Source organism: Camellia sinensis, chromosome 13 (assembly GCF_055761805.1).
Source record: "Camellia sinensis isolate YWXY chromosome 13, ASM5576180v1, whole genome shotgun sequence".
In the NCBI taxonomy this organism is placed as follows: Eukaryota; Viridiplantae; Streptophyta; class Magnoliopsida; order Ericales; family Theaceae; genus Camellia; species Camellia sinensis.
This window is the reverse complement of record NC_138973.1, coordinates 13470010-13614188: the sequence shown is the minus strand read 5'-3', so window position 1 is coordinate 13614188 and position 144179 is coordinate 13470010. Positions and strand designations below refer to the sequence as shown.

At 37.5% G+C, this 144179-nt stretch overlaps 1 protein-coding gene and 3 long non-coding RNA genes across 4 annotated transcripts; 1 reads left to right on the top strand and 3 right to left on the bottom strand.

Annotated features, from left to right (window-relative positions):
* Nucleotides 1-95717: 95717 nt before the first annotated feature.
* LOC114267388 (putative L-type lectin-domain containing receptor kinase S.5) lies at nt 95718-139408 on the bottom strand. Its single transcript, XM_028208424.2, has 4 exons — nt 138988-139408; nt 110632-110940; nt 97385-97780; nt 95718-96745 (listed from the first exon to the last, which is right to left on the bottom strand). The coding sequence occupies exons 1-4, from the start codon at nt 139397-139399 to the stop codon at nt 95808-95810; spliced, it is 2055 nt and encodes a 684-aa protein (XP_028064225.2). The 5' UTR covers nt 139400-139408; the 3' UTR covers nt 95718-95807.
* LOC114267390 (uncharacterized) lies at nt 100358-102485 on the bottom strand. Its single transcript, XR_014348344.1, has 3 exons — nt 102187-102485; nt 101482-101558; nt 100358-100650 (listed from the first exon to the last, which is right to left on the bottom strand). It is a non-coding gene; the product is annotated as an uncharacterized LOC114267390 (long non-coding RNA).
* On the top strand, nt 131705-132622 carry LOC145805972 (uncharacterized). The gene is made up of 2 exons (XR_014348347.1): nt 131705-132291; nt 132416-132622. It is a non-coding gene; the product is annotated as an uncharacterized LOC145805972 (long non-coding RNA).
* Nucleotides 135526-138959, bottom strand: LOC145805971 (uncharacterized). Its single transcript, XR_014348346.1, has 2 exons — nt 137124-138959; nt 135526-136580 (listed from the first exon to the last, which is right to left on the bottom strand). It is a non-coding gene; the product is annotated as an uncharacterized LOC145805971 (long non-coding RNA).
* Nucleotides 139409-144179: the final 4771 nt, after the last annotated feature.

Sequence of the window (144179 nt, the reverse complement as noted above, 5' to 3'; positions counted from 1 at the left end):
GTGCTCCTCCTCAGAAGGCGAATAGATAAGAATGTCGTCCACGAAGACGACCACAAATCGGTCTAAGAACTCCCGGAAAACCCGGTTCATCAAGTCCATAAAGACTGCCGGTGCATTGGTAAGCCCAAATGGCATCACCAGAAACTCATAATGGCCATACCGCGTACGGAATGCCGTTTTCGGAATATCCTCATCCCTGACCCTCAACTGGTGGTAACCCGATCTCAAATCTATCTTAGAGAAACAACGGGAACCCTTCAATTGGTCAAACAAATCATCTATACGGGGCATAGGATACTTATTCTTAACCGTAGCCCGATTCAACTTCCGATAGTCAATACACAATCTCAAGGCACCATCTTTCTTTTTAACAAAGAGTGCCGGTGCTCCCCACGGTGAAACACTAGGGCGAACAAAACCCTTATCTAGCAATTCCTGGAGTTGAACTTTCAACTCAACCAACTCTGCTGGAGCAAAACGGTAGGGTGCCATAGAAATCGGCGCCGTACCAGGCACTAAATCAATAGAGAACTCTATCTCTCGGTGAGGTGGCAAACTAACAAGATCTTCGGGAAAAACATCCGAATACTCACAAACCACCCTCGGCAATACATGCTGGGTCTCACCACTCTCACCACTCCCAAAGCTAGCAAGTAGACTACCAAGCTCACTTCGCCCTCGCGAATCATACCCCGGTGGCAAAACACTACCAACCCGGTCTCCCAAGAAATGAAACCACTCCCCGCTCAAGGTACATAACGTGACCCTCTGGCGGTAGCAATCAATAACAGCCCGGTATGATGATAACCAGTCCATACCCAAAATAACATCAAAACCCTTCATGGGCATGACAACAAACGGAAAAGGAAGCCTATAATCGGCGACCTCTATATCACATCCTCTAACACCCTGTTTCAGGATCAACTCACCACCCAAAGGCGATACCACACAAATAGGAGATGCTAACTGTGCTAACTCCAATTCCAAAACCGATGCAAATGCAGCAGATACAAAAGAATGAGATGCACCCGTGTCTATCAACACACTAGCAACTGAGTTGCAAAACAGAAAAGTACCTCTCACTACTGATGGAGCCGGTACTAAATCCTGCGCGGTAACAGCATACACGCGCCCCGTAGGCCCCTGGTCTACCTGCTCACCTCTCGGAGCAAAAGACTGCTGCACAGACTGGGATGACGAAACTCCCGGATTGGCCCTCGAGGCCTGCACAGACTGAGCTGGCTGAAAACCTTGCGTCTGCCTAGAACTAGACGCTCCCGAAGTGGCACTCAACTGTGGGCAAAACCTCTTCATGTGCCCAGGCTGTCCACACTGATAACAAGTCAAGAGCTGCCCCCTGCCCAAACTCTGACTCTGCGGTCTAGCTGAAGAAGAAGCAGCTTTCTGACCCCCACCCTTCTGCGGGCAAACTGAAACCTTGTGACCCAGCTGGCCACACTTGTAACAAGTGAATTCCCCCTGACTGCCTCTCCCCGAGCCTACACTCGGCACTGGAAAGGTCGATCTAGAGACTGCACCCTGAGACTGCTGAGGGTTATAACCCTTCTGTCTCCTGCCATCACTCTGACTATCCTGGCTCCTCTTGGAGCCCCTCTGTTCTTCCTCCTCCTCCTGCATCATAATCTCCATATGAGCAGCAGCATCAACCAGGTGTCTATACTCTCGAATGTAAGACCCACCAACTCTCAACTTGAGGCCCCGCCTCAACTTCCGCTCAAACTCATAGCAACGGTGTTCCTCAGACGCCACCAGTTCCGGTGCAAACCTGGACAGACTGGTAAAAGTAGCCTCAAACTCGGCCACTGACAAGCCCTGCTGTTTAAGCTGGCTAAACTGATCCCTCAGCTTCTCCCTAGCTGCTGCAGACAAAAACCTCTCCTGAAAAGCATTTATAAACGCCTTCCAAGTACTGCCCACACGAGCCTTCTCATACTTCCACCATTGACCCGCATCTCCCTTCAGCTGGAAGGATGCCAAGGTCACTTTCAGTGCTCCGTCCTCAATGCCAAGCATCTCGAACGTCTTACTCATCTGTTCTAACCACTCATCAGCCTTCAGTGGCTCCTTCGGATCCCCGATAAACTCATCCGGATTAGACCGGAAGAACTCCCTCTTCAAGAAAGAAGGCCCTGTCTCAGCTGCTTGATTCCCAGCTCTAAGAATACCCAAAGCTCCTGCTATCTCCCTGGCCAAGGCACCCATAGCCTGCTGACCTACTGGCTCGGCCACAGTGGCCTGCCCAACCCCCTCCTGTACTGCCGGAATCTCACCAGGTAACGGTACTTCCTGCCTCGTAGGTCTACCACGCCTAGCACCTCTTCCTCGTCCTGACATCCTAATAAAGGCAACACAGAACATTAGCACATTCATAAATGTGCCGAAACTAAACACTCACGTCCTAATACCTGGACAACTGTAATTCACTCCACATAAGCACATAAACACATAAGCACTTACGAATTTCATTTCTGGATAATGATAGTCCCGAGACGTTACTAGAGTTCCGGTTAGAAACAGCATTGATCAAGTGCTTTTCCAACAAGACTCCCAGAAACTCAAGGATCCAATCAATATCCCAGAAATTAAATCCCATACCCAAATAGTCACATAAGCATGTTATCACTTAAGCCCATAGCATATGATACTACATCTAAGTCTCTATCAAGCGAGACAAACCCATTGTGATACTAATCACTTCCCACGTACCCAAAGTATTCGAACCCGGTACGCTCTGATACCAAGTTGTAACGCCCTCAAAATAATAACATTAATCCCATCAAATAAGGCATGCATTTGCATATAAACTAATCACATTCCTTTATTCCTTAGAGTTTCATTACATAAGTATTACATGTTAACATCATAACAAAATGCCCTACAGGCTTACAGCTTTCCAAGTTAACACTTGGTTACAACAAAAGAGTACTAACTCGTTTACACATAAAGCCCTTGGCTTGAAGTTACATGTAATACATCAAAAGTTAACCGACAAAAGTATGTCCGCCACTAGCCTCCCAGCTATGTCCTTGGAGGTGGCATGCTTCCTGCACCTGAAAATGATATTCCCATATAGGGTGAGCCACAGCCCAGTAGAAATACACTAAACCAACCATGGACAATGACTAAAATATTAGCAATTGATAGATGGTCAACACTGATACATGCACATAAATTACACATTTATGTCATACAACTTATGAGTCTAAGTTACCTTTCATTTTTCCTTTTTCAACAGATAAGCATGCTAGCTCTATCATCATTTCCACAGATATGTATGAAAACTATATCTCACATTCAGATAAGCATAAAAGCTATATCCACATTCTCAACAGATATGTATAACAACAATATCCCACATTCACAGATAAGCATATAAGCTGTATCCACACTTCACAAAGATAAGCATATGAGCTCTATCTTCACTTCTCTAGACAAGCATATGAGCTGTGTCTACGGAGTTCATCCCCTATCTCCTCCCAATTCCTATCCGGTTTAGAGGTACATCCCCTATCTTCCCCTAAACCGCGGAGTACATCCCCTATCTCCTCCTCTACACATAACGTATATAAACACATTGGTTCTATATACAATCACACAATACATACAATTAATGTATTCTATCAACCGTCAAGTTCCATGACACATTCCATTGATTAGTTTCCGTTTACCTAATCATCATGCATTGTCTACAACAATCACGACTATCCTCCACCGATAGCCCAAAGCAGTTATTTCTAAACAGAAAATAAATGCACAATGGATATTCAATCAACATTACATTTCCTCATTCTTCTCAATTAATTGTCCCAATTAATTAAACAATGTAATTAGGTCAATTCCCATAATTAACATTTCAACGCTTAGGTCCCATTTTCATCAATGATTCAACAATCATTCCATTTTTCTATGCCAAACATGCATCTAGGTTTATTATGAATAAAACCCCAACTTTTGTAAAATTACACAAAAGCCCCAAACTTTCACAAAATTACCAAACCAAGCCCAACATCTCAAAATACCAAAATTTAAAGACAAAATCCATAGAGAGGAGTAGGATATCCCTACCTCAAATTCGGAGTCCCCAAAGGAGAAGACGACAAAACCCAACGTGCTCCAAAACCCGAGATTTTCAGATTAAAATGAAGCCCTCGACGATCAACAACTTTTTTGTAAAGGCCAAAGGTGAGTAAATTACTCCTACTAGATCAAAACCTAGAGAGAAGGTAGAGTCTAGAGTGAGAGGCTCAACAATGGTGATTTTGGAAAAGTAAGAGAGAGAAGAGAAAGTGAAAAAGTGATTTGAAAAGTCACAATTTCGGGACTTAAACCCAGTCGTCCGCTCGAGCGTAAAACACCCCGCTCGAGCGGCCACTCACAGACTTCCGCTCGAGCGACCAATCGCCCGCTTGAGCGCAGAATGCACTCGCCCAGCACTTTTGCAGAACCAGGCCTCTGCTCGAGCTCCCAACCCTACGCTCGAGCGTACAACACTGCACAACAAAATACTGGATGGGTGTATTACCCGCTCGAGCGCCAACACCTCCGCTCGAGCGCACAGGCCAAAAATCTGGGCAACTAGTTTTGGTTTCTAAACACAACCAACCTAAAACAAATCCGCCCAACACATCCTATAACTCAAATACGAAGTAAAAGGATGTAAACAAAATAATAAACAACTACCAACATCCACGGACACATGTCCGGATCACGGTATAACAAGGGTAAACCCGGGATCGCTATAACCTCCCCCCCTTAAAGAATTTCGCCCCCGAAATTAAGCACAAGTTTTCAAAACAAGTTTTCCTTTATTTTAGACAATGTTACAATTTACCTTTATTTTAGACAATGTTACAATTTAACATTCAACAATTCGACCAATTACCGGTCATCCCATCCCTTTAACAAGAGACATATCACAATATGTAAACAACATATGTATTTTCAACATGCATCAACATTATGCACTATCTTTCCAATTTCAACAATATATTCAACACATATAGTGTCACATTCAACTTCCATATGAGGCAAGTTCCAAACATACTTCCAATAATCAAAACATTTTCAATGTTTCACAACTTAAGACATATATAAAAGCTCTTAAGTTCAACAAAATGTAAAATTTAAATACAAGATTACATATCAACAAACAAGTCCGGATATTTCTCTCGAACTTCCAACTCACGTTCCCAAGTGGCTTCCTCCACTCCGTGATGTTTCCACAAGACTTTCACCAAAGGAATGGTCTTGCCACGCAGGACCTGGTCCCGCCTATCCAAGACCCGTACCGGTCTCTCCTCATACGAGGCATCCTCATCTACCTCTAAATCAGTCCAATCCAACACATGTGATGGATCTGGCTCATACTTCCGAAGCATACTCACATGAAACACGTCATGCACTCCGGACAACTGCGGCGGTAAGGCTAACCGATAAGCAACCTCACCAATCCTCTCAAGGATCTCAAAAGGACCAATAAACCGAGGGGATAACTTCCCACTCTTCCCAAACCTCATCAGGCCTCGTCTAGGTGATATCTTCAGAAAGACATGATCACCTACCTCAAACGCCAAAGGCCTCCTCCTACGGTCGGCATAACTCTTTTGTCGACTCTGGGCTGTAACAAGCCTCCTACGGATAAGCTCAACTTTCTCCGTCGTCTCCCTAACTAACTCTGGACCCAACAAAGGTGCATCACCCACCTCGGCCCAACACACTGGAGACCTATACGGTCGGCCATACAAGGCCTCAAACGGTGCCATACCGATGCTAGACTGAAAACTGTTGTTGTAGGCAAACTCTACCAATGGCAAGTGCCTCTCCCACGTCCCACTGAAGTCCAGGACACAACCCCGAAGCATATCCTCGAGGATCTGAATAGTACGCTCGGACTGCCCGTCAGTCTGAGGATGATAAGCCGTACTAAAGGTCAACTTAGTGCCCAGGGCACTCTGCAAACTCTGCCACAACCTAGCAGTAAAACGAGGATCTCTATCTGAGACGATCGTCACTGGGACCCCGTGCAATCTCACTACGTCCCGAATATACAGGTCGGCAAGATGATCTACCGAATCTCTCACGCGCATAGGAATAAAGTGCGCCGACTTAGTCAACCGGTCTACAACCACCCAAATAGCATCACTACCCCGCTGAGTCCTCGGAAGACCTACAACGAAGTCCATAGTGACATGCTCCCACTTCCACTCGGCAATAGGCAAGGGTTGCAACAAACCCGCTGGCCTCTGATGCTCGGCCTTCACTTGCTGGCAAGTAAGGCACTTCGATACGAAAACAGCCACATCTCTCTTCATACCCCGCCACCAAAACTGGCGACCCAAATCCTGATACATCTTAGTACCTCCCGGATGCACCGCAAGGCGCGAATGATGAAACTCTCGGAGTACTTCCTCACGGCAAGACTCCGGTACAAACAAACGGTCTCGGTATCTCACACTCAGGTCGGGATACACCGTCAAACCCTTCTCAACTTTCCCACTGGAGATCTTCTCTCGGAGGGATTCTACCTCAAGGTCACCTCTCTGTGCCTCTAACACTCTAATCACAAGTGTAGGCTGTGCAACAACAGAAAACAAGGCCGCAGCCTCAACAGATTCGCCCAGTAGCAAATCAAACTCGCCAAGTGCTCCCAACATCTCCCATTCCCGGATGGCTATACTAGCAACATCACTAATGGTCTTCCTACTAAGGGCATCGGCCACAACATTGGCTTTTCCCGGATGATAATGCAACTCAAAATCATAATCCTCGATAAACTCCATCCACCTCCTCTGCCTCAAATTCAAGTCTCTCTGTGTAAACAGGTACTTCAAACTCTTATGATCCGAGAATACCTCGAACCTTTCACCATAAAGGTAGTGCCTCCAGATTTTCAAGGCAAAGATCACTGCTGCTAACTCTAGGTCGTGTGTGGGGTAATTCTTCTCGTGTATTTTCAACTGACGTGAGCCATAAGCTACCACTTTCCCCTCTTGCATCAACACACAACCCAAACCCTCTCGTGAGGCATCACAATAAACAGCATAACCCAACCCTCTCTCCGGAATAATCAACACCGGAGCGGTGGTCAATCTAACTTTCAGTTCTTGGAACGACTTTTCACAAGTCTCACTCCACACAAACTTGACTCCCTTCCGAGTCAGTCTAGTCAACGGTGACGCTAACCTGGAGAAGTCTTTCACAAACCGACGGTAATACCCAGCTAATCCCAGAAAACTGCGGATCTCAAACACACTCTTAGGCTGTGCCCAATCCTGCACTGCCTCAACCTTGGATGTATCAACAGACACTCCTTCCCCAGATACCACGTGGCCTAAGAATTTGACTTCCCTCAGCCAAAACTCACACTTCCCAAACTTGGCATACAGCCTATGGACTCTAAGTAACTCAAGCACCACTCTCAAGTGTGCCTCGTGCTCCTCCTCAGAAGGCGAATAGATAAGAATGTCGTCCACGAAGACGACCACAAATCGGTCTAAGAACTCCCGGAAAACCCGGTTCATCAAGTCCATAAAGACTGCCGGTGCATTGGTAAGCCCAAATGGCATCACCAGAAACTCATAATGGCCATACCGCGTACGGAATGCCGTTTTCGGAATATCCTCATCCCTGACCCTCAACTGGTGGTAACCCGATCTCAAATCTATCTTAGAGAAACAACGGGAACCCTTCAATTGGTCAAACAAATCATCTATACGGGGCATAGGATACTTATTCTTAACCGTAGCCCGATTCAACTTCCGATAGTCAATACACAATCTCAAGGCACCATCTTTCTTTTTAACAAAGAGTGCCGGTGCTCCCCACGGTGAAACACTAGGGCGAACAAAACCCTTATCTAGCAATTCCTGGAGTTGAACTTTCAACTCAACCAACTCTGCTGGAGCAAAACGGTAGGGTGCCATAGAAATCGGCGCCGTACCAGGCACTAAATCAATAGAGAACTCTATCTCTCGGTGAGGTGGCAAACTAACAAGATCTTCGGGAAAAACATCCGAATACTCACAAACCACCCTCGGCAATACATGCTGGGTCTCACCACTCTCACCACTCCCAAAGCTAGCAAGTAGACTACCAAGCTCACTTCGCCCTCGCGAATCATACCCCGGTGGCAAAACACTACCAACCCGGTCTCCCAAGAAATGAAACCACTCCCCGCTCAAGGTACATAACGTGACCCTCTGGCGGTAGCAATCAATAACAGCCCGGTATGATGATAACCAGTCCATACCCAAAATAACATCAAAACCCTTCATGGGCATGACAACAAACGGAAAAGGAAGCCTATAATCGGCGACCTCTATATCACATCCTCTAACACCCTGTTTCAGGATCAACTCACCACCCAAAGGCGATACCACACAAATAGGAGATGCTAACTGTGCTAACTCCAATTCCAAAACCGATGCAAATGCAGCAGATACAAAAGAATGAGATGCACCCGTGTCTATCAACACACTAGCAACTGAGTTGCAAAACAGAAAAGTACCTCTCACTACTGATGGAGCCGGTACTAAATCCTGCGCGGTAACAGCATACACGCGCCCCGTAGGCCCCTGGTCTACCTGCTCACCTCTCGGAGCAAAAGACTGCTGCACAGACTGGGATGACGAAACTCCCGGATTGGCCCTCGAGGCCTGCACAGACTGAGCTGGCTGAAAACCTTGCGTCTGCCTAGAACTAGACGCTCCCGAAGTGGCACTCAACTGTGGGCAAAACCTCTTCATGTGCCCAGGCTGTCCACACTGATAACAAGTCAAGAGCTGCCCCCTGCCCAAACTCTGACTCTGCGGTCTAGCTGAAGAAGAAGCAGCTTTCTGACCCCCACCCTTCTGCGGGCAAACTGAAACCTTGTGACCCAGCTGGCCACACTTGTAACAAGTGAATTCCCCCTGACTGCCTCTCCCCGAGCCTACACTCGGCACTGGAAAGGTCGATCTAGAGACTGCACCCTGAGACTGCTGAGGGTTATAACCCTTCTGTCTCCTGCCATCACTCTGACTATCCTGGCTCCTCTTGGAGCCCCTCTGTTCTTCCTCCTCCTCCTGCATCATAATCTCCATATGAGCAGCAGCATCAACCAGGTGTCTATACTCTCGAATGTAAGACCCACCAACTCTCAACTTGAGGCCCCGCCTCAACTTCCGCTCAAACTCATAGCAACGGTGTTCCTCAGACGCCACCAGTTCCGGTGCAAACCTGGACAGACTGGTAAAAGTAGCCTCAAACTCGGCCACTGACAAGCCCTGCTGTTTAAGCTGGCTAAACTGATCCCTCAGCTTCTCCCTAGCTGCTGCAGACAAAAACCTCTCCTGAAAAGCATTTATAAACGCCTTCCAAGTACTGCCCACACGAGCCTTCTCATACTTCCACCATTGACCCGCATCTCCCTTCAGCTGGAAGGATGCCAAGGTCACTTTCAGTGCTCCGTCCTCAATGCCAAGCATCTCGAACGTCTTACTCATCTGTTCTAACCACTCATCAGCCTTCAGTGGCTCCTTCGGATCCCCGATAAACTCATCCGGATTAGACCGGAAGAACTCCCTCTTCAAGAAAGAAGGCCCTGTCTCAGCTGCTTGATTCCCAGCTCTAAGAATACCCAAAGCTCCTGCTATCTCCCTGGCCAAGGCACCCATAGCCTGCTGACCTACTGGCTCGGCCACAGTGGCCTGCCCAACCCCCTCCTGTACTGCCGGAATCTCACCAGGTAACGGTACTTCCTGCCTCGTAGGTCTACCACGCCTAGCACCTCTTCCTCGTCCTGACATCCTAATAAAGGCAACACAGAACATTAGCACATTCATAAATGTGCCGAAACTAAACACTCACGTCCTAATACCTGGACAACTGTAATTCACTCCACATAAGCACATAAACACATAAGCACTTACGAATTTCATTTCTGGATAATGATAGTCCCGAGACGTTACTAGAGTTCCGGTTAGAAACAGCATTGATCAAGTGCTTTTCCAACAAGACTCCCAGAAACTCAAGGATCCAATCAATATCCCAGAAATTAAATCCCATACCCAAATAGTCACATAAGCATGTTATCACTTAAGCCCATAGCATATGATACTACATCTAAGTCTCTATCAAGCGAGACAAACCCATTGTGATACTAATCACTTCCCACGTACCCAAAGTATTCGAACCCGGTACGCTCTGATACCAAGTTGTAACGCCCTCAAAATAATAACATTAATCCCATCAAATAAGGCATGCATTTGCATATAAACTAATCACATTCCTTTATTCCTTAGAGTTTCATTACATAAGTATTACATGTTAACATCATAACAAAATGCCCTACAGGCTTACAGCTTTCCAAGTTAACACTTGGTTACAACAAAAGAGTACTAACTCGTTTACACATAAAGCCCTTGGCTTGAAGTTACATGTAATACATCAAAAGTTAACCGACAAAAGTATGTCCGCCACTAGCCTCCCAGCTATGTCCTTGGAGGTGGCATGCTTCCTGCACCTGAAAATGATATTCCCATATAGGGTGAGCCACAGCCCAGTAGAAATACACTAAACCAACCATGGACAATGACTAAAATATTAGCAATTGATAGATGGTCAACACTGATACATGCACATAAATTACACATTTATGTCATACAACTTATGAGTCTAAGTTACCTTTCATTTTTCCTTTTTCAACAGATAAGCATGCTAGCTCTATCATCATTTCCACAGATATGTATGAAAACTATATCTCACATTCAGATAAGCATAAAAGCTATATCCACATTCTCAACAGATATGTATAACAACAATATCCCACATTCACAGATAAGCATATAAGCTGTATCCACACTTCACAAAGATAAGCATATGAGCTCTATCTTCACTTCTCTAGACAAGCATATGAGCTGTGTCTACGGAGTTCATCCCCTATCTCCTCCCAATTCCTATCCGGTTTAGAGGTACATCCCCTATCTTCCCCTAAACCGCGGAGTACATCCCCTATCTCCTCCTCTACACATAACGTATATAAACACATTGGTTCTATATACAATCACACAATACATACAATTAATGTATTCTATCAACCGTCAAGTTCCATGACACATTCCATTGATTAGTTTCCGTTTACCTAATCATCATGCATTGTCTACAACAATCACGACTATCCTCCACCGATAGCCCAAAGCAGTTATTTCTAAACAGAAAATAAATGCACAATGGATATTCAATCAACATTACATTTCCTCATTCTTCTCAATTAATTGTCCCAATTAATTAAACAATGTAATTAGGTCAATTCCCATAATTAACATTTCAACGCTTAGGTCCCATTTTCATCAATGATTCAACAATCATTCCATTTTTCTATGCCAAACATGCATCTAGGTTTATTATGAATAAAACCCCAACTTTTGTAAAATTACACAAAAGCCCCAAACTTTCACAAAATTACCAAACCAAGCCCAACATCTCAAAATACCAAAATTTAAAGACAAAATCCATAGAGAGGAGTAGGATATCCCTACCTCAAATTCGGAGTCCCCAAAGGAGAAGACGACAAAACCCAACGTGCTCCAAAACCCGAGATTTTCAGATTAAAATGAAGCCCTCGACGATCAACAACTTTTTTGTAAAGGCCAAAGGTGAGTAAATTACTCCTACTAGATCAAAACCTAGAGAGAAGGTAGAGTCTAGAGTGAGAGGCTCAACAATGGTGATTTTGGAAAAGTAAGAGAGAGAAGAGAAAGTGAAAAAGTGATTTGAAAAGTCACAATTTCAGGACTTAAACCCAGTCGTCCGCTCGAGCGTAAAACACCCCGCTCGAGCGGCCACTCACAGACTTCCGCTCGAGCGACCAATCGCCCGCTTGAGCGCAGAATGCACTCGCCCAGCACTTTTGCAGAACCAGGCCTCTGCTCGAGCTCCCAACCCTACGCTCGAGCGTACAACACTGCACAACAAAATACTGGATGGGTGTATTACCCGCTCGAGCGCCAACACCTCCGCTCGAGCGCACAGGCCAAAAATCTGGGCAACTAGTTTTGGTTTCTAAACACAACCAACCTAAAACAAATCCGCCCAACACATCCTATAACTCAAATACGAAGTAAAAGGATGTAAACAAAATAATAAACAACTACCAACATCCACGGACACATGTCCGGATCACGGTATAACAAGGGTAAACCCGGGATCGCTATAACCTCCCCCCCTTAAAGAATTTCGCCCCCGAAATTAAGCACAAGTTTTCAAAACAAGTTTTCCTTTATTTTAGACAATGTTACAATTTACCTTTATTTTAGACAATGTTACAATTTAACATTCAACAATTCGACCAATTACCGGTCATCCCATCCCTTTAACAAGAGACATATCACAATATGTAAACAACATATGTATTTTCAACATGCATCAACATTATGCACTATCTTTCCAATTTCAACAATATATTCAACACATATAGTGTCACATTCAACTTCCATATGAGGCAAGTTCCAAACATACTTCCAATAATCAAAACATTTTCAATGTTTCACAACTTAAGACATATATAAAAGCTCTTAAGTTCAACAAAATGTAAAATTTAAATACAAGATTACATATCAACAAACAAGTCCGGATATTTCTCTCGAACTTCCAACTCACGTTCCCAAGTGGCTTCCTCCACTCCGTGATGTTTCCACAAGACTTTCACCAAAGGAATGGTCTTGCCACGCAGGACCTGGTCCCGCCTATCCAAGACCCGTACCGGTCTCTCCTCATACGAGGCATCCTCATCTACCTCTAAATCAGTCCAATCCAACACATGTGATGGATCTGGCTCATACTTCCGAAGCATACTCACATGAAACACGTCATGCACTCCGGACAACTGCGGCGGTAAGGCTAACCGATAAGCAACCTCACCAATCCTCTCAAGGATCTCAAAAGGACCAATAAACCGAGGGGATAACTTCCCACTCTTCCCAAACCTCATCAGGCCTCGTCTAGGTGATATCTTCAGAAAGACATGATCACCTACCTCAAACGCCAAAGGCCTCCTCCTACGGTCGGCATAACTCTTTTGTCGACTCTGGGCTGTAACAAGCCTCCTACGGATAAGCTCAACTTTCTCCGTCGTCTCCCTAACTAACTCTGGACCCAACAAAGGTACATCACCCACCTCGGCCCAACACACTGGAGACCTATACGGTCGGCCATACAAGGCCTCAAACGGTGCCATACCGATGCTAGACTGAAAACTGTTGTTGTAGGCAAACTCTACCAATGGCAAGTGCCTCTCCCACGTCCCACTGAAGTCCAGGACACAACCCCGAAGCATATCCTCGAGGATCTGAATAGTACGCTCGGACTGCCCGTCAGTCTGAGGATGATAAGCCGTACTAAAGGTCAACTTAGTGCCCAGGGCACTCTGCAAACTCTGCCACAACCTAGCAGTAAAACGAGGATCTCTATCTGAGACGATCGTCACTGGGACCCCGTGCAATCTCACTACGTCCCGAATATACAGGTCGGCAAGATGATCTACCGAATCTCTCACGCGCATAGGAATAAAGTGCGCCGACTTAGTCAACCGGTCTACAACCACCCAAATAGCATCACTACCCCGCTGAGTCCTCGGAAGACCTACAACGAAGTCCATAGTGACATGCTCCCACTTCCACTCGGCAATAGGCAAGGGTTGCAACAAACCCGCTGGCCTCTGATGCTCGGCCTTCACTTGCTGGCAAGTAAGGCACTTCGATACGAAAACAGCCACATCTCTCTTCATACCCCGCCACCAAAACTGGCGACCCAAATCCTGATACATCTTAGTACCTCCCGGATGCACCGCAAGGCGCGAATGATGAAACTCTCGGAGTACTTCCTCACGGCAAGACTCCGGTACAAACAAACGGTCTCGGTATCTCACACTCAGGTCGGGATACACCGTCAAACCCTTCTCAACTTTCCCACTGGAGATCTTCTCTCGGAGGGATTCTACCTCAAGGTCACCTCTCTGTGCCTCTAACACTCTAATCACAAGTGTAGGCTGTGCAACAACAGAAAACAAGGCCGCAGCCTCAACAGATTCGCCCAGTAGCAAATCAAACTCGCCAAGTGCTCCCAACATCTCCCATTCCCGGATGGCTATACTAGCAACATCACTAATGGTCTTCCTACTAAGGGCATCGGCCACAACATTGGCTTTTCCCGAATGATAATGCAACTCAAAATCATAATCCTCGATAAACTCCATCCACCTCCTCTGCCTCAAATTCAAGTCTCTCTGTGTAAACAGGTACTTCAAACTCTTATGATCCGAGAATACCTCGAACCTTTCACCATAAAGGTAGTGCCTCCAGATTTTCAAGGCAAAGATCACTGCTGCTAACTCTAGGTCGTGTGTGGGGTAATTCTTCTCGTGTATTTTCAACTGACGTGAGCCATAAGCTACCACTTTCCCCTCTTGCATCAACACACAACCCAAACCCTCTCGTGAGGCATCACAATAAACAGCATAACCCAACCCTCTCTCCGGAATAATCAACACCGGAGCGGTGGTCAATCTAACTTTCAGTTCTTGGAACGACTTTTCACAAGTCTCACTCCAAACAAACTTGACTCCCTTCCGAGTCAGTCTAGTCAACGGTGACGCTAACCTGGAGAAATCTTTCACAAACCGACGGTAATACCCAGCTAATCCCAGAAAACTGCGGATCTCAAACACACTCTTAGGCTGTGCCCAATCCTGCACTGCCTCAACCTTGGATGTATCAACAGACACTCCTTCCCCAGATACCACGTGGCCTAAGAATTTGACTTCCCTCAGCCAAAACTCACACTTCCCAAACTTGGCATACAGCCTATGGACTCTAAGTAACTCAAGCACCACTCTCAAGTGTGCCTCGTGCTCCTCCTCAGAAGGCGAATAGATAAGAATGTCGTCCACGAAGACGACCACAAATCGGTCTAAGAACTCCCGGAAAACCCAGTTCATCAAGTCCATAAAGACTGCCGGTGCATTGGTAAGCCCAAATGGCATCACCAGAAACTCATAATGGCCATACCGCGTACGGAATGCCGTTTTCGGAATATCCTCATCCCTGACCCTCAACTGGTGGTAACCCGATCTCAAGTCTATCTTAGAGAAACAACGGGAACCCTTCAATTGGTCAAACAAATCATCTATACGGGGCATAGGATACTTATTCTTAACCGTAGCCCGATTCAACTTCCGATAGTCAATACACAATCTCAAGGCACCATCTTTCTTTTTAACAAAGAGTGCCGGTGCTCCCCACGGTGAAACACTAGGGCGAACAAAACCCTTATCTAGCAATTCCTGGAGTTGAACTTTCAACTCAACCAACTCTGCTGGAGCAAAACGGTAAGGTGCCATAGAAATCGGCGCCGTACCAGGCACTAAATCAATAGAGAACTCTATCTCTCGGTGAGGTGGCAAACTAACAAGATCTTCGGAAAAAACATCCGAATACTCACAAACCACCCTCGGCAATACATGCTGGGTCTCACCACTCTCACCACTCCCAAAGCTAGCAAGTAGACTACCAAGCTCACTTCGCCCTCGCGAATCATACCCCGGTGGCAAAACACTACCAACCCGGTCTCCCAAGAAATGAAACCACTCCCCGCTCAAGGTACATAACGTGACCCTCTGGCGGTAGCAATCAATAACAGCCCGGTATGACGATAACCAGTCCATACCCAAAATAACATCAAAACCCTTCATGGGCATGACAACAAACGGAAAAGGAAGCCTATAATCGGCGACCTCTATATCACATCCTCTAACACCCTGTTTCAGGATCAACTCACCACCCAAAGGCGATACCACACAAATAGGAGATGCTAACTGTGCTAACTCCAATTCCAAAACCGATGCAAATGCAGCAGATACAAAAGAATGAGATGCACCCGTGTCTATCAACACACTAGCAACTGAGTTGCAAAACAGAAAAGTACCTCTCACTACTGATAGAGCCGGTACTAAATCCTGCGCGGTAACAGCATACACGCGCCCCGTAGGCCCCTAGTCTACCTGCTCACCTCTCGGAGCAAAAGACTGCTGCACAGACTGGGATGACGAAACTCCCGGATTGGCCCTCGAGGCCTGCACAGACTGAGCTGGCTGAAAACCTTGCGTCTGCCTAGAACTAGACGCTCCCGAAGTGGCACTCAACTGTGGGCAAAACCTCTTCATGTGCCCAGGCTGTCCACACTGATAACAAGTCAAGAGCTGCCCCCTGCCCAAACTCTGACTCTGCGGTCTAGCTGAAGAAGAAGCAGCTTTCTGACCCCCACCCTTCTGCGGGCAAACTGAAACCTTGTGACCCAGCTGGCCACACTTGTAACAAGTGAATTCCCCCTGACTGCCTCTCCCCGAGCCTACACTCGGCACTGGAAAGGTCGATCTAGAGACTGCACCCTGAGACTGCTGAGGGTTATAACCCTTCTGTCTCCTGCCATCACTCTGACTATCCTGGCTCCTCTTGGAGCCCCTCTGTTCTTCCTCCTCCTCCTGCATCATAATCTCCATATGAGCAGCAGCATCAACCAGGTGTCTATACTCTCGAATGTAAGACCCACCAACTCTCAACTTGAGGCCCCGCCTCAACTTCCGCTCAAACTCATAGCAACGGCGTTCCTCAGACGCCACCAGTTCCGGTGCAAACCTGGACAGACTGGTAAAAGTAGCCTCAAACTCGGCCACTGACAAGCCCTGCTGTTTAAGCTGGCTAAACTGATCCCTCAGCTTCTCCCTAGCTGCTGCAGACAAAAACCTCTCCTGAAAAGCATTTATAAACGCCTCCCAAGTACTGCCCACACGAGCCTTCTCATACTTCCACCATTGACCCGCATCTCCCTTCAGCTGGAAGGATGCCAAGGTCACTTTCAGTGCTCCGTCCTCAATGCCAAGCATCTCGAACGTCTTACTCATCTGTTCTAACCACTCATCAGCCTTCAGTGGCTCCTTCGGATCCCCGATAAACTCATCCGGATTAGACCGGAAGAACTCCCTCTTCAAGAAAGAAGGCCCTGTCTCAGCTGCCTGATTCCCAGCTCTAAGAATACCCAAAGCTCCTGCTATCTCCCTGGCCAAGGCACCCATAGCCTGCTGACCTACTGGCTCGGCCACAGTGGCCTGCCCAACCCCCTCCTGTACTGCCGGAATCTCACCAGGTAACGGTACTTCCTGCCTCGCAGGTCTACCACGCCTAGCACCTCTTCCTCGTCCTGACATCCTAATAAAGGCAACACAGAACATTAGCACATTCATAAATGTGCCAAAACTAAACACTCACGTCCTAATACATGGACAACTGTAATTCACTCCACATAAGCACATAAACACATAAGCACTTACGAATTTCATTTCTGGATAATGATAGTCCCGAGACGTTACTAGAGTTCCGGTTAGAAACAGCATTGATCAAGTGCTTTTCCAACAAGACTCCCAGAAACTCAAGGATCCAATCAATATCCCAGAAATTAAATCCCATACCCACATAGTCACATAAGCATGTTATCACTTAAGCCCATAGCATATGATACTACATCTAAGTCTCTATCAAGCGAGACAAACCCATTGTGATACTAATCACTTCCCACGTACCCAAAGTATTCGAACCCGGTACGCTCTGATACCAAGTTGTAACGCCCTCAAAATAATAACATTAATCCCATCAAATAAGGCATGCATTTGCATATAAACTAATCACATTCCTTTATTCCTTAGAGTTTCATTACATAAGTATTACATGTTAACATCATAACAAAATGCCCTACAGGCTTACAGCTTTCCAAGTTAACACTTGGTTACAACAAAAGAGTACTAACTCGTTTACACATAAAGCCCTTGGCTTGAAGTTACATGTAATACATCAAAAGTTAACCGACAAAAGTATGTCCGCCACTAGCCTCCCAGCTATGTCCTTGGAGGTGGCATGCTTCCTGCACCTGAAAATGATATTCCCATATAGGGTGAGCCACAGCCCAGTAGAAATACACTAAACCAACCATGGACAATGACTAAAATATTAGCAATTGATAGATGGTCAACACTGATACATGCACATAAATTACACATTTATGTCATACAACTTATGAGTCTAAGTTACCTTTCATTTTTCCTTTTTCAACAGATAAGCATGCTAGCTCTATCATCATTTCCACAGATATGTATGAAAACTATATCTCACATTCAGATAAGCATAAAAGCTATATCCACATTCTCAACAGATATGTATAACAACAATATCCCACATTCACAGATAAGCATATAAGCTGTATCCACACTTCACAAAGATAAGCATATGAGCTCTATCTTCACTTCTCTAGACAAGCATATGAGCTGTGTCTACGGAGTTCATCCCCTATCTCCTCCCAATTCCTATCCGGTTTAGAGGTACATCCCCTATCTTCCCCTAAACCGCGGAGTACATCCCCTATCTCCTCCTCTACACATAACGTATATAAACACATTGGTTCTATATACAATCACACAATACATACAATTAATGTATTCTATCAACCGTCAAGTTCCATGACACATTCCATTGATTAGTTTCCGTTTACCTAATCATCATGCATTGTTTACAACAATCACGACTATCCTCCACCGATAGCCCAAAGCAGTTATTTCTAAACAGAAAATAAATGCACAATGGATATTCAATCAACATTACATTTCCTCATTCTTCTCAATTAATTGTCCCAATTAATTAAACAATGTAATTAGGTCAATTCCCATAATTAACATTTCAACGCTTAGGTCCCATTTTCATCAATGATTCAACAATCATTCCATTTTTCTATGCCAAACATGCATCTAGGTTTATTATGAATAAAACCCCAACTTTTGTAAAATTACACAAAAGCCCCAAACTTTCACAAAATTACCAAACCAAGCCCAACATCTCAAAATACCAAAATTTAAAGACAAAATCCATAGAGAGGAGTAGGATATCCCTACCTCAAATTCGGAGTCCCCAAAGGAGAAGACGACAAAACCCAACGTGCTCCAAAACCCGAGATTTTCAGATTAAAATGAAGCCCTCGACGATCAACAACTTTTTTGTAAAGGCCAAAGGTGAGTAAATTACTCTTACTAGATCAAAACCTAGAGAGAAGGTAGAGTCTAGAGTGAGAGGCTCAACAATGGTGATTTTGGAAAAGTAAGAGAGAGAAGAGAAAGTGAAAAAGTGATTTGAAAAGTCACAATTTCGGGACTTAAACCCAGTCGTCCGCTCGAGCGTAAAACACCCCGCTCGAGCGGCCACTCACAGACTTCCGCTCGAGCGACCAATCGCCCGCTTGAGCGCAGAATGCACTCGCCCAGCACTTTTGCAGAACCAGGCCTCTGCTCGAGCTCCCAACCCTACGCTCGAGCGTACAACACTGCACAACAAAATACTGGATGGGTGTATTACCCGCTCGAGCGCCAACACCTCCGCTCGAGCGCACAGGCCAAAAATCTGGGCAACTAGTTTTGGTTTCTAAACACAACCAACCTAAAACAAATCCGCCCAACACATCCTATAACTCAAATACGAAGTAAAAGGATGTAAACAAAATAATAAACAACTACCAACATCCACGGACACATGTTCGGATCACGGTATAACAAGGGTAAACCCGGGATCGCTATATGCCGAGAGCAGGAGCATATCCAAGTCTCATATTCAGTTGAATCAGATCTAGCAGCACTCACTACTGAGACGAAAGAAAGGAGCAAGATACGGCCATATAATAATTTTTTATTTTATTTTAACATATATAAAGTCGTCACGTGACATGAGGAGAAGAAAATTTCACTAAATCAATTTAGGCCTTCACTTAATAATAGTATAGGTAGATAGATATTATAGATTGTTTTTTATTTGATCTTTAGTAAAATTCTATTTTAATATTTTCTTAACCTAAGAAAGAAGAAAATAAAACAAAACAAAAGCACACTTTAATTTTTTGCTAGCATATGAACTCGTGCGATACACGGATTAAATAAATAATTAAAAATAATTTTAAAATTAAATAATAATATAAAATTTGTTTAAAATGTATAGAAAAATAATTTAGAATGAATTAAATTTTAACCATTTTATTAGAATATATATATATATATATATATATATTGCAATTATTATGTCATTAATTGTATATTTTAAGTTCAAAATAAGAAATAGATGTCATAAAATAAAAATAATTGGTAAAGATGAAAAAAATAGAATAAATTACGAAAAAATTATATTAATGATAAAATAAAAATAAATTTCATTTTATTACTTTTTTATATTTTAGTTTATTCTATATTAAAGTTTATCATAAAACTTATACATATCTTTTAGAAATAAAACAATATATATACATATATATATTGATAAAATTATTAAAATCAGTCAAAAGTCTAGTCAATTTATACAAAAATTAATTAATTAAGACTTTTAAAATTTAAATTATTTTTAATTGAAACATGCATAACACAACAATATTAAATGGGAGCATATGTTTACTTTATGTAACTGATGGAACAACTCACTTTTTTCTTTTTTTCTCCAATGTGGGATTGTGTAAAATAAAATTTAACAATTGTTTGGGTAGAAAGTTTATTTCGAATCAAACAATATCAGTTATTTAATCTTTAATTAGATCAATCTTTAGTTTATTTCGAATCAAATAAATCTAATCAATATATTTTAATAAAACTGTTAAAATCGCGGTTAAACCAATGAATCAGTCAAATCAAAATCGCGGTTAAACCAATGAATCAGTCAAATCAAAAATGATTTAACCTAATCGGTTAAGTCAAAAGACTAACCAACTTACATAAAAATTAATTAATTAAAACTTTTAAATTTTATTTTAAAATTTAAACTGTCTTAAATTAAAATATGCACAACACTATAATGTTAAATATGAGTATAAGATTTACTTTATATAAGTAAAACAACTCACTTTTTCTTTTGTTTCCCGATGTGAGATTATAAAATAAATCATATCATAGACTAATTAGAGATTTTATTTTAAAATTTAAACTGTCTTGAACTGAATTATGCATAACACTACAATAGTAAATGAGAGTATAAGATTTACTTTATACAAGTGAAGCAACTCATTTTTTTCTTCTTCTTCTCCCGATGTGGGATTATAAAATCAATTATAAACTAATTAGAATTTTATTTTTATATGGTTAAATGAAAGCTAACTAATGGAAAATTTTTTAATTGTTTAAAATTAAGAAAATCAGTATGAGAAATCGCGGTTAAACCGGCTAATCAGTCAAACTAAAAACAGTTCAGCCTAATCGATTAGATAAAATGACCAACCAACTTATACAAAATTAATTAATTAAAACTTTTAAATGATATTTTAATTTTAAAATTTAAACAGGCTTGAATTGTAGCATACACAACACTACAATATTAAGGTTCACTTTATATAAGTAAAACAATCCACTTTTTCCTTCTTTTTCCGATGTTGGATTATAAAATTAAAGTTTACAATTATTTGGATAGGAAATTTATTTATAATCAAGCAATCGCAGTTGTTCAATCTTTAATCAGATCATTCTTTAGTTTATTTCAAATCAAACAAATCTAATCAATATATTGTAATAAAACTGCTAAAATCATGGTTAAACTAATGAATCTGTCAAATCAAAAATGATTTAGCCTAATCGGTTAGGTCAAAAGATCAATCAACTTACACAAAAATTAATTAATTAAAACTTTTAAATTTTATATTAAAATTTAAATTATATTAAATTGAAACATGCACAACACTACGATATTAAACGAGAGTATAAGATTCACTTTATAAGAGTAAAACAATTCACTTTTCCATTCTCTCCCGATGTGAGATTATCAAATAAATCACAGACTAATGAGCAAGCTTAATGGAAATTTTCTTAATTGTTTAAAATTAAGAAAATTAAGAAAATTAGTATGAGATATTAAAATTCTCACAATGATCCTCACTTAAAACGGTTCAGCCTAATCGGTTAGATCAAATAACCAACCAACTTATACAAAAATTAATTAATTAAAAATTTTAAATGATATTTAAACTTTAAAATTTAAACTGGTTTGAATTGAAGCATACATACCACTACAAGACCTCGTTTGGGAACATATTATTTTAGTAATTTTTTTTTTTTTGCTAACATATGAGGTGAAAAAAAAATAGTATGTTTGGGTTGCCTTTTTATTTTTTTACGAAAAGATGTGTAAAAAATAAAGAGAAAATATATGTAACGCCTCGAAATAATTCACATAAACTAACCACATCAACTCACATGCACTAAAACAATGACAATAATCCTTCCATCTTTACATAGTTAATGATAGAGTTTATACAGAAGTTTCACATGCAGATTATACATTCATTGGTAAGAAAACACATGAATCTATAGCATGTGAAGCATATAATTCTCAAAACAAATAAATGCCCTCACTACAAGAAATTGCACTTTTGGCGACTACTTTTGACGACAACGTCAATTTTTCGTAGTGAAAAGTATATTTTTAGTGACATAGTGATCAATTTCGTTGGGAAAAGTAGACCTTTACCAACGCAATTTACTATCGTCGCTAAAAAAGTATAACATTGACTAGGCGCCAAAAATATTGGTTGGCGCCAAAATTTCATAAATTTTAGCTACGAGACTTATTTTTTAGCAACGCAATAAGCGTCGCTATTAATGTGCTTACTTTTGGCGACGACAAGTTGGCATGGGTAAAGAGTTAAACATTTAGCGACGATAATACTATTCGTTGGTAAAAGTTTTGGTAGTGAAATGAGGTGATTTAGTTATTTGTATTTTTATTATAATTTTTCAAAATTTTTTAAATATTCTAATTATTGAATTGTAAAATTAAAGTGATCATCGAATTAGGTCACAAAATGAATCCATCAAACCCAAAAACACTCATAAGTTTGGATGACTAATTTGAGATAATCTAAACTTTTTCAAAGAATCTGGTTAAATTATCAATTTCAATATGTTTGGTTTTATTTTTAGAAACTTATTTTAGAATTTTTTTTCCCTAAAAAACTAAAAAAAAAAAATTGGTGAAAAAATAAAAAAATACTTATTATTTTTGTATAATTTTATTTTTTAGGAGGTCATAAATAATTTTTTAAATTTTGAAAATATAATTTTGATTTTTAGTGTTTAAATTAGTTTAATTTTTTTTTTATTTATTTATAGCATTCATTCCAATTTTAATAATCTTTTAAAAGATCAATTTAGTTTTCAAATGGCATTTTATTATTGTTATAATTGAAAAGATAAACCTATCGAAAACATTAAAACCAAAATCCCTAAAATTTTGGCGCGAACATTCCCCGGTTTGGGTTCCTTATTCTCCTTTGATCATGGACGGGTTCCTTATTCTCCGCTGGTTTGGGTTCCCTTATTCTCTCAGTTCTTAGGGTTTTTGAAGCAAATCAATTTAAAAAAAAACTGAAGGTAGTACTCTCTCTCTCTTTCTCTCTCTCTCTCTCTCTCTCTCTCTCTCTCGATTTATTATATAAATATATATTGATTATAGTTGCTGTTTATTTTGATATGAAGGATCAAAGACTATTTATTGATCTCAAGTCCCATAGAGAGAAGAAAGAGATTCCAGGTCCCATAGAATTTTGAAGGATTTGTTGGTGCCATTTGCTACTGCCGTGTGAGACCATCAGTGCTTCAGTCTACCCCTACAGGTTTATTCCCTTTTTGCTTTGTATCTCACTTCCCCTGCTTCTCTCTCTCAATTTCTTAACTGAAGCTATGTATGTCTATTTTCACTTTGTCTAATAGCACTCCTCAAATTAATTTGATTGTCCTGTGAAAAAGTTATTACTAGTAGTTGAACTCCTCCATGACCCTGTTTCCCTAATACATAATCCTAATATGTAGTAAATGAAGATATTCGTTTTATTGTTGAATCAGTGGCCCTGAAGATTTAAGTAGCTGAATACTAATGTTGAAAATTTAATGATGAGTTTGTCCATAGAGATTAAAATATAAACTGCTACTTAGTAACCATGTTTAGCATTCAATGATAAGTCAAGCATCTTTGACGGTGAATTTCAAATTCAAGTGCGTTATTAAAACACACATAATAAAACATTCATTTGAAAAACTGCTAACCCGAGCACTTAATTTAGTTGTCAAACATTTTCTTAGTGCCATACAATAGCTCTATGAGACTTACAACAATATCACCCATAAATAGGTGTAGGAACCCACATTTTATGTTCTTATCATGTTCATGAGCATCTGTATGATTATGACTTGTTAAGCTTGCATGTGTATGTGGTGATTTGTTTCGCTTGAGCTAATGCGATCCATGCCTTGTTTTGAAGCCTTGTGATTTGTCTAAGTGTAGTATTCTTGTCTTGTTCCTTCCTTGATGTGAAACTTAGGTCACGCCTTGCCTGAGTTATGCTAGCCGATGTTATTCCAAGCCGAGGTCATCCTTAGTCTAGTAGTATCTTGGAACCCCTTGTTGACCTCCGTCCTTGCCTTGACACATTAGCCGAGATGTTACCTTGCACCCAAGCGATCTCGTCCTGGAGTGGTGCGACCTAGACCGAGGTGTGGCGCATCTAGGCCAAGGTGTGGCACAGCTTAGTCAAGTGTTGTCCTTCCTAGCCGAGGTCATTGTCGCCTTAGTTGCCGAAGACTTTTGTTAGCCGATGTCACCCATTGCCGGAGTGCCATTCCGTATAGCGTGTTAGATACGCCTTGTTGTTAGCCGATGTCATTGCCCCGCCAGAGAGCCCATACCGCTTTGCTTGTTGAACACCCTTCCACCATGCTTTGTCTGGCCTGTCAGCCACCTTTTCAGGAAAAACCCAACCAGTTGCCGCCACGTGTCTCAGTAGAAGGTTAACCCCAGAACCGGGTAAAGAAAAACTATCATTTGGTATCATAAACTTGCCTTGTAGAGAGAGAAGCTCTAGGAGGAAGAAAGAGTTTTAGAGTGAGGAAGTAGATCTTCAAGCTTGATTCCTAGAGATCGAACCGTTAGATCCGTGTTCTAAGGTTAGATTCTTGATCTGCTCATGATGTTCTCTATGTTCATGTTATTGCATTGCATGATCGGATATGATTTGAAAGCCATGCATCGTTTTGAAGTTCGATTTTAGAAAGAGAAAATGACATTCATGTGTTCTTCAAGAAAGTCTTGTTTTGATCCGAAAGCTTGCATAAAGAATCATGTTTTTGTGTTTATTTCCGCAAGAATTCCAAGTACGGGTACCCAGGCCCATGTTTTCAAACTCATAGCACGAAAATCCCATATTTGTGATGTCAGATTACGATTGAACATTCATATTTTTCATGTTTTCACACTCATGTTCTTCATGTTCATCAGCAGAGGGAAACCCAGAGTTTCCCGACCTCTTTTCCTTGCATGTGGGCCTCGGGAACACACCTCGGCGAGGAGGTGTGGAACCTCGGCCTGGACCTGGTTAGTGCCCAGCATGTTTTCCGAAACCATTTGTGTACATACGAAACTTGTTGAAGGTGCATTTAATAGGCTTTGTCATGTGTTTGTAGGATTTGGGCTTGTCTCGACCCCGACGTTTGAAGAAACTATGTGAGTGGTATTTTTAATAAAGTTATGTTATAAAGTTTTGACAAAGCCTTGCTTCGTTTTAGAAAAGTATTTGATCTAGCATGAATGACTATCTCTACTTGAATATTAAACACTATCTTGTTTTGATGACATTTCTTGAAAGTCCTTAGTTGTAGGGGACTATAATGCAACTGCACTCTTGTCTTGAAAGTCCTTAGTTGCAGGGGACTATAATGCAACTGCACTCTTGTCTTGAAAGTCCTTAGTTGCAGGGGACTATAATGCAACTGCACTCTTGTCTTGAAAGTCCTTAGTTGCAGGGGACTATAATGCAATTGCACTCTTGTCTTGAAAGTCCTTAGCTGCAGGGGACTATAATGCAACTGCACTCTTGTCTTGAAAGTCCTTAGTTGCAGGGGACTATAATGCAACTGCACTCTTGTCTTGGAATTGTCATCACCCTCTTGTATTAAGTAGATGTAATAACATCCAAAGACTTGAAAGGCCGGCAATGAACTTGATTTCCCCTTGATTGTAAAGTATGCTATGTATTGTTTTGAAAGAAATCTTGGATATCAATCATGCAAAACCTTTATTTCTAATATCATTCACTGAGTATCCAAGCTCACCCTCTCTATATATATGTAGGTGATGAACAAGAAGGCATTGAGGCCTAGACGTGATGCCGATGTGTTTTTGGGTGCATTGCCGACATGTTTTAGATTAGCATTTTTGTACCATCTTGAAGATCATGCTTCTCGGCTTATTTTTCATTTGTACTTGTATATGTCGGCTTGAGAAGCCTTTTGGTCAAGATGTGTTTTGTATCTCATTTCCTTATTGTATTTAAGTTGTAAGACTTTATAAAGATGTATGTCATTTCATTGGACTTAAGCACGGCTCTCATGGACTATTTAGATTCTATATATGTATATGTATTACTTCCGCACTTGTAAGCCCCATATTTTATACTCTGATTGTGTGTGATTTTGTAAGTCGGCCTTCGGTAATCTCGGATTACTGGCCATCACGGCACCAAACTACTAGGGGCGGTTTGGGGGTGTGACAATAGGTTTTTGTGGGGGTTTGCTTGTGGAAAGACGATAGATTAAGGGTCTAGAGGGTGTGAGAAATTTATGGCATTTGCAGATAAATAGGTATGAATTGGCTTGATTAGTGGGTGACAGGTTGCTGGACTGGATGTTAAGAAAATTGGTTGCAAGATTATTAGTTGTTAAATTAATGGTCAAAGAGTAAGAAAAAAGGTTAGGTTTGCCAAACTAGGACATTGGGATGAAAAACTAAAGAAATTAATTGTTGGTTGAGATGGTATAAAGAATAATTGTTAATCTTAGTGTGAAGAATTGGCTTTGCAAATTTGTGAAGGTACTAAACTTTGCTTGTGAATGATGATATGTTTTTATCATTGTATGACATGTTAAACCAATGAAAATCAGTTGAAGATGATGTCTTTATATATTCTGGCAATTTGACGTATGTGACATGTATATTGTGAAAATCTTGAAGGTTATATACCTTCTCTTTTGTTAACTTACAACCGACACATACTAGAGAAAATGTACATTATTTTAACATTTTATAGATAGAAGGATTTGATAACCTTCTTTTGAATAAGTCATTTGTTTGTGAAGAAGGGTTGATTGTCACCGTTTATTTATATTGGGCTGGGGTGGAACATGTTAAGTACCACATAAATAGGTCCAATGTTTATGTGATCGTACTGTTCCTTGAATGTATGTGCAAGTTAAAGTGGCATGTTTTAATACATGACAATTGTTATTCATATTTATTTGTCGACTTATAATGTAATGTATAGTATATACATTTATGTTTCATTGTGCGTCTTTGTGTCAATTAGTGATGTTCCTGCATGGTTGTGTGCTTATGCATCTCCATTACAACTATATATGTTGATGAATTTGTACACACCATAATCATTAAGTGGGATTATTGTCAAAATTTGTAGCTTGAAATCTGTTAATTGTTCTCCATAAATTGGATTATGTGCTTTTCACGCCCTTGTGGAAGAATTTGAGACTCTGCTGCTCAAATTTTCAAAGTGATGCAATCTTCTCATTTTTAAGCCCTTGTAGGACTTCCATATTGAAATGCCATTGATGCTAATGTTGGAATGTGTGGAGAGAACTTTTCTATATCCTTATCATAGAAGTCAACTACTGGGTTTGTTTGATAAATCTTGATAACAAAGATATTGAGGACATCTAAAATACTATCTGGCCCATCACATAATTTTTACTATTTCCAAATGTTACATAAATAAAGTGGGTGGTTGATCATATCACAGAAATCCTAAAAGTTTAGTTCGAGTATCTTATCTTACCAAATCTGATGTTGTTTATGCTGAATGTCTCTTTTCCACTATCTTACACATAGGAGGTTGATGATAAACAATAATTTTTGTCACTCTGGGGCAAGTCAGTAATGGAATTGTCTATCATCTCCACAGTTGTCTTTGCTTGCATTTTTATGCATATACCATGTACCATGTTTTTATTATTTCCATGCATATACCATGCTGTTATCCTTTCCCATGTAATGTTGGGTTCTCCTGCACAATTTATTATTATATAAATTAAGAAAAGTTCAGAGAATGTTTTTCTTTTATTTTTATTTTTTTTCACTTTTACTGGTTTGTGGTATTAACAATTTTACATCGTCAAACATTAAAATGCACTAACAATTATATTTGTGCATCATTTTTATTTTTCTTTCTATAAGAAGCAAAAGGACATTTTTTTTTGTTGCCATTCATACAAATTATTAATATAAAGTGAAGTAGTTTGGGAATGAAATGAATAGGGGAGAAACATGGAAGGACATGTGTTTTTGTTGGCATTCATACAAATTGTAAATATAAAGTGAAAAAGGAGTTTAGGAATGGGAATGAAAGTGGGGGACAAACATGGATAGTTCTTTAAAAACTCCACATGTTCTCATGGACCCACCTTGAATAATATATATGACCCATGATAGGAACTATATGACCCATGACCCAATATATGTTGCCATAATTTTCTTCACCTTGAATAATAAATATGACCCATGATAGGAACTGTATAAACCAAATGTCATATACAGTTGGTTGAGAGAAATTTGAGCACACATATCATCATTTCTGTTTAAACTTGAAGCATAGAAACTCATCATGGATGACGCACAGTAGCATATTTTTATTTTCCCTTCCTTTTTTTTTTTTTGAATTACTTATTTTTGGTTGGAAAACTTCCAGCAAAAAGATATGAAGTTTTATATTTATTGTTAAATACTGCTATTTCACTTTCTAAATGAACCTTTATCATGCAATCCAGAGATGTAGTTTATAGTAGTTTTATATTAGTTTGGAAATTTACTTAAATTGTGAAAGGCATGATCGTGTGCTTTGTAGAGCCTCTTTGATCATATGAGATTGATGAATTACCTTTGCTTTATGTCAGAGAAGGAAAGATTTCAGTTCTAAAATGTTTCACCAATTCCATGTAGGAGAGTTTCTTTTGATAGAGAACCTCCTTTTAAGGTCTAGTTGATGGCATTCTAGACCCCTGTTGGGGGCAAGATACTTCTCACTTCAGGCATGTAGTTTGTTGTGAAACAATATTTGACTAATAAGTCTGAATGCTTTATTTTCCAACTTGTTCTATTGTTTTTTTGTGAGATCTTATATTTGTGGCTTTGTCTTAATAATTAGGGGCTAGTGGCCATGTGTTTATAGATAGTTTGGTTTTTAGCACTTCGATGTACCTCTAGCCTCTTTGTTTGGGTTAGTGCAAGAAATTTTGTTCATTCTGCAGGTGTCTAGTTCCTACTAGTTCAATGGTTTGAGTATGTGACACCATTATATTTTTTATTGTATTCGGTAACTGACACTGAAACATTATGGTTAAGAGTGCAAGAAAGATGTCTGCATATGTAGCTTCGTTTGTATTGACTCCCATTATTGTGAGTGATCATGATTTCGTCTCTTATATGTGGTTGTAGACTAGAACTATGCTTAATTGAGATGCCCCATATGTTGCTGTGTAGTATCGAGTCTCATCAATTTATGTTTTTAATAGAATTCTGATTTTTACACATTGAAATATTTATAATGAAAATTAGCATTATAAGATGTTATGTCTGCACACTTGTGCATACTTAAATATGGCATGGTTATATTACATTTTTGAAGATGTAGGTGATTTTGTAGATTCATATTCTTATATATATCCACTACTGTCATTCAATTAGTGAGGTAATTCCCATTAGCAAGGAAAAAATGCCCGAATTCATTTTTGCCGTTAGGTTTTCCTGTTTTTTGATAGAATGTTATAAAAGTAACATGGAATGTATATTAGTTTTATAATATATAGGCTTGATAGAATAAGCATGGTGATTTTGTTGATTCATATTCTTTATTGTTTTCTTTTATTCTTCCACTCCCTTCCCTTTCAAGATGGTTCCACCAAATTCATATGTTGAAATATATTCACATACTATAAATTTTATAATAAAAAAAATTAAATATTACTTAAAATTATTTTCTATAATATTTTTAAAACTAATATTAAAAAATATTATCGCAAATGTCACATGGGCAACCATATTAGAGAGTAGGTGCATATGTGGCATTCTATGAAAAAGAGTAATATATATATATAGCATTTTTTGTTTTGAAAATTGGTTAAATTAGTTTGAATGACTAGCTAAAATAAAGAGTATGGTTGGAACACACAATAGCTAAACTAATTAGGTAAAATAAAGAGTGTCATTTTTTTATACTTTAGCTAGTGAAAAATAAAGAGTGTGGTTGGAGATGCTCTAAGAGTGTAAATCTTATGATCAAGTTGTATGACAGGAAGTAAATGCATAGGTTCATTAGTAGAAAATTTAGATGCAGTGGCTGGATGTAATTTGTGCTAGGGCTTTTTAGGAGAGCTTAAAACCCCTTTTAGATAAACATAGAAGTTACCAGCCATTAGAGCCACCTGCCTAGATGTTTGGCTGTGGAAGACTGACCCATCTGGGGTGTTCTCGGTTGCTTCAGCGTATAAGAGATGCAAAGTACTCTTGGGACCTATTAGGACAATGGCTATGGAAGTCTGGCACAATTGTGCTCCACCCAAAGTAAAATTCTTTGGGTGGTTGGCTTGGAGAGGCAGGGTGAAAACAACAAATTTCTTGCAGAGAATAGGGATATTAGAAGTGAATGCAAATGTGGGATGCGTTTTTTGTCAAAGGGAGGATGAAACAACTCAACATATCTTGCTATGTTGTCCTTTTGTTTGGTGATTGTGGTCTCGTATTATGAAATGGTGGGGTGTGCAGTGGGTTATACCCAGCTCTGTGGAAGGGTTGCCGCAGTGGTGGTCTTTTTGTAAGATGAAAAAGAAGGAGAAGCTGATATGGAAAGTCATACCTTTGGCTGTCTGTTGGTCTACGTGGAAGCATAGAAATGAATGCGTCTTTAATGGTTCTCGGCCAAATCTGGAAGCTTTAAGTGAGATTGTCAAAGCTAGAATAGCTTTGTGGGTTAAGGCATCCCCAACCAAAGTGGAATTTTCTATCAATGATGTAGTCTTTAACTTGCAGCAGGTCCAGTTCTGTATTAGGAATGAGAGTTGATGCTGCAGCTGTTATCTGTGCTGGTCTGCTGGTGTAGATTGTGTTCATCTGTAGATTGTGCTATTGCTGTATTGTTTGATTGGTAGTGGTTTTGATTGGGCTGCTTTGTTTGTCTGCTTGATTGTGCTCTTGCTGCTAGAAGGCTATCTGTTCTGTGCCTTCTATGCTCATTTGTGTTTTGCTAATCTGATAAGGTGATTTCCAAGGTGACTGTTAGACTAAAACTGGTCTGCATCAGAGGAGTGGTTAGGTGTTTTGTTTTGTCTTCACCTGGTGGTTTTGCTTGTTGGTTCTGTTCTGTTTGATTGGTTGTGGTTTGTTAGATGAAGTTCAGGCCATCAGAGGTTTAATGCTTGTTGTTATGTGTGTTTGTGTATTGGAAAATAAGGGTGCGCATCATATGGAGGAGACATTCAGTCTGCTGGTGTTTTGCAGCTATGCTAAGGTCTACCTAGTTGAAGTTTGATGTTGAGCTCAGGGGTGCAATACTCTGTTTTCGCTTTAGAGTTCAAATCAGATGAAGTTGTGCTGTGTTCTTATATTGCCTTTTACACCTGGAATTGCTATGCTCTTAGGTGCTAGCATTCTGTGGTCATTTTATACCAGACCAGCCTGGAGTGCTCATCAATCTGCTGATTCAGTCTGCTGCTGATTCTATGATTAAAGTTGCAACATGCCTGGAAGTGCTCATCAATTTGCTGAAATGTGCAGCTTGGTTAGGCTGCTTGAGGTTGGGTGCGTCTATCTATGGATGGTGATTATGCTAGCATAATGAGCTCAAGAACTTCATATTGAGGTTTCATTTTGATCTGAATTGGGGCTCTCCAGTGTAGTTGTGTTTTTCCTCTAGTTATGCAGCATTGTGAATTGGCTATGCAGCAACATTTTGATTTGTTGTAATGGGTGTTAACTCTGGACTGGAGCATTTGAATTGAGGCCTTTTGAGTCTGCACTGTTGGGGCATTAGAATGTTTGGTTCTGCTCTACTGCTGCACTCTGCTGGTGTTCTGGCTTTGGCTCCTAATTTTGTACTGCACAATTCTGGAAGGTGAAGCTAGGCTAGGCTGCTTGGAGTTGGGAGTTGCTATCTATGGATGTACTGCTGTGAAGATTATGCTAGCATAATGAGCACAAGGAATTATTAGCTCAAGGAATTATGCTGATCTGCTGATGTATGCTGCTAGTTGGCTATACATATGTTAGCTTGTTTAATTAAGTTGTTAGCGGATCTTGTACCTCTTTTCTTCTGTAATTAGTGTTCCTTGGTGTGTTGTGTACTTGGGATCCTGGAGTATTCCAGATGTTAGTTTTGCTACAGTAATAGAAGCTGCATTCTAATTTCAGGATAGCTTGATCAAGCTGCAGAGTCCTGAAGTTATGCTGCCACTGAATTTGTGTTGTTGTGTGTAGAAAGATCTGTGTGAGAGGTTGAACAGCAGTCTGGGTGAAATTTGTTTTTGCTTTCATGTTTTGAACAACAGTCTGAGGTTAAACAGCAATCTAGTTCTCATGTTTTGCTTTCCTAATTGGTGGCTGCTACTCCTATGGATTTTGTCCTGCTTCTTGATGTTTATCAGGTATATAGAGTGAGGGAGAAGATATGTCTCCTATAATGGTGATGTCAGTTGAGACAAGGAAGGAGGATGTTGAGTTAGAAAGCCAATAGCAGAAGGGTGTGAAGCATTTGTCAGCCATTGGGATTGACAAACTTCCAAATAAGTACATACTGACTGTTTCAAAGAGGCCTAATTTATTATTAATCAAGGAATTAGCATATGCATGCAAGCACAACAATCTTAATTGATTTTGCTGAATTGCAAGGCCCAATCGTTTCCAAGCCCTCAACTCCCTTGCAATTGATTATGAAGTGGTATACCTGCTACTGTGGTCTTGGACATGGTTCTAGCTGCATGGTTGATCTTGGACTGTTATGCTTGGGTAGGGATCTGTTATGTTGGTCTTGCTTGTGTGTAGTAGCAATGTATGTTGATTGATGGTTGGTGATGGTTGGACTAATGCTATATGAGGTGGGAGTAGCAATGTGGATCAAGGTTCTGCTACTGAACTGCTATCCTGCTACTCATGCCAACTAATGCCCCAGTCTATATTGGCTACTGAATGGGACCTGAACTGTTGCCCTACTGAATGGGACCTGAATTGGACTAATGCTGTAAGAGAATCAAGGTTCTGCTACTGAACTGCTGAACTAATGCCAGTTGATTTGCTATTATGCTGAACTAATGCCCCAATTTGCTTATTCTGTTTTTTGTTCTTTCTCTTTTGTTGGTTACTTTGATTGGTTTCTCACCAATCTTGGGTCAAGTGCTAGCAAATGATTTTGCTTCATTTGCGGTGCCAACCTAGTTGGGATTGTAAAGGTTAGCTATGATGCTTAGTGCACTTCCCTGCTTTGTTGATGTATTTTTGCATGTATTTTGCTTTTTCATCAATAAAGCTTTTTTTGCCGATAAAAAAAGAAGAAGATAAACATAGAAGTTTCATCAAAGAGGGGGTATTGATTGGTGTAGTGGTAAATGCTTAAGTTCCCGTGTATGAAAATATGGGTTGGAATTGAAAAATGTAGTCCCTTCCCACAAATATTACAGAGGTTAGGCCTGTAGCCACTCTTAGTCCTTCCCTATGCCCTTAATTTGTAGGAGCCCATTAGGTAATGTCCTTTAAGAATGATATTGGAATGAATTAGAATAGTACATTGCCATGCCAACTGCCTTGTACCATTTAACAGACATTAAAAATATATATATTTTTTTGTTTTTTTGTTGATAAATGTAAAAAACACTTAACTTAATACATAATATATGTAGATATAATAGAATTTTAAAGAATTTGTTGGTCGAAACCTTGATACAAAATTAAAAAAGCCTATAGGTAGATGCACCTTTATTGACGATGATGTGTCACTCTACACTTATATTAACTGCTTTGTCTTCATGTTTAAAGAATAAATAAATAAATAATAATAATAATAAATAAAAGGTTGTGTCCTATTGGTATTAACTACTATCTTATGATCAGATATGGACAGGAGTTGGATGTTAATTTCTGATAGATTCAGTCAGCCATATGTAGATGGGGTGAACTCATTTATTGAATTTGCAAAGGTTCATTTGGGTGAGTATAGCGATCCCGGGTTTACCCTTGTTATACGTGATCCGGACATGTGTCCGTGGATGTTGGTAGTTGTTTATTATCTTGTTTGCATCCTTTTTACTTTGTATTTGAGTTATAGGATGTGTTGAGCGGGTTTGTTACAGGTTGGTTGAGTTTAGAAACCAAAACTAGTTGCCCAGATTTTTGGCCTGTACGCTCGAGCGGAGGTGTTGGCGCTCGAGCGTAGATTACATCCATCCAGTATCTTGTTGTGCAGTGTTGTGAGCTCGAGCGTAGGGTTGGGAGCTCGAGCGGAGGCCTGGTTCTGCAAAAGTGCTGGGCGAGTGCATTCTGCGCTCGAGCGGGAGGTTGGCCGCTCGAGCGTAAGTCTGTGAGTGGCCGCTCGAGCGGGGTGTTTTACGCTCGAGCGGAGACCTGGGTTAAAGTTCCGAAATTGTGACTTTTCAAATCACTTTTTCACTTTCTCTTCTCTCTCTTACTTTTCCAAAATCACCATAGTTGAGCCTCTCACTCTAGACTCTACCTTCTCTCTAGGTTTTGATCTAGTAGGAGTGATTTACTCACCTTTGGCCTTTACAAAAAGGTTGTTGATCGTCGAGGGCTTCATTTTAATCTGAAAAAGTTTGGATTTGGAGCAAGTTGATCTTGGAGTCTTCATCTCCTTTTGGGCTAAAACTTCGAGGTAGGGATAACCTACTCCTCTCTATGGGTTTTGTCTTTAAATTTTGGTATTTTGAGATGTTGGGCTTGGTTTGGTAATTTGTGAAAGTTTGGGGCTTTTGTGTAATTTTACAAAGGTTGGGGTTTTACTCATCATAAACCTAGATGCAGGTTTGGCATAGAAAAATAGAATGATTGTTGAATCATTGATGAAAATGGAACCTAAGGGTTGAAATGGTAATTATGGAAAATGGCCTAATTACATTGTTTAATTAATTGGGATAATTAATTGGTGAGAAATGAGGAAATGAAATGTTGATTGAATATCCATTTGCGCATTTATTTTCTGTTTTAGAAATAACTACTTGGGGCTATCGGTGGAGGATAGTCGTGATTGATGTAGACAATGTATGTTGATTAGGCAAACTGAAACTAATCAATGGAATGTGTTATGGAACTTGACAGTTGCTAGAATACATTAATTGTTTGTATTGTGTGATTGTATATAGAACCAATGTGTTTATATACGTTATGTGTAGAGGAGGAGATAGGGGATGTACTCCGCGGTTTAGGGGAAGATAGGGGATGGACCTCTAAACCGGATAGGTATTTGGAGGAGATAGGGGATGTACTCCGTAGACAGAGCTCATATGCTTGTCTAGAGAAGTGAAGATAGAGCTCATATGCTTATCTTTGTGAAGTGAAGTGTGGATACAGCTTGTATGCTTATCTGTGGATATTGTTGATATACATATCTGTTGTAGAGTGTGGATACAGCTTGTATGCTTATCTGTGGATATTGTTGATATACATATCTGTTGAGAATGTGGATATAGCTTTTATGCTTATCTGAATGTGAGATATAGTTTTTATACATATCTGTGGAAATGATGATAGAGCTAGCATGCTTATCTGTTGAAAAAGGGAAAATGAAAAGTAATTGGGACTTGTAAGTCGTTGACATAAATATGTAATTTATGTGATTGAATCAGTGTTGACCAACTATCAATTGCTAATGTTTTAGTCATTGTTCATGGTTGGTTTAGTGTATTTCTACTGGGCTGTGGCTCACCCTATATGGGAATATCATTTTCAGGTACAGGAAGCATGCCACCTCCAAGGACATAGCTGGGAGGCTAGTGGCGGGCATAGTTTTGTCGTTTTACTTTTGATGTATTACATGTAATTTCAAGCCAAGGGCTTAATGTGTAAACGAGTTAGAACTCTTTGTTGTAACCAAGTGTTAACTTGGAAAGCTGTAAGCCCGTAGGGCATTTTGTTATGAGGTTAACATGTAATACTTAAGTAATGGAACTCTAATGAATGAAAGAATGTGGTTAGTTTATATGTAAATGCATGTCTTATCTGATGGGTTTATTGTTATTATTTTGAGGGCGTTACAACTTGGTATCAGAGCGTACCGGGTTCGAATACTTTGGGTACGTGGGAAGTGATTAGGATCACAATGGGTTTGTCTCGCTTGATAGAGACTTAGATGTAGTATCATATGCTATGTGCTCAATTGATAACATGCTTATGTGACTATGTGGGTATGGGATTTAATTTCTAGGATGTTGATTGGATCCTTGAGTTTCTGGGAGTCTTGTTGGAAAAGCACTTGATCAATGCTGTTTCTAACCGGAACTCTAGTAACGTCTCGGGACTATCATTATCCGGAAATGAAGTTCGTAAGTGCTTATGTGTTTATGTGCTTATGTGGAGTGAATTACAGTTGTCCATGCATTAGGACGTGAGTGATTAGTTTCGGCACACCTATGAATGTGCTAACGTTCTGTGTTGCCTTTATTAGGATGTCAGGACGAGGAAGAGGTGCTAGGCGTGGTAGACCTGCGAGGCAGGAAGTACCGTTACAGGGTGAGATCCCGGCAGTGCAGGAGGGAGTTGGGCAGGCCAATGTGGCCGAGCCAGTAGGTCAGCAGGCTATGGGTGCCTTGGCCAGAGAGATAGCAGGAGCTTTAGGTATTCTTAGAGCTGGGAATCAGGCAGCTGAGACAGGGCCTTCCTTCTTGAAGAGGGAGTTCTTTCGGTGTAATCCGGACGAGTTTATCGGGGATCCTAAAGAGCCGCTTAAGGCAGATGAATGGCTCGAACAGACAACGAAGACGTTTGAGATGCTTGGCATCGAGGACGGAGCACTGAAAGTGACCTTGGCATCCTTCCAACTGAAGGGAGATGCGGGTCAATGGTGGAAGTACGAGAAAGCTCGTGTTGGTGGTACTTGGGAGGCGTTTGTGAATGCTTTTCTGGAGAGGTTTTTATCAGCAGCAGCTAGGGAGAAGCTGAGGGATCAGTTTAGCCGGCTTAATCAGCAGGGCTTGTCAGTGGCCGAGTTTGAGGCTACTTTTACCAGTCTGTCTAGGTTTGCACCTGAACTGGTGGCGTCTGAGGAACGCCGTTGCTATGAGTTTGAGCGGAAGTTGAGGCGGGGCCTCAAGTTGAGAATTGGTGGGTCTTATATTCGAGAGTATAGACACCTGGTAGATGCTGCAGCTCATATGGAGCTTATGATGCAGGAGGAGGATGAGGGTCAGAGAGGCTCCAAGAGGAGCCAGGATAGTCAGAGTGATGGCAGGAGGCAGAGGGGTTCTAACCCTCAGCAGTCTCAGGGTGCAGTCTCTAGATCGACCTTTCCAGTGCCTAGTGTAGGCTCGGGGAGAGGCAGTCAGGGAGAATTCACTTGTTACAAGTGTGGCCAGTTGGGTCACAAGGTTTCTGTTTGCCCGCAGAAGGGTGGGGGTCAGAAAGCTGCTTCTTCTTCAGCTAGACCGCAGAGTCAGAGTTTGGGCAGGGGGCAGCTCTTGACTTGTTTTCAGTGTGGACAACCTGGGCACATGAAGAGGTTTTGCCCACAGTTGTGTGCCACTTCGGGAGCGTCTGGTTCTAGGCAGACGCAGGGTTTTCAGCCAGCTCAGTCTGTGCAGGCCTCGAGGGCCAATCCGGGAGCTTCGTCATCCCAGTCTGTGCAGCAGTCTTTTGCTCCGAGAGGTGAGCAGGTAGACCAGGGGCCTACGGGGCGCGTGTATGCTGTTACCGCGCAGGATTTAGTACCGGCTCCATCAGTAGTGAGAGGTACTTTTCTGTTTTGCAACTCAGTTGCTAATGTGTTGATAGACACGGGTGCATCTCATTCTTTTGTATCTGCTGCATTTGCATCTGTTTTGGAATTGGAGTTAGCACAGTTAGCATCTCCTATTTGTGTGGTATCGCCTTTGGGTGGTGAGTTGATTCTGAAACAGGGTGTTAGAGCATGTGATATAGAGGTCGCCGACTATAGGCTTCCTTTTCCGTTTGTTGTCATGCCCATGAGGGGTTTTGATGTTATTTTGGGTATGGACTGGTTATCGTCATACCGGGCTGTTATTGATTGCTACCGCCAGAGGGTTACATTTTGTACCTTGAGCGGGGAGTGGTTCCATTTCTTGGGAGACCGGGTTGGTAGTGTTTTGCCACCGGGGTATGATTCGCGAGGGCGAAGTGAGCTTAGTAGTCTACTTGCTAGCTTTGAGAGTGGTGAGAGTGGTGAGACCCAGCATGTATTGCCGAGGGTGGTTTGTGAGTATTCGGATGTCTTTCCCGAAGATCTTGTTAGTTTGCCACCTTACCGAGAGATAGAGTTCTCTATTGATTTAGTGCCTGGTACGGCGCCGATTTCTATGGCACCTTACCGTTTTGCTCCAGCAGAGTTGGTTGAGTTGAAAGTTCAGCTCCAGGAATTGCTCGATAAGGGCTTTGTTCGCCCTAGTGTTTCACCGTGGGGAGCACCGGCCCTCTTTGTTAAAAAGAAAGATGGTGCCTTGAGATTGTGTATAGACTACCGGAAGTTGAATCGGGCTACGGTTAAGAATAAGTATCCTATGCCCCGAATAGATGATTTGTTTGACCAGTTGAAGGGTTCCCGTTGTTTCTCTAAGATAGACTTGAGATCGGGTTACCATCAGTTGAGGGTCAGGGAGGAAGATATTCCGAAGACGGCATTCCGTACGCGGTATGGCCATTATGAGTTTCTGGTGATGCCATTTGGGCTTACCAATGCACCGGCAGTCTTTATGGACTTGATGAACCGGATTTTCCGGGAGTTCTTAGACCGCTTTGTGGTTGTTTTTGTGGACGATATCCTTATCTATTCGTCATCTAAGGAGGAGCACGAGGAACACTTGAGAGTGGTGCTTGAGTTACTTAGAGCCCATAGGCTGTATGCCAAGTTTGGGAAGTGTGAGTTCTGGCTGAGGGAAGTCAAATTCTTAGGCCACGTGGTATCCGGGGAAGGGGTGTCTGTTGATACATCCAAGGTTGAGGCAGTGCAAGATTGGGCACAGCCTAAGAGTGTGTTTGAGATCCGCAGTTTTCTGGGATTAGCTGGGTATTACCGTCGGTTTGTGAAAGATTTCTCCAGGTTAGCGTCACCGTTGACTAGACTGACTCGGAAGGGAGTCAAGTTTGTGTGGAGTGAGACTTGTGAAAAGTCGTTCCAAGAGCTGAAAGTTAGATTGACCACCGCTCCGGTGTTGATTATTCCGGAGAGAGGGTTGGGTTATGCGGTTTATTGTGATGCCTCACGAGAGGGTTTGGGTTGTGTGTTGATGCAAGAGGGGAAAGTGGTAGCTTATGGCTCACGTCAGTTGAAAATACACGAGAAGAATTACCCTACTCACGACCTAGAGTTAGCAGCAGTGATCTTTGCCTTGAAAGTCTGGAGGCACTACCTTTATGGTGAGAAGTTCGAGGTATTCTCGGATCATAAGAGTTTGAAGTATCTGTTTACACAGAGAGACTTGAATTTGAGGCAGAGGAGATGGATGGAGTTCATCGAGGATTATGATTTTGAGTTGCATTATCATCCGGGAAAGGCCAATGTTGTGGCCGATGCCCTTAGTAGGAAAACCATTAGTGATGTAGCTTGTATAGCCATCCGAGAATGGGAAATGTTGGGAGCACTTGGCGAGTTTGATTTGCTACTAGGCGAATCCGTTGAGGCTGCGGCCTTGTTTTCTGTTGTTGCGCAGCCTACACTTGTGATTAGAGTGTTAGAGGCACAGAGAGGTGACCTTGAGGTAGAATCCCTCCGAGAGAAGATCTCCAGTGGGAAAGTTAAGAAGGGTTTGACGGTGTATCCCGACCTGAGTGTGAGATACCGAGACCGTTTGTTTGTACCGGAGTCTTGCCGAGAGGAAGTACTCCGAGAGTTTCATCATTCGCGCCTTGCGGTGCATCCGGGAGGTACTAAGATGTATCAGGATTTGGGTCGCCAGTTTTGGTGGCGGGGTATGAAGAAAGATGTGGCTGTTTTCGTATCGAAGTGCCTTACTTGCCAGCAAGTGAAGGCCGAGCATCAGAGGCCAGCGGGTTTGTTGCAACCCTTGCCTATTGCCGAGTGGAAGTGGGAGCATGTCACTATGGACTTCGTTGTAGGTCTTCCGAGGACTCAACGGGGTAGTGATGCTATTTGGGTGGTTGTAGACCGGTTGACTAAGTCGGCGCACTTTATTCCTATGCGCGTGAGAGATTCGGTAGACCATCTTGCCGATTTGTATATTCGGGACGTAGTGAGATTGCACGGGGTCCCAGTGACGATCGTCTCAGATAGAGATCCTCGTTTTACTGCTAGATTGTGGCAGAGTTTGCAGAGTGCCTTGGGCACTAAGTTGACCTTTAGTACGGCTTATCATCCTCAGACTGACGGGCAGTCCGAGCGTACTATTCAGATCCTCGAGGATATGCTTCGGGGTTGTGTCCTGGACTTCAGTGGGACGTGGGAGAGGCACTTGCCATTGGTAGAGTTTGCCTACAACAATAGTTTTCAGTCTAGCATCGGTATGGCACCGTTTGAGGCCTTGTATGGCCGACCGTGTAGGTCTCCAGTTTGTTGGGCCGAGGTGGGTGATGCACCTTTGTGGGGTCCGGAGTTGGTTAGGGAGACGACGGAGAAAGTTGAGCTTATCCGTAGGAGGCTTGTTACAGCCCAGAGTCGACAAAAGAGTTATGCCGACCGTAGGAGGAGGCCTTTGGCGTTTGAGGTAGGTGATCATGTCTTTCTGAAGATATCACCTAGGCAAGGCCTGATGAGGTTTGGGAAGAGTGGGAAATTATCCCCTCGGTTTATTGGTCCTTTTGAGATCCTTGAAAGGATAGGTGAGGTTGCTTATCGGTTAGCCTTACCGCCGCAGTTGTCCGGAGTGCATGACGTGTTTCATGTGAGTATGCTTCGGAAGTATGAGCCAGATCCATCACATGTGTTGGATTGGACTGATTTAGAGGTAGATGAGGATGCCTCGTATGAGGAGAGACCGGTTCGGGTCTTGGATAGGCGGGATCAGGTCCTGCGTGGCAAGACCATTACTTTGGTGAAAGTCTTGTGGAAACATCACGGAGTGGAGGAAGCCACTTGGGAACGTGAGTTGGAAGTCCGTGAGAAATATCCGGACTTGTTTGTTGATATGTAATCTTATGTTTAAATTTTACATTTTGTTGAACTTAAGAGCTTGGATATATGTCTTAAGTTGTGAAACATTGAAAATGTTTTGGTTATTGGAAGTATGTTTTGGAACTTGCCTCATATGGAAGTTGAAAGTAACATTATATCTGTTGAATATATTGTTGAAATTGGAAGGATAGTGCATAATGTTGATGCATGTTGAAAGTACATATGTTGTTTACATATTGTGATATGTCTCTTGTTAAAGGGATGGGATGACCGGTAATGGGTTGAATTGTTGAATGTTAAATTGTAACATTGTCTAAAATGAAGGAAGACTTGTTTTGAAAACTTGTGTTTAATTTCGGGGACGAAATTCTTTAAGGGGGGGAGGTTATAGCGATCCCGGGTTTACCCTTGTTATACGTGATCCGGACATGTGTCCGTGGATGTTGGTAGTTGTTTATTATCTTGTTTGCATCCTTTTTACTTTGTATTTGAGTTATAGGATGTGTTGAGCGGGTTTGTTACAGGTTGGTTGAGTTTAGAAACCAAAACTAGTTGCCCAGATTTTTGGCCTGTACGCTCGAGCGGAGGTGTTGGCGCTCGAGCGTAGATTACATCCATCCAGTATCTTGTTGTGCAGTGTTGTGAGCTCGAGCGTAGGGTTGGGAGCTCGAGCGGAGGCCTGGTTCTGCAAAAGTGCTGGGCGAGTGCATTCTGCGCTCGAGCGGGAGGTTGGCCGCTCGAGCGTAAGTCTGTGAGTGGCCGCTCGAGCGGGGTGTTTTACGCTCGAGCGGAGACCTGGGTTAAAGTTCCGAAATTGTGACTTTTCAAATCACTTTTTCACTTTCTCTTCTCTCTCTTACTTTTCCAAAATCACCATAGTTGAGCCTCTCACTCTAGACTCTACCTTCTCTCTAGGTTTTGATCTAGTAGGAGTGATTTACTCACCTTTGGCCTTTACAAAAAGGTTGTTGATCGTCGAGGGCTTCATTTTAATCTGAAAAAGTTTGGATTTGGAGCAAGTTGATCTTGGAGTCTTCATCTCCTTTTGGGCTAAAACTTCGAGGTAGGGATAACCTACTCCTCTCTATGGGTTTTGTCTTTAAATTTTGGTATTTTGAGATGTTGGGCTTGGTTTGGTAATTTGTGAAAGTTTGGGGCTTTTGTGTAATTTTACAAAGGTTGGGGTTTTACTCATCATAAACCTAGATGCAGGTTTGGCATAGAAAAATAGAATGATTGTTGAATCATTGATGAAAATGGAACCTAAGGGTTGAAATGGTAATTATGGAAAATGGCCTAATTACATTGTTTAATTAATTGGGATAATTAATTGGTGAGAAATGAGGAAATGAAATGTTGATTGAATATCCATTTGCGCATTTATTTTCTGTTTTAGAAATAACTACTTGGGGCTATCGGTGGAGGATAGTCGTGATTGATGTAGACAATGTATGTTGATTAGGCAAACTGAAACTAATCAATGGAATGTGTTATGGAACTTGACAGTTGCTAGAATACATTAATTGTTTGTATTGTGTGATTGTATATAGAACCAATGTGTTTATATACGTTATGTGTAGAGGAGGAGATAGGGGATGTACTCCGCGGTTTAGGGGAAGATAGGGGATGGACCTCTAAACCGGATAGGTATTTGGAGGAGATAGGGGATGTACTCCGTAGACAGAGCTCATATGCTTGTCTAGAGAAGTGAAGATAGAGCTCATATGCTTATCTTTGTGAAGTGAAGTGTGGATACAGCTTGTATGCTTATCTGTGGATATTGTTGATATACATATCTGTTGTAGAGTGTGGATACAGCTTGTATGCTTATCTGTGGATATTGTTGATATACATATCTGTTGAGAATGTGGATATAGCTTTTATGCTTATCTGAATGTGAGATATAGTTTTTATACATATCTGTGGAAATGATGATAGAGCTAGCATGCTTATCTGTTGAAAAAGGGAAAATGAAAAGTAATTGGGACTTGTAAGTCGTTGACATAAATATGTAATTTATGTGATTGAATCAGTGTTGACCAACTATCAATTGCTAATGTTTTAGTCATTGTTCATGGTTGGTTTAGTGTATTTCTACTGGGCTGTGGCTCACCCTATATGGGAATATCATTTTCAGGTACAGGAAGCATGCCACCTCCAAGGACATAGCTGGGAGGCTAGTGGCGGGCATAGTTTTGTCGTTTTACTTTTGATGTATTACATGTAATTTCAAGCCAAGGGCTTAATGTGTAAACGAGTTAGAACTCTTTGTTGTAACCAAGTGTTAACTTGGAAAGCTGTAAGCCCGTAGGGCATTTTGTTATGAGGTTAACATGTAATACTTAAGTAATGGAACTCTAATGAATGAAAGAATGTGGTTAGTTTATATGTAAATGCATGTCTTATCTGATGGGTTTATTGTTATTATTTTGAGGGCGTTACAGTGAGGGTAGGGAGATTAAGTGCCCATGCATCAATTGTTGTAACTTTTATAAGCAGGAGTATGATATTGTCAAGGCTCATTTGCTCATAAATGGGATGATAGTATTATACATCACTTAGTTAGAACACGGTGAACTTCCAGAACACAATAACCTTGATGAAAGCAATGATGAGAATGACGAGGATGAAGATGAATATGATGAACTGATAGAGGACTATCAGAGGGGGAATTTTATAGAGGGTGATACTCTAAAAAGAGAGGATGTACGACATTTTGATAAATTGTTAGATGCTTCCCAATGTTGCTTGTACCTAGGTTGCAAAAACTCGGATACTTTGTTATCATTCATTATTCAGATGCTACATGTGAAGGTAGAAAATAGGTGGAGCAATAAGTCTTTTGACAAGGTTTTGAAGATACAAAGGCGATTCCTACCAGAAGGCCACGTGGTGCCAGGGTCAATTTACGAATGCAAGAAGTTACTACGTGACTTGGGCTTGGGGTAGGAGCCTATCAATGCATGTAAACATGATTGTGTACTATTCTAGAAGGAGAATGCTCACTTGGAAAAATGTCCCACATGTCAAGAATCTAGGTACAGAGTAAATGATAGCAAGGGTAAGAAGATCCCTCACAAGATATTGCGTTACTTCCCATTGACACCTAGGTTGAGAAGATTGTACATGTCTAGGAAGACGGCAAAAGACATGAGATGGCATAATGATAAGCGTGTGGATGATGGTGTAGGGAGGCATCCGGCTGATTGTAAAGAATGGAAGGAATTTGATTTGCATTATCTAGAGTTTTCCCCGGAGACTCGCAATGTTAGGTTGGGCCTAGCCACCGATGGGTTCAACCCTTTTGGGAACATGAGCACTTCCTATAGCATGTGGCCTGTCATACTTATGCCCTATAACCTCCTACCTTGGAGATGTATGAAGGCCCCTTTTTTCATGATGTCCTTACTTATTCTTGGACGTAATCAACCAGGGACTGATATTGATGTCTACCTAAGGCCATTGATTGATGAGTTAAAGGAGTTATGGGAGAATGGCGTGATGACTTACGATGCCTCCACTGAACAGACCTTCCGGATGCATGTAGCTGTAATGTGGACCATAAATGACTTCCTTGCATATGGTGACTTATTCGGATGGAGAACTAAAGGTTATTTGTCTTGCCCTTCTTGTAATGATAATCCGTTGTCACGTGGGTTGATCAGTAAGATTGGGTGGGTGGGTGGGTGGGTGGGTCATCGAGCTTACTTGCCTGATAACCACCTTTGGAGGAAAGACAAGAAGTTTGATGGTTTAACTGAGCTTAGAAAGAAATCCTTGGATTTACCGGTGGAGAAAGTAATGGCTCAATTGGATCAATTGCGGGAAGTCAAGTTTGGAAAGAATCCTATAACAAGAAAAGACCACGAGAGTCTGAAGAATTGAATTGGACAAAGAAAAGCATAATGTGGGAGCTACCGTATTGGAAGAAATTAAACCTCTAACACAATCTTGATGTCATGCACATTGAGAAGAATATTTGCGAAAACTTTTACGGGACGATGTTGGCCATAGATGGAAAAAACAAGGACACGTACAAAGCACGTGATGATTTGCAAGAAATGGGCATAAGGCAAGAATTGCATCTACAAAGGAAAGATAACGGATCTGTTATAAAGCCTCGGGCAGCCTACACATTGGATTCTCGACAAATAGATGGTTTTTGTGAATTCTTGAAGTCTATTAGTTATCCAGATGGCTATGCAGTAAACATCTCAAGATGTGTGACTTCTAAAAATGGAAGATTATCGGATATGAAAAGCCATGATTGTCATGTCCTGCTTCAGCGACTTCTACCAATTGGCATGCGTGGTTTTGTGAACAAGGAGATCTATACAACACTATTTGAGTTGGGCAACTTCTTTCAAGAACTGTGCTAAAAAACTTTAAGGTAGACTGATTTGGAAAAAATGAAAGAACGAATTGTGCTCATACTTTGCAAGTTGGAGAAAATTTTTCCTCCAGCTTTCTTTGATGTGATGGTCCATTTGGCTGTTCACTTGCCCCGTGAGGCCATGTTTGCTGGACCGGTGCAATATCGATGGATGTACCCGATCGAAAGGTAATCATTACGAACATATGGTTATTTATTAATTTGTTATAACTAAACTATTGTGCAAAAATCCACCCATAAAAAACTATTGTTTAAGAAGTAATTTTCTTGCATCAAGAAGCATATTTTTCATTGTCAATTTTTGTTGAAGGTTTCTCGGGACTTTGAAAGGGTATGTCAGTAATAGAGCACAAACAGAAGGTTCTATCGCTGAGGCTTACATTGTCAAAGAGTGTCTTACTTTTTGTTCAATGTACTTAAAAGGGATTGATAAACCTGAACGAAATGATGATGGTGGTGAACGTGGTCCCGGGATGGAGGTCTTCACCCAAAATGCTAGTCTATTCTCACCTATCACAAGGACTCTTGACCCTTTGCAAAATGAACGAGAAATGGCTCACTAGTTTGTGTTGTACAATAGCTCCGAGGTGGAGCCATATATCGAGTATGTATTTAAGTTTAATTACGTTTATGCATAATCGTTCCATTTTGTTTCGAACTCTCTAAGTTAATTACGTATATCACATTTCCTTGGGTAGGGAGCAGAAGAATATTTTACATAATCTACAAGGACGTGACATAACTCGGGTACAACGAGGAGAATTTCCAAAATGGTTCAAAAATCGTGTAAGATATACTAAAGAAAATAACTGAATACAATTGTTGAAACTTTCAATTCACATTAACTTAGTACACTTGTTATATGGTGTTTTATGTAGATGAATGATTTGAGAACGAAAGGGTCACCTGAAGCAACTGACGAATTGTGGTCATTAGCAAATGGTCCTGGATCGGTGATTGACTTTTATTCTGGGTGTATCTACAATGGAATTCGATTCGATACTAGAAACTGTGAAAATCATCGTACCTGCCAAAATAGTGGGTTGGTCGTAGAAGGGGACCATAATGGGAACCAAATTAATTTTTACGGCTATTTGTGCAAAAATGGGAATTGAAATACTTGCATGGGGGTACAGTGGTTTTGTTCCAATGTGAATGGTATGACACCGGTCACAAGAATAGAATATACTCCGATGAACATGTCACAAGTATTGATGTTACAAGACTTTGGTATAAAGATGACCAATTTGTTCTACCTAGTCAGGTAAGACAAGTATTCTACGTCAATGATACCAACAAAGGCAAAAATTGGAGAGTCGTTGAACGTGTTAAGCATCGGGGAGTATGGGATATACCAGAGTGGGATGATGTCTCTAATGATGCTTTTCAACATGATAAAACCATTGATGGTGTTGGGGTAGTGATCCAAGATAATGATGTTCAATACAGCAGGGATGATATGGATCCTGAGATCATGTTCAATGATCAACTAATGGCAGAGAATTTAGTTCACAATGATGACGAGGATGACACAATCATAGAGTATAATGATGATAAAGGTGATGAACTGCGTAGACAACCTGATGTTGATGCAGATCCTGATATAGATCTTGATATAGATTATGATATGTAGTGTTTGATTTTTAATTATATGGACAAGTGTTATAATTTAATAATAAATTGCTTGGTTTACATTGCATGGCATTGTTTTTCAAATTTCATAGCATTGTTTCTTATTTCATTTCATTTAATTATATGCCATATGTATAGTTACAAAGATGTCCAGAAACGGTAAATCATTTCTGAAGCCCGGCGACTTAGTCCAGAAGATGACGAAATATGAGAAGGATAGGAAAAAAACAATTCAGAAAAATAAAATCAGATTTGATGCTCTAGGGATAAAGTCCCTCAAGAATTCAATGTTTGGTTTTATTGAAAAGGACAATAGTGAAAGTTGTAGGGTGGGAAAGAGAAAGGTGGGTGAAACTGATAATGACGAGGACTATCAACCACTTGATGATGATGAAGGACTGAGTTCTTCAAGTGATAGTGGCGAGCCTTTTGATTCTCAAGTGATTGAGGTAATAAATGTGTGTTTAAAAAGTAATTTCTCTATTTTTTTCACTTGTTATATTACTTGTGGTATGTTTAGTTATTTCAAATTTATTTTTTATTAAGCAACCTTAAATTATTGAAAATGTACTAACAATTCTTTTTTATATTATGTCAGGATATTCATATGGGTCTCGGTAAGAAAACAAATAGGTGTGTAGCTCGCCTAATAGCTTCACAAACACCTAGGAAAAAGAGAAGTACTGTTGATGAAGATACACTTACTCTTCCGAGACGGCCTGTAGCTGCACAAGTTAATCATTTAGAGAGCACACCTGAGGTCTCGACCCAACCTATCCATCTTCCAGCCTTACATACTAGGTCCGATTAGCTCCCTACCTTCGCCACTCAACCTGACCACCTTTCAAGTCCATGTACTATGACTAACAGTGGAGGTGAGAAATAAATGACCACTTAAATGAAATGATAATTTCTTATCTCAATATTTATTTAGTGCATTCATGTTTTATGTCAACTAAATTGAATAAAATTTTGGTCATAATAGCATCAATCCAGTTTTGGGCAAGAAACGTGTATGAGGACTGACCCGAGAAAAGAATGTGGAGAAGATTAGAAAGGAACACGGTGATCGAATACCCATTACACTTAACCGTTTGACCAAAGCAATAGAAGAGGATTATGCCATACCGCTAGCAGCTGCTCTTGGTCAACAAATTCGAGTTCATGCCCCAATCCGAAATGATGGATGGCTAGAAATTGCCTTTGGGTTAAGAGAGTCCATTGTTACAAGAGTTGGGGTAATTTGAAATATATGTGTTATATATTTAACATGTTATTTATGTTAATTGCAATGATATATAAAATATATTGAATTTTATTATTTCCAATTGCAGCAAACTTTTGACTTTGGGGACTACAATGATGATGTGGATGTGAGATGTATTATTGATCATAAGTGCCAAACTTTGTACAGTGAATGGAAAAGTAGATTACACACACACTACAAATCCCTTAAAGAAGACAATGTATCTGACCTCAAAAGTCAGATACTATATCCTTGTACAAAGGATGATTGGGAATGGATGATTGATAATCTGTGGGAAACTGATGATTGGAAGGTATTTATAAAAATATTTACTAAAGTAACATCCTCCTGTATATTAATACCTAATTTTTTTTTATTTGTAGGAAAAGTCAAAGAATGCGATGAAAGCAAGAGGTTGTGTGAAGTATAATCATACGAGTGGCTCGAGATCATTTGCATCGCGAGCATCTATCATTGTAAGTGTAGATTTACAAATTTGAACATACTAAATTATAAATACAGAATTATTGATTGACTAGAAAATTTAATGAAATGAAAGGTACAAGGAAGCAAACCGACTATTACGAAACTATTCGAGAACACCCATAAACGTCACCAACATGGGGGAGTGTGGATAAATAACACAACTGAGGAACATCATGTAACCATAACTGTTTCAATTTCAATACTAAATGTTTGCATTTTGATATTATGTTTTAAGCTTATTTATGTTTCATTCATAGGGCACTATGGTTTCAAAGATCGCTGAGCAATCTCAACCTACTGTCACACATCCATTGTCTGAGGAGCAGATTTCCAAGGAAGTACTTGGGAAGAGGTCGGTCTACTTGAAGGGATACGGGATCCGCAAGGACAATACTTCATCTTTTACACATTTTGAGGCTCCTAACTCCGAGGTGATTGTTCTTCAACAGCAGTTAGTTGACCAGCGACAACAATTAGCTAACCAAGGAAAACAGATAGTTGACCAGGCTCAAAACATGAGTACAATGCAAACTATCATTCAAATGTTGGCAGCAAAAAATGGGATAGATCTAGCAAACATTCCGGGGTTAGTTCCAAGCAACAATGTCGGAGAGAATGCATCGGGTGTAAGGGAGGATGAAACTTCTCTTGGTTGAAATAGAGGTAAATTTGACACCTCATTAAATTGATTTACTTTATTTAACCAATCCTAACATGTGTCAACAATATAAAATTATATAAACTTTGTATTACAATCCTAGCATTACAACCTTTGTATACAATAGCTTGATAAAACAATAGCTTCACAACAATTTTCTGATTAATTTTAACTATATTTGTATATTATTGTTGAAGTTAATGCATTAATAAAATACTCATGTTTTTATCCTTTTGTTCACAAGTTGGTGTTGGATGTTCGTGGTTCAGTAGTGATATATATCGTTTTGCACGTTGGCATTCATTTAATTTTTCTTTGTTTCGTTTTATACGTTTTTTTGTTGAATGTTTATATACTTTTTGGAATTATTATGTTTGGGATTGTTAGATATAGTTAGACGCATTTTAGGATTCTTATGTTTAGTATTGTTGGATATTTGAATAAAATTTGGGATATTGAAATGCATTTGATATTAATTTGGTTACATTACTAATTGTTATGATGTGTTTAGTTTAGTTTTTACTCAATGTTATGTAAAGGTTTTTTTTGTATGTTTTACAGAGAAATACAGGTTACTTAGAAATACATGTTCAGGAAATGGATCAATTCGGGTTTAGGTGTAGTATGAATTGCTAAGTAATAATAGGTCAGTGGACTTGCTTCTTGTGAGTTAGAATATCTGCAAGGAGACATCAGATGGACCGGAATCTCGATTGAAGGGATGTTGATCCATCATTTATTTCGTGCTGGATTCCATTATGTAACGCCCTCAAAATAATAACATTAAACCCATCAGAAAAGACATGCATTTACATATAAACTAACCACATTCCTTTATTTCATTGAGTTTCATTACATAAGTATTACATGTTAACATCAAAACAAAATGCCCTACGGGCTTACAGCTTTCCAAGTTAACACTTGGTTTCAACAAAAGAGTACTAACTCGTTTACACATTAAGCCCTTGGCTTGAAGTTACATGTAATACATCAAAAGTAAAACAACTACACTATGTCCGCCTCTAGCCTCCCAAGCTATGTCCTTGGAGGTGGCATGCTTCCTGCACCTGAAAATGATATTCCCATATAGGGTGAGCCACAGCCCAGTAGAAATACACTAAACCAACCATGGACAATGGCTAAAACGTTAGCAATTGATAGTTGGTCAACACTGATACAATCACATAAATTACATATTTATGTCAACGACTTACAAGTCCCAATTACTTTTCATTTTTCCTTTTTCAACAGATAAGCATGCTAGCTCTATCATCATTTCCACAGATATGTATAAAAACAATATCTCACATTCTCAACAGATATGTATATCAACAATATCCACAGATAAGCATACAAGCTGTATCCACATTCTACAACAGATATGTATATCAATAATATCCACAGATAAGCATACAAGCTGTATCCACACTTCACAAAGATAAGCATATGAGCTCTATCTTCACTTCTCTAGACAAGCATATGAGCTCTGTCTACGGAGTTCATCCCCTATCTCCTCCCAATACCTATCCGGTTTAGAGGTACATCCCCTATCTTCCCCTAAACCGCGGAGTACATCCCCTATCTCCTCCTCTACACATAACGTATATAAACACATTGGTTCTATATACAATCACACAATACATACAATTAATGTATTCTATCAACTGTCAAGTTCCATGACACATTCCATTGATTAGTTTCCGTTTACTTAATCATCATGCATTGTCTACAACAATCACGACTATCCTCCACCGATAGCCCAAAGCAGTTATTTCTAAAACAGAAAATAAATGCACAAATGGATGTTCAATCAACATTTCATTTCCTCATTTCTCACCAATTAATTATCCCAATTAATTAAACAATGTAATTAGGCCATTTTCCATAATTACCATTTCAACCCTTAGGTCCCATTTTCATCAATGATTCAACAATCATTCCATTTTTTCATGCCTAACATGCATCTAGGTTTATTATGAATCAAACCCCAACTTTTGTATAATTGCACAAAAGCCCCAAACTTTCACAAAATTACCAAACCAAGCTCAACATCTCAAAATACCAAAATTTAAAGACAAAACCCATAGAGAGGAGTAGGATATCCCTACCTTGAAGTTTTAGCCCAAAAGGAGATGAAGACTCCAAGATCAACTTGCTCCAAATCCAAACTTTTTCAGATTAAGTCGAAGCTCTCAACACCCTCTATCTTTTTAACAAAGGCCCTAGGCTAGATTCACACCCTAGGGAGATCAAATCTTAGAGAGAGTGTAAGTTTAGGGAGAGAGAGTGCCGGATTAAGGGTTTGCTCAAAGAAAGGGACTGAAAAAGTGATGTTTAAGACGCTGCTGTCCGCTGATATAAAACACTCTCGCTCGAGCGAAGGATTGGTCGCTCGAGCGACCAGAAACAGAAAACTCTCGCTTGAGCTAAGAAGTTCTCGATCGAGCGAAGAAAAACCCAGACCGCTCGAGCCACGAAAAGCTCGCTCGAGCCAGAAACTACAACTCTCAGGTCCAGAACCAGGTGCAACACAACTCTCGCTCGAGCGACATACTCCTCGCTCGAGCGAAGGACCAAAAATCTGGGCAGCAACACTAGGCTCCCAAACGCAACCAACCTGAAACAAACCTGCCCAACGCATCTTATAACTCAATATACAAAGTAAAGAGGATGCAAACTAGAAAATAAACAACTACCAACATCCACGGACACATGTCCGGATCACTGTACAACAAGGGTAAACCCGGGATCGCTATAACCTCCCCCCCTTAAAGAATTTCGTCCCCGAAATTAAGTACAAGTTTTCAAAAACAAGTTTTTTTTTAAACAATGTTACACTTGAACATTCAACAATTCGACCCATTACCGGTCATCCCATCCCTTTAACAAGAGACATATCACAATATGTAAACAACATATGTATTATTAACATGCACCAACATTATGCACTAACTTTCCAATGTCAACAATATACTTAACACATATAATGTTACATTCAACTTCCATATGAGGCAAGTTCCAAAACATACTTCCAATAACCAAAACATTTTCAATGTTTCACAACTTAAGACATATATATAAAAGCTCTTAAGTTCAACAAAATGTAAAGTTTTAAATACAAGATTACATATCAACAAACAAGTCCGGATATTTCTCTCGGACTTCCAACTCACGTTCCCAAGTGGCTTCCTCCACTCCGTGATGTTTCCACAAGACTTTCACCAAAGGAATGGTCTTGCCACGCAAGACCTGATCCCGCCTATCCAAGACCCGAACCGGTCTCTCCTCATACGAGGCATCCTCATCTACCTCTAAATCAGTCCAATCCAACACATGTGATGGATCTGGCTCATACTTCCGAAGCATACTCACATGAAACACGTCATGCACTCCGGACAACTGCGGTGGTAAGGCTAATCGATAAGCAACCTCGCCTATCTTCTCAAGGATCTCAAAAGGACCAATAAACCGAGGGGATAACTTCCCACTCTTCCCAAACCTCATCAGGCCTCGCCTAGGTGATATTTTCAGAAAGACATGATCACCTACCTCAAACGCCAAAGGCCTCCTCCTACGGTCGGCATAACTCTTTTGTCGATTCTGGGCTGTAACAAGCCTCCTACGGATAAGCTCAACTTTTTCCGTCGTCTCCCTAACCAACTCCGGACCCAACAAAGGTGCATCACCCACCTCGGCCCAACAAACTGGAGACCTACACGGTCGGCCATACAAGGCCTCAAACGGTGCCATACCGATGCTAGACTGAAAACTGTTGTTGTAGGCAAACTCTACCAATGGCAAGTGCCTCTCCCACGTCCCACTAAAATCCAGGACACAACCCCGAAGCATATCCTCGAGGATCTGAATAGTACGCTCGGACTGCCCGTCAGTCTGAGGATGATAAGCCGTACTAAAGGTCAACTTAGTGCCCAGTGCACTCTGCAAACTCTGCCACAACCTAGCAGTAAAACGAGGATCTCTATCTGAGACGATCGTCACTGGGACCCCGTGCAATCTCACTACATCCCGAATATACAAATCGGCAAGATGATCTACCGAATCTCTCACGCGCATAGGAATAAAGTGCGCCGACTTAGTCAACCGGTCTACAACCACCCAAATAGCATCACTACCCCGCTGAGTCCTCGGAAGACCTACTACGAAGTCCATAGTGACATGCTCCCACTTCCACTCGGCAATAGGCAAGGGTTGCAACAAACCCGCTGGCCTCTGATGCTCGGCCTTTACTTGCTGGCAAGTAAGGCACTTCGATACGAAAACAGCCACATCTCTTTTCATACCCCGCCACCAAAACTGGCGACCCAAATCCTGGTACATCTTAGTACCTCCCGGATGCACCGCAAGGCGCGAATGGTGAAACTCTCGGAGTACTTCCTCACGGCCAGCCTCCGGTACAAACAAACGGTCTCGGTATCTCACACTCAGGTCGGGATACACCGTCAAACCCTTCTCAACTTTCCCACTGGAGATCTTCTCTCGGAGGGATTCTACCTCAAGGTCACCTCTCTGTGCCTCTAACACTCTAATCACAAGTGTAGGTTGCGCAACAACAGAAAACAAGGCCGCAGCCTCGACAGATTCGCCCAGTAGCAAATCAAACTCGCCAAGTGCTCCCAACATCTCCCATTCCCGGATGGCTATACAAGCTACATCACTAATGGTTTTCCTACTAAGGGCATCGGCCACAACATTGGCCTTTCCCGGATGATAATGTAACTCAAAATCATAATCCTCGATAAACTCAATCCATCTCCTCTGCCTCAAATTCAAGTCTCTCTGTGTAAACAGATACTTCAAACTCTTATGATCCGAGAATACCTCGAACCTCTCACCATAAAGGTAGTGCCTCCAGATTTTCAAGGCAAAGATCACTGCTGCTAACTCTAGGTCGTGAGTAGGGTAATTCTTCTCGTGTATTTTCAACTGACGTGAGCCATAAGCTACCACTTTCCCCTCTTGCATCAACACACAACCCAAACCCTCTCGTGAGGCATCACAATAAACCGCATAACCCAACCCTCTCTCCGGAATAATCAATACCGGAGCGGTGGTCAATCTAACTTTCAGCTCTTGGAACGACTTTTCACAAGTCTCACTCCACACAAACTTGACTCCCTTCCGAGTCAGTCTAGTCAACGGTGACGCTAACCTGGAGAAATCTTTCACAAACCGACGGTAATACCCAGCCAATCCCAGAAAACTGCGGATCTCAAACACACTCTTAGGCTGTGCCCAATCTTGCACTGCCTCAACCTTGGATGTATCAACAGACACTCCTTCCCCGGATACCACGTGGCCTAAGAATTTGACTTCCCTCAGCCAGAACTCACACTTCCCAAACTTGGCATACAGTCTATGGGCTCTAAGTAACTCAAGCACCACTCTCAAGTGTGCCTCGTGCTCCTCCTCAGAAGACGAATAGATAAGGATGTCATCCACAAAGACAACCACAAATCGATCTAAGAACTCCCGGAAAACCCGGTTCATCAAGTCCATAAAGACTGCCGGTGCATTGGTAAGCCCAAATGGCATCACCAGAAACTCATAATGGCCATACCGCGTACGGAATGCCGTTTTCGGAATATCCTCATCCCTGACCCTCAACTGGTGGTAACCCGATCTCAAGTCTATCTTAGAGAAACAACGGGAACCCTTCAACTGGTCAAACAAATCATCTATACGGGGCATAGGATACTTATTCTTAACCGTAGCCCGATTCAACTTCCGGTAGTCTATACACAATCTCAAGGCACCATCTTTCTTTTTAACAAAGAGGGCCGGTGCTCCCCACGGTGAAACACTAGGGCGAACAAAGCCCTTATCTAGCAATTCCTGGAGCTGAACTTTCAACTCAACCAACTCTGCTGGAGCAAAACGGTAAGGTGCCATAGAAATCGGCGCCGTACCAGGCACTAAATCAATAGAGAACTCTATCTCTCGGTGAGGTGACAAACTAACAAGATCTTCGGGAAAGACATCCGAATACTCGCAAACCACCCTCGGTAACACAACCTGGGTCTCACCACTCTCACCACTCTCAAAACTGGCAAGTAGACTACTAAGCTCACTTCGCCCTCGCGAATCATACCCCGGTGGCAAAACACTACCAACCCGGTCTCCCAAGAAATGGAACCACTCCCCGCTCAAGGTACACAATGTAACCCTCTGGCGGTAGCAATCAATAACAGCCCGGTATGACGATAACCAGTCCATACCCAAAATAACATCAAAACCCTTCATGGGCATGACAACAAACGGAAAAGGAAGCCTATAGTCGGCGACCTCTATATCACATCCTCTAACACCCTGTTTCAGAATCAACTCACCACCCAAAGGCGATACCACACAAATAGGAGATGCTAACTGTGCTAACTCCAATTCCAAAACAGATGCAAATGCAGCAGATACAAAAGAATGAGATGCGCCCGTGTCTATCAACACATTAGCAACTGAGTTGCAAAACAGAAAAGTACCTCTCACTACTGATGGAGCCGGTACTAAATCCTGCGCGGTAACAGCATACACGCGCCCCGTAGGCCCCTGGTCTACTTGCTCACCTCTCGGAGCAAAAGACTGCTGCACAGACTGGGATGACGAAGCTCCCGGATTGGCCCTCGAGGCCTGCACCGACTGAGCTGGCTGAAAACCCTGCGTCTGTCTAGAACCAGACGCTCCCGAAGCGGCACTCAACTGTGGGCAAAACCTCTTCATATGCCCAGGTTGTCCACACTGATAACAAGTCAAGAGCTGCCCCCTGCCCAAACTCTGACTCTGCGGTCTAGCTAAAGAAGAAGCAGCTTTCTGACCCCCACCCTTCTGCGGGCAAACAGATACCTTGTGACCCAGCTGGCCACACTTGTAACAAGTGAATTCTCCCTGACTGCCTCTCCCCGAGCCTACACTAGGCACTGGAAAGGTCGATCTAGAGACTGCACCCTGAGACTGCTGAGGGTTATTACCCTTCTGTCTCCTGCCATCACTCTGACTATCCTGGCTCCTCTTGGAGCCTCTCTGACCCTCATCCTCCTCCTGCATCATAAGCTCCATATGAGCTGCAGCATCCACTAGGTGTCTATAGTCTCGAATATAAGACCCACCAACTCTCAACTTGAGGCCCCGCCTCAACTTCCGCTCAAACTCATAGCAACGGCGTTCCTCAGACGCCACCAGTTCAGGTGCAAACCTAGACAGACTAGTAAAGGTAGCCTCAAACTCGGCCACTGACAAGCCCTGCTAATTAAGCCGGCTAAACTGATCCCTCAGCTTCTCCCTAGCTGCTGCGGACAAAAACCTCTCCTGAAAAGCATTCACAAACGCCTCCCAAGTACCACCAACACGAGCTTTCTCGTACTTCCACCATTGACCCGCATCTCCCTTCAGTTGGAAGGATGCCAAGGTCACTTTCAGTGCTCCGTCCTCGATGCCAAGCATCTCAAACGTCTTCGTTGTCTGTTCGAGCCATTCATCTGCCTTAAGCGGCTCTTTAGGATCCCCGATAAACTCGTCCGGATTACACCGGAAGAACTCCCTCTTCAAGAAGGAAGGTCCTGTCTCAGCTGCCTGATTCCCAGCTCTAAGAATACCCAAAGCTCCTGCTATCTCTCTGGCCAAGGCACCCATAGCCTGCTGACCTACTGGCTCGGCCACATTGGCCTGCCCAACTCCCTCCTGCACTGCCGGAATCTCGCCCTGTAACGGTACTTCCTGCCTCGCAGGTCTACCACGCCTAGCACCTCTTCCTCGTCCTGACATCCTAATAAAGGCAACACAGAACGTTAGCACATTCATAGGTGTGCCGAAACTAATCACTCACGTCCTAATGCATGGACAACTGTAATTCACTCCACATAAGCACATAAACACATAAGCACTTACGAATTTCATTTCCGGATAATGATAGTCCCAAGGCGTTACTAGAGTTCCGGTTAGAAATAGCATTGATCAAGTGCCTTTCCAACAAGACTCCCAGAAACTCAAGGATCCAATCAACATCCTAGAAATTAAATCCCATACCCACATAGTCACATAAGCATGTCATCAAATAAGCACATAGCATATGGTACTACATCTAAGTCTCTACCAAGCGAGACAAACCCATTGTGATCCTAATCACTTCCCACGTACCCAAAGTATTCGAACCCGGTACGCTCTGATACCAAGTTGTAACGCCCTCAAAATAATAACATTAAACCCATCAGAAAAGACATGCATTTACATATAAACTAACCACATTCCTTTATTTCATTGAGTTTCATTACATAAGTATTACATGTTAACATCAAAACAAAATGCCCTACGGGCTTACAGCTTTCCAAGTTAACACTTGGTTTCAACAAAAGAGTACTAACTCGTTTACACATTAAGCCCTTGGCTTGAAGTTACATGTAATACATCAAAAGTAAAACAACTACACTATGTCCGCCTCTAGCCTCCCAAGCTATGTCCTTGGAGGTGGCATGCTTCCTGCACCTGAAAATGATATTCCCATATAGGGTGAGCCACAGCCCAGTAGAAATACACTAAACCAACCATGGACAATGGCTAAAACGTTAGCAATTGATAGTTGGTCAACACTGATACAATCACATAAATTACATATTTATGTCAACGACTTACAAGTCCCAATTACTTTTCATTTTCCCTTTTTCAACAGATAAGCATGCTAGCTCTATCATCATTTCCACAGATATGTATAAAAACAATATCTCACATTCTCAACAGATATGTATATCAACAATATCCACAGATAAGCATACAAGCTGTATCCACATTCTACAACAGATATGTATATCAATAATATCCACAGATAAGCATACAAGCTGTATCCACACTTCACAAAGATAAGCATATGAGCTCTATCTTCACTTCTCTAGACAAGCATATGAGCTCTGTCTACGGAGTTCATCCCCTATCTCCTCCCAATACCTATCCGGTTTAGAGGTACATCCCCTATCTTCCCCTAAACCGCGGAGTACATCCCCTATCTCCTCCTCTACACATAACGTATATAAACACATTGGTTCTATATACAATCACACAATACATACAATTAATGTATTCTATCAACTGTCAAGTTCCATGACACATTCCATTGATTAGTTTCCGTTTACTTAATCATCATGCATTGTCTACAACAATCACGACTATCCTCCACCGATAGCCCAAAGCAGTTATTTCTAAAACAGAAAATAAATGCACAAATGGATGTTCAATCAATATTTCATTTCCTCATTTCTCACCAATTAATTATCCCAATTAATTAAACAATGTAATTAGGCCATTTTCCATAATTACCATTTCAACCCTTAGGTCCCATTTTCATCAATGATTCAACAATCATTCCATTTTTTCATGCCTAACATGCATCTAGGTTTATTATGAATCAAACCCCAACTTTTGTATAATTGCACAAAAGCCCCAAACTTTCACAAAATTACCAAACCAAGCTCAACATCTCAAAATACCAAAATTTAAAGACAAAACCCATAGAGAGGAGTAGGATATCCCTACCTTGAAGTTTTAGCCCAAAAGGAGATGAAGACTCCAAGATCAACTTGCTCCAAATCCAAACTTTTTCAGATTAAGTCGAAGCTCTCAACACCCTCTATCTTTTTAACAAAGGCCCTAGGCTAGATTCACACCCTAGGGAGATCAAATCTTAGAGAGAGTGTAAGTTTAGGGAGAGAGAGTGCCGGATTAAGGGTTTGCTCAAAGAAAGGGACTGAAAAAGTGATGTTTAAGACGCTGCTGTCCGCTGATATAAAACACTCTCGCTCGAGCGAAGGATTGGTCGCTTGAGCGACCAGAAACAGAAAACTCTCGCTCGAGCTAAGAAGTTCTCGATCGAGCGAAGAAAAACCCAGACCGCTCGAGCCACGAAAAGCTCGCTCGAGCCAGAAACTACAACTCTCAGGTCCAGAACCAGGTGCAACACAACTCTCGCTCGAGCGACATACTCCTCGCTCGAGCGAAGGACCAAAAATCTGGGCAGCAACACTAGGCTCCCAAACGCAACCAACCTGAAACAAACCTGCCCAACGCATCTTATAACTCAATATACAAAGTAAAGAGGATGCAAACTAGAAAATAAACAACTACCAACATCCACGGACACATGTCCGGATCACTGTACAACAAGGGTAAACCCGGGATCGCTATACATTACCTTCAGGAAGGCTTCTAATATGCTTTATTGTGACATTCCTTCCTTTCAGCCAATGGAAATTTATGTTGATGACGAGGCGAAATTGGCCCTTCATGGTCTTGTACAGGTATTGCTTTGGAAGTTTGGTTTTTGGTCTTTACCTTATTTTTAACCATTGTCTTACCTCTCAATTTTTTCCTCGTGCCAGCAATACATCAAATTGAGTGAGCTAGAGAAAAACCGCGAGCTGAACCACCAAACTGAGTGAGCTAAAGAAAAACCGCGAGCTGAACCCTCAAGGTATATATATTTTCCCTCTCTTTGTGTCTCTATCACCGTATCTATCTATGTATGTGAATACATATGTGTGTATACGAGTCTAGAAAGTGTAAATTGCTATTCAGATTCATAATATTCCTGTGGCTTTTGGCTTCTGTGGTTGTTTAATTTCTATTGTACTTTCAATCAGTTGTAAAGTAAGGATTTTTTTGGCGATAAAATGAGTATGAATTTTTGCCAATTGTTGTTCTGGTGCTGATATTACTTATGTTACACGGGTAAAAGTACGAGGTGTTTCCAACATGCGCAGTTCGACATTCACCCAACAAGAATATTTTGCATATAATATAACTATGCATAAAATTTCATATTATGCATGAAATGATATATTACATCTTGTAAACACCATTTTGCCCTAGAAAATTGAAGAAATATATTCATAAATATGAATGTTTTGTCGTGTCCCCATGTCCTTGAATGTGAAAACTAGATGGGCAATCACCCAATAGGTTATTTATCATGCATGCAAATTTACGTGGTGATGCATAGGAGGTTCAATAGTGTACCCATGTAAAGATGCTATATATATAGAGGATTTAAGAGATGAGTTTAAGCCACTATAAAAGGAAAAAAAAAAAAAAAAGGACACTACAAAAAGCTATGGTGGAGACTGATGTTTTTTCGTATGGATTTATATGTACCTAGTTAGTTACTTATTTTTTATTTATTTTTATTTTTTTAACTCTCTTTGAAGTTTGAACTCTTAATGGTTGTAGTTGTACATGTTTTGCAATAATGATTAGACTACAATGGTGAGTTTCTATGAACAATGACCATATTTGAACATCAGTAATCCAATAACATGCTCAAAGATTCCAACTAGCGTAGCTGTTAAAATCTCTTGGTAGTCATGTTCAAGACCTAGGATTGAATCTAGGTTCATCTGAGATAAGTGGTAGTTTGGCAGGGGGTGGTCTACCCCTTGGTGCACACGTTGTCTAGCACATTACGTTGAACTCAAAAGGGAAAAAAAAATACCACTAAGAGGCACAAATACCTATTATTTTCTTATTCGTTATATGGTAGAAATTTCTTCAATATTAGGTTCCCAAATTTATGAATTATCTTACTAAGGTTTAGTTTTAGCTGTTATGCAGTACGGACAGATTAGTATGTGTTATCATCATGTTGCATACATGACTACATAGACGTGTAGGGTAGCCATTACCTGTAGTTTACTTCATTTTATACTTAATGTCTTGAATGGGCTCACCTTGTGGCATAGGCTGCCTTAAAACCATAGACAAACACAAGATTGGTCTATGTATCTAATATTTTCCAATTGATATAAGAAATTAAAATATGTTAATAGAAAACAAAGAGTGTACTATGAGAAGGACAAGACATCCTTTCAAGATAAAGAAAAACAATAGTTGTAGGGGATACGTTTTGGTGGCCAGGCATGGTGGCACATTTCATTTGGATCAATAGTTAACAAGAACTCAGATATGACTCACAGAAAAATCCACACCTTTCTAACTCTCTAGATTCCAAGGGGAGGTCAAATTGACTGACAAAGTTACTTTATCCTGACCAAATTGGCCCTTTCACAGCTTGATTTTTGTAACCCAACTAATTTGCTCCTCCAAGGAATAGATGGTTCCATGACTCCTCTCATAAGATGACTACCCTAGGAACCAAGCGAGCTGGACTCAGTCCAATCAACTATCACCTTGAGATCACCATCAACCCAGCAAAGTGAAAGGGCTTACCAACTTGTATTTCCAATACCCATGACTTATGCCATGAAATATCATTTGAAATCGAAGTTCCAATTATCTTTTAGTGCTTACAAAATTGGTATCTAATGTTTTTTTAATTCCATGAAGCTGTTTGGCAAGGTCTTTGCTTGTTCCCTAGATAGGTTTTTATTGTTGAAGTACTTGTTGGACTAGAAACGAAATTTAGGTAAAAACTAGGGTAGCTTCATCATGTGAAAGTGACAAGATGATTTTTTAGAGTGGACGCTCGATTACCCTTGTTTGTACTCATTCATGGGAGAATGAGAAGTGGCTACGAAATTCTGAAGTACTACAAACAGTCACGCCTCCTCCAGTTGGGACCAGTGATTTGCATAAAGCTAAATAATTCTCTTTTACTTTTCCATATAAGATAGACATGGTTATGTTGTGCAGGAGAAGGGAATCGCAACACACCAGAGGGCCCTTCCAAATGGAAAGATCAAGCAAGTATTCTTCTTTGATCCAGATGGTGAGCTTTTATAACCCCTTTTTCAAATAGCCTCATGAACACAATTAATATATTTTTAATATTATTGTATTTATTTTTCTTTTCAAGTTCAAGCTTGCGCTCAATCCATTTATGTAATATAGTTGACTTGAGCTGAGCTTGAGCTCTAGTAATTTTCAGTGAGCTGTGTAGCTCGGCTTGGCTCATTTGCAGCCCTAAGTATTGAGAAAATGACTGAAGTATCTTGAAGTACAACTCTCCTTGCTGAAATATTGACACCGTTATTTGCTTAAAAGTGTAATAGTTGCCATCAGCTACGGGGCCACCAGCCACTTTTAATCAACAAACAGAGTTCTTTGTTATGTTATTAGTTGACATTTTCCTTGCACATACTTGATGGAGTTGTAATTAGTGAACTTTATCGAAATCATATTTTTTGACGTATAGGGAATGGCTTGGAGGTTGCAAGCTGTGAAGATCCAAAACAATAAGCTGGGGTGTTCCATATGCAAGTGGACCTAATAGAATGAATCGATTGCGAACAACAGATGAATTTATGTTGACATGTTACATAAGAGGTCAACAAAATCCAAAAGACCCTAAATTTGGATGAGTTATGCTGTAAATGAATGAATTTGTAATGGGTATTGTATATGACTTGCACTCCAATTGGTACTTTTACCTCCTCTTCTTGTTTGGGATAATTTTATCTGCATTATATTCTATGTTCTAGTACTACTTATCATTTAACCTTTTTGATCTTTTGGGTTTTTGTCCATGATAATAGTGATTTCAGATTTCTTTTTAGGTCCCTTTTTTTTTTCTTAATTTTCTAGACATGGAATTTTTGTTTTGTTATGAATTTTTAATCCTTTTAGGAATCTTATTATTCAAGTTGTCATTGTGACTGTTTATTTTAAGAAAAATTACCAAAAAGTGGTGAGTAGACAAACTAGTTACAATTTGATGGAAATTCAAATATATTTGTATTAGAGATGGAAACTTGTAATTTTATTCAAGTATAAATGTTAATCCTTCCCCATTTTTCTTTTTTCTCTTTTCCTTTCCCTCTCCTCACCCCATCTTATTTTTAGTTTTTGAGTTTTTCTGTTGTCATTTATATAGTTTATATTACTTTCTGGATTGTTTCCTTTTGTTTTCTACCAATTGAAGCTATCAACAAGTAATGAAAAAATACAGAACTTCAAAGCTACTAAAATGCTTCCACAACTCTGAATACTGTCTGTTATTAGTCCATAAAAGCAGAGTTACATCTTGATGATAATGGTTCTATTGCTCTTTTGCCACTTTCAGGTTGCCACTTTGACTTTATCTATGTTATTTTTTATTGATAATCTTATGTAATCAGTCATTGATGCCTTATTTCCTTTTTCTTCGTTTGAAGGGAACCAAAAATCAATCCCATACTGACCAAACTTTGTTGTGCGACCACATATCATTCATCGAGATATCAAAGCTAGCAATATTCTCCTCGAGAAAGACTTGACACCCAAATTTTAGATTTTGGTCTACCAAAACTTATCCCAGCCAACGTGACTCATGTCAATACCCGTGTGGCAGGAACGATGTAAGTTCTAACAATAATGCATCCATTTTTTTAATCCATCTAATCATAAGAGTTCATCTTCATTACATTCTAACAATAGTGTAAATATGGACTTTACACTTTCTTAGGAATGTCTGTGTCTGTGAGTTGAATCTGATATGGAGGGAAACTAATATCTGTGCTGATCTCCTAGCTAAGAATGCAGCAGCTCGGCATGAAACTTTTATGCTTATACATGATGCTCCCAAGACTCTTCTAACGTTATTGGCTAAAGATAGGATAGGTGCTGGGTGTTTGAGAAGGGTGCACTTGTGATCTTTGCTTTCTTTTGTTTTGGCTTCAGCCATCGTTTGGGGACAAAGAACCTTATAAAAAAAGAGAATGTGATATAAATTTCCAAGTTCGTGATTAACTTTTTAGAACTGCAAATTTCCCACTCATTACCATTTATGCCACACTTTCATCATTTGCATCATTGTTTAGGATTATTTTCTTCGCCTTCTTTATTTATTTATCCCTTTTCTATTTTAGATATATCGAACAGTGTAAACATGTGCCCTGGTATTTCGCAGCTGTTTTTGTGTTTTTTATGTGTTTGATGCAGCTACTGGTACCTTTTTGGTGTGTCTTCACTACTTAAGTCTCAAAACTAGCAATATAGTTTCTCTTTCTTCATTTTTTTTCAATTTTTTTTTAAAAGTATTCCCATGGTGCCCTGAATAATGATTTTGGTATTCCATATTTCTTAGAACAAATGCAAATTTCATTAAACCTACCTAACGTACTTGGCTAATCTTTTTGCATGCTTTACTTTGAAATGTGATTCACACATGCTTCTGTTCTGAACTTATGGTTGCAGTCTCCATTTTTAACTCTGCAGAGATGTCTTTTGAGATTGTGTCAGTATTGGTAGATATGATTTTCAAAACTTTGTGTATTTATGATGATCGAGGATCGAGGAAACCTGTTGATGATGTGATCACAAAAGCTTTGGGCGAAGTTACATTTATGAAGAGTTTTGCGGCAATCATTGTACAGGTCATGGAAAAGCAAATAAAATTGCAGTCTCATGTAGGCTGCTACAGACTTCTCAAGTGGTCGTGTCTTCTACTAAGCAAGAGTCAATTTGTTTCAGTATCAAAGAATGCATTTTACAGAGTGGCTGCAGTGCAGGCATCACTTCTTCATATTGTTATTCAAGGATCTTTCCGTGAGAGAAGGGCTTGCAAACGAACATTTTTTCATTTGTTCTCAGAGGTTTACCCCTCTAACATTTTTCCAGTTTTGATTAAATCATTTTTATGGGTTTTTAGTTCTAAATTTCTTATGCATTTTATATTTTTAATTTTTTTTAGTCATCATAAATCTACAAAACCTACATTACAGAACTAAAGGATGCGAGGATCCCATACAAAGATAGCTCGGAACTGTTGGGGCTTTTACTGGAATTTTCAAGTTCAATTCCTTCTTTATTTGATCAATGGAAGGTAAGAAGCTCTTTTCTTTTAGCTGTTGTATCAGCAACAATATTCTTGTGGGCCATTGATGACCCTATCTAGTGCTAAAAAATGATGAATTTTGGAGCTTCCTCTATTGAGTGCAATTTGGTCTGAAAAGTGCAATTTTAGAGCTTCCTCTGATAAATAATTGTGGAAGATTTTCATAATTGGCCTGTAATTTCCAGATCCCATAGTTGATGTGTAATTTTAAGCCTCAAACTGAAATATAAAATATGCACCAGTATTGATACTGCAGTGAAGTAATAGAATGCACTTTTCTTCCGGTTAGTCTGTTCTGTTTCTCATTAACAATGTCAGCCATCACACAGAATTATTTATGCCTTGCGTGGTTTTTTTTTTCTTTCATATTTTTGGAAACAAAATAATAAAATGTTTGAAAACAATTGTTTGATATTCTCTAAAAGCTGGATTGCTTTTCATAAATTTTTGAAAAATAGTTAACCAAGTAATTTTTCTTTTGCTATGTCATTTGCTTATGTTATATAAACATTGTAGAGAAGCACCCGTCTTCTTGTCGATGAATTCATAAATTTGTGAAGTTTTAATGTTTTTTGGTATGTCAATTTCTAATGAGTTTTGTGGATTCTTTTGATATCAGGAAGAACAAATAATGTACCCTACTTCACTGGAGAATGAACGGTTCACGGTTGCACTAGCAAACTGCATGAGGCAAGGTTATGGACACTGTGGCAGCCTAACTGAAGAACACAACGATGTTACATGGGAAATCACCCGTGCACTCAAGTGTGAATAACAAAATACCTGTTGTACAGGATAATTCCTCCATGGATCATCTTCATTTGGAGTTAGTGTCGAATATCTGATGTAGGCATCAGAAACAAGCCCCGATCACTTCCTGATGTTTAAGGTATGGTGCAAATGCAATGTCATATTTATTTAATGATAAAATTTATTGCAATGTGCAAATTATTTATATTGCAATTATTTAAATTTATCATTGAGTGCAATTATTTATTGAGTGCAATTATTTTTGGTTTGAAAAGTGCAATTATTGAGTGCAATTTTGGAACTTCCTCTATAAATTTATCATTTATCAATACTGAGTGCAATTATTGAGTGCAATTTTGGAGCATTCTCTATTGAGTGCAATTTGGTCTATTGAGTGCAATTTTGTATCAAAAAAGTGCATTCTATCACTTCACTGTAGTATCAATGCTGGTGCATATTTTACATTTTGGTTTGAGGCTTAAAATTACACATCAACTATGGGATCTGGAAATTACATACCAATTATGGAAATCTTCCACAATTATGAAAATCTTCCTCTATTGAGTGCACTTATATTTAACGTCCCTCTAGCTGGTGTTTTGATTGATTGCTTTTTGTTACACAGCCAACATTTCTTGATATGTATGTTAAATCAGTTCTGAAAGCAAAAGAAAAGCCAGCAATGGGTCTCAGTGAAGCTTTCCTTCCACTGTTTACTTATTTGTCGTATGAAGATTTTAAAAGTATTGTGGTCCTATCATCTGTTAAAAGTAAATTTGCATCACGAGCATCTATCCTTGTAAGTGTAGATTTACAAATTTGAACATATTAAATTCTAAATATAGAATTATTGTTTAACTACAATAATATTGATTGCGTTGAAATTCAATTTTTGTTACCAAAAGAAAGAAAATATGACTTCATCTTTACTGCTTCCACTAGGTAACACACTACAATAGCGATTGCCTTGTTGCTTAGATGTTCTTCATCTTTAATTCTGTTGCTGCAGAAGTTTGCTGGGCTGCTACTGTTGCAATGTTGCTGTGAAGCGGGCTGCTACTAGATGCTGGTCTGCTGCAAATTTGGGTTGTTAGTTTCATGTTTTCATTTTGTTATTTGCTGTTTTTACTATGGGTTCACAATTTGGATGTATTTGAGTATTTTAGTGAGTTTACCCTTTTAGGTTTTATACAACACATCCAAAAGCATATTTTTCAGTAGTGTTTTTTTGCCTACACATTAACTTTAGGTGATTTAATATCAATGTTATTAGTTTATAATAGTAGTGCATGAGGGATGCCTTTTGTAAGTATGTAAATCTTATAAAAAAAATATATATGATTTTCAATTTTTTTTGCCGTTACAAATTTGTCGTTGCTAAAAAGTAAAGCTTTCTCGACAAACAACTTGTCGGTAAATGTGTAGCCAAAAGTTTATTTTTGCCCACTCATATTATGTTGCTAAATGTGTATTTTTTGCTAATGCCAATTTGTCGTTGCCAAAAGTAAAGCTTTATCGGCGACCAAATTGTTACCAAATGGCAACATTTACCGACTAAAAGTTTACTTTTGTCCACTCATATTGTGTTGGTAGAAGTGTATTTTTTGCCAATGCCAATTTGTCGTTGCCAAAAGTAAAGCTTTAGCGACAAACAATCGTCGGCAAATGGCAACATTTACTAACATTAATGTGTCGCCAAAAGTTTACTTTTGCCGACGCATATTGTCTTGCTAAAAGTATATTTTTTGCCCATGCAAATTTGTGTCACGAAAAGTGCCACACAATCATCATATTTGAATGACTTTTACCGACGCAAGGTAAATTGCCGATGATGGATGAAGGCTTTTATCGACGACTATGTTCGTCACTAAAGGCGTTACTTTTACCAACGCAATGATAATTTCGTCGGCAAAAACTTTTGCCGATTCACTTTTGCTTATGGGTTGCCAATGTAGCTTTGTGCGTCGACAAAACTCTTTGCTAATGAATTTTTCCTTTTAGCAACATATTTTGTTGCGTTGCGAAAAATGCAATTTCTTGTAGTGCCTTATGAGCTACAACTTTCAAGGCTTAAGTCAAGTTACACAAAAGTGGCCTCTCAGACCCTGTTGGCACCATAAATTTGCAATTTTTATTATTATTTATTATTTATATAATTGCAGGACATGTGGCATCCTCCTACTTATTTGCAGGTTATGAGAAGTTATGAAATGTGAAAAGATGATGGAGAATTAAATGGAGAATATGGAGCATGAATTGAAGGTTAAAGAAAGTTATGAAGACATAGAGGGATATGTGGTATTGTGTGAATAAAGATGGTCCTACTCATTTGGAGGTTATGAGAAGTTATGAAATGTGAAACGATGATGGAGAATTAAATGGAGAACATAGAGCATGAATTGGAGGTTAAAGGAAGTTATGAAGGCATGGAGGGATATGTGGCATTTTGGGAATAAAGATGGAAGAGTGGGTAGTTTTAGGTGATTATTGGGTAGTTATTTCCTACAAATATTTGCCTATAAATAACTATTTATGGTTACATTGTAAAATATCCAAAACTCAAATAAAGGACAATTGATTTCAATATTTCTTGTCATTTTTCTTATCTTAGGAGTAGTTTAATATAGATTTATATTTCGAAGCATTTATTTTCAGCATTTTCTTTTCAAAGCATTTTATGTACTTCATTTTCAAAGCATAGGAGTAGAGGTAAGTAATTATTACTTTAATTGTTTACTCAATCGTCTTTCTCCGTCTCTCTCATTTTCCTTTTAATTTTTCTTTTCTTTACACTTGGCAATTTTGAAGTTCTCTTTGCTGAGGCAAAAGAACCGTCAACGCAATTGCTTGATAATTGGCTTGAATTTAACCTGTAAGGATTTTTCAATCCTTGCTAGCACACTCACATTTATGGTATTTTTCTTCGTAGGAAAAATAAGCCAACAATTTTTGGCACGCCCGGTGGGACATCAAGTCTAAGAAATGAAAAATGAATTGGATTTGTCCATTTTAAATAGCCTAGATAATATCTATTGGTGTAAACAAAAAATTTTGAATTTTTAAGAAAAGATCCATTTTCTTGATGAAATAAACTTTCATCCCTTACAATATTATTTGGTGGAAGAAAAAAGACACAATTTAATTGAAGAAATTCATCAACTTGATATGGAAGTTCGCCAATGGAATGATGAGTTATCAACTCTCACTACCAAGTCTTTAACTGAGGCTTTAATAGCCGGAATTAGTGAAATTTTTCAAAATTTTTCCATGGTTAAAAATAGCAAAAGCAAAGAGTTGATTTTATCAATGACTCGAGGGGTTCAAGAGCCCGTGCTAAAAAAGCCAAATTATGAAATTAATATAACGAAAGAGCATACTCTTGAGCCAAATTTGGCTAAGAATAATGTTCCATGCATGGCTCGGGCGGTCCAAAAACTAATTTTTAAATAGTCAAGTCATGAAAATAGCATACCTATGGGGGATTTTTATAAGCCATTAATGGTTAACGTGGAAAAATAGCCCACTTTTAATTTTTTTTTCTCTATCCTTGGCAATTTTGAAGTTCTCTTTGTTGAAGAAAAAGAACCGTCAACGCAATTGCTTGATAATTGGCTTGAATTTAATCTGTAAGGATTTTTCAATCCTTGCTAGCATGCTCGCATTTATGGTATTTTCCTTCGTAGGAAAAATAAGCCAACAGACCTATACAAAAATAGTCCTTGGCTAGCAATTAAATCACAACAAAATAGAGCTATGTACTCTTCACAATTGTCCATGCCCTCAACTTGGCGGGATCACCACGTCTTTTCCTGCACCAAAATCCCATAGGGGTGAGCATAAAGCCTAGTAGAGAAATTCCTAACAAAGTATATACATTTATGTAAGATATCCAATATTAAATGCAAGTGCAAATGCGATGCAATGCTTTTTCAAAATAATCTCATGTAATGCCTTTCTTGAAAATCACCATGTTTTTCAATAACATTTTGCAGTCTTATCGATTTCCAAACTTCAAATTTTTAAATCATAAGGGGACGGTAAATACGACTCAGGTAATCCCTAGATTGGTGTCTGCAAGTAGACTCAACAAGCATTACCAATAACCCCACTTTACTGGTTGCTAACCGGAAGGGAAGTGGTACCTCCTCCGCGCGTGTTTTCGGTCTTTCACCCCGAACACTCAAGCCAACGTATCAATTTCATCTACACCTCCTAACCGGACTTACCAACGTATTTACCCCTTAAACATTTTCCATAGCTTTCATTACTATAATCCTTTCTCAAAGTGAATGTGTTCAACTCAAATCAAGATGCGCAATGGTGATAAATAATTAATAAGAATATAATGCAATAAGTAACACCTCATGCTTAACCGATGCTATCAACACATGGCAATAATCTCTCATCATGCACAATTCTTATCATTCTAGTCATTTCAAGACTATATGTAATTTTTCAAACATTAATTTCCAAGCTTTCAATTCCCATAATCTATGGTGCTTAACAATTATCATCTCACGATTATACGTGTTCAACAAAATGTAATAACTATCAATTGAAATGTGCATTTTACCAACTCTCATGTCTTTCCCAAATGTAAGATTCACAAGATGACTATGTGTCCAATTAGAATCATCAAGAATAACCACATTTTAACATTTTTGAGCAACAACAACTATTCCACAATTTCTTTATCATTTCTCCCTCACCAACATGATTAAGAAGCCCCCTTTTCTTCATTTCATTTATCACACAAGAAGAACATTACTAACATTAGAAGTAAATAAAATTTATTTATAAAATCCCCAACATATTCTCCCCAACCCCACATTTCTAGGGTTTTTCTTCTAAAACAAACATTTCCCCATCTTTTGAAAGGGTTTTCCGTCAAGACATCACCCCTCCTATTATGTGAGTTAGAATCCTTAAGAAGGTAGTTTAGGAAGAGAGAGAAATCAAACCCACTTTTAAAACCCTAGCATTTACGAGGCAAGGACCAAACCTTCAATATCATTAATAAAACTTTTAAATCAACCAAATCTAACATAAATATATATATAACTCAAGGAAATTTCCCTACCTCAAGGTTTGATGAAGGAATGGAGATAAAACCCTAACTTCAAGGATGAAAGAGAGCTTTGATTTCTACCATATCAAGTGAAGCTCTTGCCCTATATCTTCAAAATTGTGAGAGATGATGATGATCTAAACCCAAGGATTACAAGAATCGAAGTGTTTTAGTATTTTGTTGAGGGTTTCTAGAGAGAAGGTGGAGGAAAATAGGGTTTAGAGTGAGAGGAAAGTGCCTAAAATGTGTTACAAGTTCGACCAAAAGAGCCAAAAAAAAAAAAAAAAACAGAGTTTCGGATGCCCAGAGTGCCGCACGTGCAGAGCACCTCTTCCCGCACGTGCGGCCCTCACCCCCGCACGTGTGGTGGTCCTCCCGCACCACTCTCTGCTCTTGCCTTTTAAGCAGTAGGCACACTTCTGAAGACCACCCCTCTTCGCACGTGCAGCCTCACCCCCCACACGTGCGGCCCTGACCCAGCAACCCATAATTTTTTGGTTCAAACCCCCGGGCATTTTGAACTCAACTGAGCATCCTCCGAACCTAGCAAAATTCAACACCGAATAAAACTAAAACAATAATCCAATTGAGAGAACCCTCCGGATCAAAAGAAAGCTAACTCAAAATAAACAAGTATGAGAATTAAAGAAAGGAGTCCGGACACAACAATCCCGATAAAAATGAAAACGAAGGGACGTAAAGTAAAATCGATCATCACAATATAATCTTTGACTTTTTGTATAGGTTGTTGGCTTTTTGATTTTTTTAGTGACTTTTTGGCTTTTCAGGTAAAAAGTGATGTTGCCAAACGAGGCCTTAAGGTTCACTTTATGTAAGTAAAACAATTTATTTTTTTCTTCTTTTTCTGATGTGGGATTATAAAATAAAAGTTAACAATTATTTAAACGAGAAGTTTATTTTTAATCAAGCAATCTCAGTCGTTCAATCTTTAATCAGATCGATTTTTGGTTTATTTCGAATCAAATAAATCTAATCAATATATTTTGATAAAACTGTTAAAATTGCGGTTAAACCAACGAATCAGTGAAATAAAAAATGATTCAACATAATAGGCTAGGCCAAAATACCAACCAACTTACACAAAAGTTAATTAATTAAAACTTTTAAATTTTATTTTAAAATTTAAATTATATTAAATTGAAATATATATCACACTATAATATTAAATGAGAGTATAAGATTGACTTTATATGAATAAAATAATTCATTTTTTCCTTGTTCTCCTAATATAAAATTATCAAATAAATTATAAACTAATTAACTAGCTAATGAATATTTTTTTTAATTATTTAAAATTAAAAAAATTAATATAAGATATTGAAACTCTTATATCATGCTTCTCACTTAAAAATCTTTTTCCTTCTATAATATGTTGATTTTAAGTCACACATGTGATTGAGCCGGCCTGGATATGTTGGAAATGGAAAAGCATATGGGCATGTCGCGATTCGCACAAGTCATTTTCACTGACTTTTGACTCCATTGCCATTTGTTTGCCCCATATTTCACACCTCCCACGAAGTGAAAATGAATTGGCTGTTTTCATGCCTAGAACATTTATTAAAAAAAAATTAAATCAATTTGATAATAATAAACACAGTTATGATTTAACAATGATTTTTTAGATGATCTAGTTATTCAATAAACGTTGTGGTCTCTTTGAGACTGAAAATCTCAATCTAATTTTCTTATATTTTTTAAAATTTTATTTTACTTCAAATACATATGTCATTTTGTGATTAATCCAAAATTTAATTTACATAAATTAAGTTAATTTTTATATCCTTTTAATCATTTCCAATATTATTTTCTTAAATTTTGTTATTTCAAAACATACAATGACATTATTACTATTTTAATTTCAACGGTTATGGTATAAAATCTATATCTATATTTATACTTCTATCTATATACTATTATATAGGTAAAAATATAGTTGAGTCAATGAACTTAAAACTTCTAATCTAATTTTTTTTAAAAAAAAAATTAAATTAATAAAATATAAAAATACATAAAATCATTGGTCAATTTACTTTAATTATAATTATTGACCTTTTAATTATTATGATAACATATTTTAAATTCGGAACTTATTACATTTCAAATTGTTAAATGTATAGCAATGTTTTGAAAATCGGACCGGTGAGTGAACCGAAAAAGGGACTGGGTGGACGGGTCACCAGTTCAACCGTTGGTTCAAAGCGGCGAACCCTGACGTCATAATTAATATTATATAATTATAAATTATAAATAAATAAAAATATATATAAATACTCAAATAAAAATAAAAATTGTTGTATAATATTTATTAATAATATTTAATAAAGTCATAATTGATAAAAAAAAGTCACTTGTTTTAAAGAAATTAAATTTTTTAAACATTCCCTCTAAACAAATTGATTGAATGTTAGGTTTAATTTTGGAAGGAAATGAAATTTTCAACTCTCCCTCCAAGCAATATGTTTCAAATAATTTGATTGAATCCCACATAGAATTTTGTACGTTCTCTTTGAAAAATCTTTTCCTATAAATAGGAATAGACTTTCATAATCTTCTCTAACTTCCAATGAGACTCTTCCTTATGAGAGGAGACTCTTAAAGTAAGAATTTTTAGTCAAAATTTTGAAATATATATATATATATATATATATAAGAAAGAAAGAAAATTAAATTTGTAAATCAAAACACAAAACATGCAGCGGAAAAATATTTAGATCATACCTTTAGATGATAGAACCTCGTGGGTAAATCACGTGCTTCCAGAGTCTGATAAACCAACCCAGCAGTGAAGTGATATCACAGATTGAATATCACCCACACAAATCACAGTGTAGATGACTTGATCTTTGTTCTTTTGGGAGAGAGTCAGTATATGGGTAAAACTTAGATCATACGTTGTTTCTCTCATAATCACCCATAACCCATATACCAGATATATAATATAATATTATTATCTATCCATATTAGTTAATGGAGATAATATCTATATCCAGAGTGGTTATCCTAAATAGGTTTGAATTCAATTTCAAAACCTATTTGGATAAGATTCAAATTCAAATTCAAATGGTCATGCCACATGGGCGCCCATTACTAACATCTCCCACTCGCACATGAGTTGGCATGACACTGCCACATCTCTATCTCAATCTCCCAAAAATAAACAATCTCATACTAGCCACTGCACCATGCGACTGTTGAGAACACCTGCATGTGGGAGCTCTATACTAGAAACTCAAAATGAGCCAGCATAGAGACATCAACCCAAAAAGAATAGAAATAGTGTCTCATATACCCCAGACCCATCTAATTACACCGGTCCAAAAAACATCTCTAATCCCTCAAAAAGAGCATGTTTGACCCTCTTAATTCTTGCAATATATTCACACTCAATTCGCCTCTCATACAGAGCGATGTGAGTTGCCGGCAGTGAATATACAACAGTGGTGTAATACTAGATGATCTTCCCTTTGCACTCATGCCATTTAGTTTAGGATTGACCGCTTTCCCAGTAATGTCCCTTAAGGCCGAATCATGCATGACCGCAGGCAACATACCAAAGTAGCAGAACATCAACCCCTTACCTTATGACATAGTCAAAAGTCACAAAAGGGTACATAAATGAAAGTCATATCAATAATGACACGTAAGACTCACACGGTGAGGAAGCAGGGATCCATTCTCTCACCTCATTACTCGGTCGCCAAGCACATATAGTATGAATACATGCTACGGTGGAGTAACTCTTCCATAAAGAGTGACGTCATACTCGATACACCGTACAGATATTAGTCTAGTTGCTTTCTAGCGCCTAACCCGAATTCTCTATTTGCTCGCCTTCTAGGCGCCAAATGAGATCTCGCATCTGGCTAATCATAACAGGCACAACATGGAAAGTGGGTACTAACATCCATGTTTGGTCCTTAATACGACCTCATCTTGGTTATAACCAAGGCGACATACATAGTGGATGATTTAAGCCTCTCTTGGCTCCAAATAAAAATAAACCACCAGTCTCATCCTTGCTCGCTCCCAAGCGCCAAGGGCGATTGCTCGTGTGAGTGAGCCAATCTTGCCTGCTGACATCATCATCTGCTAATCATTATGACACAAACCATAATAGTGTCAACATCCCATCATCTCAAAATAAGTGATCGATTTAAAAAAAAATGACCACAGCTTGCGCAATTATAGATTCCAAACATAAGCCTTATCAGCACCTCTTGCGATAAGTATATACAACAGAATCCACCATGTGCGCCTCACATGAAATGATTAAAGATCACTACCTCTTACGCAATAACCTCTCTAAAGAAATTTTATTTTATTTTATTTTTTTTTGGTGACCAATTTACGTTCATTCTTAATGCGCCCAACTAGCGCAGATGCGCCCAACTAGCGCATTGAATCTTACAAGGAGCAAATTAATATGCTTCTAATAAAGTATTTTATCCACAGTCTAATGAGCAAGGTTAATGTCTAAACAACTCATTGACCATTTACCAAAGATAACACTTATCATGCCGAATACGCCCACATAGCGTACTTTAGGCTCCCACAACAAAGAAAAGATCAAGGAATATAGGTCATCTGTTTCTCCCAAAGACAATCTGAGGATTCACTTAATAGCTAAGGCTCTGGCTTTTACCGATAGGTAAGTCAATGGGTTTGTAATTTTGCATCTAGAATCGTTCTAGGATATTCCTTATATAAGTCATCGAAGACAATCCGAGAATTTTCCTAAAACAATCCCTAAGGATCATACATCCGAGCATATAAATTACATCACCCATGTCCATCATATCTAAAATAGAGGACTGCCCACCCTAGGTGGCGACAACCTTATAAATTCCTGGCTCATAACGACTAAGTAAGGAAAAACTTCTTTTGGACCATTGATCATGCCTTAGTGGTCTTCATCGATCATCGTTTGCCTATCACGGCTTGACGAAATCTAAGAACCACTATTTGGATAACTGTTTTAGGCTGTAAAAGATTTATTAGAGCTAGCAACCTTTTTGCGCTCCTAACTTTTCACCATAAAAGCAGAAGGTAAATCCCTACGGATCTACTTATCCAATTCTCTAACGAGAATGTTGGGTCACAATGTCCACAAATCAATGTTCTGAACTTATGTCAATCATAGCCTAAGTCAAAATAACCTCACTCCCCAGGAGGAAGTCTTCTCATGGTCTACACTTTCCTCAATGGTGTGACTTTTCGGTATCTAGCGAGCCTTATGCCTCAACAATGACTATCCAAATTACGCATAACTTTATAACAGTTTTACGTCATAATGGAAAGTCAACCAAATGGTTAATCCTCAAAGACTTTGTCTTAAACTGCGCAACATTAATCCACTTTCTAAAAAACAGGGACTAGAGCCTTTGGCATTATCCTAGGCTCTTTATCATCTTGCGGAGCAATCATGAATGTTTCCCTCTCAATCACCCAGTGATGACATGGAAAATTTTCACATTCGCTACCACGCAACTAAGAATGTAGAGTATTCTTCTCTAATGGAGTAATCCAATAGTAGGCACATCGCTCCCACTGTCCCTAGGATATTGGAATTTCTTTCCATTCTCAACTAGGCTACATAGAGCGCTATGCTTGGAATTCTCCATTTTATAGAGTTCCGAAAACTCTATTCATGTCACCTTTACTAATAAAACTTTATGTGACTTAGTTACACTACCACAAAGCTGCTTACCTATATGCACATGACCCGGAGGGTTTGCATGACCGCATACAATAATGCGCCACACGACCCTTTGTGTTTACAAGACATCATACAATAATGCGCTATAGAACCCTAGGTCTTAACTTCACAATCTTATGAAAAGTAACATAAAGATAAGCTGCTTAACGGTTACAGATCGCCCATAGATGGCTCTCCACTAACCTATTACTCAAAATTGGAGTGTAAAATCTGATATGGAGGGCTCTTAGTTAGGGATATAGGCAACAAACTAGTGCAATTTCCAATTGGGAAACATTTTGCGCCATTATCCACCTAACATTAACAATATTTAATTCCTTATTCTCTACTACACTATTGTGTTGTTGAGTACTAGGAATAATCAATTTTCTAAGCATCCATCTCTCTTCACAGAGTTTTCTAAAAATAACTCAAATAGATACTCGCCACCTTGGTCAAAACTAAAAACATGAAAGCTGTTATCTAATTGATCTCAACCTCATATGTGCAATGTCAAAAATCATCTCAAAACTTTTGACTTATGGGAGATCAAATAGTCTTGACTCAGATGCGTATCGTAATCTATAAATGTGTCGAGATTGAGGCTTAGCTATCATACCCTTACACATATCTAGTCACAAATATCATAGTGGACTAAATGCGCCAAAACAAATGACCTTCTATGGCTTTCCTACTTACTTGTGCGCACCCATTGCGAACAAAGTTACACATTCACATGAGAGCAGGATGTCATAAGCGAGTGGGCCCGAGAAGGCCTACTCAAACCATCGTGTCATCATCTCATTAATGTGATTAAGTATAATAAGCCACTGGTTCATGACCAATGTCATAAACTAATTCCAATCATCTTAATGTGTGAGTTCTCGAAGATAAGTTTAAAAGGTTTAGGCCCAACTAGGTAATGACTCAGGACTAATTCATATTCATTAGATCATAAAAGGATGTCATGGAGATATCAACTGCGCCTAAGTCACAAATTTAACTAGTAAGTGTTAATCCCCTGCACCTTCAAGTCAATTTTATTCTCCATACACTTTAATACATCTAGTTAAAAGATGACAATACTGCTCTTGCCATATCTATTTCTCGCTTTATAGTTACTTGCAATTAATTCTACTATCCACAAGAAGGAGAGAATAAGCTATCACCTATGGCAGCTCCTGAAGTAACTTAAGCGCGAATGAGGCTAAAGAGTCTAATTTTAACACAATGCTCTCACAAGCGATGTGTCAAATTCTTAGAGTCATAACAACCTTGTCGGCCTTGACCTTTTCATTACTATGCTGCAACGTTTGCGCTTAGTGATAAATGTTATTCAAAACGTTAGCCTAGTAAAGGAATCACACAAAGAAGCCCTTCCTCATGTCTCACACTCAAGTGTAGAAACAGTAAGTGTCCAGACTAGGACAAGTCGGCAATGCTAATAGATTTTGCAGCCACTAAGCGCTAATCTTTTCACTTAGTGTTAATAGATTTTGCAACTTCTAAGAGCTAATCTTTTAACTTCACGTGATATTTCAACGCACACTATTATAGTGCATGAAATTTTTGCTCCATCCACTCCCAATAATTGGGTAGAGAGCAAAACACTGCTCAAACTGGCTACTCGTCTTACACTTAATGACTAATTTATTTAAGCTCGTATTTCTTGGATGACGTGACTCATGAATGTTACTTCATCCAATGATGTAACATTATTTACAAGTCAAATTACAAAGTCAATCCGCGCAGCTCAATAGTCAAGATCATATACAGATCTATAGAGGGCTTACTAATTTCATAACTCCAAAACTCGCCAACCAAAACTACGTAGCGTGCCGCTAACCATAGCGCACACATTAGTTTTTATTATGCCAAACAAGGCAACAAAACCACGGCGACTTTGAGTCATGTTTCCTTACTTTGGCTCAATTAAGACTTGACCTAAAGTCTCCAAGACTTTTGCTCATCTAAAGAATGGGATTACATTGTTCACATTTGAACATCTCTACTAAGTCTAGGTCAACCAAATTAACTTCCATAAGCTAAATCAATTTAGAGAGAAATTCGCATTGGGATTAATTTGATTAGCATAATATAATTTTGCCGCAAAAATCTAAATTAAATAGTGACAATATTACACAAGTCGCAAGATCGAAAATCCGCTATGCTCGTAATCATCTCTTGCGCTACAAGTGACAATTATCCAAAATTTAGTTTAATTTATAAACAAAATATTGGTTTTCGGGAGTTAATCTACAAAGATTTCTCTCAACCGAATAACCTCCCACTAACTATGGCATATACAAAGCATGATAAATTCCATACAATAGCATCTTAATGTAAATTTACAAATAACTCATGCTATATTCATTTAATAATGGAATTCAAATAAATAAATAAATAACTAATCATGCTCCTCTAATTACAACATATTACAAACCCAAAAAAAGTATGCTGTATTTAATATTCAGATTATGCCATAATTAAAGTGTACATCATTTTGAAATTTTCTAGAATTTTTCTGAAATATTCTGGAATTTTAAATAACTAATACACACACATAAAATTAGAAATAAAAAAATCCAGAAACTGATAAACTGAGACAATATTACCAGTAGATAGTAAAACATTTCAGAAGTCCACAATAAAAATTTCAACCCCAGAAAATTATTTATGCAATACCAGAATCATTTTAAAGCATAAAAAATGAATTATTAACACAAAAAAAATATTTTTTTTATTTTCGTAAAATTTTCAAAATTTTACAGAATATAGAAAAATTAATTCTGAGTCTAACAGTACCAACCATGCTTAAAACAAAGCTATAACGAATAAATTATGGCCAATTAACGCAATTCAGAATTAAAAACAAACAAACAGAGCCTTAGAGCCAAGCCAGGCGGGAAAAACGGCTCGGCTCGGCTCGTCGCCGCTCAGCGCAACTCGGCGCGAGTCGGCTCAAGGAGCGGCTCGGCGCGGCGCGGCGCGCGGCTCAGCCCGCGGCTCGGTGCGGCTCGACGCACGGCTCAAACGCGGCTCGGCCCAATGTAGTGGCCGATGCCCTTAGCAGGAAACCTGTTGGTGACATAGCTAGTATAGCCATCCGAGAATGGGTGATGTTGGGTGCACTTGGGGAGTTTGATTTACTTTTGGGCGAATCCGTTGAGGTTGCGGCCTTGTTTTCTGTTGTTGCACAGCCTACACTTGTGACTCGAGTGTTAGAGGCTCAGAGTGGTGATTTTGAGGTAGAATCTCTTCGTGAGAAGATTTCCAGTGGGAAGGTTGAGAAGGGTTTGTCGGTGTATTCCGACCAGAGTGTGAGATACCGAGATCGTCTGTTTGTGCCGGAGTTTTGCCGAGAGGAGGTACTCCGAGAGTTTCATCATTCACGCCTTGCGGTGCATCCGGGAAGCACTAAGATGTATCGGGATTTGGGTCGTCAGTTCTGGTGGCGGGGTATGAAGACAGATGTGGCAGCTTTCGTATCTAAGTACCTTACTTGTCAGCAAGTGAAGGCCGAACATCAGAGGCCAACGGGTTTGTTGCAACCCTTGCCTATTGCCGAGTGGAAGTGGGAACATGTCACTATGGACTTCGTTGTGGGTCTTCCGAGGACTCAGCGGGGTAGTGATGCTATTTGGGTGGTGGTAGACCGGTTGACTAAGTCGGCGCACTTTATTCCTATGCGTGTTAGAGATTCAGTCGATCATCTGGCCGATTTTTATATTCGGGACATAGTGAGGTTACACGGGGTTCTAGTGACGATTGTCTCAGATAGAGATCCTCGTTTTACTGCCAGGTTGTGGCAGAGTTTGCAGAGTGCCTTAGGCACTAAGTTGACCTTTAGCACGGCTTATCATCCTCAGACTGACGGGCAGTCCGAGCGTACTATCCAGATCCTTGAGGATATGCTTCGGGATTGTGTTCTAGACTTTAGTGGGTCGTGGGAGAGGCACTTGCCGTTGGTGGAGTTTGCCTACAACAACAGTTTCCAGTCTAGTATCGGTATAGCACCATTTGAGGCCTTGTATGGCCGACCGTGTAGATCTCCTGTTTGTTGGGCCGAGGTGGGTGATGCACCTCTGTTGGGTCCGGAGTTGGTGAGGGAAACGACAGAGAAAGTTGAGCTGATCCGTAAGAGGCTTGTTACAGCACAGAGTCGTCAGAAATCTTATGCCGACCGTAGGAGGAGACCTTTGGTGTTTGAGGTGGGTGATCATGTCTTCCTGAAGATATCACCTAGACGGGGTTTGATGAGATTTGGGAAGAGCGGGAAGTTGTCCCCTCGGTTCATTGGTCCTTTTGAGATCCTTGAGAGGATTGGCGAGGCTGCCTATCGTTTAGCTTTGCCACCGCAGTTGTCCGGAGTACATGATGTGTTTCATGTGAGTATGCTTCGGAAGTATGAGCCGGATCCATCACATGTGTTGGATTGGACCGATTTAGTGGTTGATGAGGATGTTTCGTATGAGGAGAGACCGGTTCGGGTCTTGGATAGGCGGGACCAAGTTTTGCGAGGCAAAACCATCCCTTTGGTAAAAGTTTTGTGGAAACATCACGGAGTGGAGGAAGCCACTTGGGAACGCGAGTTGGAAGTCTGCGAAAAATACCCGGACATGTTTATTGATTTGTAATCTTGTATTTAGATTTTGTAATATTGTTGAACTTAAGAGCTTTATAAATGTCTTAAGTTGTAAAACATTGAGTATGTTTTGGTAAATGGGTGTATCTTGAAACTAGCTTTATTATAGAAGTTTAGTGTAACACTGCAGATGTTGATTACATTGTTGAATGTGTTGTATATATCTTGAAATTGAATTTGATATGGGAATTGCTAACATCGAAAGGAATAATGCACAATAGTGATGCACGTTGAGATATATGTTGTTTTATTTACATATTGTGAGATGCCTCTTGATAAAAAGATGAAATGACCAGTTTTGGGTCAAGTTGTTTATTATTATTATATAATATCTTTTGGAATTGAGAAAAACCTGTTTTCAAAAAAAAAAAAAAAACTTATGCTTAATTTCGGGGACGAAATTCTTTGAAGGGGGGGAGGTTATAGCGACCCCGGTCTTTTCCCATTTGATTATTGTATCCGGACTTAGGTTCCGTAGATTCTGCCATTGCATAATTGTTGTTGTTGTCCCTTATTTCTTATTTGGAGTTATAGGATGTGTTGGGCAGGTTTGTTTCAGGTTGGTTGGGTTTAGAAACCAAGTGTTGCTTTCCAGATTTTTGGTTCTTCGCTCGAGCGAGGAGTTGGTCGCTCGAGCGAGCTGTTGTTTTTGGTTCTTCGCTCGAGCTGGGGTTTAGTCGCTCGAGCGAGAGATGGCGTCCAGTATGGACCTGTAGCATTGCATTCTTGGCTCGAGCGAGATTTTCTTTGCTCGAGCGAGTTTTTCTTGTGTCTGGTCGCTCGAGCGACCATGTCTTCGCTCGAGCGAGCCTGTCCAGTTATATACGCAGCAGCGGGTTTTGATCAGTCTTTTTCATCTTCTTTTTGATTCCAAACCCTAGGTCCGACTTCTCTCTCTCCCCACTTACCTTCTCTCTTAGGTTTGATCTATTTAGAGTGTGTTTCTACCCTAGTTGCTTTATTTAAAAGATAGAGGGAGTCGAGGGCTTTCATTTAATCTGAACATTTGGCGATTTGGAGCACATTGGTATTTGGGTATTCATCTCCATCTTCTCTTTTGGGTTGTTTTCTTCGAGGTAGGGATTTCCTACTCCATTCTATAAGTTTTGTTCTAAGTTTTGGTATTTTGATATGTTGGGAATACTTTGGAAATTTTGGGAAAAACCCTAGTTGTATTAATTAATTAATTTGTATAATTAATTTAAGGGAATTGGGGAAATTGGTTAAATTCATGAAATTGGGAAATTTGTTGATTAAATGGTGTAGTTGAATAATGTAAATCACTCGCCTGTTGAATTGTTGGTATATTTATTTCTAGTCTAGAAATAACTGTTTTGGACTATCGGTGGAGGACAGTCGTGATTGTTGTAGACATTGCATGTGGATTAGGAATAACTGAAACTAATCACATTGGTTAAGTCATTAATTTTGACTATTGCATTGATACAGAAAATACGTGTATTGATTGAGCATTGCATTTGCATACATTGTTTTGTGTGGGAGGAGATAGGGGATGTACTCCACGGTTTAGGGGAAGATAGGGGATGGACCTCTAAACCGGATTTTGTTTGGGAGGAGATAGGGGATGGACTCCATTAGCATCAGTTTTATGTGTGCTTATTTATATAGAAGTGTTTTTATTGATACAACACTAAAATGTGTATCAATCTGGAAGTATGAAGTGTTTTGATTTGAGCTTGAGTCTCATTTTGTTTGTTGATATTGGAAGAATGTGAATATGATATATATAATTCACTGTTGTAAGTTTGGCCAGGTTCTGAGCCATGTTGATAAAGTTGGAAAGTAAAACGTATCTTAGACAATAGTGTCATGAGGCTGTAAAATGAAGTAATTGATTATCTTGGTTAACCATCTGTTGAATGCTATTGCTTTATTCATTGCTTATATGTGGTTTAGTATATTTCTACTAGGCTGTGGCTCACCCTTTATGGGAACATCATTTTCAGGTTCAGGAGATAATTAAGCTACCTCCAAGGACTTAGCTTGGAAGGACTTGGACTTTGAAGACTATTTCTAGTTATTTGTTTTATTTTATTGTTAGTACATGTAAACACTCAAGCCTAGGGCTTTACTTATATTTGAGTTAGAACTCATACTTTTGTGTCCAAGTGTTGGCTTGGAAAGATGTAAGCCGTTAGGGCATTTAATTTGATGTTACATGTAATGTTTTTGATTAGTAAGACTCTGATGAATATTATAATGAATTATTGAAGTGATTTCTTTAAATAATGCATGTCATTGATATATATAATGGGTTAATTTTTAGTGCGTTACATGGCGTGTTAGGCACTGTTTGTTTTGTTTTTAATTCTGAATCGCGCTAAATGGCCATAATTAATTCATTACATATTTGTTTTATGCGTGGCTTGTACTGTTAAACTCAGAATTAATTTTTCTACATTCTGTAAAATTTTGAAAATTTTCAAAAAATATAAAATATTTTTTCTGTGTTAATAATTCATGTTTTATGCTTTAAAATGCTTCTGGTATTGCATAAATAATTTTCTGGGGTTGAAATATTTATTGTAGACTTCTGAAAGCTTTTATTATTTACTGGTAATATTGTGTCATTTTATCAGTTTCTGAATTTTTTTATTTCTAATTTTATGTGTATTTATTAGTCATTTAAAATTCCAGAATATTTCAGAAAAATTTCAGAATATTTCAGAATGATGTACATTTTAATTATGGCATAATCTGAATATTGTTTCTGTTTATCAGTTTCTGGATTTTTTTATTTCTAATTTTATGTGTGTTTATTAGTTATTTAAAATTCCAGAAAATTTCAGAAAAATTCCAGAAAATTTCAAAAATGATGTACACTTTAATTATGGCATAATCTGAATATTGAATACAATATATTTTTTTTTGGGTTTTTAATATGTTGCAATTAAAGAAGCATGATTATTTATTTATTTATTTATTTGAATTCCATCATTAAATAAATATAGCATGAGTTGTTTGTAAATTTATATTGAGATGCTATTGTATGGAATTTATCATGCTTTGTATATGCCATAAGTAGTGGGAGATTGTTTGATTGTTTTTTGTGCATGGAATGAAATTAAATTTTGATAATTATCACTAGAGGCGCAAGAGATGATTACGAGCATAGCAAATTTTCGATCTTGAGACATGTGTAAAATTATCATTATTTAATTTAGATTCTTTTTGCTGCAAAATATTTTGTTTTGTGTTGCTATCATTAATATCTCCTGCGCATTTATTTACTCTGTATGTAGAGATGGCTGCTAAGACAGTGGTGGCAGATTTAACTAAGGGAGAGAAATTGGATGGCGACAATTATGATATATGGCGCCGTAAGATCCAATACCTCCTCAATGAGCAAGAAGTGTTGACCACACTTGAACAAGTGATGGTTGAGCCAGAGCAGGGCAATACAGCTCAACATCGTCGTGATCTTGAAGCCTTTCAGACTTGGCGTAACAAAGATCGGTGTGCGCGCTTTACTATGTTGAGCAGCATGCACAACGACTTGATCAGTGAGTTTGAGCATTGCCCGACTGCATTTGAGATGTGGGAAGCTCTCAAGCAAAAGTTTGGTATTACCTCTTTGGCAAAGCTACGTGGACTGACTATGAAGTTTGACTCATATCAGAAAAGGGCGCATCACTCGATGAAGCAGCATTTGAGAGTCATGTCAGCCATGATACGTGAGCTTGCGGCTGCTGGGCATAATTTGACTCAAGAGCAGCAAGTACAGCTGTGATACGCTCTCTGCCAAATTCTTGGGAGTAGATAAAGCAGAACATGATGCATAATGAGAGTGTGAAAACATTCGAAGACATATCGCGTCATTTGGAGCTAGAGGCGGAGCGCCTTGAAGCGGCTAAGTCTGATGGTTCTGCTATGGTGGTTGAGTCAAGCTCACGTAGGACTTCTCAGTTCAAACGTGGAAAAGCAAAAGGTGCCCCTAAGAAGCAAGCAGCGGCTGCGCTTAAGCCCAATGGCGCTAGAAATTTCAAGCGTAGGGGCAAGAGAGGTGGTAAGAAGGCAAAGGCTAAATTGACATGCTTTAACTGTAACAAAGAAGGACACTTCGCTCGGGATTGCCCTGAGCAGAAGAAGGTACTCCCTTACTTAATTTCTCGCATTAAATGCTTTGTGTCTAGTCAAGCATTAATTGTTCATTCTCCTCATTTTTGGGTTGTAGACTCCGGAGCAACAGACCACATCGCGAGGGACAAAGTAGGGTTCGTTGAGTATCGCCGAGTACCTGTTGGGAGCAGAAAAGTTTACATGGGGAACGAGTCCAGTGTGGAGGTGCTTGGCATTGGCACATTCAAGCTGGAAATGCGACGAGGGCGCACCTTGTATCTTCATGATGTTCTTTATGCTCCGGATATTCGGCGAAACTTAGTTTCAGTTATTAGCATGATGAGCCTTGGTTTTAGTTTTTGTTTTGAGAATAATGGTGTTAGCATTTTTTTGGGAACAATTTTTTATGATTTTGGTTATCTTTCAGATGGTTTTTTTAGTTTTGGATGTGGATGATTCTAGTATTAATAAAAATGCCAATGGCTCTATTTCTAATATTGCATCTTTTTGTGATAATGATTCTATGAGATGGCATGCTAGATTAGGCCACATAGGGCAAGACAGGATGACTAGATTGGCTAGAGAAGGTCTTTTAGGCCCACTCGCTAGAGTCACTTTGCCTACTTGTGAGCACTGTCTTGCTGGAAAGGCAACAAGGAAACCATTTGGGAAAGCCATAAAGGCATCTATCCCATTGCAACTTATTCATTCTGATATATGTGGACCAATGAATGTGAGGGCAAGGCATGGAGCCCCTTATTTCATCACATTTATAGATGATTGCACGCGTTTTGGTCATGTCTATCTGATTTCTCACAAGTCAGAAGCATTGGATTGCTTTAGGCGGTATGTTAATGAGGTTGAGAATCAATTAGACAAGAGCATTAAAGCTCTAAGGACTGACCGAGGACGTGAGTATCTATCTGAGCAATTTAAAGTGCTCTGTGAGGAAAAAGGAGTTATCAGGCAATTGACAATTCCTAGGACACCGCAACAAAATGGTGTAGCGGAGAGAAGGAATCGCACATTGCTTGACATGGTTAGATCAATGATGGCACAAGCTAATCTTCCAATTTCTTATTGGGGAGATGCTTTGTTGACTGCTGCTTACGTCCTTAACCGTGTGCCCTCCAAATCAGTTCCTTCCACCCCATATGAGATGTGGACTGGCAAAAAGCCTGATTTGGGCAATTTGCGGCCTTGGGGTTCGGCAGCTTACATACACAACGCTTCTCATAAGTTTGGGAAGTTGGGCCCTAGAGGAAAGAAGTGTATCTTCATTCGCTATAGTGAGCATTCTAAGGGCTATGTGTTTATTAGGGAGCATCCGGATGGAAGTGTGACTGAAATTGAGTCGCGAGATGTGGATTTCCTAGAGGAGGATTTCCCTAGCAGAGGTGAGGTAACTAGAGAAGTAGAATTCTACGAGATGGAGGATCCACTTGAAGGCGCACCTAGTAGCTTAGTAGAGAATGAGGAAATAATTCCTCAAGCTCCTAGGGACAGTGGGAGCGATCTACCTACCCATGGATTAGATCCAATGGATGAGGATTCTCAGGATTCTCAACTACGTAGAAACAAACGTGGAGCTATACCCCGTCGTCGTTTTGAGATTGAAGGGGAAGCATTCATGATTGCTCCGAGTGATGAGATGGAGCCTAAGAATCTTAAAGAGGCTCTCTCATCCCCTGCTAGTAAAGAATGGAGTACTGCAATGGATGAAGAAATAGAGTCTATGAAGAAAAATCATGTCTGGGACTTGGTTGATTTGCCGCTAGGGCGAAAGACTATTGGGAACAAATGGGTTCTGAAAATCAAGCGCAAGGCGGATGGTTCCATAGAAAGGTATAAGGCTCGCCTAGTGGTGAAAGGTTACACCCAACGAGAGGGTGTGGACTATGAGGAAACTTTTTCACCAGTTGTAAGGTTTGCCTCTATTCGCCTAATCCTGGCCATAGTAGCTCAGTTGGACTTAGAGCTATATCAGATGGACGTTAAAACTGCATTTCTCAATGGAGAATTGGATGAAGAGATCTATATGGATCAACCAGAAGGCTTTGTGGCAGTAGGTCAGGAGCGCAAAGTTTGCAAGCTTCAACGATCTATTTATGGCTTAAAGCAATCATCCAGACAGTGGAATCTGAGATTTCATCGAGCCATTGTTTCGAATGGGTTTACGATGACTGATGAAGATCACTGTGTGTACGTTAAGCGGTCCAAGGACATTTTTCTGATATTGTCATTATATGTAGATGACATATTATTGGCTGGAAATGACAAGGAGATGATTGTCGCCACTAACATGTGGTTGTTCTCTACATTTGAAATGAAGGACATGGGTGAGGCGAGCTATGTGCTCGGTGTTAAGATCCTTAGGGATCTCTCTAGGAGACTTCTTGGTTTGTCTCAAGAGACTTACATTAAGACTATTCTAGAGCGGTTCCAGATGCAGAGCTGCAAACCCATTGACACTCCTGTTGCAAAAGGCGAGAGCTTGAGCCTTGATATGGGTCCTAAGACTCAAGAAGAAAATGAAAAGATGGCCCGTGTTCCCTATGCAAATGCTGTTGGAAGCTTGATGTATGCTATGATGTGTACACGTCCTGACATTTGTTATGCAGTCGGATTGGTGAGTCGTTACTAATCCAACCCAGGACCAGCTCATTGGAAAGCAGTTAAGAGGATATTACGATATCTTAAAGGAACTGCAGATTACACACTTTGCTACCAGAGTTCAGATCTACATCTAGTTGGCTATTGTGATGCTGACTGGGGAGGAGACCTAGATGAGCGTAAGTTTACTTCAGGATATGTTTTCATGCTTAGCGATGGTGCTATTTCTTGGAGCAGTAAGAAGCAATCCTGTATCGCCTTATCGACTATGGAGGCTGAGTTTGTGGCTTGTTCATCTGCTGTTCAGGAAGCCGTATGGTTGAGGAGGTTCCTTCAGCATTTGGATGTTGTCACACACACTTCAGACCCTGTGACTATCCATTGTGACAGCATGGCTGCACTCGGTTATGCTAAGGATCCTAAATACCATGGCAGAACCAAACACATTGATGTGAGGTTCAACTTTATCAGAGACATTTTGGCGCAGAAATAAGTGATCCTGGAGCACATCCCTACGAGTCGCATGGTTGCGGACCCTTTGACTAAGCCCATTGCTAGAGATGTTTATCTTACTCATGTTAGGGCTTTAGGACTACGTAGGTGGTGATATTTTTTATGTGTATTCAGTTGAACTCATTTTTTGGGGATATTATGCCATTAGTATTCATACTTGTTTCTATTACACATTTATGTTTACTACTTTTAGTAATGGTCTGTGAATTAGCATACACAAAATAATTAAATTGATGTTAGCAGGCAAGATTGGCTCACTCACACGAGCAATCGCCCTTAGCGCTAGGTAGGGAGTAAGGATGAGACTAGAAGCTAAAATTATCCACTAGCTATGTCGCCTTGGTTGGAGCCAAGATGAGGTTTTGTTAGAGACCGACCATGGATATGAGAGTACCCACTTTTCCATGATATGTCTGTTATGGATAGCCAGATGCGAGATCTCATTTGATGCCTGAGAGGCGAGCAAATAGAGAATTCGAGTTAGACGCTAGGAAGCAACTCGTGCGCTTAAGAGCGACTGGACTAAGATCTGTATGGTGTGTGAGTTTAACATCACTCTTTGGAAGAGTAACTCCACTATAACATGTTGCATGTGCTTATCGACCCGTTAGCGAGGTGAAAGAATGGATCCCTGCTTCTTCACCGTGTGAGTCCTAAAAGTCATTTTTTCCTAAATGACTTCACTTTGTGCCTTTTGTGACCTTTGACTATGTCATAAGATGAGGAGTTGATGTTCAGCTACTTTGGTATGTTGCCTGCGGTCATGTATGATTCGGCTTTAAGGGACATTACTGGGAAAGCGATCAATTTTAAATTGAATGATATGAGGGTGAAGGGAAGATCATCTAGTTCTACATCTCTGCTCTATATTCACTGTCAACAACTCACATCGCTCTTTATAGGATGCTGATTGGGTGTGAATATAATGCGGGACCTAGGAGAGTCAAACATGCTCTTTGAGGGATTAGAGATGTTTTTTGGACTGATGTAGCTAGATGGGTCTGGGTACACGAGACACTATTTCTGTTTTTTTTTTGGGTTGATGTCTCTATGCTGACTCATATTGAGTTTCTAGTATAGAGCTCCCACATGCAGGTGTTCTCAGTGGTCGCACGGTGCATTGGCTAGTATGAGATTGTTCATTTTTTGGGAAGACTGAGATAGAGATGTGGCAGTGTCATGCCAACTCATGTGCGAGTGGGAGATGTTAGTAATGGGCGCCCATGTGGCATAACCATTTGAATTTGAATTTGAACCTTATCCAAATAGGTTTTGAAATTGAATTCAAACCTATTTAGGATAACCACTCAGGATACAGATATTATCAGTTTTAACTGATATGGATAGATAATAATAATATATTATATATCTGATATATGGTTATGGGTGATTAAGAGAGAAACAATGTATGATCTGTTTCTACCCATATACTGACTCTCTCCCAAAAAACAACAATCAAGTCCTTTGCACTGTGATTAGTGTGGGTGATATTCAATCTGTGATATCACTTCACTGCTGGGTTGGTTTATCAGTTTCTTGAAGCACGTGATTTATCCACAAGGTTCTATCATCAAGAAGGTATGGTCTAAACATTTTATCCGCTGCATGTTTTGTGTTTTGATTTACAGATACCATGTAAATCAAAACACAAAACATGCAGCGGAAAAATATTTAGATCATACCTTTAGATGATAGAACCTCGTGGGTAAATCACGTGCTTCCAGAGTCTGATAAACCAACCCAGCAGTGAAGTGATATCACAGATTGAATATCACCCACACAAATCACAGTGCAAATGACTTGATCTTTGTTCTTTTGGGAGAGAGACAGTATATGGGTAAAACTCAAATCATACGTTGTTTCTCTCATAATCACCCATAACCCATATACCAGATATATAATATAATATTATTATCTATCCATATTAGTTAATGGAGATAATATCTATATCCAGAGTGGTTATCCTAAATATGTTTGAATTCAATTTCAAAACCTATTTGGATAAGATTCAAATTCAAATTCAAATGGTCATGCCACATGGGCACCCATTACTAACAAAATTAAAAAAGAAAAAATCAACGGTCCAAGGGGTTGACCGGACCGGAACAAGGCCCGGTCCAACCGGTTAGATTGGCCGATCCGGTCCGGGTTTCACAACATTGATGTATAGTTCATTTATAATATTGATATGACAAATAAATTAGAATTTTAAATAATAATAATAATAGAATACTACTTCACCACATATAGTTTATTTATGGTATAATAGTAAACATGAATCCATATAATGTATACTAATCATGACCCATTAATGTTAATTTTCAAATTTTATTATGCAGAGTTATATATTTTTTTTGGGTTCAAATTTTACATTAATTTTTTTTTTGTTTTAATTTTTAAAAACTAAGAAATATATTTGGCATAAAACTATTGGCACATCTAGCTATATATCTAATTTGAAAATCTTTTAAATGGAAAGTCCAAAATAAAATTTTATTCATAACTAAGCTACATCTCATTTGAAATTTTGGAATATTTAAAAAATAAAATATGAAATTTAGTAATATCGTATTTGGTAGTATCTGATGTAACGTCTTAAAAACAATAATTACATGTGTCATGTAAGGCTCATTGAATAATCTGAGGTGCTACAATATATAGTATCAAATTTCGATATCAAAATATGCAGTGTAAAAGCTATCCTAAAGGTAAATCGTAATAGACTTCATCCTCAATATTAACTGTAGTCAAATAACTTGTACAATCTAAAAAATTAGGTCAAAAAAATAAAAATAAAATCAAGTCCAGACTCAAGTTTTTATCAATAGATTAGTCCTTAAGCACTAAAATAGTTAAACTAAAGTTTTGGGCGTTCATTTACATTTTATATATAAATATGTTTTATTTACTTATTTAATAGATTAATTTTAATAGTGGCATATAATTCAACTAATAAGAATTGTTTTTGTGGGTCTAGATCAAGAAAAATTAACTTAAGGAATAAGTTAATATTCCTAAATAGTTGAATAAGTATTGGTGTAATTAATTTTTCTAATATGAAAATTAAATATTTATATATATATATATATATTAATTTTAAAATTAACAAAATATTGGTCTTAGACTTTGGCTTGAGCTATTTTGGTTAAATTAGTCAATAAAGACAAAACATGTTAATTTAGTTAATAAGACAAAATGTCATATTTAAATTATAATGATTTTACTTTTTCTCTTACAACTATTAAATCAATTATAAAAAAGCCAAAATTTATCCTAAACACAATTTTTTTAATCAAGTTAAAATGAACAAAAAGTCAGGCTAAATTAATTCATTCCAAACAAAAGCTTAATGGTGGTGTCAGACCGAAATAATGGTTTTGAGGTATGGCTAAGTACAAGATGGTCCAAGCTTTAAGTTTGAACTTTAATTTTGATTTTTAATGCTTGACTTAACTATAATTGATATATTTGAAGGGAGATATGGAATAACCGAGAAAAGGACTCCTTTTGTTCTCTTTGTTATTTTATTATGTAAATTAATCTTAATGTCAACCATTTTTATTGAGCTTCATAAAGAAGATAAAGGGTAAAAATTAGCAACACATTTGATTTGTTATATTATTGGATGAACTCTAACATAAGATAAACTACAATTACAAAATTTCAATGACGTAGTTTATTTATGTTTTACTGTAAGTATAATTTTTATAATTTATTCTTTTTTTTGCCTTTATTTTTTACTAATTACGGTGTAACACATTTTTTTTTAATATGTAGAACACACCATTGATGACAAGACTAAAATAATAATAATTGTAATTATTATAAAAATAATTAAAAATCATTTGATTTTAAATCTCTTTTTTGTCTACATATTAAAATATTTTTAAAAAATATTTCATATTAATATTATTTTTTAATTATTTATGTGATACTGTGCATAGCACAGGTATAATGCTAGTATATATATATATATATATATGACAATGTTAGGAAATCGATTTTCCTAATAAGGATTGATAAAACACAAAATAGTAAACAAAAATAAAATAAAATAAAATGAGTCAAAGAAATTGCAAATTTCACTATAATTAGAAAACGATTACAACTCTCTCCAAAAAATAGACACCTTTTTTATTTATTTATAAACATAGAAATTAAAGTAACAAAAAAATAATAAAAAATTATCGAAGTATCCAAACTGTCCATCGGAACCTCTTCCCTTGAGAGAGGCCCCCAAACTCTTTATTAGACCAAAGATCCACTGTACAAGGTCCACAAGACCCAACAAACAATTTATATGATGTAAAGTATAATAAAATTTGGCTATAAACTCCCTTTACCTTCTTTTCATTGTTAAAAGGATTAAGAAAAAAATTAAATTTTCTAAACCCCTTCATAATTATAAAATCTTGCATAAAGGACAAAATTTATTATTTAAATATTTTTTCAAACTATTATACCCTCAACTAAATCTTCCCACCTTCTCCACCCACTCTCTCTCCACCTTCTTGGTCTCTATGACTCTGGCCAGCCAAAATCGAGTTCATCTAAGCCTAAGATTCATTCAATCTTTGACCTAGAACACTGACCTGGTTCAAGCAATCACAATCTGACCTGTGTATTTGAATTGAAGCTTAGTTTGAAGCTTTAATCTAATTTGCGTCTGTTAAGAAACCAAGGACTTTATCGCAAAATTGATCTGATTCGACAATCAACCCGAATTCAAGCTTCTGGAACTCGCGATTACGAACTGGAGTCCTTCGCGATCTGACCTTGGGTTCTCTCTTGTGACTCGTTGCTCTTTGAGTCAACTTCGATGAGAACTTTGGATTTCAAGTTCTAATTGGAATTGCGATTTCAGTTTGCATCTGGCTTAAAGGTTGCAAACTCTAAGTTCGAACGACTTGCAGATCGACTTCGCTAACTGAATCGAAATCACACTTGTGTTTGCTATCTTGAAGCGAAATTAGACTCAATTTGAAGCTTCTATTGCAATTTGAAGATCCATCGAGTTCGCAATGACCACGTGGAGAAGAGTGAGGTGGAGTTACTTGGTTATACATATTTTTTTAAACACAGATTTGAGTTTTGAATATATGTATATATACATATATATTTGTGTGTATGAGTATTGTTGAACACATGTATTCTTTTCATTGAGATTTGTGATTGTTGATCGAGTTTTAGAAGTTTTTCTTCTCAATTAGATATGTTGATTTGTTGATTAATTTGTTTTGTTTTTGTTTGTTTGTTTGTTTTTTATTTATTTTTGTTGTTTTGTATCTAATTTCATTTGACAAAATCAGAGTAAAATTTTACTCTGGTTCTATTGCTCTGTTTTTTTCATTTGACAGAACCAGAGTAAAATTTTACTTTTATATAGAGTAAAATTTTACTTTTGTGTAGAGTCTAACATTTTACTCATTTTTCAAAGTAAAATTTTACTTTTATACAGAATAAAATTTTACTTTTGTGTAGAGTCTAACATTTTACTAGTTTTTCAGAGTAAAATTTTACTTTTATACAGAGTAAAATTTTACTTTTAGTTTCAGAGTGTAACATTTTATTTTCATACAAAGTAAAATTTTACTTTCATACAGTGTAAAATTTTACTTTTAGTTGCAGAATGTAAAATTTTACTTTCATACAGAGTAAAATTTTACTTTCATACAGAGTAAAATTTTACTTTTATACAGAGTAAAATTTTACTCTGAAATATATAGTGAAGATGACTTGATAGGAGAGTTGATAGATATGAGGGGTAATATAGTAAAAGAAACAAGTTTTAAAATATTAGGGGGTTTTGAAAGTACTTATATAATTCTTGTCTTTTTGAAAGACAAATTAGATAGTGAGGGGGATATCACCAAATCCCTCTAAAATCAAAATTTAGTCTAATAGCATACCACTTCGTCCTACTCTTTTCTTTTCTCCGATCAAATTCAAAATCTTAACACAAAAATCTTTATTCACTTAAATATTCACAAATCCATACCATTCTGGACTTCCTAAATATTTTGTACATGGGTCAAGTTAATGACAACCTGTGGGTTGTTTTTAAGAAAGATATAAAATCAAAATAATTAAAATCCCAATATACTTTTTACATTTTTCAAAATATATTTACATATATATATATATATATATATATATTTATGTGTGTTTTTTTACAATATATACATATCGAGTCTAATGATCACGCAATGAGCGGTCTTTAACATTTTCCTTTGTAAATTCAAATTACTTGTTTCAATATAATATTTACAATATGTATATTATAAGTGGATTTATTTTAATAAAATGCAAGCATAGATTTATTTCTAATTTTTTTATTTTTATTTTTAAATCCTGAATCATGTGTCTTTCTTGTTGAGAATAATAAAAAAAATATAAAATAAAATGAAATCTCACCATCTCTGTTATAGCTAAATTCTTGCTTAAACCTATTATGCATCATTAAAATATAAAAAAATGATATACAAGTCCACTTTCTAGACCCAATGATGTTTAAGTGATATAATTGGTTAATTATTAGAGAACATATGAGAGAGAATATTGTCTTCAATATCCTAATTAATTACCACATTACTGGATTTGAAAATTTAGTCTAATTTTTTTTTTGTCTTAAATAACAATACTCTTAAAATATAATAAACCAATTGTCATGCTTTACAATTGCTCAAAAACGATTCAAAAACTTAAGATAATTGAAATTAAACTTTCAATCTCCCCGTGTAGCTGCACTCTACCATATTCAATCTACTGCATAAAGGGTTACATTTTATACATCAATTTCCCAAGAACCTCCTATGCATTTTATACATTTTATACATGCTTTAAAATTTAGTCTAACATATGCTCCTACATTTTGAACTGTGGTCTCATCTGGCAAAGTCTTCATAGAACCTCCACCATCGACTTTGCTATTACCTAAATCAGTTGTAGTTGAAGTTATTGAAAAAGAGCTAAATGACAAGCATACCAAATTAGGCCGCGATTCGGGCAAATTTGGGAGAGGCTCATTAGGGTTCAGGAAAACCTGAATCACCTTTCTCATCTGAGGCCGGAGCATTAAATCTGGATGCAAACAAGCAAGCCCTACAACCAAACTCCTCTTCACTTCCTCATCAAATTTCCTTTCAAGCAATCTATCCACACAATCGAGCAATGCATCGACACCCTTTTCGTATAACGTCCATACGCTATCTACTAAACTCTTCGCATCCATGATGCCTTTTGATCTCTTCCCACAAACCACTTCCAAAACCACCATTCCAAAGCTGTAAACATCAGACTCTGGGGTAACCCTACCCATTAAGCTAACCTCTGGTGACAAATACCCTGGTGTCCCTGCTATTCTGGTTGTGACTGAGGCTTCGTTTTGAAGTAGCCTGGCAAGGCCAAAGTCACCTAGATGTGCATTGTACTCTGAATCCAACATGACATTGTTGGGCTTCACATCTCTATGTACAACAGGGTTGCCACACTCTTCATGTAGATAAACTAATGCTGATGCTAATCCCAGTAATACCTTGTACCTGGTTGCCCAATCAAGGAAGGCGTCGTCCTTGCCGATGAAGCGGTCAAGGCTGCCATTAGGCATATATTCGTAAACCAGTAGGAGTTGGTCATGGTCATGGCACCAACCTTGGAGTTGTAGTAAGCTTTTGTGGCTTAGGCGGCTAATAGTGCAGATTTCTGCCAAGTATTCCTTCTCACCTAGATTAGACAGAAAATGGTTTTGATACGTGAACACATGATGACAATTTTCAAAAGAGCAATGCTATACATAATTTTATTTCAAATTAATATCAATAAAATAAAAATTAATTATAAATAAAATCTTAACAACAACAATCCAAGTCCTAAAAAAAAAAAAAAAAAAAAAGGGGCTTAGGTTATAGAATATATAAACTTTCATCAGGTCAGAGAAAGAAAAGAAATGTAAACTACCAATAGGTCTTAATAGTTGGACTTAATTCCCATGAAGTCCTATTGAAAATAAGTCTTAGTAAAATTGTAGGTAAAATAATTTTTTTGTGACAATGTTTTACATACGTCGTTAAAAATTAACAATTAGTGATTTTTTTTTATCATGATTTTTATAAATTGTCGCTAAAACTTACAATTAGTGACTTTTTTTATGACAGTTTTTTTCTATAGAACCTATTAAACAATAAGTATAATTATTAGGACCTATACGTAAGTACTCTCAGAAAAAATGGGTATATTTTCAGGACAAGTGCTGGCAATACCTGGTAGTGGTAGCACTGCATTAATCCTAGTGGAGTATGAGTGCAATTAGAATGAATGCAGTGCTGCCAGTATTAATAATCGGGAAATTAAAGGCAAGCAAACCTTGTTTGGATGTGGCATTGATTTTTTTGACAGCAATAGTGGTGGGAGGTTTCGACATAACGCCTTTGTAAACACTGCCAAAATCGCCAATTCCCAACAGGTTGTCTTTGCTGAAGTTGCGAGTTGCCTTTGAAAGTTTCTTGTAAGAGAAGAGTCGTGGTCCATTTGCTGCTGCTATCATCATTTCAGTGTCTACTTTCCTTGCAAGCCTCTCTTTTCGTATTCTAAGAGCTCTAAGCACAAACGGTAAAGCCAATATTGCAAGAAACAACAGCCCAGAAATCACTGGAACAGCCACTTTCACACCCAGGTTGTTTCCTGGCCCAAGGAATTTGTTTGGCAATTCAATGGATGTGAAGTTCCAAGCTAGAACTTGATGTGTTTCTGATAGAGTACCTGTGTAGAGACCGAAGTGGGCTGGGTCAGTTTTTATTGTCAAAATATGACATCAAATTGAATTCGAAATTTGGTGCTAAATAGGAATTAGACTAACCTCCCTCGTGTAATAAAGAAATTACAGTTAGCACACTACAACAAAATACATCTTTGCCAAATGTAAAATTTAAAAAAAAAGTAAAAGTAATTGGCGACTAAAGTTTTTAGTCGCTAATAGTGTAACATATCAGTAATTGGCGACCATGAGGTATTTTAGTCGTTAATTGTATAAAATGGTATATATATATATTTTGTACCAAACCAAACCCTAATATAATCTGCGCCTCTCTCTCTCTCTCTCTCTCTATTTTCGGCGTCCCTCTCCTTCCCCGTCTACGTTACTCCTCTCCCCTCCCTCTCTCACTGCCGCACTTCTTAGCCTTCGACGAAAACCGGTGCCCCTCCTCCTCCTTGGCCATCGCCATCGCCATCGCCATCGTCATCGTGAGTACCGCTGATCTGTTCACGCCGCCGCCTCCTCCTCCTCCGCCGATCTTCACAGATTCGTTTTTTCGTTTCTTTGAGATTTCACATCAGTGGGTTTCTATGGTTTTCGAAGATTGAAAGTTTGGCCAATACTGTTAGTCATTTGTTGGTTAGACGAACAAGAAATAATCATGCTGTGTATTAGACTAAAAAATTGATTTTATGCTTTATTATGTTTATGTTCAAATAATGATTTGCATCTAAACGCTCATATTTTTATATTTGAATAATGTATATATTATTGGAAAAAGAAGAATAATTAGGTAAATTCATTAGATAAAAGAGAGAGTAATTGTTTAATTTGACATCAGAATATATAATATTGGGAAAAAAATAAGTCGTACTTAAAAAAAATAATTACTAATACATGCAAAAATTTATATCCTTAATAATTAAAATTTATCATTAATTTGAATTTTATTTTCAAAATATTCTCCCTATAACATTTAAAGACAATATATAATATTTAATGACAATGTATAGTAGTAATTTCACCACTGCCACTAATACCGTTAAAATTGTTGTTATTGCAAAACAATGAATGCAATTTTATCAAAATTATAAGTAACTTTAATTTCTTTGTTATTTAGGAGCAAGCATAGTATATTGAAAGTCACGTTTTCAAAAGAGTACAGTTTCCTCCAATTGATTGCCCTTTACGGACCACATTAATTATTCGGCCTGTTTGTCTAATATGTATCTATAGATATATTGTTCTTTAAAAAAGAATTATATTGATTTGCTAATTGTACCATATTCACTACAATAAATTTGAGTTTTAAAGACGAATTTTTAGGAACAAAAATAATTAGTTTGCAAAAATCATGTTTTTAAGAACAAAATGAAGAAATTTAAAAAAGAGAAACATTTAATCATGTTATTACCTTTTTGAAACAAGTCTATTTGGTTGCAAAAACGTCATTCACTTTTCTCTACAATTTTAATCGGTGTCCAATAAACTCAAATCATACATTATTTTATTTTATATATTCATTCTTTAAGCTCAACAATCGGGACACTCGAAAAGAATGTCCTCTCTCTCTCTCTCTCGCGCGAATGCACTGCACTTCTTTCTATCTCATGAATTGGTGGTTTGTTGATTGCTTCTGAGATTCAATCCCTAATTTGATCTTGATGATAATTTCATCTCCGAGGTGTCTCATAGCATTTCTCCCGACAACGATTTTAGTATCCAGGAGTGATCGATTAATCGGTTTCAGTCTCATAGATATGGTTTTCGATCTGTTGTTCGCATTTGTTCTTCGAAAATTCTTATTTATTGGTGTAATGTTTGTGCTGATTATATATTATCATAATATGATTTGTCTTTAATGCGTATTTGTGAGTGTTAGATTCGGTAATTGTAGATATGATAGTCGATTACTCATTTGAGCTAAAATATGTACGAAATCAATGATGTTGTGGTTTTGTATTGGAGTTTTTGCTCTGTAATTTTGGTAATTTGGATTTGGTAATTGTGCAATTGAGTTGGTCTCTGTCACCATATGAAATTCGGTCACTAGAGCTCTATGAATTTGAATTTCTGCAACTGTTTTTCTGTCTACTGTTAAGCAATTTTCTCTCTCCATTACTGAGAATTCAAGTATTTTCAACTCTTTCTATGTCTCTGCAATATTTGTAATTTATGAGTTATTGGATGGCTATTTAACACAAAATTATTTGGGTGAACTTTTACTAGTGTCAAGGTGACAACATAGCATAGGTTATGACCTTCAATTCAAGTTCTATGAAAATAAAAATAAAAATGAGGCAATTCAAATTCCAGAAGATCTTAAATTGTCAAGTAGCTAATTATTGGTATTTTTTAATTTAAAATCATTAAGTCATCCTTATTTCAATCTCATATCCAACAAGAAAAGAAATATGTGTTCAGCCTCACTTTTTTGTTTAATAGTGTAACGACCCAATCTTGGCAAGGCAAAACCCCGCCAAGAGGGTGCACCTCAAACGCTATAGCACCTTTACACCACAATTCCTGTATAATCCTTACATCACATCACCACATCACCAAAAGTGCATAAGACCTTTCAATTGCCCAACATGTATGAGATGATCTATTCAAAGACAAAAAGTATTATCATGCTATAAGATAGTTCTCAAGCATTTCCTCCCCAAAAATAATACATACTATTCACGAATCCATCAATACATCCAACTTCATGAGCAACTATTTACAATCAACCTCCTTCATTAAAAAAAAAAAAGTAAACTTACATCCTAGAATGACCCTAAGCAAAACCTCAACTACAAGATGCCCACATTTGATCCTTCAAAAAAAATTCTAGTCTTCCAAGTTGAGGCGAGCCACACAAAAGTCTATGAATCTGGAAAAAAAATTATTTAAAAAGAATGAGCTAAAACTCAATGAGTATACCAATACCATGGCGTTATAAAACTTGCTCCTTCCAATTGGGTTCAAAATAAAGATAATAAACATAAGAGCTTAATTGGACTGAAATTTATACAAAATAAAAAAAAAAAAGATGAAATGTAATTTTCATAAAACGATATCAAGATTTTTCCAAAGAATCTCATAAGGCAGAAAAAAAAAATACATTTGAATAATGAAAGTAAACAAAAATACAACTTTTCAATACATTAAGATCTCATGTCCATCATACGAACCACTACATAGCCTTAGGGTCGCGTTACCTCGCGACTTAGATGGTGACGGTACCGTTACCCAAAACACAACCATAGGAACATAACTCATGTCATCGTAGCACTTCAATTCTTGTTTCAATGTTTCGGTCCCTGGGACCCCTTATACATACAACGACCCTTATGGTCCTTAAAACATTTCGGTCCCCAGGACCCCAAAGCATTTTGGCCATTGTGGCCCCGAAGGCTATATTCGGTTATATGATCAATAAAATAAATACCCTCAAATAGCGTTTCATTGTCATTCAATCATCATCATCATAAAATTTGAAGGACTCAAGTTAAATAAATTCTCATAAAAATTAGTGCTTCATTATACAAATGAAATCATATATTTATTTAAACTCAACCATTGGCCTCAATAGATTTATAGATTTTTCTTTTTATACATATATCATGATGAAATGCATCATTCGCTTCCTTTAATTCAAAATTATCTTCAAACTTTATAATAAAGATAGAGGTAAGGTAATTTCCATGGTAAGTATACTCACCTCCAAAAATAGCAAAAGCGTAGATTGAGACTCTACAAATTAATTCCCAAGAGGTATAGAGACGTCTTCCTCCAATCCTAACAATTAATAAATAGGACCTAAAATTAGGAAAAAACTTTCAATCAAAATTACAACATCTACAAAAATGATTCTAAATAAATTATGCTAAGGAATGACAAGCTAAAGAACTCCTCCGACTTCAAGTCACCCAAACAAATAACTTATCCAATCTCCACAACACCCATCCTTTGTACATCTTTGAGTTAATAACATTTTAAATATCCAATCAATTTATATGCACAATACCACCGTCAATTAACTACAAAAGTCAAAAATGAACATTTTTTTATAAACTCAACAATTTAAGTAAAATCTCTTCTATCATTTATAAAATTCCTCCATAGAACATAGAGATACCCAATCCACCATTTATCAAATCAATTTCAACATATAAATTTCCTAACACCAAAATCCCCTATTTTTACATCACATTCAAACCCTAGATTAACCCAAAATCTTAATCTTCAAAACAACCATCAAATTGATCATTTTTCAACATGTAAAACATTCATAGAAACTAATTGAGAGTATAAAATTCAACAATCAAACCCCAAATCATAATAGATCTAAAATACAAAAAATTTCATCATCTCTAACTCAAAATATGTAAAACTTTAAACTAAACTTTTAGAGAAAGATTCTTACCAATTACAAGCCTCTAATCCATCAAGAAAATAAACCCCATGCTTTGATTCTTCAAAAGATTAAGAAAAATCTAGAGTTGGTGCTTCGATTGTGCTATTTTCGGATGGATTTAAGGAGTGGCCGACCGGACCCTTTTTCCGGCGAGATAAGGTGGCCGGCGGTGGTGGAGATGGTGGGTTAAGGTGGTGGTGTAAGGGTGGAGCAAGGGTGTGGTGTTTGGCCACCAAGAAGGTAAACGAAAAAAATGAGAGAGAATGTAGAGAGAAGTTAGAGAAGGATGAATGAAGACAATGAAGAAGAAAAAAATGTGCACTTCTCTCTTTCCTTTTTTTTTTTTTTTTTGTGTTGAAATGGAGTGTTTGGTCACACCTACTATCAAGTTTGGAGTTGGGTTTAGATATCCTAAATGGAGTTTAACATAGGAGTGTTGTAAACAAAAAGGTTGCTTCTCTTTTCTCTTCACATGGTATTCTTCATCAAACCAGTTGTCCTTATACACAAGCACAGAATGGTGTTGCTGAGAGAAAGCATCGCCATATTACTGAAACTGCTATCACTCTACTTCATCAATCTTCTCTACCTTTGACATTTTGGTTTGATGCTATTGCTACAGCAGTATTTCTCATCAATAGGATGCCTAGTTCTGTTCTGTCTCAAAAATCTCCATTTCAGATTTTGTTTAACACTCTTCCAGATTTTTCTTTCTTCAAAGTCTTTGGTTGCCAGTGTTTTCCTTGGTTAAAGCCTTATACTACTCACAAGCTTCAACCTAAGTCCTTATCTTGTGTCTTTTTAGGTTATCATCCCACTATCAAAGGCTATAGGTGTTTAGATCCTATTACTGGCAAAATCTTTGTTTCTAGGCATGTCATCTTCAATGAAACCTGCTTTCCTTTTGCTTCTTCTTCTCTTCCCTCTTCATCTTCAACTAGCTCTTTGTCTCAGATTCATAATGTCTTCTGGCCTTCTTCTTCTTCTGTTTCTTCTGAATCTTTTACTGCCCCTTCTGCATCTCCATCTCCTTCTTCTCCTCATGCTACATTTACCTCTCCTTCTCCTCATGCTAGTCCTATTAATTCTCCTTCTCCAGCAGCCTCATCACCTCTGAGTTCTTCTTCTCCTTCTCATGCTATTCCTATTCATTCTATTTCCATTGATCTTCCTCTACCTTCTGGTTTGCCTTCTACTCTAGTTCCTTCCTTGGTTTCCTCTAATGTTCATCCCATGCTCACTCGATCCAAAACAAAACCTCCTCTGTGTCTCACAACCATCTCACCTTCTTATCTTTACACTGAACCTCCTACTGTTCAAGCTGCTTTAGGTTCTCCTGTGTGGCTTACTGCTATGCAGGAAGAATTTCAAGCCTTGCAGCAACAAGGTACTTGGGATCTTGTGTCTCTACCTCCTCATAAAATAGCAATTGGTTGTAAATGGGTGTATAGAATCAAAAGAAATTCTGATGGTTCTGTGGCCAGATATAAAGCTAGATTGGTGGCAAAGGGATATCTTCAACAAGAGGGTGTTGATTTCCATGAAACTTTTAGCCCTGTGGCTAAACAGCCCACAATTCGTATTTTTCTTTGTTTGGCTCTTCATTTTAATTGGCCTATTCATCAATTAGACATATCTAATGCCTTTCTTCATGGAACATTAGATGAGGAAGTGTATATGTTACAACCTCCAGGTTTTATTCAGTCTTCTAATCAAGTGTGCAAACTCAAGAAAGCCTTGTATGGACTTAAACAAGCTCCTCGAGCTTGGTATTCTACTTTCTCTAAATTCCTTATTTCTCAAGGCTTTGTTAATAGTCATTCAGATTCCTCTCTTTTTGTTCAACACACTTCCAGCAGTTTGCTTATTCTTGTTGTCTATGTTGATGACATTCTGGTCACTGGTAGTGATCCTGCTCTTCTTGCACAATTTATTCAGCATATGCATACAGTGTTCTCCATGAAGGAATTGGGGACTGTGTCCTATTTCTTGGGCATCTCCGTTAATACCTTATCTCAAGGGTACTTCTTATCTCAAACTAAGTATGCCACTGAGCTACTTCACAAAGCTGGTTTAACTGATTGTAAACCTTGTTCCACTCCTTTAGCTGTGAAGGCTTCTTATTCTCCTTCTTCTTCTTCAGATGAGCTTCCATTTTCTAATCCTTCTTTGTATAGGAGTATTGTTGGTGGTCTCCAGTACCTTACTATTACCAGACCTGATTTAGCCTTAGCTGTTAACCAAGCATGTCAGCATATGCATCTGCCCACAAATGCTGATTTTCAAGCTGTTAAACGTTTGTTGAGATATGTAAAAGGTACTCTTCATCATGGGCTACACTTTACTGCTGGTCCCTTATCTCTTCATGCTTTTTCTGATTCAAATTGGGCCGGTGATAGTGTTGATCGAAAGTCCACTTCAGGTTACTGTGTCTATTTGGGTTCTAATCTAATTTCATGGAGTGCTAAGAAACAACCTATTGTTTCTCGATCATCTACTGAGGCAGAGTACAGAGCATTAGCTAATGCCACTGCTGAATTAACCTGGCTGCAGCAATTGTTAAAAGATATGCATATTTTTCCCTCTTCTGTTCCTGAGCTCTGGTGTGACAACATTTCTGCAATGGCATTGGCTTCTAATCCTGTTTTCCATTCACGCTCTAAACATATAGAAATTGACTGCCATTTTATTCGGGATAAAGTTGTTGCCAAAGTGATTGCTTTGAAATATGTTCCTACAACTGATCAAGTGGCTGACATTTTCACCAAACCTCTTTCTACCTCTCGGTTTCTTTATTTGAAAGACAAGCTTCTTGTGCAGCCTTGCCCCATCAGCTTGCAGGGGAGTGCTAAGATACATCATCAGACACAGGTGCAGACTCAGGTGCAGCAGCACTCACACACTCACACAGGTGCAGACTCAGGTGCAGCAGCATTCACACACCCAGCAATGATAACTGATTCATCATCACAGCTGTAATGTTTGTTAAACAGTTAAAGTGGTTGTTAGCTGCATTGGTTAGTTAGTTAGCTAAGTTAGTTACTGAATTTGTTAAATCAGTTACTGAGTTAGTTAGATATTGTTCTCTATAAATATCTTGAGCAGTGTATATGAATTTGACTTTTGAATTGAATATAGAATAAATATCTTCTATTCTTTTCAGTTTGGCTCTAGATGAAATGTTGGGAATATTATAAATAGATGGACAGATAGATTGTGTTCAGCCTTCTTCAATTATTTCAATGTCACCTCTGCAAACTGTTTTAATTTGAACCGTTGTGGGATGGTGGGGTACTTTATCTAACAAAATATCTAGGAGTTCACCTACTTGCATCTTAGAGCTGAAAATGAAATTCTACATTTTTTTATTTTTTGTAAGGGACTGATTGGTAACAAGAGGATTTTTAGAGAGAGAGAGTTACTGGTATTGAGATGGAGATTGGAATCCAAATCATCAAATTTGCATATGTTGTTAAAATTCGTAATAAGTTTGAAAAAAAAAATATTAATGAAATATAAATCTAGAGATTTTTTATTTTTATTTTTTTATAACTAAATTTGCATAAAGAATTAATGTATATTATTACAGTTTAAATCAAAATATAGGGACCCATTTGTAAATTAAAAAAAAATAGAGCCTAAAAAACAAAAATTAATTTGTTGATCTTATTTTTATGGAGATTTTAATAAGGGCCCTATAGACCATAAGAATTTACAGGGCAGAGGCATAATAACACAAAATCAACAAGGTTATGATGAAAAAGGATTGAATTGCTTTGGCCAAGCACAAGACTTGAGCTGGATTTAATTTCTATTGGTTATATTTAAGCTTGAGTTGGATTTAATTTAAATTGGCTTACATTAAATAATATTTTACTTTGTGTTATGTTTAAATGTTAATGACTTATTTTTTTTAATTATTTATTATTGATTGACATCTAATTTTAGCATCATATTTCCTATTTTAGTATATCCTAATTTTTAAGCTTTTAAGCATGTTATGTTCTTTATCCCCTCCTAGTTCAACACTTTGGTTACTTTTTGTTTTTTTTTGTTTTTTTTGTTTTTCCTTTAGTTCTTTTGCACCATGGGTAGGAGTTGGATGCAACTTCATAATAGAAGGTCACCCCAGTACATTGATGGGGTGAGGGAGGGAATTTATCATATTTGCTTGTGATCATATGAAACCAGGGGTGGATAAGAGGTACATTATGCTGGAAGTTCTTTGAACCCATATCTAAATGATGATATTATGGACCTGGTTTCTTGGAATGAAGATGATGACAGTGTAATTTTTTTATTGTTTGGTATGACAGGAAGGTAAGTTTACCAATGAACCCTATACTATTGAGTCTACCCTCAAATTGATGCACTGCCGATATAACAACTATCACCATGACCTACAACAACTCTTTAGAAGTTTCCCTACAATGGAACTGGCCCTTGCGGATCCACCTGAAAATATGGAAAAAGAGGTGTGGAGGTTATTGTGCAAAAAGTGGTATGAGAAGGACTATAAGGTAACTTTGTAATTTTGTGCTCATTTTCTGTCAACCCGTTTAGAAAATTAGTGTATTTTTAACATTGTCTTATTGTATATTAAATATGATGTATTCCTTATGTCAAGTAAATATTTGGCACTTGCATATATTCTTTAGGAACTTGGATTTGTTGAGTTGTATAAAAAGACACATTTTAGTGACAAAAAAGAGGCATGAGTGCATATTGATGTTGAGATTTAGACATGTAAGACATCAATCTTTATGTACTTTCGTTTCTTATGTCTTTAATAAAATGTAGATGGATACTTAGTTTTATCTCAACTAATGAATATTGTAATACAAGCTTGAAAAGCGATTGAACAAAACTATTGAAGACAGATCTGGTCCGCTATCCAATGAGCAACTTTCTATTGAGGTATTTAGACAAAAAGTTGGCTACATACGAGGCTTAGGGCGTGGTCGAAAACCATGTACAACATTATCTGCAAACGTACTCGTGCCCAACTTGACTATAATGCCAAAGTCGACTTCTTGATGCAGTAGATCAGTTAAAGAGGGCCCTCTATTGATTTTTCTTCTTAGTAAGTTATCTTTTGAGATCTATATTTGATTTCTTTTGTGGGTTTCTATACAGCAGCATTAAGTAATTTACACATTCAGCTTGTGACTGACAAAACATACACATTGCATTAGCATTCTCTCTCTCTCTCTCTCTCTCTCTCTCTATATATATATATATATATATATCTCTGTTCTTAGTTAATGTCTTCATCATCAGCTCAGATGCTACACGAGTGGGACTTTTATTTTTTTTTCCGTTATGATGTGATCTCTACTTTTTAGCTAGAAACTACATGAAATTTTACATCTTTTGCTTCCATATACACGCGTATGTTGAATTGGTCTGTGTCGAGAATTTTCTTGAGCTTCACGGCAATTTTATGGTTGAAGGAAATGGATCTTTTGGGTTAGGAAAGTTACTTTTGTTGGAGATTGACGTCAGTGGGAGTTTATTCCTTTTGCAAATGTACATGTTCGTGGAGAATGACTTGTCGTGAACATAAAGTAAAGGTGAGCTTGCTCTCAATTTGTCTTAAATGTAATTGGCTGTAAATTATAGGCTGCCTCATTTACTGATCATTTTTTTTAATTTTTTTTTTCCATCAACTTAAACATCAATCATCCAACTTTTTAGGGATACTCCCATAATAGCAGAGCACCTTGCTTATGCTATATAATGATAGAAGCTAGTTTTTGGGGTGTAAGCTGGTTTTTGCTTTTGCTTTTGCTTTTTAATCATCATTTTGGGTAAGTAATTAGAAAGGAAAGTAATTATATCTTCATTGTTTCTTATTAGCATGTCTTGCAAGCTTGGTCAAAGATCTCAATTCTATGCTAGTCGTGCAAGCTTGCGTAGATTTGAAGGTTTGAAAGCTTTTTACGAGATTTTGAATGCCATTTCAACAAAATCCTTGAGAAGAATCTCTATCAGTTTATCATCTTTTGGAAATGATCAATAATGACTTGTACCCCCTTTTTTTCCCACCCCCTTGACCCCTTCTTCACCTGATTGGTCACTTTTTTTTCTTTTTTCTTTTTTTTTTCCCCTTCTCTTCCAATCACTACCCGCCACGTGTGTGTGGGGGGGGAGGGGGTAGTGATTCGAGGGGGTCTCAATCATCACCCTGGAAATGATACTTTTAAAATCTCTATTAATTTATGATATGCAATCCAGAGATATTATGTACCTCTGAATCAAAGCATGGTATTTGGTTGTTATTGACATATCTTTTGATTAAGCCTTTTTGAATGTGACAAGCATGTTTTTTTCTCTTTTTTTTTTTATATTTTTTTTGGTGGTGTTGAATTTTAATTTCGAGATACATAGATGGTCTAGTGATATGTTTGATATTTTCTGTTTGGTTGTTAAGCAATCAAGTAAGGAATATGAGTTTCTGTTCAGACTAGTATTTTTAGAGTAATTGTTAGTCGAAATAGGAAAATGTCTCGTAGCTCAAATTTTGTGGCTCAAAAATGGCTCAAATGGCCAAAACGACGTCGTTTTGGCCATTTTTATGTTGTTCTGTACTCAAAACGACGTCGTTTTGGCCATTTGAGCTACTTTTGAGCAACAAAATTTGAGCTACGTAGCATTGTCGGTCGAAATATTATCAAACTTTTAGAGACTAATTTTAATTATCTCAAAAAAATTATGGTTGCGTTTGGTAGAGCTTTCTAAATATAATTTGAGAGTAGGAATTATATTTTGAGTTTGTGATTTTTAGAATTATTATTTGAGTGTGGAAAATTTGTTTGGTGAAAGAGTTTTGAATTGAGTGGGGAATTTTTGATGCGACATATGATATTTGATACAAAAATTTACAACTTATAATTAAACATACAACTCAAAATTCTATTAAAGCTCATAATTTTTTTAAAAAAATTCAGAAAATATTTTTTTCGAATATGTAAAAATTAACAGGTGTGAATTGAATTGAGTGGGGAATTTTTGATGTGACATATGATATTTGATACAAAAATTTACAACTTATAATCAAACATACAACTCAAAATTCTATTAAAGCTCATAATGTTTTTTAAAAAATTCAGAAAATATTTTTTTCGAATATATAAAAATTAACAGGTGTGAATTGAAAAAAAAAAAAAAAAAATTGCACTGTTCCGGTCAACCGGCTGGTTGACTGGTCGGACGTCCGGTTAGTCCAAATTTTCCTGCCTTCAACCGAGTTTTTAAAATTGAACGTGAAATTAACTTTTGAAAATTGTAAATAAACGTCATGTGCAAAATAAGTTCTGAAATTAACGTTCCAGAGTTGTACTAAACACAGCCTATAGCTTTTATAGACCACTTTTAATTGTCTGGAAAACTAAGGCTGTGTTTGGTTGTGCTTTTGAAATGTGATTCTATATGCTAGTTTCAGCTCCATGTTTGGTAAGAGTTTTGGAATTAATTTTCCAAAATTCTGCCGAAAACTCTGTCCATTTTGCGCGTTTCTTGTATTTTTTTTGGCCAGGGGAAGACCGCCCGGTCGTCCCTAGGGACTACCACCCGGACGTCCTTGGGGACATCCACCCGGATGTCCTCTGCTGTACAGATTTTTTTTTTTTTTTTTTTTTTTTTGCAATTGATTTATATAATTGGGAAAAATATTTTCTGAATTTTTTTTAATTTTTAATGTGCTTTAAAATAATTTTGAGTTGTATGTTTAGTTAGGAGATGTAAATTTTTGTATCACATATCAAATATCACATCAACAATTTCTCACTCAAATCAAACCTCTTTTCCAAAACTATTTTCAAAACTCTTTACCAAACAAATTTTCTACTTTCAAATCATAATCCTACAACACACAAACTTAAAATACAACTCATATTCTCAAATTATATTTTCAAAACACAACCAAACGCAACCTAAAACTTTTACACATCACATTTAATTGTCTGAAAAACTAAAACTTTAATGGACCAATTTGTGTTGTCTCAAATACTAAATTTTCGGACCAATTTGTGTTGTCTCAAATACTAAATTTTTGTCTCCATAACTACTTTTTTTTTTGGCCTGGGTTGTAATATACTTTTAGAGACAAATTTTGGTTGTCTCAAAACTAAAACTTTTTGCAACCACATATTTTTGTTTTAAAAAGTTTATTTATAGTGACAAATGTAAAATTTTGTCTCTAACAGTTAATTTTTGGCTTTTCCAGACAGACCATTTTGGACTAATTTCGTGACGAAGGAAATTTGTTGGCCAAAGTTTTTTGTCCTAACAAATATTCCACTTTTTGGGACAGAATAAATTTGTCTATAAAAAGCTGATTTCTTGTGGTGATTTTTGAAATCTAAAATCATATTTTCCACAACACTATTTCATGAAATAATTAGAATTTAAGAAATGAGAAAAAAAATGGATTTAGTGTAAATAATTGGGTACCTGTGGCGGCTGTGAAGCCCACGTAAACAGAGCTAGGAATTGTATGCCACAACTTCATTGTATGATTGAGAAAGCTCACTAGTGGATCCCCATTATACCAGACATAAATCTGAAGATTCTTGGTCCACCCATCATATTCGACGCGAACCGTTATTTCTCTACCCGTCTTGAGATATATTCCGGTGCTGTTGAGGCTCTTCACCGCAACCGGGTTTTGTACGCTTACGGTGTCAATTGCGATGTGGTTATCATCCGGGTCGAATTCATTCTTGTACGTGTCGAACTCTATTGCAAGTTGATGAACTACACCTGTAATAATAATAGTACACATCAATTACTCTAAGATCAGTCTTTTAGACTCTGTTTCTTTGTTTTTTTTGGTTTTGTTTTTGTTTTTTTGTGGGTTTTAAACTTCAAAAAATTGTGAAAAGTGAAATTAAAAGAGAGTGAAGTAGAGAAATATATATATTATTGTAAGCATTTGATTAAAATGAAATTTTTGTAAGAAAAATTTGAAAAAACGGGTCACAATTTAAGGTTCCACATCTTCGTTGCATTTGTTATTCAGAAATGTTATAGTGCATGTTAGGGAAAATCGATGTGATTCCCCACAAGTAAATCAATCAATGGGAATAAAAACTAATGCGGAAAAATTAAATCAAAGGCAACACAAGAATTTTTACGTGGTTCCCTCAATGTGAGGTACGTCCACGGGATCGAAATCCGATTCCACTATCAACCAAATAATTCCAAACGATTACAAACGAGACACTAATGGTCTCACAAAACACCCTTAGGTGAATTCCAAATAATCACAAATAAACAAAGAGGAAAGACCTCACCAAATAGAAGAACCAAAATCTTCTGAACCAAAGTTGAAGAAGACCTAAAATAACGAACTAAATCATCCAACTTATGAAGCCGAAACCGAAGAAGCCAACCGAAGATTCCATACCTTAATCAAATAAGCCACTGGATTGACTTTTCCATATGCACTATCTCACAAAACAAATTGATCAATGAAGTGTTTCACAAAAACGGCTGCTGTTTTTTCCTCACGCACCGAGCAAAAAACCATAAACAATATATATATATATATTGTTAAATCTAGGACTTATTTTATTAAAATCCTAATTGTATCCAAATTGAATTGGGTCTCCTCAAATATAATATATAAAAATATATTATACTAAACCAAGCCAAATTAAAACTTTTAATAAATCAATTGGGTCCCACACTCCAATAAGGAGGTATACCCAACAATTCTCCCCCTACCGACTTAGGTGGAGACATCAACCATACCCGCCAAAGTTCGACACTTTAAATGTTTGTCCCTCGACAAAGTCTTCGTCAACATATCTGAAATATTATCATCTGTGTGAACCTTTTCGAGTTGTAACAATTTCGAATCTAACACATCACGAATCCAATGGTATCTCACATCAATGTGTTTCGATCTCGAATGAAAAGTAGAATTTTTACTCAAGTGAATAGCACTTTGACTATCACAATAAAGCACATACTTTTCTTGCTTCAAACCCAACTCTTGCAAAAATTTCTTTAACCATAACTCTTCTTTGCAAGCTTCTGTAATAGCAATAAATTCAGCTTCGGTAGTTGAGAGAGCAACACATTTTTGTAATTTAGATTGCCATGCCACAGCTCCCCCTGCAAAAGTCATCAAATACCCCGAAGTAGATTTCCGAGAATCAACATCACCAGCCATGTCAGAATCTGTGAACCCATCAAGCATCGGCTTACCATCCCCAAAACACAAACATACCTTCGAAGTCCCTCGAAGATATCTTAGAATCCATTTTACCGCTGCCCAATGTTCTTTACCCGGATTAGAGAGAAACCGACTCACCACACCAACTGCGTGAGCAATATCCGGCCTTGTACAAACCATGGCGTACATCAAAGAACCAACTGCTGAAGCATAAGGAACTTTCAACATCTCTTCTTTGTCTTTCTCACCTATAGGACATTGATTCGAACTAAGCTTGAAGTGACCCGCAAGTGGACAACCAACCGGCTTCGCTTTATCCATATTGAACCTCTCAAGAACTTTCTCAATGTAGCTTTCTTGAGACAACCAAATCAGCCCCTCTTTGCGATCACGAACAATTTTCATACCAAGAATTTGCTTTGCCGGTCCCAAATCTTTCATAGCAAAAGACTTGCTCAACTCCAATTTCAACCTGTTTATCATGGTAGAATCTTGACCCACAATTAACATGTCATCAACATAAAGCAAAAGAATAATAAATTTACCATCTGGAAAATTTTTCACAAACACACAATGGTCCGAAGTGGTTTTAGTAAAACCATTATTCATCATGAAAGAGTCAAATTTTTTGTACCATTGCCGCGGGGCTTGCTTGAGACCATACAAACTTTTCTTCAATTTGCAAACAAATTTCTCTTTCCCTTTTTCCACAAAGCCTCCCGGTTGCTCCATGTAAATTTCTTCTTCAAGATCACCATGTAGAAATGCGGTCTTCACATCAAGTTGCTCAACTTCAAGGTTCATACTTGCAGCCATGCCAAGTACAACCCGAATAGAAGACATCTTCACAACCGGCGAGAAAATCTCGTCAAAGTCAATACCTTTCTTTTGCCCAAAGCCTTTCACAACAAGACGTGCCTTGTACCTCAGATTCTTGCCATCATTCTTCAATTTGAAGACCCACTTATTTTTCAGAATTTTCCTCCCTTTAGGCAATTTCACTAAATCATAAGTCTGGTTTTCAAGTAAGGAATTCATCTCCTCTTCCATGGCCTTTTTCCAATCACCTTTCTTTGTATGCTCAATTGCTTCTTGGTAGCTCTCAGGCTCCCCTTGATCAGAAATCAACACAAATTCATTAGGAGGATACTTTCTTGAAGGTTGTCGGTCCCTTGTAGATTTCCTCAACTCAAGTTGTGGTGACGGTACTTGAGTTGGATGTTCTTCCTCAATTTCTGGCTCAACTTCATTAGGATTAGCATCATCCTCTACATTTTCAATAGGTGGCTGCACATCTCTCCCGTTTTCATCATCAACTGAAGATGAAGGAGATGAATCCATGTCAATGAGATCACTAGTTTTTGGCTCCGGTTGATCACCTTTGCCAAAGTCTTCAATTGTTTGGTCTTCAAGAAACACAACATCACGGCTTCGAATGACTTTCTTGTCGACCAGATCCCACAATCTATACCCAAATTCATCACGCCCATAGCCAAGAAAAATACATTGTCTTGACTTGCTATCAAGCTTGGACCTCTCATCTTTTGGAATGTGAACAAAGGCTCGGCAACCAAACACTCTCAAGTGCTCATAAGACACATCTTTGCCGGTCCAAACTCTTTCTGGAACATCACTATTCAATGGATAGGAAGGAGACAAATTGATCACGTCAACCGCCGTCTTCAATGCCTCACCCCAAAAGGATCTTGGCAATTTAGCTTGTGAAAGCAAACACCTTGTTCTTTCCACAATTGTGCGGTTCATCCTCTCGGCAACGCCATTTTGTTGAGGAGTCTTCTTAACTGTCTTTTGGTGTCGAATACCTTGACTGCGACAATACTCATCAAATGGCCCAATGTATTCACCACCATTGTCTGATCGGATGCACTTCAATTTCTGCCCTGTTTCTCTTTCAACCATGGCCTGAAAATGCTTAAATACTTCTAGAACTTGATCTTTAGTTTTTAGTAGAAAAGCCCAAACTTTCCTTGAATAATCATCAATGAAAGTAATAAAATAAAGTGCACCACTATGTGTTCTAACTTTTAAAGGACCACAAACATCAGAATGAATCAACTCCAAAACATTTTCTTTTCTAGAAACAACATTTTTATGAAAAGAAACTCTATGTTGTTTACCCGCCAAACAATGAACACAAGTTTTAAGATGTGTACCTTTCAAACCGGGTAGAAGCTCTTTCTTGAACAAAACTTGCAGCCCCTTTTCACTCATATGGCCAAGCCGCTTGTGCCACAATTCGGTAGAAGTATCATCTTGAAGTGCATTGACAATACCTTTACAAATTTTTCCTTGCATCGAATAAAGTGTATGAGTCTTCTTACACTTAGCCACCACCAAGGAACCCTTTGTGAGCTTCCATATTCCATCACCAAATTTGTTGTTGAAGCCTTCATCATCTAGCTTCCCGGTAGAGATCAAATTGAGGCGAATGTCGGGAACATGCCTCACATCCTTAAGCAACAACTTGCAGCCCAAATTTGTTTCCAAGCAAACATCACCCATACCAATAATCTTGGACAAACCTTCATTACCCATTCGAACAGAACCATAATCTCCTGCAGTGTAGGTAGTGAAGAAATCAACTCGAGAAGTCACATGAAAAGAAGCACCAGAATCAATCACCCAATTGCTCTCTTGGCCCACAAAATTGATACAATCATCTTCACAAACGACCATGAGATCACCATTGGTAGTAACTGCTGTTGTGTCTTCTTGCTTCTTATCCACACTTTTATCACGCCTTTTCTCCTTATTCTTGAGCTTTCGGCATTCTCGCTTCATGTGTCCTTTCTCATGGCAATAATAGCACTCAATATCTTTCTTTGAAAAAGAACCATCTTTTGACTTGTCACGGCTTTGATCACGACCATGAGGAGTCTTACTTCTCCCCCTTGTTTTGCTTCGGCCTCTCACAACGAATGCTTCCGAATGAGAGGAACCCGCTGATTTTCTTCTAGTTTCTTCATTCAACAAGCTACTAGTGACTTGGCCCATTGTGACAACTCCATCGGGCGCTGAATTACTGACGGTCACGACCAAAGTCTCCCAACTTTCGGGCAAAGAACTAAGTAGCATCAAAGCCTGCAACTCATCATCAAAAACAATTTTCATAGAAGCAAGTTGGTTAACAATACTCTTTATTTCATTCAGATGTTCCGGAATAGGGCTGCCCTCTTTATATTTTAAATTGACCAACTTACGAAACAGAAAAGCTTTATTTGTGGCTGATTTCCTATCATAAAGGCCCTCTAATTTTTTCCATAAATCATGTGCTGAAGTTTCAGTAGCAACATGATGAAACACACTGTCATCAATCCATTGACGGATAACACCAACGGCTTTTCGATTAAGCCTATTCCATTCATCATCTTTTATACCCTCGGGTTTGCCAGAATCACCCTCAATGGGTCCATATAAATCTTTACAAAATAATAGGTCCTCCATTTTAGTTTTCCAAGTTACCCAATTGCTTCCATTGAAGCTAGACATACGACCCACATTCCCCTCCATTGATTTACACAAATAAATAGACCCAAATAAACCGTAAGCTCTGATACCAGTTGTTAGGGAAAATCGATGTGATTCCCCACAAGTAAATCAATCAATGGGAATAAAAACTAATGCGGAAAAATTAAATCAAAGGCAACACAAGAATTTTTACGTGGTTCCCTCAATGTGAGGTACGTCCACGGGATCGAAATCCGATTCCACTATCAACCAAATAATTCCAAACGATTACAAACGAGACACTAATGGTCTCACAAAACACCCTTAGGTGAATTCCAAATAATCACAAATAAACAAAGAGGAAAGACCTCACCAAATAGAAGAACCAAAATCTTCTGAACCAAAGTTGAAGAAGACCTAAAATAACGAACTAAATCATCCAACTTATGAAGCCGAAACCGAAGAAGCCAACCGAAGATTCCATACCTTAATCAAATAAGCCACTGGATTGACTTTTCCATATGCACTATCTCACAAAACAAATTGATCAATGAAGTGTTTCACAAAAACGGCTGCTGTTTTTTCCTCACGCACCGAGCAAAAAACCATAAACAATATATATATATATATTGTTAAATCTAGGACTTATTTTATTAAAATCCTAATTGTATCCAAATTGAATTGGGTCTCCTCAAATATAATATATAAAAATATATTATACTAAACCAAGCCAAATTAAAACTTTTAATAAATCAATTGGGTCCCACACTCCAATAAGGAGGTATACCCAACAGTGCAATCGATAGTTTTTTGGATAATTGATTGTAGGGCAGAGATTTAATCATATAAATCAATTTGAACTATAAATGGATATTTTTTTTAATCGGTAAAAGAAAGAATCTTTTTGATGAAAATAAAAAATATTACATAAATAAAGAAAAATGATGAGTGCAAAGAATATTGTAACGAAATAAACCAATCCTAACAAGGTTGGTACTGAGATGCGTGCTCAATCATTTGCTAACACACTATTAAAAATTAGTGAGAAACCAACTAAACAATAAACGGCAAAGTAGCAAATCAACAAAGCAAAAACCCCTGCAACAAACTAAAAAAAACCATAGATGGATGTTTAGTAAAATTCGAATAAAATTTTGAAGTTTATAGTATAAGTGTTTGTTATTTCCCAAGATATAAAAAAGAGGAAAGTAAAAGAGAAGAATGAAAGAAACAATAGTTGCAAAAGTCCCTTAAAATAATATATACTCAATTTTTATTTAGGATATTATCTAAGAGCATCACTCTGTCATACAGATTCATTTTATACATAAATCACACAATATATTAATTAAATCTCAATCACACATCGCCTGATAATTTTCTTCACAAAATTTCTAAAATATTGGTAAACTTTTCCTAAAAGAAAAAAGAAAAGAAAAATAAAAAAAGATAGGGAATCAACATCGTAAAAAAGATAAAATGACGTGGCACAATTTTACGGTCCATTTAGCGAATCAACATCGTCTCTTTTCATCTCTCCTTAACTGTTTCTTTGTTAGGCTATTAAACCCGCTTTTGGATTCAATTTTGATGATCGAAACCGTTTACATTTTAAAATTTATTGAATATATCATACTTATAAAAAATTAAATTGATCGAATATTAGAAAATATGTGTTCGGAAAACTATTTATTAAATTTTAAAAAAAAATAATTTGTAGTTCAATGATCCGAATAAGTAATTTTTAATATCCGACTAACTTAATTTTTTTACAAATATAATATATTTAACAAATTTTAAATATAAGTTGAGAGTAGGAGTTGTATTTTGAGTTTGTGATTTTTAGAATTATTATTTGAGTATGGAAAATTTGTTTGGTGAAAGAGTTTTGAAAAAAGTTTTGAATTGAGTGGGAAATTTTTGAAGTGACATATGATATTTGATACAAAAATTTACAACTTATAATTAAACACACAACTCAAAATTCTATTAAAGCTCATAATTTTTTTTAAAAAATTCAGAAAATATTTTTTTCGAATATATAAAAATTAACAGGTGTGAATTGAATTGAGTGGGGAATTTTTGATGTGACATATGATATTTGATACAAAAATTTACAACTTATAATCAAACACACAACTCAAAATTCTATTAAAGCTCATAATTTTTTTTAAAAAATTCAGAAAATATTTTTTTCGAATATATAAAAATTAACAGGTGTGAATTGAATAAAAAAAAAAATTTTGCACTGTTCCGGTCAACTGGCCGGTTGACCGGTCGAACGTCCGGTTAGCCCAAATTTTCCTGCCTTCAACCGAGTTTTTAAAATTGAACGTGGAATTAACTTTTGAAAATTGTAAATAAACGTCATGTGCGAACTAAGTTCTGAAACTAACGTTCCAGAGCTGTACTAAACACAGCCTATAACTTTTATAGACCACTTTTAGTTGTCTGGAAAACTAAAACTTTTACACACCACATTTAATTGTCTGAAAAACTAAAACTTTAATGGACCAATTTGTGTTGTCTCAAATACTAAATTTTCGGACCAATTTGTGTTGTCTCAAATACTAAATTTTTGTCTCCATAACTACATTTTTTTTTTTGCCTGGGTTGTAATATACTTTTAGAGACAAATTTTGGTTGTCTCAAAACTAAAACTTTTTGCAACCACATATTTTTGTCTTAAAAAGTTTACTTTTAGTAACAAATGTAAAATTTTGTCTCTAACAATTAATTTTTGGCTTTTTCAGACAGACCATTTTGGACTAACGTCGTGACGAAGGAAATTTGTTGGCCAAAGTTTTTTGTCCTAACAAATATTCCACTTTTAGGGACAGAATAAATTTGTCTATAAAAAGCTGATTTCTTGTGGTGATTTTTGAAATCTAAAATCATATTTTCCACAACACTATTTCATGAAATAATTAGAATTTGAGAAATGAAAAAAAAAATGGATTTAGTGTAAATAATTGGGTACCTGTGGCGGCTGTGAAGCCCACGTAAACACAGCTAGGAATTGTATGCCGCAACTTCATTGTATGATTGAGAAAGCTCACTAGTGGATCCCCATTATACCCGACATAAATCTGAAAATTCTTGGTCCACCCATCATATTCGACGCGAACCGTTATTTCTCTACCCGTCTTGAGATATATTCCGGTGCTATTGAGGCTCTTCACCGCAACCGGGTTTTGTACGCTCACGGTGTCAATTGCGATGTGGTTATCATCCGGGTCGAATTCATTCTTGTACGTGTCGAACTCTATTACAAGTTGATGAACTACACCTATAATAATAATAGTACACATCAATTACTCTAAGATCAGTCTTTTAGACTCTGTTTCTTTGTTTTTTTTGTTTTGTTTTTGTTTTTGTTTTTTTGTAGGTTTTAAACTTCAAAAAATTGTGAAAAGTGAAATTAAAAGAGAGTGAAGTAGAGAAATATATATATTATTGTAAGCATTTGATTAAAATGAAATTTTTGTAAGAAAAATTTGAAAAAACGGGTCACAATTTAAGGTTCCACATCTTCGTTGCATTTGTTATTCAGAAATGTTATAGTGCAATCGATAGTTTTTTGGATAATTGATTGTAGGGCAGAGATTTAATCATATAAATCAATTTGAACTATAAATGGATATTTTTTTTAATCGGTAAAAGAAAGAATCTTTTTGATGAAAATAAAGAATATTACATAAATAAAGAAAAATGATGAGTGCAAAGAGTATTGTAACGAAATAAACCAATCCTAACAAGGTTGGTACTGAGATGCATGCTCAATCATTTGCTAACACATTATTAAAAATTAGTGAGAAACCAACTAAACAATAAACGACAAAATAGCAAATCAACAAAGCAAAAACCCCTGCAACAAACTAAAAAAAACCATAGATGGATGTTTAGTAAAATTCGAATAAAATTTCGTAGTTTATAGTATAAGTGTTTGTTATTTCCCAAGATATAAAAACGAGAGGAAAGTAAAAGAGAAGAATGAAAGAAACAATAGTTGCAAAAGTCCCTTAAAATAATATATACTCAATTTTTATTTAGGATATTATCTAAGAGCATCACTCTGTCATACAGATTCATTTTATACATAAATCACACAATATATTAAGTTGCCGCCATTGGTGCAGGCTCCGGAGTCGAAGGAAGGGAATGAGAAATTCAAGGAGTCGAGAGAGGTGAAACTAGGGCTGAGGAAGGTGAAGAGGAGGAGTAGAAGTACCAACATGGTTGTAGTTGAAATGAAAGGCTTATCCAATTTGTTTGTGCATCAGAAAATTGCAATTTCCAGTGTCTTTCATTGGATAGAGATGATGGCCACTCCAGTCTATTATTGATGGCCACTCCACTCAATTAATAATCATAAAAAAGATAAAATGACGTGGCATAATTTTACGGTCCATTTAGCGAATCAACATCGTCTCTTTTTATCTCTCCTTAACTGTTTCTTTGTTAGGTTATTAAACCCGCTTTTGGATTCAATTTTGATTATTCGAATCGTTCACATTTTAAAATTTATTGAATATATCATACTTATAAAAAATTAAATTGATCGAATATTAGAAAATATGTGTTCGGAAAACTATTTATTAAATTTAAAAAAAAAAAATTTGTAGTTCGATGATCCAAATAAGTAATTTTTAATATCCGGCCAACTTAATTTTTTTACAAATATAATATATTTAACAAATTTTAAAATATAAATAATCCAGATTATTGAAATTAAACTAAAAAATAGGTCGAATAACCTAGGAAAGGGAGAGTTAGGAAGGGAGATGGTGGAGAAAATCATGATTCCCATCTAGAATGTACCACAGAAAGATCATCCTTTTCAAGCATGGAAATCGAGGTCTAAAGTGACACCAGACAACAGTTTGCTGACCACCCAACGATTTACTTGGTGCGAGGGAGACCTACAAGTCCTGGATACGGGTCAAGCACGGTTGGGAGAAATAAATCACGGTTGGGACCACAGTATTTTTGGTGGGAGGAAGACCAACAAGTCTTGGATACGGATCAAGCATAAGGTTCATAACGGATCAGATTGTATTAGGTAACATCTCATTCGTCTAAAATTAGGTAAGTTAAAAAAAATTAACAATCATGGTATAGACCTCCACTATCTCTTACTCTCACTACTCACACATATTTAGATGTCACTGATTAGCAAGAAAAAAAAAAAAAAACAATTTTGGCCAATGACCGCCCACTGTGGGTCTTGTCTCTCCAGTGGGGATCCTAAGCATTAACGAAAAATTAATTTGCATCCCTTTATTGATTTGATGGATGTGAATTGAACGGGTTGTATGGGTTGACGGATAAATGCAATCGGTTTGATAGTTTAAATTTTATAAATTTTGAACATTTTTTTGAATTATAATTCATAATTTTTATAATCTCCAATAACTAGTAATTCAAAAAATATATATATTTGTCTATAAAAGGCCATGGCGTGATAACCGGCTACTCTCCCGTAGACGTAGGCATTGAGGCCGAACCACGTTAAATATTGTATCTCCTTGAGTGTGGGTGTGTTTTTCTGCTTGGTATAATTTCTATAAGGTCTTGGGCGGGATTCCAGATCCCAACAATTGGTATCAGAGCCTCGTCGACGGCGTTTCGAAACAAAAACAGTGCGATGTTTGAAACTGCCCAGAAATCGTATTGCTCGAAATCAGATTTTGAGCATACCAGGAGCAAGGGCTCGACGAGAGGAGTCCAGAAATATAAAGCAGACACCCAACGGAGGCCGGACGCGCCCTCACGCGCCCCTAGAAGTTGGCGGGTGAATCCCAGTCTCTGCACGCGCCCCCACGCGCCGTGAAGGCAGTCGGCGCGTCGTCCCAATCACAGGCACGCGCCCCACGCGCGGCGAAAGGAAGAAGGTAAGTGGGGGAAGGCGCGTGTAAGGCACGCGCGTACCACGTCAGTAGCGACCTGTCATCATAAACGCCACGTGTCATCCACGTGGCAGCCCCGTCAGTAGAAGCGTCAGCAGCCAGGTCAGTGACGCGTGGCAGCCATGTCATCGCCACGTCAGCAAGTGGTCGCCATGTGGCAGCACAGTCATCTGCCACGTCAGCATCCAGAGTAGGGATCCAGTGCTTTGCGGCGAAGGTACAGCCGCAGATCTGAGGCGTACAAAATGTTTTGGCTAGATCGAAGCCATTTGGAGTCCGTTTTTGGTGATCCAATAGTGGTTTCCGACTATTTGGAGTATTCCGGACACATCTGTACGGTCAGATTTTGGAGACGGAGTTTCTGTAAAAAGAAGGCAGATTAAAGTGGCAGACGGCGTCAGGGGCAGTAGACGGAATATTTCGTTGGTACACGGAATATTCCTTGAACTTCTGAAAATTGCAATTTGGCCCAGAATTTTCAGAAAATTGTGGTGTGGCCCAGCTTTCGGGGATAGTTTTCAGTGAGGTCCCCGAAAATGCAGCAAAGATTGGTTCTAGCTAAACGGACCGCTCCGGATGCAACCGCGAGGTCAGAATAGTGAAATTCTGAACGGTTTGGAAAGATTGTCAAAACATGGGTGTTTGTCATCTTCAATACTCGAAGGAAGGTTGCCGGGTATTGTGGAACGCTACGGATTTACTGAATAGGTTAGAATGGGCAGATTCTGACCAGATTGGACAACCAGATACAGATTGAGATAGATTATTGAAGACCAGAAGAGATCAGGCTTGATTAAATGGCAGATCGAGGGAGATCAAGATTGGTCAGGGGAGATAAGAGGATTGCAGAAATGATTATCTCCGGAGTTCGTTGGAGGATCTGGTTCAATCAAAAGAGAAGACCATTCATCGATGGATAGATGATTTGGCAACCAGTACAGGCTCAGGGAAATACTGTGGCTGTTGGAGCTACTGTATACGAGAAGGTACTAATGGTATGTGGACATGTAGAACAATAGTTGCAGAGGAGCATACTAAGCGCAGAAGTACAATTGCAGACGTGCAACAGTGCAAGGGTACGCTAGAGTGTCGTACAGAGGCGCGAGAAGAGTGTGCAACAACGGGTTGTTGACAGTTCACAGAAACTTCCAGACAGAGAAATTGAGACAGGTAAAACGCAGGAGTGCGTGCCAAGGAATGGCAAGTCTTATTTCTCTATGGTGGTTTCTTTAGTTCCATGGCAGCAGATGATAGAGTTGATGCAGATCTCTCAAGCAAGCTTGACGCAGGGAGACCAGAAGCCATGGGTGCGAGCACTATGCACGGAGTTGCATAGTGGTAACTTGTACAGACCGGTGGAAGTTGTCTTGGCAGAAGGGCTAACTGTCAAACATCAGTACGGACGTACAAGTGAGACAGAACCGAACATCAGGGATTGCAGCACAGACAACGGGCGTATGAGATCGCTGGGAAGTTGTTCTGAAGTGTAGAAAGCAAAGGCTGGTTGTTCAGAAATAAGCTCCGAGCAAGGAAAATTAAGGATGTTGATGTGTCAAACTCTGAAGTTTTCTAGTTGCTCCAGTGTTCATCCTGCAAGGAGTTACACGGTAATGCAAGGGTATCCCGAGTAGGGGGTGCAGGACATCCAATCAGGGGGTGTCAAAATATCTTGGTTACGCAAGTTCAAGCATAGCGTCTCAGTAAAGGCATCCGAGACAGAAGCGTGGAAGAGATCTGTGGGAGATAGGAGCAAAGGCTCTCTCCAAATCAGAGAGTGGTATGAGTTGAGTTGAGGATGTAGGATTCCCTCCTCCTCTTATATCTCTGGTGTATTATCTCTAGCTTCAGGGGGTGCAAGCATCTCAGTGAGGAGATGCAGACTATGCTGAAGACATCCGAGATAGGAAGTGTGGAAGAGATCTGTAGGAGATAGAAGCAGCGGTTCTCTCCAAATCAGAGAGTGGTGTGAGTTGAGTTGAGGATGTAGGATTCCCTCCTCCTCTTGTATCTCTGGTGTATTATCTCTAGCTTTCAAGGGATGCAGCGTCTTAGCGAGGAGATGCAAACTGTGTTGAATTTGGGCGTGACAAGATTGGCAGCAGGTTTTGTTGTGAATCACCTCACATGGGCTGAGGGGGTGATTTGTGGGATATCATCCCATGTGAGCGGTGATTCCCTTCATATGTGAGTGCACAAGCTTGCCAACCTACAAATGCACAAAGGTGATCTTTTCTCATGTGTTGGCCATGTGAAAGAAGTTGCAACATGTGGAGAAGGAGCTGGCCATGTGCAAGGACAGCCAAGCTCTCCCTATTCTGTTAGTGTATAAATGGAGGTTGAGGGGAGAGTTGAATTGAGAGAGAGTGTGAGCAGAGCAAGCCACAGAGAGTGAAATATGTGAGGCGGAGAGACCGTCTCCCTCGGTGTGAGCGAGAGAGACGGGTGAGTGTGTGAGTGAGGAGAGTGTGAGCTCCTCCTCTATTGTAATCTTTCTGTAATATCTCCATTGTTATAGTGATAACCGGCTACTCTCCCGTGGACGTAGGTATTGAGGCCGAATCACGTTAAATATTGTGTCTCCTTGAGTGTGGGTGTGTTTTTCTGCTTGGTATAATTTCTATAAGGTCTTGGGTGGGATCCCAGATCCCAACACATGGCACCATGTATATTTTTAAGGTATTGTTTTTTATTTTCATAAAAAATATATAAATTATTATTTCTATTTTATGTTGTTACTTGCTAGTATTTTTTTTTTTTTTGAATTTCATCTTATACGGGTGCAGGATAGTTGATTTGCCATCTGAACCGTATTTGCGAATTTCAAAATATTTCATTCGCTGAAAAACACACATCCACCTAAAATTAACCAGGATAAGTCGATTCGATCGAATTAAATGAATTGGACGGATCCATGATTATCCCAAGGCATGGGGAGACCACACAACCAGTTGATTCAAGTGCTATACAAAATAGACCAAATTTTTTGTTAAATATATATATTTATAAAATTTAATATATCTATGTGTACATATATAAATTATTTTTAAAAATATATAAAAATATCATTTAAATTAGTGTAAATTTTATTCCTTGAGATTTGCGTAAAATACGAATCGTTCCTTATAATTTTAGAAATTACATTCCACTCTCTGATATTTTTAATTTTATAACAAATGACTCCTTTTATTAATAAATTATGAAGTTAATTAATAATTTTTAATGATATTAGAAATATATTACAATTAACAATTCATATAATTTTATTATTGTATAATAAAGCAGTTATGAATTTTATTTTTTCAGTTAATTCTGTTAAATAAAAAATTCTAACAAAGGGTATTTGTAATTTTTTAAATTATAGGAATAATTTATATTTTAAGCAAATATTAGAGGGTATATTGATAATTTATCTTTTTAATTATTTCAAAAAAATGTAATTTTAGTCTAATCGTGGTATAAAAATAAAAAAATATATATTATATTTCGTTAATTAAATTTTTTTTTTATATTTTTTTTTTTTGCAGATAAAAAAGGTAGAATCGAAAAATTGTGCTGCCTGTTGCTGTCAATAAATGGCTATCCCTACCAATGAGTTTAACAAAGCCAGGAGAGATGCTCTATCAAAGGGAGAACTCTGTCGGCCCACGGCCGCCGGCCAAATTTTTATAAAAGTTTTGCTATAAATGATAAATTTTATATAAAGTATAATTATAATTTTTTATGAATTTATAATAATGTTTAAAAATTACCATTGAATAATAATTTTTCCCTTTATTTATTTATACACATACTTGTTTTGAAAAGTAGGTTAAAAATCAATTTTTTAATTTTTTTTAAAAATATATATAAAAAATAGAGAAATAGTATGACTTAAAAAAAATAAAAAATAAACTTTTAACTGATTTGTCAAAATAAATCATATTCAAATAAATTCACTTTTACCTAACAATCGTTTTAAACACTTTTTAATATTTCTATGGCAAATAGACTACATGAAACCACCAACCTGTCCACTGATTAAACAACAAAGCCAGTAGATGTTTCAATGTCCAACTCTTTATGTGCCTAGCAGGCCTATGCAGTGCGGTTTGGACTGAATGCAAAGCATTGATGTCTTTGCCTGCATTAAAAATAAAATAAAATAATAATAGTAATCTCTTTGCTTTTTTACTTTAAATATTACTAACGGGTGGTACACACAATATGTGTAATTTAAATAATTAATAATAAAAATAAATAATAAAAAATTTAATATCATAATATGTATATTGTTTAAGTGATAAGTATGTTCTTAATAGAATTTAATATCTTAGGTTTAAAAATTACTTATGTTGTGTATAATATTTTTTTTTATTTTAACATATATAAAGTTGCCACGTAATATGAGAAGAAAAAGACTTCACTAAACTAATTTAGACCTTCACTTAATAATAGTATAGATAGATAGATATTATAGATTGTTTTTTATTTAATCTTTAGTAAAATTCTATTTTAATATATTCTTAACCTAAGAAAGAAGAAAATAAAACAAAACAAAAATAACTCGACTTTAATTTTTTATTTTAAGTCACACATGTGATTGAGCAGGCCTGGAAATGGTGGAAATGGAAAAACACATGGACAGTGGCGAAATTAGAAAATTAAGTTAGAGAGACCATTTATTAATTATAATTTTTTATTTAAAAAAAATCATAATCAATATTAAGATAATAATAATTTTATGAGCTAAATTTAAACATAAGAAATTAAAAATCATTATTAATAGGAACAAATCAAAATTCTATAATAGTGTGTAATAGCTTGGTGCGGAATGGTGATGTAAGTTTGTAATTTTAACACAAAAAATTATAGATCAAAATTTCTAATTTTAGAAAATAAAAACACATTATTTATAGCACATATTATTATAAAATCTATTTAATTTTTATTTGACAGAAAATATTAAAGAGACGATATTACTTATAAATGATGTGTTTTGAATTTATCAAAAAACAAAATAAAATAAACGATGTGTTTTGAATAAAAAATATTACATAGTCTTAGAGTACCATATGACGTTGTCTATGTTATGCTCAAAACATGAGAAATCGCAAATCACATTAAGTAGTTTGTCAACTACCTGAAAATAATAAGTTAATTATATTCAATTCATAAGATTTTCCACTACATTATTGGTTTAGACTATTACATAAATAATACCACATAGTACTCTCAAAGTATCCAATAACTATTTATTGTGAATAATACAATAAATTCTTAATCAAAAAAATATTTAAAAAATAAATATATTTTAAATATGATCACAAAATAAAAATAAAAAAAAAAAATCAAATTTGTGGGGGGCGCGTGACCGATGGGCCTTCTTTGGCCCCGCCCCTGCACATGGGCATGTCGGGATTCGCAAGTCAGTTTCATTGACTTTCAACTCCATTGCCATTAGTTTGCCCCATATTTCAACCGAGTCAAGAGTCTCTCCTTGCAAGTTTGTGCTTGCGTCCGTCTTTACAGGTTTTCGGGTCTATTTTTAGACTCAATTTTGATAATTCGAACCGTTTATATTTTATGATTTATTCAGTATATCATACTTGTAAAAAATCAAGTTGATCGGATATCAGAAAGTATGTGTTTGAAAAATTGAACTAAACACTATTTTTTAAAGAATTTAATAAACAGTTTTCCGAACATATACTTTCTGATATCCGATCAATTTGATTTTTTACAGGTATGATATAATGAATAAATCATAAAATATGACGGTTCGAATTATTAAAATTAGGCTTAAAAATAAACCCGAAGACCTACAAAGACGGGCGCAAGCACGAAAGCTGTAAGGAGAGGATCCTCACTCATTTCAACCACCCACAAAGTAAAAATGAATTTGTTGACAAACTTTTAAGCAGGTTAACAAGATATAAGTTTCGGACCCACCCAAAGAAAATCATCTAAAGACAAAAGTGTATAGTATTCGTCAACAACGTTAACTCATTGCACTGCACTTTTTTTTTTTTTGATTCAGTCGTTGCACTGCACTTTGTTGCTTCAAGCGAGAGCCCCTGTTTCACACCAGCGATTTAGCTTCCCCGTAATTAAGGCAGCGTGGATTTCTGGCTCAGTTTGTTTTAGGTTATAAGGAGGGTATTAAGAGTAGTAATACCAAGGTATTACTAATGCCCTTGTTTATTTACAGAGATAGCTTTGGGACTATTAGTCTCTTGGTATTATTAATATCCTTGGAAGGGGGATTGGTAAGGAGGAGGTAGAGATGGTATTAGAAAATAGTGAGGGGATTAGAAATTTTTTTATTTTTTATATATTAGAAATTTTTTTTAAAATATAATGTTTAATTTTTTATATTTTTTTATTTGTTTTATTATTTTATATAAAAATAATTTAACAATTCCTCATTATTAATCCTCTCACTATCAATCCCCTCACTATTAATTCCCTCACTATCAATCCCCTCCATTCTATCTCCCAAAACAAACGGGCCAGAGGGTTTACTATGAAATGATGAGCTATTCATTTTATAATTTTTTATGCCTAGAATATCTATTAAAAAAAATTAAATCAATTTGATAATATACACTGTTATGATTTTACTGTGTTTTTTTTAGATGATCTAGTTATTCGATAAACATTGTGGCCTCTTTGATGCTGAAAATCTCAATCTAATTTTCTTATATTTTTTGAATTTTATATCACTTAAAATACACATGTCATTTTGTGATTAGTCCAAAATTAAATTTACATAAATTAAGTTAATTTTTATATCCTTTTAATAATTTCTAATATTATTTTCTTAAATTTTGTTATTGCAAAACGTGCAATGACATTATTACTATTTCAATTTCAATGGTTATGGTATAAAATCTATATCTATATTTATACTTCTATCTATATACTATTATATAGGTAAAAATGTGGTTGAGTCAATGAATTTAAAACTTCTAATCTAATTTTTTTTTAAATTTTAAATTAATAAAATATAAAGATACATAAAATCATTTTGTGATTAGTCCAAAATTAAATTTACATAAATTAAGTTAATTTTTATATCCTTTTAATAATTTCTAATATTATTTTCTTAAATTTTGTTATTGCAAAACATGCAATGACATTATTACTATTTTAATTTCAATGGTTATGGTATAAAATCTATATCTATATTTATACTTCTATCTATATACTATTATATAGGTAAAAATGTGGTTGAGTCAATGAATTTAAAACTTCTAATCTAATTTTTTTTTTTTAATTTTAAATTAATAAAATATAAAGATACATAAAATCATTAGTCATTTTATTTTCATGATAATTATTGACCTTTTAATTATTATGATAACATATTTTAAATTCAGTAATTATTAAATTTCAAATTGTTAAATGTATAGTTCATTTATGATATTGATATGACAAATAAATTAGAATTTAAAATTATAATAATAATAGAATACTATTTCACCAAATATAGTTTATTTATGGTCTAATAATGAACATGAATCCATACAATGTATATTAATCATGACCTATTAATGTTAATTTTCAAATTCTATTATGCAGAGTTATATATATATATATATATATATTTGTTTCAAATTTTACATTTAATCTTTTTTTAAAGTCTTAGAAACTTTTTTTGTTTTAATTTTTAAAAACTAAGAAATATATTTGGCATAAAACTATTGGCACATCTAGCTATATATCCAATTTGAAAATCTTTTAAATGGAAGGTCCAAAATAAAATTTTATTCATAATTAAGCCACAGCTCATTTTAAATTTTGGAATATTTAAAAAATAAAATATGAAATTTAGTAATGTTATGATCGCAATTGGTAGTATTTGATGTAACATTTAAAAAATAATAATTACATGCGTCATGTGATGCCCATTGAATAATGTGAGCTGTTACACTACATTGTATCAAATTTTGATATCAAAATATGATCGTATAATATTACTTCTTTTAAAACTCTATATATGGAGTGTAAAAACTATCCTTAAGGTAAATCGTAATAGACTTCATTCTCATAATAACTGTAGTCAAATAACCTATATAGTCTAAAAAATTATGTCCAAAAAAAAAAAAAAAAATCAAGTCTAAACTTGAATTTTTATCAATAGATTAGTCCTTAAACACTAAAATAGTTAAACTAAAGTTTGTGGGTATTCATTTACATTATTTTATATATAAATATGTTTTATTTATTTATTTAGTAAATTAATTTTAATAGTGGCATATAATTCAAATAATGAAATTGTTTTAGTGGGTCTAGACCAAGAAAAATTATCTTAAGGAATAAGTTAATATTCCTAAATAGTTGAATGAGTATTGGTGTAATTAATTTTTTTAATATGAAAATTAAATATATATATATATATATATTGATTTTAAAATTAACAAAATATTGGTCTTAGACTTTAGCATGAGCTATTTTGGTTAAATTAATCAATAAAAACAGAACATGTTAATTTAGTCAATAAGATAAAATGTCAAATATAAATCATAATCATTTCACTTTTTTTCTTACAATTATTAAATCTGTTACGACCCAAACCCGGTACCTAAAGATTTGGCGTCGCAACAAGACAATAAAAATAAAATGATATGAAATAATTCTAACAATTTCGTAGCACAAGCGGATAAATTAAATAAATTAAAATAAAATAAGTGGGTACCAAAAGTTTATTAAAAAGAAAAAAAAGAGGCATTTGGGCTTTTATTTTATTACAAGAGTCTAATCAAAATACATATAGTACAAAAGAAAAAAAAAGAAAAGAAAATACTGTGATTTATCTTCCATCTTGATTTCGTTAAATCTCGTCACCTGAAAGGGGCAACAGCTATAAGCACATAGCAGAGTGAAAAATATTATACTTTGAGTATAGGGACACAAAATAGCCATGGATAGTTATTTAAGTGGTAGAAACTAAAATAAAAATTACGTAAATAAGTATAACTACGGTACATAACAGAATAGAATAGGGGTCACTGGAGTGACAATCAAGATAGGGGTCAATGGATCCATGACACCACAAAGTGGTGAAACAGGTGCCAATGGTTATTTAAGTCCCTCAAAGCACGTGACTCCTGTAGTGGTACTTACAAAAAATAATTATTTACAAGATTATTGTCAAATTCTTTCTAAAATTTAAACAAACATATCCATAGTTTTCAAGCAAATAGGAGCCAGAAAATAATCCACATAATTAAAATATTAATATAACTACAAAACATAAATTATATAAAATAAATTGTGATAACTCAAAACATTCGTAAAATATATTATGGTAGCTCAAGACATATAGAAAACATATTATGGTAACTTAAGTTATAATATAACTCACCTATATAAATTGCTCTTATTATCACTTTGCTCCTGAACCTTACTTGCTACGCTCTTTCTCCTTTACTTCGTTTTGATGTTTCCTTAATCGACTTCACCTCATTATTTATACTCACCCAATGTGTGAGGCCCAAGCAAAGGACATCACATGTAGAACACACGTGGCAGCTTCTTATCCCTTGCCCTTCCCCTTGATTTACCTCTTGGTTTGTGTGAAATCTCGTATTTTTGAGGTATTAATATTTTAGTGCGTGATATTGGTGAACCTAACTTATTTTCTCTATTTATTTTATCTCTTTTTATCTCCATCTCATTATTATTCATCTCCTTTGTTTTCTAATATTTTTTTAATTATTCTTGGGCACAAAGTAAATTTTATTTTATTATTTTTTCATTATTTCCTTACTTACCAAGTAATCTTTTATTTTTTTAATTTCTTTAATCTTCCTTTCTCTCCAAGTTACTTTGTCTCCAAGGAAGTTTCTTTTCTTGTTCTCCAAGTAAATCCCTTTCTTACCCGCTAAGTAAAGTTCATTTCTTTGGCTCCAACTCTTTCTTTTCTTTTGCCCCCAAGTATCCTTATCTATAAATTGAGCTCACATCTCAACTTCTTTCTATGGTTCTTCCCATATATCTCTCCATTTGTTATATAGATGTAGAGTTTAGATTAAGAATGTTTAAAGTGAGAATAAGCATTTTCATAAAGAAGGAGAGTTGTAAATTTTGTGAAACCTTACGTATCTTATGCCTTAGATTTTGGATATCTATGGAGAAATATCAAGATTTGAGTATTGGCGACGGAGGAGATTGATTTGAGGTAATTCAGGTGGTATACAATATGTTTCTCTAAATCTCTTTGCAAAGAGTTTATTTTAATCACCGTAAATTTGTACTCCTCTTGATTATTCTGATTGTTTGGTAAATTCTGTGGAATTATTCGTTGGTGATTCATTTGATTACTCTAGTCATTTGATAAATTTCATTAAGTTGTTCTGTGTAGTCAGTGTTGATTTGTCTAGCTAAATGACGTGGAAATGCTTCGTACATGGATCGAGTAGACTTTGCTAATAGCTTGAACCAATAGCCCGGATAAGCGGTTGTGCTTGGGTGAGGTGGATAAGGCCGGTCACTGGTCATGTACCGAATAGGACCGGATATTTGGTTCTGGATAAATTATCATATGTCGAGTTGACTTGTTTGTGCAATTTGGTAAATTGCTTGATTATCGAATCTAATTGGTTGTGTAATTATTGGATCCCTATTGATTTATTCTCTGTCCTAGCCTTGTTATTCCTGTTGTATTGTATGCTTCCCAAATTATTATATTTTTCAGGTGGAGCAAATCTAGTGGCGATTGGAGTTGAAGCATTTAAAAAATTATTGAGTTGGAGATTTTTGGGTCTACCACTATATATTGTTTTTGGAGATTTGTATAAATTATAAATTATTGACATTTGTGTAATTATTTTGGAGCCAATTTGTATTTTTGAGGTTATTAATTAGTTAAAATTTTAAATTTAAGGTTGAATTGATTTATTAATGGCCCAGAAGTTGGGGCGTTACAGTTTGCCCCCTGATTTACCTCTTGGTTTGACCCTTATCTTTTACCAAGAGTCATTGGGGTCTTTTGTAAGGATTATTATCCTCTTTGGTAATCCACAATGATCCCTAAAATTACATATGATTATAAGTTAGGTTCATGTCTAAAAATCTCACTACCAAACTATAAAATATCACTTTACTGCTTACTAAAATATTTAATATTTAAAATGCGGTATCGCACAATCTATCTCTTTAACAGAGATTTCCAATATTAGACGAAGGAATTGTATTCAATTATATATGTATTTATTTCTTTATTTATTTTTAATAATAATTATTATTATTTCTCTTATATATATATCCTATGAGTGATTAATATAGTTGTGGTATTAAATTAAAAATTCGAGTGTCACAAAATCAACTACAAAAAAATTTAAAATTTATCCTAAACATAATTTTTTTTATCAAATTAAAATAGATAAAAAAATCAGATTTTATTTCAAACAAGAGCTTAATGGGGGAGTCAGACCAAAATAATGGTTTTGAGGCAGGCTACGTACTAGATAGGCCTAGCTTAAGTTTGAACTTTAATTTTGATTTTTAATGGTTGATTTGACTATAATTGATATATTTGAAGGGGTGATCTGGAATAACCAAGAAAAGGGACTCTTTTTGTTTGCTTTGCTATTTTATTCTATAAATTAATTTTAATGTCAACCATTTTTATTGAGTTTCATAAAGACGATAAAGCTTAAAAATTAATTGGCACATTTGATTTGCTATATTATTGGATAAACTCTAACATAAGACAAACTACAATTACAAAATTTCAATGACATAGTTTATTTATATTTTACTATAAGTATAATTTTTATAATTTATTTTATTTTTTGCCTTTATTTTTTTACTAATTACGTTATAACACATTTTTGTTTATAATATGTAGAACACACCATTGATGACAAGACTAAAATAATAATAATTGTAATTATTATAAAAATAATTAAAAATCATTTGGTTTTAAGTATCTTTTTTTTGTCTATATTTCAAAATATTTCTTAAATAATATTAATATTAATATTATGTTTTAATTATTTGTGTGACACCGTGCATAACACAAGTATAATGCTAGTGTATATACATATGACAATGTTAGGAAATTGATTTTCCTAATCAGGATTGATAAGACACAAAATAATAAACAAAAATAATAAAATGAATCAAAGAGCACAGTTGTTGCAATTTTCACTATAATTAGAAAACGATTATGACTCTCTCGAAAAAAATAGACACCCTTTTTTTAGTTATTATTTATAAGCATAGAAATTGAAGTAACACTCGAACAACAAAAAATTAACAAAGTATCCAAACCTCCCATCGGAACCCTTCCCGTAAGAGAGGGCCCCAAACTCTTTATTGGACCAAAGACCACAAGACCCAATAAACAATTTATATGATGTAAAGTATAATAAAATCAAAATTTAGTCTAATAGCATACCACTTCGTCCTACTCATTTCTTTTCTCCGATCAAATTCAAAATCTTAATACAAAAAATTTTAGGGGAAGTTACGGGCCAATCCTATGGACCGATCTTATTACCCAACAGGTCCTACTCAATAAAATCAAACAGTGTTTTTCATTTTTACACCTAGATTCAACACTGCAAATTTGTCACTGGTTTAAACAAATTTATCACTGGTTTAAATAAATTTATCACTGATTTATCACTAGTTTAAACAAAGTTATCATTGGTTTCAACAGATTTATTAATGGATCTTTCCCAATATACACACACACACACACAGAGAGAAAGAGAGAGAGAGAGAAGACCCGGCGACAAAGAGCCTAGATCCTAGATCTAGAGATTGGAGGCGACGACGACTATCGAGGTGGAAGTGGTTGGCAATGATGGTCGAGGAGGAGGCGGAGGCGAAGGTAAAGACGTTGGTGGTGGTGAAGGAAAAGATGGCGGTTGAGATGGAAGTAATGGTAAAAGTGGAAGAATATGCCGGTTCCGGTCACCAGTAATGACGACAGTGGAGGCGGCGGTGGTCGGCAATGGTGGAGATGTCGATGGTCATTGGTGGAGAAATCTGTAGAGAGAGAGAGAGAGAGAGAGAGAGAGAGAGAGTAATAACCCTTGAAGGACCAAAAATGTTCAGATCTGAGTATAAAAATTTGAGGGCAAAAATAGAATAAACAAAAATATTCAGGACCTATAGGTAAAAGAGTCTCCATTAAGGACCTGTTAGATAATAACCTTAGAAAATAAGACTGACCTGTAAAAATCTCAAATTTTTATCCACTTAAATATTCACAAATCCATACCATTCTAGACTTCCAAATATTCTGTACATGGGTCAAGTTAATGACAACCTATGGGTTGTTTTTAAGAAAGATATAAAATCAAAATAATTAAAATCTCAATATACTTTTTACATTTTTCAAAATACGATTATATATATATATTTATATATTTATTACAATATATGCATATTGAGTCTAATTATCATGCAATGAGCGGTCATTAGCATTTTCCTTTGTAAAGTTCAAAATACTTGTTTCAATATAATATTTACAATATGTATACTATAAGTGGATTTATTTCAATAAAATGCAAGCGTAGGTTTATTTTAAAAATTTTCTTTTATCCTAAATCATATGTCTTTCTTGTTGGGAATAATAAAAAATATAAAATAAAATGACATTTCACCACCTCTGTTATAGGTAAATTCTTGCTTAAACCTATTATGCATCATTAAAATATCAAAAATGATATACAAGTCCACTTTATAGACCCAGTGATGTGTAAGTGATATAATTGGTTAATTATTAGAGAAGATATGAGAGAATATTGCCTTTAATATCCTAATTAATTATCATATCACTGAACTTGAAAATTTAGTCTAATTTGTTGTCTTGAATAACAATGCTCTTAAAATGTAGTAAACCAATTGTCATGCTTTACAATTGCTCAAAAACAATTCAAAAACTTAAGATAATTGAAATTAAACTTTCAATCACCCTGTGTAGCTGCAATTTACCATATTCAATCTGCTGCATAAAAGGCTACATTTTATACATCAATTTTCCAAGAACTTCCTATACATGACATAACCCATATTGGACTGTGGTCTCATCTGGCAAAGTCTCCATAGAACCTCCACCGTCGACTTTGCTACAACCTAAATCAGTTGTAGTTGAAGTTATTGTAGACGAGTTAAATGACAAGTATACCAAATTAGGCCGCGATTCGGGCAAATTCAGGGGAGGCTCGTTAGGGTTCATGAAAACCTGAACCATCTTTCTCATCCGAGGCCGGACCATAAAATCTGGATGCAAACAAGCAAGCCCTACAACCAAACTCCTCTTCACTTCCTCTTCATCAAATTTCCCTTCAATCAATCTATCCACGCAATCGAGCAATGCATCGACACCCTTTTCGTATAACCTCCATACGCTATCCACTAAACTATTCTCATCCATGATGCCTTTTGATCTCTTCCCACAAACCACTTCCAAAACCACCATTCCAAAGCTGTAAACATCAGACTCTGTGGTAGCCTTCCAAATACCCTGGTGTCCCTGCTATCCTGGTTGTGACTGAGGCTTCGTTTTGAAGTAGCCTGGCAAGGCCAAAGTCGCCTAGATGTGCATTGTACTTTGAATCCAACATGACATTGTTTGGCTTCACATCTCTATGTACAACAGGGTTGCCACACTCTTCATGTAGATAAACTAATGCTGATGCTAATCCCAGTAATACCTTGTACCTGGTTGCCCAATCAAGGAAGGTGTTGTCCTTGCCGATGAAGCGGTCAAGGCTGCCATTAGGCAGATATTTGTAAACAAGTAGGAGTTGGTCATGGTCATGGCACCAACCTTGGAGTTGTAGTAAGTTTTTGTGCCTTAGGCGGCTAATAGTGCAGATTTTCTGCCAAGTATTCCTTCTCACCTAGATTAGACAGAAAAATGATTTTGATACGTGAACACATGATGACAATTTTCAAAAGAGCAATGCTATACATAATTTTATTTCAAATTAATATCAATAAAATAAAACGTTAATTATAAATCAAATCTTAACAACAACAATCCAAGTCCTAAAACCAAAAAAAAAAAAAAAAAAGAGCTTAGGTTAAAGAATATATAAACTTTCATCAGGTAAAAAAAAAGGGTATATTTTCGAGTAAGGATCCTCTAGAGTGATTTTTTTCTAAAGTTTCCTAAAGTGCTACAGTGTATGGTTGAGATTTACTGGCAAGTCACATCAATTTTTCTGATGTGACTTGCCAGTAAATCTCAACCACACAATATAGTACTCTAGGAAACTTTAGGAAAATTTCACTCTAGAGGATCCTTGGTGTATATTTTCAGGACAAGTGCTGGCAAAACTTGGTAGTGGTAGCATTGCATTAATCCTAGCGGAGCATGAGTCCAATTAGAATGAATGCAGTGTTGCCAGTATTAATAATCGGGAAATGAAAAGCAAGGAAACCTTGTTTGGATGTGGCATTGATTTTTTTGACAGCAATAGTGGTGGGAGGTTTCGACATAACCCCTTTGTAAACACTGCCAAAACCGCCAGTTCCCAACAGGTTGTCTTTGTTGAAGTTGCGAGTCGCCTTTGAAAGTTCCTTGTAAGGGAAGAGTCGAGGTCCATTTGCTGCTGCTATCATCATTTCAATGTCTACTTTCCTTGCAAGCCTCTCTTTTCGTATTCTAAGAGCTCTAAGCACAAATGGTAAAGCCAATATTGCAAGAAATAGCAGCCCAGAAATCACGGGAACAGCCAATTTCACTCCCAGGTTCTTTCCTGGCCCCAGAGATTTGTTTGGCAATTCAATGCATGTGAAGTTCCAAGCTAGAACTTGATGTGTTTCTGATGGAGTGCCTGTGTAGAGACCGAAGTGGGCCGGGTTAATTTTTATTTTCCAAATATGACACCAAATTTAATTGGAAATTTGGTGCTAAATCGGAATTAGACTAATCTCCCTCGTGTAATAAAGAAATTACAGTTAGCATTACAGTTTTGGCTTAACACTCTGGCCAATACTGCTAGTCATTTGTTGGTTAGACGAATAAGAAATAATCATGCTGTGTATTAGACTAAAAAATTTATTTTATGCTTTATTATGTTTATGTCCAAATAATGATTTACATCTAAACACTTATATTTTCATTTTTAAATAATGTATATATTATTGGAAAAATAAGAATAATTAGGTAAATTCATTAGATAAAAGGGAGAGTAATTGTTTAATTTGACATCAGTATATATAATATTGGGGAAAGTATAAGCCTCCGTTTGGGAAGTGGGTTGACTTTTTGGCTTTTTTGGCTATTTAGCCTGGGCTTAAAAGCTTGGTTTGGGAAGGGCTTTTTAGATTTTTTGAATTTTTTTGTGAGAGAAGAATGTAATGATTATGGGTTAGATGTGATGTTTTGTTTGTTATGGCTAAAATAGCCTATTTTGTTTTTTGTGGCTAAAATAGCCAAAAAAGCCCAAACCATGACTTCCCAAACGAAGCCTAAATAAATTGTACGGCTGTGAATCCCACATAAACAGAGCTAGGAACTTTATGCTGCAGCTTCATTGTATTATTGAGAAAGCTCACTAGTGGATCCCCATTATACCCGACATAAATCTGAAGATTCTTGTGAGGTTCAACATCTTAGTTGCATTTGTTATTCAGAAATGCTATGGTGCGACCGATAATTTTTTGGGTAATGGATTGTAGGGTAGAGATTTAATCTTATAAATCAATTTGAACTATAAATGGAATTTTTTTTGATCGGCAAAAGAAATAACATTTTTGAAGAAAATCAAAAATATTACATCAATAAAGAAAAATGATTAGTGCAAAGAGTATTAACAAAATAAACCAATCCCAATTAGATTGGCACTGAGATGCACGCCCAATTACTTGCTCACGCATTATCAAATATTAGTAAGAAACCAATCAAAAAAACAAGGGGCAAAGTAGCAAATCAACGAAAGCAAAACCCCTGCAACAAACTAAAAAAACACCGTAGATGGATGTTTAGTAAAATTCAAATAAAATTTCTAAGTTTATAGATTAGTGTTTGTTATTTCCCTAGACATATAAAAGAGAGGAAAGTGAAAGAAAATAATGAAAGAAACAATAGTTGCAAAAGTTCCTTAAAATAATATATACTCAATTTTTATTTAGGATTTTATCTAAGAGCATCACTCTATAATTCATTTTATACATAAACTACACAATATATTAATTAAATCTTAACCACATATGGCCCGATAATTTTCTTCACAAAATTTCTAAAATATTGGTGAACTTTTCCTAAAAAAAAGAAAAAAAGATAGGGAAGAGAACATAGACCTTGAGTAGACTGATCAAAGATACCAAGAAAAGAGCCAAAGCTGTTGGGAGGAGAGGGTGCAGCATCCTGAGCCAGAACAAACGCCATTCCATCACCAGCTCCTTCAGAGTTGGGGTCAGTCAGTATCCTAATACTGAAAGTGGTGCATATATACGCCGGCCATCCGATCACTGGATATTTATACAACACCCGTCCAATCTGGTTTGTCGATGGTGGATCTCTTGGCTGTTGTTGTTGGTGATCCGACGTCACGTTCAAAGTCCCGTTGCTTGCAGTGGCGGAGCCACTGCAAATCAAGTTGCCGCCATTGGTGCAGCTTTCGGAGTCGAAGGAAGGGAATGAGAAGTTGAAGGAGTCGACAGAGGTGAAACTTGGGCTGAGGAAGCTGAAGAGGAGTAGAAGTATTAACATGGTTGTAGTTGAAATGAAAGGCGTATCCCATTTATTTGTGCATATATAAGGGGGTTGGAGGAGATGGAAAATGCTTTTCTTTTTTTTATTATTTAATCACAATTTTGATAAAAAATGACTCAATCATTAAGTCACTTAGTCTGTCGCCTAAGATTTATCAAAGAAATTTTAAAATATTCTTATTATGAAAAGTTCCGAAATTTAATTAGCACAATAAAATAAGATCTCATTTTAACATTTAGCCTAAAACTTTAAAAAATCTTGAGCCTTATTTTGATATTAAGAAAAGTAGTGCCGTAAACAAAAAATATTTACAAAATTTATATACAAAATAATGCGATTACATTGAAATTCATCATTTAAGAATAACGATATACAAACAGAAAAGTTATACATAAAATATATATAAAATGATACATAAAATATATATAAAATGATGTGTCAAATTTATATTCATTTATTTCAAATCAAATAACTCATAAAAGTGTCTTATTATTTCAAGACTGTCATTCACACATCATTCCAGTAGAGGTGTTTTATTTTTATTTTTTACAAAATTATGTTTGAAAATCATTTTTCATCATTTTAAAACAAAATGCCAATTTAAATGATATTTAATGACAAAAATATCACTACTATATTATTCTGATAATAAATTGTGTATGAATTTCTTTTCTTTTTTTTTTTAATTTTAAAAATGATTCTGTCATTTATTCTTCTGACATTTTGTGTATACAGTTTTATTTGAAAATCATTAGTCGGAGGAGACTTAAGGCTAATGTGTTAATATACATATAATATGTTAATATGTTTGTTAATATGTAATGTATAATATGTAATATATTAATATATGTATACAGCTGCTAGCCCAGATAGATAGAATTCCTTTTCTTTTGCTTTTCTGCTTTCGGTTGCTTTTGGTCGCCTTTCATTATTCTATTCCATTTGTATCATAATGCTGTTTTGTAACAATTGCTATATAATGGAGCTTTCATTTGGTTTCTAATACACATTGAATTACAGAGCTTATTTGCTCTTTCAATCACTCTCTCAATATTTCTTTCATGGTATCAGAGCATAGGTGTCTTTCCTAACCTCTATTTTTTTTTCTCTCTCTTGGCAGATTGCTGGGTCTCTCGTCTGCAGATTGTTGCCCCTCTCGTCCTTCTCTCAATTACAGTTTGGACACCACCGAAGCCTTCATCTCTTCACTACGGATCCACGGCCACCAGAATCATCCTCTTTCGACGTCACACGCGCCGTCACGCGCTCTTTTTGTCGCCGGCCCATCGCCTGCTTCCGCTTTCAGCATCACACGCGCTCCACGCGTCCCCAGTTGCCTAAGCCACCTCTTTCCGCGTCCCACGCACTCCGCGTCCGCCAGCCACGCTAGCCGTCCGCGTGAACCATCCAGCCTGCGTCCCTCGCGCCGGCTCGCGCCCCCTGCACCCGCTTTTGTCCTCGGCTCCCCAACTCGGCTCCAGCCGGTCCGGCTCCAGCCGGTCCGGCTCCAACTGGTTCAGCCACTTTCCCAAGCCGGTTCACCCCAATTTTTGGACCTTTTTGGTCGGTTTAGCCTGGTTTTTGACTATTTTGGCCCTTCTACACTCACTGGTGCCCTCGGAATTTTCAGATTCTCCCTTGATCATACTGTTTTTTCTCTCATGGATCGTCCGGACTCCTCTAACCACCCTATTTCCGTTATTCTTGACGGGACTAACTATGTCTTATGGGCACAAGCTATGTCTGGGTTCCTCAAAGGCAAAAAACTTTGGCACATAATCACTGGGGATGTGTGCAAACCCATCCCAGCCACCACAGAATCCGTTGCCACCGCGGACTCCGCTGCCAAATATGTCGACCGTCTGGAAGATTGGGATAGTAAAAACTATCAGATCATCACTTGGCTTCGCAACACTTCTATTACATCTATCAGCCTTCAGTTTGGTAGGTTCCAACTTGACTCTGCTTCCTCTCCAGCCAAGGTCATCTGGGATTTTTTACGAGAACGCTATCAGACTACTAGCCTTGCTCACCAATATCAGCTTCTGAGTCATCTTCACCGTATGCGCCAAGAAACAACCCAGACCATTGATGATTTCCTCTCCCAAATGTATTATGTTTGGGATCAGATCGCTCTTTCTGAACCTCCATGGCCTCATACTGAGGATGTTGCCTTGTTTACTACCTACCGTGACCAACAGCGCTTGGTTCAGTTTCTCATGGCTCTCACTCCCCGTTTTGAGCCAGTGCGCGCTTCTCTCCTACACCGCACTCCTTTACCCACTCTTGAGCAAGCCATTTCTGAACTACTGTCCAAGGAAACCAGATTTGGTACTCTCCATCCGCCTCCTGTGGACTCTATTCTTGTTACTCCCCAGATTCGGAGTTCTCCTTCACCACCTTCTTCACAGCGGTCCCCTGCCTGCAACTACTGTCACAACCGCAGTCTTCCATCGACTCATCTTCTGGTTCATTGTCCAATTCGTCTTTGTCGATTTTGTAACAAAACTGGCCCTGGTCATCTCCAGCAAGATTGCTTCCGCAATCCTACCCGTGCCTTTCGCCATGGTCCTTTCACCGGGAATTTTTCCCTCAACAACTCTCACCGTTCTGGGACTCCGTTTAAAACACTGCCTGCTCAACGCACTGCTACTGCTGCCTCAGAGGATTTACCTTCCTCTGTCCCTATGGACCCTTCTACTCCGGTCCTCTCTCACACAGATGTCGAAGCCATGTTTCAACATTTTTGGCCGAATTCCGGTACTCCTCCATCTACTGCTTTGTCTGCCACCGCAGGTAACACTTCCTGGTACTTTGACTTCGCTTGTTGTAATCACATGACCTTTAACCCTACTATTTTTACTCCTCTCTCTTCGCCTCTTCATGTTCCTTCTATCCATACTGCTGATGGGTCTCCTCTGTCTGTAAGTCATGTTGGTTCTGTTTCCACCTCTCACTTATCTTTATCCCATGTATATCTTATGCCTGCTCTTACTTTAAATCTTATCTCCATTAGTCAATTATGTGAGAATGGTCTAATTATTACTTTTTCCCATACTGGTTGTTTGGTGCAAGACCCTCGGACAGGGCAAACTCTTGGGATAGGCCGTAAGCATGGACGTCTCTACGAACTCATCCATTTTCAAGTTCTGGATTCCTCTCAAATCACTGCTCCTACCACTGCTACCACTGCTCCTCCTTTATCTCCTTTTCAGCTTTGGCACTATCGTTTGGGCCATCTTTCTGTTGGTCGTTTGAAATCTTTAATTTCTAGTGGTCATTTGGGTACTGTAAGTTCTGATGCTTTCAATTGTGTGTCTTATCAACTTGCCAAACAACCTGCTTTGTCGTTTAATAAAAGTGACTCTGTTTCTCTTGCACCCTTTGATCTCATCCATTCTGATATTTGGAGACCCTCTCCTACTCCTACTATGGGAGGCGCACGTTATTTTGTTGTTTTTATAGATGATTTTTCTCGTTTTACATGGTTGTTTCTTATGAAAAATCGCTCTGAGCTCAAACAACTTTATTACAATTTTGCTGCAATGGTTAAAACCCAATTTTCTAAAACTATTAAGATTTTTCGCTCCGACAATGCCATGGAATATAAAGATTTTAACTTTCTTTCCTTCCTTCGGAGTCATGGTACTCAACCTCATCGTTCCTGTCCAGGTACGTCCCAACAAAATGGCCGTGCTGAGCGGAAACAGCGGCATATACTCGACACTACTCGAGCCCTCCTTCTCTCTTCCTTTTGTCTGGAAAATTTTTGGGGTGAGGCAACTCTCACTGCTGCTTACACTATCAATTGTATCCCTACACCGGTCATTCATAATCACACTCCCTATGAGCGTTTACATGGCACTCGTCCCCCTTATACCAACCTCAGGGTTTTTGGCTCTGCCTGTTTTGTTCTTCTCCAACCTCATGAACGTATCAAACTTGAACCTCGTTCCCGCCTTTGTTGCTTCTTGGGGTATGGTCTTGAACATAAAGGGTATCGATGTTGGGATCCTCTCTCCCAGCGCCTCCGTATCTCTCGTCATGTGGTCTTTTGGGAACACAAAATGTTTTCCTTTCTCTCTCTCTCTCTCTCTATTCTGTTTATCTGTTTCATCACCCTCTCTGTGTTTTACTGACCCTTCTGCAGATCTGTTTTCTGATGAGCTTACTCCACCGCCCTTGCCCGCCTCTCTCGAGACTGCCTTGCCTACTGATCTTTCTCAAGCACCTGCCTGCTCTGATGGTCCTGCTCTTGCTCCCTCGGACTCCTCACCTCCTGTTGAGTCTCTTCCTCTGGCTCCTTCACCTCCTGCTCGACCACACTGGGTAATCCAACCTTCTACTCGTCTTCGTGACTTTATTGTTGGTTCTACTGCTTTTTCTACTTATGAACCTACCTCCTATCGGGAGGCTCGCTTTAATCCTCTTTGGCAGCAAGCTATGACTGATGAATTGCAGGCTTTAGACAAAACTCACACTTGGGACATGGTTGATCTTCCTCTTGGTAAGACTGCCATTGGCTGCAAATGGGTATACAAAATCAAAACTTGTTCTGATGGATCTATTGAGCGCTATAAAACTCGCCTTGTTGCCAAAGGCTTCAACCAAGAATATGGTATTGACTATGAGGAGACCTTTGCTCCTGTTGCTCGACTCACCTCTGTTCGCAGCCTAATTGCGGTTGCTACCACCCGACACTGGGATCTTTATCAAATGGATGTGAAAAATGCTTTTCTTAATGGTGTTCTTCTTGAGGAGGTCTACATGCAACCTC

Excerpts from the sequence above, each read along its gene's own strand:
- LOC114267388 (XM_028208424.2), bottom strand. The coding sequence starts at position 139,399 with ATGTTAATACTTCTACTCCTCTTCAGCTTCCTCAGCCCAAGTTTCACC. Across the intron at positions 110,941-138,987 it reads CTTTGATCAGTCTACTCAAG|GTGTAGTTCATCAACTTGCA; the intron begins GTCTATGTTCTC and ends TTATTATTACAG. Across the intron at positions 97,781-110,631 it reads GGGCTTCACAGCCGCCACAG|GTACTCTATCAGAAACACAT; the intron begins GTACCCAATTAT and ends GTCTCTACACAG.